The sequence below is a fragment of the Pseudopodoces humilis genome, chromosome 12, assembly GCF_049639895.1.
Source record: "Pseudopodoces humilis isolate 2021_Gansu_Grassland_sample_001 chromosome 12, ASM4963989v1, whole genome shotgun sequence".
Classification (NCBI taxonomy): domain Eukaryota; kingdom Metazoa; phylum Chordata; class Aves; order Passeriformes; family Paridae; genus Pseudopodoces; species Pseudopodoces humilis.
Genome location: NC_142211.1, coordinates 3,459,084 through 3,603,262, shown reverse-complemented (window position 1 = coordinate 3,603,262; position 144,179 = coordinate 3,459,084). Strand labels below are relative to the sequence as shown.

At 43.8% G+C, this 144,179-nt stretch overlaps 2 pseudogenes; both read right to left on the bottom strand.

The window, feature by feature from the left end:
• Positions 1–57,097: 57,097 nt before the first annotated feature.
• Positions 57,098–58,021, bottom strand: LOC148183288 (endogenous retrovirus group K member 8 Gag polyprotein-like; annotated as a pseudogene).
• Positions 58,022–58,262: 241 nt separating this feature from the next.
• On the bottom strand, positions 58,263–124,333 carry LOC148183287 (uncharacterized; annotated as a pseudogene).
• Positions 124,334–144,179: the final 19,846 nt, after the last annotated feature.

Here is a 144,179-nt window from a genome sequence, read left to right as displayed (position 1 = left end):
TGGAAACACAACTGTAACCTCTCCCATTTAACAGCAATGGGTTTGGTCCCTCCCAGATACCTGTTTTTTGGATTTTTATAATATAATTTAATTTCTGCAGTAGCTCGCAATTTTATCTGACTATTATGAATTACTACTGGGGGCTGGTCTAAATCTCCAACGAAACTGAGGAAATTTAGAGTAAATAACACTTGTTGCAATCGAATGACAGGGTCTGGTTGTTCTGGTGGTTCTTGATTACTTAAATACTCTTTTAAGGTTCTATGGGCTCTTTCTACAATGGCTTGTCCAGCTGACACATGGGGAATCCCAGTTACGTGTTTAACTCCCCATTTCTGTAAGAACCGAGATACTCGTGTTCCTACATATGCAGGCCCATTGTCTGTTTTCAGTTCCTTTGGAACTCCCATTACAGCAAAGCAAGCTACTAAATGTCGGATTACATGTATGCTTCGCTCTCCCACTTGTGCAGTGGCCCAAATCATTTTTGAAAAGGTATGTACTGTGACATGTACATATTTGAGGCGACCAAATTCAGGTATATGTGTTACATCCATTTGCCAGATGTCACAGGCTTGAAGACATCTAGGGTTAACAGCTAAGCTTAGACTGGTTCCATATTGACTACACTGTGGACAGGATTTTACAATGCCTTGTGCATCTATGAAGCTGATATCAAATTGTCTCTTTAAGGCTTTTGCAGCTTGATGAAAGAGAGTGTGACTCTCTCTTGTAGCTGCGAAGAAGTCTCTTGGTGCTGCAACAGCAGTACTGACAAGCATATCAGCTCTTGCATTGCCTTCTCCGAGACCAAAGTCCGTTTGATGACTGCGGATGTGAATGATGCAACAAGATTCTTCTCTATCTTCAATAGCTCTCTTAATTTGCAGGAATAGCTGACACAGTCGCTTATTATTCAGTGGCTTGATAAGAGCATCTTTGATACGTTGGACCATACCTACCACATATAATGAGTCAGATACAATGTTCATCTTTCTGTCACGCAAACGAGACAATGGCCATGAGACGGCTTTAAGTTCTAACATCTGCAGTAAGTCATGTGCATCTCCATCTATGGTATAACTTTTCCAACTCGAGCCTTCTTGTCAGGTGCAGGCTGCTTTTTTCTGTTGATTTCCTGCATCAGTGTATACTGTATATCCTTCCACTGGTTGTTGTACTACTTTGGGTTGTTGCAACCACTGTTGCTTTAAAGATGATCTGTAAACATGGATCTTTAGGTTGCTTGTTATGTACAGTACCTGGATAACTGAGCAGCACTAATTGTATCGGTTCTGAATGTCTCAGCATCCACTCAAGGTTTTCTATTTTTATTGGGAGGCTAATATGCTTGGGTTTATCACCACTAATTTCTATTATTCGCGTTCTCCCCTTTTTGATTCATGTTGTTTCATGTCTCTGCATTATCTACTATGTACAACTTGGTCTTTGAGTAAAGACAACTTTATGAATGGGTTTGTCTGTACTTGAGGTAGAATTGACTTAAACTGTCTTCCCTAACAGACTTCTGACATGTACTACTGGGACTTTGTCTTCATCTACTATATGCAAAGACTCAGACTGGGCAGGACCTGCTCGGTTGGTGGAACTTCTAGTGTTGACTAACTAGGTGGCTTTTGCTAGATGTTGCTTACAGTTTTTAAAAGATCCTCCACCCAGTGCTTTTAAGGTGGTTTTTAACAGTTCATTGTACTTCACTTTCTCAGCAGCAGGTGTATTGTAGGGGATATGGTACACCCACTCAATGCCATGTTTTTTAGCCCAGGTGTTTATAAGGTTGTTTTTGAAATGAGTCTTATTGTTTGACTCAATCTTCTCAGGGGTACTATGCCCCTAAAGGACTTGCTTTTCAAGTCTCAGGATGGTGTTACGGGCTGTAGCATGAGGCACAGGGTAGGTTTCTATTTAGTGGTGGTTTCTACTATTGTGAGCACGTAGCGCTTGCTTTGGCGGGTTTGGGGCAGTGTGATTTAGTCAATTTGCTAGGCTTCTCCATACTTGAATCTGGACTACTGCCTACTGTACTAGAGGGGCTTCAACTGCTTGGCCTGTTTGATGGCAGCACACGTCTCACAGTCATGGATAACTTGAAAAATACTGTTCATGGTTAAATCTACTCCTCGGTTTTGTGCCCACTTATAGGTAGCATTTTTACCCTGATGACCTGAGGCATAATGAGCTCATAGGGCTAAGAACAACTCTCTTTTATGTTCCTAATCCAAATCTATTTTTGACACTTGTATCTTTGCAGCTTGATTTACTTGCTTATTATGTTGGTGTTCTTCATTAGCTCTATTCTTGGGGACATGGGCATTTACATGGCAGACTTTTACTGGTAGTCTCCCTACCCTGGTAGCAATATCTTTCCACTTTTTAGCATCTTAAACTGGTTTTCTTTTACGCTGCCAATTAGCTTCTTTTCACCTCTCTAACTATTCCCACAGAGCATTGGTCACTATTTATGAATCAGTGTAGAGCCAGAGCTTTGGCTACCTCTCTCTTTCAGCAATATCTAAAGCTAGTTGTACAGCTTTGAGTTTCACAAGTTGACTTGATTTACTTTCTTTTTCAGTGGCTTCTGCGACTTGTTGTGTGGGGTACCATAAGGCTGTTTTCTGTTTCTGGTTCATCTCTACGATGCAACAGAAACCATCAGTGAAAAGAGCATAGCGTGTTTCTTCTGTTGGCAGCTGGTTATGTGGTGGAATGTCTTCAGCCTTTGTCACTTCTTCTTGTTCTTCATCTATGAGGCCAAAATTTTTATCTTCAGGCAAGTTTGTAATTATTTCCAAAATCCCCGGGCAATTCAGTTTACTAATACGGGCACGCTGTGTGATAAGAGCAATCTACTTGCTCCATGTGGCACTGGTGGCACGATGGGTGAAGGGAATCTTTCTTTTGAACATCTACCTTAACACTGGTAGTCGGGGTGCTAGGAGGAGTTGTGCTTCAGTGCTAATCACTTCTGAGGCAGCTTGGACTCTTTCATAGGCTGTTAAAATTTTTTTTTCTGTTGGGGTGTAGCTTCCTCTGTAGCTTCCACTTTAATATCTTAATGGTCAGCCTCTAGTCTCATCAGACACTTTCTGCTAAAGGCTCTAGGACAGACCATTGCTCTTGGCTGCAGAGTAGAGCACATTCTTCACATTTGGTCCTGTCTTGACTGAGCCAAGGGCTACTGTATGAGCAATCTCCTGCTTGATCTGAGCAAAGGCTTGTTGCTGCTCAGGGCTCCAGTGGAAATTATTTTTTTTTTGGGTGACTAGGTAAAGAGGGCTCACAATCTGACTGTATTTAGTAATATGCATTCTCCAAAACTTTATGGCACTTAAGAAAGCTTGTGTTTTCTTCTTAGTTGGTGGAGACATTGCTGTGATCTTGTTGATGACATCAGTAGGAATTTGACGCCGTCCATTTTGTCACTTTACCCCCAGGAACTGAATGTCACGAGCTGGTCCTTTAACTTTGCTCTTCTTGATGGCAAAACCAGCTTCCAGGAGGATCTGGATGATTTTCTCTCTTTTCTAAAACACTTCTGTTGCTGTGTTTTCTTACACAGTGATGTCATCAATGTACTGTAGATGTTCTGGAGTTTCACCCTTTTCCAGGGCAGCTTGGATTAGTCCATGGCAAATGGTGGGGCTGTGCTTCCACCCCTGGGGCAGTCGGTTCCAGGTGTATTGCACTCTCCTTCACGTGAAGGCAAACTGAGGCCTGCATTCTGCGGCCAGGGGAATGGAGAAAAATGCATTGGCAATATTAATAGTGGCGTACCACTTCGCTGCCTTGGACTCCAGCTTATACTGGAGCTCCAGCATGTCCGGCACGGCAGCGCTCAGCGGTGGAGTCACTTCATTTACTGCACGATAGTCTACAGTCAATCTCCATTCTCTTTCAGATTTACGCATAGGCTAAATGGGACTGTTGAAGGGTGAGTGGGTTTTGTTGACCACTCTTTGGCTCTCTAGCTCTCGGATCATCTTATGGATGGGGATTACAGCATCTCGATTTGTTCTATACTGTTGGCAGTGCACTATCGAGGTGGAAATTGCTGCTTGCTGTTTTTTATCTTCAGAAGTCTTACTGTAGATGGATTTTCGGACAGTCCAGGCAAGGTGTTCAGTTGCTGGACACCTTCTGTCTTTATAGCTGCTATTTCAAATGCCCACTTGAGTCTTTTTGGGTTTTTGAAATACTCACTTTGGAGGTAGTCTATGCCCAAAATGCATGGGGCCTCTGGGCCTGTCACAATAGGGTGTTTCTTCCACTCACTTCCAGTTAGGCTCACATTTGCTCCTACCAAGGTAAAATCCTGCAATCCCCCTGTCACACCAACAATAGAAACAGATTCTGCCCCCACATGTTTTGATGAGATTAATGTGCACTGCGCACCAGTATCAAACAAAGCCTCATATTTTCGTGGTTCTGATGTGCTAGGCAAACGAATCTACACAGTCCAAAAACCAGGATTTTCCCTAGCCTCTACCTGGCTAGAGGCAGGGCTCTCTTAAGCTTGGTTATCTTTCTTTCTTTGGGTATATATCTTGGAGGTTCTTTCAAGGAGATCGGACATGTCATCATTATCATACTTGGCAGTTCGGCTACGGGCAACTGGAGCTGTTTTCTTTTTGGTGGAACTTCCTTTGTGACTTTTCTCTTCCTTTAATTCTTGCACCTGTTGTGCCAGAGCTGCAGTAGATTTCCTGTCTCATCTCCTCATGTTTTCTCCCCAATTACACAGGAAGAACTACAGCTCAGCTTGTGGGGTATACTTTCTCTCTCGATCTGGGGAACATTTGCATTGAGTACCAGGACCTCTGATCTGTACTGCTGAGATTTGGAGTAGGTCATCTATAATTTCATCTCTAAGTTTCTTGTGATTCTCCTCTATCTTATTTTCTAATTTCTGCAGACATGTTTCTACAGCTGTGATTCTTGCATGTGTGGGGCCATGCATGGCATCTGCGCATGCTCAAAGCTTCTTAGCTATATTAAGCACAGTCTTCTCTCTTTCATTTCACTTCATCATTGCTAAAGCAGATGCATATTTTTGTGGCTCAAGTCATACCAATTTTCACTACATCACGGATGTACATGGCACCAAGTCTGGATTCTTAGTTGGTATGTCATCTGAAAAGACAATCTCTGCCACTGCCGTTTCTCTCAGGCGTTGGATCCCTTGTTCAATGGTTTTTTACTGTGTTTGCTGCATGTAGAGATCATCTACATACAGATATCTTTGATTTATACTTTCTAGGACTCGTGCCCAGAGAGTATAAGGGCCAGCCCCCCTCATCATTCCTTGGTCGCTAACCGGATTGTGTGACAGGGATCCCAGATGCCTCGCTTCAGTGCCATCCAGAACTGTAGCTTCACTTGTGGCATCTCACAGATGGACTAACTAACTAATTATAGATTCATCAGGTCGTCGAGTGTAGTTCTTTAGGCCACGAAGGTCTTTCAGGGAAAAGAACTCAATATTAGCTTCTGATCTTGTGCCAGTTGCTTTGAATCTTGATTTTATGTCAGGAGGTGTTGAGGGTCCTTCTCCTGCATCATCATCATCATCATCATTCACTGGTTGATCGGTTTTGTCTGTGCATTTTCCACTTCTCTTGCTAGTAGCAACAGCCATTGGTTGAGGCTTGCTGTCTGGTTTAGCTACCAGCTTTGTAACTGGGAGGTTGGCTGCAGCTTGAGTAACTGGGGTAACTGTTGATTTATCTCCCTGTCCCCTTTCTCCTCTTTGCTGTCATACAGTATCTAGCAATGTACGATAAGCATATGCTAGGGCTCAGCTTACTGCAATGATTTTTTTTCTTTGGAATCATCATGACACTTCTCTTTCAGGTATTTCCCCACCTCAGCTGAATTCTGAATTTGTTCATGTGGAAAGTCCCAAACTATAGGGTCAGAAAATTGCTTCAGAATTTGGCCCATATCCTCCCATTCTCCACACCACTCAGGATTTTCCATGCCTGGTTCAGGGGTCTCATCAGTCCCTCTAGAAATCTCAGCCCTCATTCTAGAGAGGCTGAAGACTGTATAGAGGAAACTTACCAGATTAAATGTCAGAAAGATGGTCTCTTTAACATTCAGGGGGAACTGAACCTTCTCCAATAGTGATGTAACAGATTCAGATGAGAAGAAGGAAAGGAAAGGTTGAAAAGCCTCATCCCCTGCTCTTCCTCTAACAAACTGGGTGCATAACCATACCCATGAATCCTTTATATTTGGAACAGACTCCAGCACCTGAATAAACTTCTTAGAAATCATTATCACTAGGCTCAGCCCAATAGTTATTCTAATCTGTGCCCCTCTACTGTAAAAGCTATGTGTTAGGGACAATACCGGGGTTAGTTCTGGATAAGAAAATAAACCAAGGGACCATAAAGGTATTAAAACTTCAAAAAAGCCTAGCGACCAGAAACACATGAAGGCCTGCACCCCAAGAGACATTATTAATTCAAACAGCATGGGTAGATGGCTAGGGACTGCTTTATCTTACTCCAATACAAAGTAATTGTCACTTCAGTACAATCAGTACAGGGTTTTTCCACTCTCTCGTGCCATGCACTGGGCGCCAATGAATGTATTTGTCCTGGTTTAGGGCAAATTTGGGAGAAGACTTCTAATGGGGCCCTTCCCTCGGTAAGCAAACTTACGTGGATCTTTTCTCTCACCCCCCAATTGGTTCGGGAAGAGATTTCTCTGAAAGAAGTGGAAAAACCTGTTTATTTAACAGGCATAGCACTACCCAGAACAAGAATGAACAATATCAAATTACAAAACTTCTTGCCGCCCTGAAGAGATGACAAACTTCTGTTATTGGTTTTAGCACAAATCAAACAACCATCAGTCGCTCACTTTTCTAGAGTAAAAAGACTCACAACATCATACATTTTGAGGAAGGTTTCTGCCAGTCCTTGGGAGCCCAAATAACTTCATTAAGTTGTTCTAACAACTCTAAGGCCATAGATTTTGGTATCCACTGCTTATCATCCCTTGTAAACCAATTATCCCTTCTTTTAAATTCTAAATCCTCCTGTTCCATTAAATAAAATTCATACTGTAATAATCTAGCACTGGTCATCCACTTAGAAGCTCTCTCAGTTAACAAAATTTTAATCTGATGTGAAACCAGCAATCAGACAACCTCCCCATGTTAGCTTTCGGGCCTCAGCCACCATCAGAGCTGTGGCTGCACAGCTCTTCAGACAATGGGGCCAGCCTCTGCCCACTTGGTCTAACAGCTTAGAAAAACAGGTTTCCTTGTTCCCCCATGTGTGGACATGATTCTCTGACCCTGAGAGAGTTTCAGCCTGTCAGGGACTCATCTGTTCCCAGGGGAAAAGTTCCTGGGAACTGTTTCTCTCCAGGATTGTGTTATTGTAAATAGATAATATTTCTCAAAACAATACTGAACAGATATTCTTGGTGTGTGTTCTCTGGTCACACCAATGGGACCAAAGGGGGTGTTGTTCCTTCTACCAATCAGGGTAACCTGGTTGGAGAAGCTTGATAAGGGTTGAGAAAACACTGAAATAAAGGCTTCTTTGCCTCACGAAGCAGCTGTGTGAGTCTGATTATCTGAAGAACCATTAATACATCATGTCCATCAGCGACAGCCATGCTCTTGCACCAAAACTCCTTTATCATGACCCTGTTTAACATCCACATACAGTTCAAATTCCTTTTCTGAGTCTGTTAGAGCTAAGACTGGGGCCTTAACCAATTTGTCTTATCATTTTCTAAAGCTTTGCTCTCCTTCTGGTGTCCATACCATGACATTAAGACTGTCTTGGATTAAAACATCATATAAAGGTCTGGCCACAACAGAAAAATATTCAATCCATACTCTGCAGTACCCCACCAACCCTAAAAACTGCTGTAACTCCTTTTTGTCTGGGGTAATGGTACTTGTAAAATCCCTTGTTTTCTTTCTGAATCAATACACCATAACCCTCCAGTCAGAATGTGTCCCAAATATTTGAACTTTTTTTTTTTCTCTCCTACCAACTGTGCCTTTTTTTAGGACAATCTAAGTCTTTTTTTAGCAAGAAAATTAAGCAGCATTACAGTAGCTTCTTCAACAACCTTCTCCTATTCCCTTGACAAAAACAAATCATCCACATACTGCAGCAACCTAACTCCTGAGGATGGAGTAAACTTGTCGCACTCTTGGGAACGGTGAGGCAATATGACACGGACTCTCTTGTAAGTTGAACAGGAAAGTAAGGTTTATTACCTCAGATCTTCTTTTATAGACCGATATGTGAAAGTACAGAAAAGTAAAACTCTTATTGGTTAGTGAACTAACACATCACCATCTTTGGCCAGTAGTGTACACCACCCCTCAACCTTCTCTTACAAGAAAACAAGAAACTGACAAACAACACATGCAAGGCTGTCTTCTATCTCTGAGGAATTTTTTAATTCCTCCTTATGATTTCCCAGGCCACTTTCTCAGGTGAGACTGAGAAAGTTATGTGGCCTGCTTTTCCACAGGCACTGTGCTCCCTGCTTGTTGCTCGCATTTAGCATCCATATAAACTCTCTTAATATTTTCTGAAAATCTTGCCCAAAGAAAACCAGTGACTCTATATCCCTGCGGGAGGACTGTCCATGTCAATTGTTGCTTTACCATTTACCTTCCTTTTGTTCCAGTGATTTTCCTTTTGAACACAATCCAGTTCAGGGGCAAGCAATGCCACTGCCTAAAAACAATTATATTTTCTAGTAACCAATTGCTCCCTGTCCAAATTTTTGCATCAAGCCTACCCTAGGTGTAGGGAGGTGACTAACAAATTAACCAAGAAAAGATAATAAAGTACTTTTTCCTAAAGTTTTCCTATAGCCCCCAGAGAGGAATCAGCATGATAAATACCTAGGCCTGCATAAGGACACCACCATCCCCACAAGGCAGCAGCTGCAGAATTTGCCTCAGGATTAGGACCTGCCAATTCTAGCTCTCCACAACAGACCACAGACTGGTGGGGGGGGTTCCCCACAAGATAGTAGTTGCAGAATTGGCTTCAGGACTGAAACCTGCCAATTATCATTTTTACAACAAAACACACAAAAAGCAGAGGAGTGTGGTCCCCTCCAAACAGGAGCCTTTCAGCTCTGCACAAAACCCCATGTAGACAAATGAATTAAATCCCTAAATTAATTTACTACAATTTTCCACAATTCTCTCACAGAAAGATACGTGCAAACTTCTATGCCTACAGAAGAAACCACAATTTTCACAACTCCTTTGAACAATCAAAGATCCTTTTGACAGTTTTCCCCCCTCAGGGATAAAAATTAAGGTGGATCAAGAGGCCCTTGTGTTTATTAAGACACACACCTCCTCTCGATCTGGACCCACCTTAAAAGTTAACAAAGGCTGCAGGTTGGTGGCTCTCTGGTACAATGGGAGCCCTTGACACCCCTAAAAATCCATTTCCATTACCCCCTGGACTTCCTTCTCTTTAGTGTCCAGCTGTTTTTGCGGACATTGCCGTTTCCAGTGTCCCTCTGCCCTGCAGATAGCACACTGTTTCTTTCCCAACCGCTGTTTGGGTTCCGTCTCCCTTCTGGGGAAGGGATGCCTCTGCCATGTCCTTGTGGATGATTTCGTCCCTTCTGTCCCGGGGGACCCCTTAGGCGCTGTGGTTTTTCCCTCTTAGGCCATAAAAATTCTGCCATTACTTTTGCCTTTCCTCCTTGTGCTCACTCTATTTACCACACACCGTATACCAGAGCCAGTCTCTGTGCTGCCGCATTGTCCAAACAGCTCCTCCCCGCTCTGCTGCTCCCGGTAGGCATGGCTAGCAGCACCACAGGTGGCCAGGGCATCCTACAGCCTCATGGGGCTGGCGGCCACTGCTGACCCTGCCCGGGGCTGGCAGGGTCAGGCACATCCCTGTGCTGAGTCCTTGCAGCCCCACAGGCCCCCAGCCTGTGCTCCTGGGGCTGATCCTGCCTCTCCTTGCCTCAACCATATCTCTCCATACTCCCCTTCAACCAATTCACACCAACATGCTCCATATTCACTTTCTTCTTGATTAAAAGGTTTTTTCTCATTTATGTATTCATTCAGTGCCTGACATATCCAACTCTCAAAAGACCTGTACATGGGCCAAAATAAATTGTCAGGTCCTATAATTTCCCTGGTCCATGTAACCATTAAGTATTGGGTCATTTTATTCCTTACTTTTAGCTCTTCTCTCTTCCCAATAATCCCAAAATCTTAACTTAAACCCCAGGGGACTGTCCTGAGGAATATCCAGTAATGTGCTCCCTTTTTCCTTTCTACCCTGGTTCTTACGTGAACTCTGGTTCTTATCTGAACCCTTGGTACCTGGGTCCTTTGGTATTCTAGAAAGCTGACCCATTCCCGACTGGTCCTTCTGAGACTCTGGCCCCCGACTTTAAAATAAAATCCCTTCAACTAATGCCTCCGGCCCCCGACTTTATTTTAAGTTCCTTCAGCAAGATCTCCCAACCTCCGATTTTATTTTAAAGTCTCATTTTCAATCACTTTGTCTTTTAGCCTGCTGATCCTCTCACGAGGAGTCAAAACCGAGGCCAGAAGGACTCAGCACTTGCTTTGTAACTATGTTACGTCTCAAACATACACCAGTCACACACCACCCAACCAAGCGATACTTACAGTCCAGTGTTCTTGCCTAGATCTTCGTGCACTATAAATTACAGGTAATTTTACTGCAGTTTTCCTCCAGGAGCTTGAATTCCTTGCTCGAACCTTATTTTTTTTTATGAATTTCCTATCCCAGCAAAGTCCAATTGTCACCCGAGGCGACAAAAGGTGGGGCGCCTCCCTAGGATCAGTTGTTCTCCACCAAAAAATGGAAATTCATCACTTTGAGGTCACCAAATTTGTTATAAGTTGCTCACCAAAATTGAGTTTGTCAATCAATAAGGCAATTTCGTTGATAAGAGACAAGCAAGCAGTGCTGGGGACGGGGAGAGTCTCTGCTCCACCAACACGTCTGCCTTACCCCTGGTCTTTGCCTCTTTTATAAGCAGTTTCTTGTTGGGCTGTGTCATGCCTACTGTGCTGGGGTACAAGTTTGGGCAAGCCCGAACACATGGCTATCTCCCAAGCAGCAGTGGCTGCAAGCCCTCACCACGTCTGGACAAAGCCCCAACATGTTGCCAAGTTACACTCCTAGCAAGCAGGTAACAGCAGTAACAAGTTTTTACATGTTTGCACAAGCCCGTTGTTTATGCATAAAGAGTGAATACAATTCATAATTATTTTCTAAGCGCTTACATAGTAGCAAAAATACATAACAGCAAAAGCTAGCAATTGACAAACAAAGGGATTTAAACAAAAATAATGAAATCATTATATATTCCTTTGTCTTATGTCCCTGCTTTACTTTAAGATCAGTATTCTTGTTTATACTGATCCCATGGTGTGTTTCCATAATGACACAAATCACTATGTAACATCTCACATCGCGCCACCAAACAATATGTGACATTGGCTAGAGCTGTGTAGTGGTAAGTGTCTAGAGCCGAGAGATCCCTTCCTAGAAACATGTTCCCCCTCTGCCTGTCCTCTGTGAGAGCGGGGCAACAGGGACAGAGGTGGCCGAGGGGTGTGGAAGTGTGTGGATCCCCAGGGGTGCGGTGCTGTAGTAGTGGCAGCAAGCATGCAGTACTGAGCACATGGCAGTGCCCCAGGACAAGAGCAAGTGGAGGACCACCTTCACAGTGGATCCGGTGAAACGCACTCAACTCCCTGCCTCCGGGCAGTGAGGTGTCGCCCTGAAAATTAAACCTTCTGATCTTGTTTTCATAGTTTCTAGCCACTTTCCCAGGAAAGTAACTATAAACATAGATGTTTATATGTTCTTTCAAAGAAACTTCTTTTGAAGGATGTTTCTCACAACCAGTGTGATTGGGAAGGTGGTAACCTCACTATCCAATCCCTGGTCATTTTCGAGAATCTATAAATACTGGAGTCACATATTGTAGTACAAAACGCTCGCGGTGAGAGACTTCTCCAGGGTCAAGTTGTTCAGCTATAAGCAGTTTATTACATGGGTAAAGAGAGGGAGACACCCATGTCCGCCACCAGCCTTGGTGTCCATGTGGTCAGTGGGAGGGGAGAGAGTGTGGGGAGACCAGGAGAGGAGAGGTTAAAGATGGAGAGGGAGGGATCAAGAGAGTAAGAGAGGGAGAGAGGGAAAAACAAGAGAGCAAGAGAGCGGGGAAAACAAGAGAGCAAAGTTCCTGTTACAATACAATATGTCTTTCTATAGTGAATATTCTAATTCCCAATAACCAATCACTATGAAATATGTAATAAATAGAGACCCTTTTGTTCGCCTAAACATGTAAGATACGATGCTTTGCAAAACTATGCTTTGTGTAATAGGGATGAGGTTGAAGGCTGCTGCTGACGTCTGTATAATTATGAGAACAGCCTTGCAAGCTCTCTTGAATTCCAGAAAGTTAAGCCACTCAGATAAGCCTTAAAAGGAGAACAGTGAGGAAAGGTCAAAAGAGGAAGACTCCTGATCTTCATCCTACGACCACCAGAAGGCAAAAAGCGACCACCAGTGACCGGAGGCACATGCGCAGAGACACCCGAGAAAGGACACGTAACCCGGAAGTCGGACCACTTAAAAGGGAAGACACGGAAATCAGACGTGCGGCAGCCGAAGGAGTAGAGACTCCCCTGCCGCCCAGCGCTGATTTTTTTTGCTTATTGCTTGCTTGCTGTAATTAATAAAATTTTTACCATATCACTCTCTTGAGTGCGTTTATAACAAAATACACCCACTAAAGATTTTACATACAGCCTATAAGAATCACTGCATTACCATACAGTGTTACGTTTCAACCTCTAAAAGCTTTACAAATTCTTCCCTTGCTGCTTGGCCTTTGGATTCTCTATCTGCAGAAAAACATTGTTTCATCATCAGGGATTCTCCTTTAGCTGGCTAGGCTATTGTTCTTTGGTCATATAGTAACTAGTACTCAGCATCTTATGACTCGAAGCAAGCTTTCATTTCTACTTTGATTCTAGGCTTCATATTTTCAGAATCTTCTGCCAAACAATCACATTCATAAGGTGTCCCTGTTTCATCCTTCCCAACATCTCCCCTGTCTCGATGAACTATTTAAGATACTAGAAACTGTCTTATTTGTTAGTTTTTGCACACACTGAAGTCTACAGGGTACTGCTGCTAAAACTACAATTATCACTATTAAAATAATTAAGCTTATTTTACAGAGTTCCTTTAGCCAAGAGGCAAAGCTAAAACCCTTAAACAAATTGTCCAGCTTCTCTAACTTTTGAAGGCCAGATTGATTCACTTTAGAATTATCAATATGAGTTTGGTTAGTTAAATCTTTCAAATTTTGCAGCTGTTTTTGAATAGAAACAGAATGATCAGATAAACAGACAGTATCAAAGCTTGAAGACTTTGGCTAAGGCAACCCAGACATTTATCTTGGGATGATTTACAGGAAAGGTTTTACTACAAAAATTAAAACAAAAAGGTAAAAACAACATGCATTCATGCAAATAATGGAATTTCTTTTTTTTTTTTTTTTTCCTTGAACTGTCTCCAGCAGATAATATTCACCTGGTGACTCTATGCAGTTCAGGTGTTTGTTTCTTGCTTTCTGTTTGCAGGGATGCTGGAAGTTCAGGTGTATGGCAGTGAGGATTTCAGTGAGTTTCTGATCTTGTGCTGTCTGAGCTATAAGAGCTCTTTCAATTTTTTCTCCCAAAGTCTTTCCAAGTTCCTTTGCTTGGATTGTCACTGTTTGCTGTGGACTTCTAATCTTATTACAGGCATTCCTTTTATGTGACATAATCTGATTGAGACAGGCGAGCCAAAGACACAGTTTGTCATTATTCACATCTTTTAAAAGAGATCCTTCAATTCTCTTCATAATTTTAGCAACGTATGCTGAATCAGTGATTAAGTTAAAGGGTTTGTTAGTGTTCAGGAACACACATAATCACGAATGATTATATGAAGGTGCTTTATTAAAGAGCTCTGGGTGTCAGAGGTACACATACCCAAATCTGACCCGATTTGGTTTTGAGTTGAACATGTTTTATACTCTATCGTTATACAACTTACATATTAATGATTAAACTTTCATTGTTGTATTGTATGCATTGTTTTTACCCAAGCATGGATTTCTCGTGATCCCCCCCAGCCCCCTAACATTGTTCCTCATGTTCTTTAAACAATAATTATATCTAATCACATCTAACAATTGTATCATTTATCATATACTGACTACACAGGTGCAGTTTGACCTGATCTTTAGCAAGTACAAGGCCTAGCATTTCCCAGGGCCTACTTTTCCCAGGGCTTTCCAAACCTAACTTTCTTTCTAAGTCTCTGAATTTTCTAAGATTTTAGAACCTTTTACTATCATTTTAACCGCCAAGTTTTTTTGTCTGTATGTTGTCATGTGAACGAGAGAATAGTTAGGTAGTGGGGAAAAAAGAGTTCCGGAAGTTTTATTCTAGTTTCTTATTATTGTAGTTTTGTTAATAAACTTTCTTTGTTCTGTGGCAGTGTGCCTCAGGGATGACAAAGAGTTACATTGTCCCACCCCAAACCTCTTGTGAAGGGCAGCCCAGGTGTTCTGATTGGGTTTGAGTCCCTGGGGGGTTTTTCCCTTGGTGTGCTTCTACTGGTCCCTGACCCTGAACTCCACCCTCAAAGGTGGAAACCCTTAAAAGTTCTGTCCCTCAAAAACCCCTGCTGTGCCTCTGTTCGGAGCTCTCTGTTCTGGACCCAAGTTTGTTCTCATACTGAATAAATGGTTTCATGAACGGGAGCCCGTCTCGGTTGGTGTTTCATGTTGGTCCCCAGAATCCTGCTGCTTCCCTGGACGAGATCCTGAGGTTGCTGACTGCAACATTGTTCCTTTTAAATTTTAAGCCTGTTTTGCTCTTGTTCTAATACATATCTCACAGCAAGAAATAAGTAAGTTTTCTAGTGATTTTTTAACTAATGCTTTAAAACCACGACACATGATCATCCCAAAAAACACATTTAAATTAATTTGAATTGTTGATTAGCCCATGTATACTGTAAATTAACACTTTCCTTTTTTTATTTTTGGTAAATAAGTCTGACTTTTCATAGTAAACTGTTTCTGAAAAGGACTCATACTGATACATACATGGTAATATTCACCTGGACTTCATTACCTTACAGTGTTGATGCTTACAAATGCAAACACAGATGATGAAATCTGATATTTAACTGAACATACCTTATAATAACTCCTAATAATTGCAATATCTTTGTTCGTGAATTCGACCTTTTCTATTAAATTTATGCAATTTGTATAGTTATTATCCCTAAAAGTCTTGAAAAATTCTTAGTCATGAATCAGAGCATAAGATGATTACACAGGAAACAAAAAGTTGTTGAATTTTACTTTCTATCTACATAACACAAATATTTGGCACAGAGGACCAAAATTCATTAAGAGTTTAAAATTAGAAGAAATTGAATTTATTACAGTCTTGACATCTCTGGATTGTAGTGTCTGGAGTTTTAATAAGGAAGACACTAGCATGTTGCTTTAAAGGAGATTTTCTTGCCAAGAAATAAAGGTGATGCCTTTATTCCAACCATATTACTAATATTTCCCAGTTATGGATCTTCTATAAACAGTTATCCTGTGTTGCACAGGTACTGCCTGTTATTATAAATTTAATCTACCCTGTCAGTAACCTAATTAATTGCCCAGTGAAAAGAGGTGGCATACATAGTATTGCCAATCTCTTTGTGACAGCCTCCTGTGTTACTGGATCTCGGTCTTGTCAGGGCCGAGTTCTTCTGGGATACTCCCTCACGGGGAGTTTTGCTTATCTTAGTTCTGCATCAGGAAGGATACTCCAAAGGTTCTTTAGGCTCTTGTTTTTCGTGTTTATTAATATATTATCAAAAGACTTGGCAGGTCTTCCTCAGATTTTCTGCTCAAGTTCAACCCACCATCACCTGGCCCAAATTGGCTCAAATGGCACAAAATGGCCTCAAAATACACAGCTCTTTTATCTTCATACTTATTTTCAAGCAATTAACAATTGACATGTAAATTATTTTTCTTAGTGACCCAATGACCCAACACCTGTGTGCTGCACTGCAGCATTCTCTATCTAATCACTATTACCCAAAAACCTCTAGAAGAAGATGAAGAAGAAAGAAGGACAGGAGACAACACCCTAAATCCTCCATCTTGTCTTCTGTTCTCTAAACTAGTTTAAACTCCAAACTTTAACTTTTTCACCCAGTGACTTAAGAAAACTTTCTAATCTGCACACACTACTAGCTTTTCTATTTAACAGTTTTTTCTGGATGTTATATGAAATTCAGTGTTTTATTGGATGTCAGAGCCAGGTATCAGAGATAAGGGCACACACTCTGTGCCTCAGACACCAACATCCTGTTACATTTCTACAGAAGACAGCTTCACTGAGACATGGACTTTCTTAATATTTGTAACACTTTAGAATTGAAAGACACTGCTTTTTTTAAAGGTCCTGAAAACAACATTTTCTTTGACATGATTTAATTTTTCTGAAGCTTGACTTGTAAATGTACAATTACGTTCTAAGGGTTTTTTAACATTATTTCAAAGGTATTTCAGACAGCAGGATTAGCAGTAACATTTTGCATTTCATTTCAGTAATGTTTGTTGTTTTCTTTTGTACATAACTCCTAAGATACTAATTTCTTTAACATATGATTTAATTTATACAGAGGAATGTTATTGTTTTAGTCTACAACTAGCACCCAAAGATCACAATGAAGTGAAGAAGCCTTCACAAGGGAAATCGGAATGCTCCAAATATACATCGTTATCTATGGGTCCCTTGGAATGACAATTTACTTATTACTTTCCTTGAGGACTGCAAGAATAAAATGTTTTAAAGACATTACTAATACAAGGATATGTCACTTTTAATCATATACAAAGATATGGCCTGTAAAACCGAACTGATACAAATAAATGTTGCCTTTGATAGTTTTGAATTGGTTTGTTTGTGACAAAAGAGTAAATGGTACTTTCAAAGGAGTTGTATGTATATGTGTCTAATTTTAAAATCCCCCTGCTTCCCTGAGACTGCCGTCCACCCAGCCGCAGTCCAGAGAAAGGGGGAGTTTATATATAGCAAGGACTAGGGATAAAAACGAAGCTCTTTTCTGGAATCCAGACTTTAATCAGAAGATGTCCACAGCAGGAAAAGAGGAAGAATCACGTACCCCATTGGCTTTTGAACTGAGAGAGAAGGGGATAGGGAGAACGGGTTACAACCAATAGGAGAAAACTACAAGGGAGGAGTTGGGGGGGGGGGGGGGGAAGGAACTAACACTCTATAGTTCAGGGGGAGAGCCCCCAGGAATATACCATGTATCTTAACACAATGCAACACCTCACCCTTTTTAATTATATAAAATTAAAAGCAGGGCTTTGGGCTTATCCTGATACAGAACACGAGTTTGTCCACCACTCTTGATTGACGGGCTGGTTAGGTTGCTTTCAGTCCACTAGTTGTATGTGGTTGACTTCTAAGGTAGTAGGGATTAAACTGCTGAGGGCTTTTAAAATCAAGCAACAAATAATCCCGAATGCTAGAAGTATCAGGAACAGAACAACAAAAAACAACAGGATTGTTTTAACTATTGAAGTCCACCACCCCGTGAGTCCCCAGACTTTGAACAGTTCACTAAACCAGTCCTTGGATTCTTGCTTCACTTGTCCAATCAAGTTCTTCATCTCTTGGAGGGCTATGTGGATGTTGGGAGCTTTCGAGGTCAGGTTTAGGCAGCAAAGTCCTTCAAATTCCTGGCATTCACGTCCATGCAGCAGCAGGAGGAAACTTATGGCCGCCCGGTTTTGGAGTGTAGCCTGCCTGGTGATCTCGTCATCTTCTAGGAGGGAGCTGAGGGCAGTGGATGTTAAATTTGCCTGTTTGACTACCCAGCACTCTAGGTGCCCTAACTCACCTAGTGCTTTGGCAGCTGCAACCCATGGAGCAAGTATTGATGCAGCAATTCTTTTTGATTTTGCCCAATGAAAAATTTCAGAATCGTAGTTTGGGTCCAAAATATCAGCAAAATATTTTTATGTGGACTTTGTGGGTTGCATTGTCTTTCCAAATCCATTTAGTAATTTGGTTTGGTTGGGTGTTAACAGGGACAACCACCCTATGGTACACGGCCCTTCTGGAAGCCGAGATGGGATTCCTGCCCATGCTCTATCCCTGCAAATCAGAAATAAACCTTTAGGGAGGTTTTTTGGATGTGAGCGGAGAGGATCGTCTGCTGTGACGTGACTTAGAATACTACACCATTTTTTTGTTGTGAATTCTTCTTGATACTGTATTATGTGGTGATATAGTTCAGTATCAGACAGCGAGTTGTAAGTGAACACAATAAGGTACTGGGAAGGAACCCAATAGATCTAATTATTGGGGATCCTTATCTGCTTTGGGCAGTTTTGGTAACCACTCCTCCACAGGGTTCTTAACCACTACAGCCCGCCGCCTACGATTTTCATGTGGTCGGATGCTGTGTGTTTTGGGAACTGTGTTAGGCCTGTGAGTGTCAAAGCTGGATGGAAAGTCTCCAGCCTGCAGTGGGATCCCTACCAGGCAGGTGGACATAGGGTCCTTTGCTGCTGCAGTGGACAGGCAGATATTTTCTTTCTGGAGTGTCTGTGCCAGGGTCACCCAGATGTTCTGTCGTGGATGAGGGACGATCCAGGCAGCTGCCAGACTGCTCAGTGCGGGCGGGATGAAAGCTGGAGTAGGGCTCATCATGGGTTTGAGTGGGAGGAAGGTTTTCTCTAAAAGAAACAAACATTTTTAAGGCATGTTCACAGTCAGGTTGTGAAGGTCAGAGAGTAACCAGAGGCTAGGAAGGTTTCCTCTTGCTCTTTCCAGCGGAGTCTTCTTTTGGAAGCAACTGCCACTTGTTTTCCATTTCCTTCTGCTGGGGCTGGGTTTTTGGGAACAAAAGGCTTTACCCCCTTCTCAGGTATCCATCGGGGGCCTGTAGGGGTGGATACACACGCATAGCTGCGCCCCCAGGTGACAAGTTCATAGGGGCCCTTGGTCTGCCAGGTTTCTGTGACAACTTAAATTGATCACCACTGTTAAAATGCCGTGCCACCGGTGGACTCGTGTTTTCAAAAGAAAAATTCAGAAAATTGGTGGTAAACATGGCTTTGCAAAGTTTTAGCTGTGGCAACATCCACACTGTCCCACTGACCTGCCTGGCTAGGACTTGTTTGTCTGGTGTGTGCGTTCAATCACAGCTTGACCTGTGAGGGAGTGGGGGATGCCAGTTTTGTGTTCCACTCCCCACTGCTGGACAAATTCTAGGAGCTCCTTGGATTTATATGCTGGGCCATTATCAGTTTTAATTTACCTAGGGATCCCCAGCACTGAAAAGGCCTGTACCATGTGTTGTTTGGCATGTACAGATTTTTCTCCTGCATGAGCAGAGGCATACACTGCTCCTGAGTATGTATCAATACTCACATGTGCATACTTTAGGAGACCAAAACTGGGAATGTGTGTGATATCTGTCTGCCACACTTTGCAGCTCCCAAGGCCTTGGGGGTTATCCCTGATACCCAGCGATGGCAAAGCCTGGAGATGGCAATTGGGACAGGTGGCCACAATGGCCTTAACCTGACCCTGTGTCAGCTGGAACTGACGGATCAGTCCTGGCACATTTTGATGGTATTGCTGCTGGCTCAGCTTAGCCTGCTGGAATACATCTGGAAGACATAACTTTTTGGCTGGGGCCGCAAGGGAATCAGCTTTCTGGTTTCCCTCAGCAATTTCACCTGGCAAATCGGAATGCGATCTTATATGCATAACATAGAAAGGATGTTCTCTATTTGAAATCAAATAAATCAGTTTTGAGAGCAACCTAAAAAGATGTTCGTTCTCGATGTCTTTGAGAACTGCCTGCTCTGCTCTGGACACCACTCCTGCTACGTAGGCCAAGTCAGTAACCAAATTTATCGGTTCTGAAAACCTCTCAAAGGCTCTCACGGCCGCAGCCAGTTCAGCTATCTGGAGAGACCCCCTCCACAAATTCAACATCAGCTTCCCAATGCTGAGTCTGAGGATTTCTTCAAGTCATCACCGACTTATGGGATGCCCCAGATGCATCAGTGAAAACTGTAAGAGCTTTGAGTGGCCTATGTCCCCTTTTCTCACAAGGAATGAGGTGGAATTCCTCATGAAATAATTTGTGTGAAGGTGCATGGACCGATATTTGTCCACTGTAGCTGTCCAGAGCAAACTGGAGATTAGCATTGCTCTGCAGCAGGTGCTCAAACATCTCCTTGGTCAGTTTCTCAGGACAGTACATTCCCTCCTCAGAAAGTTTGACAGGGAGGTGAATACACACAAAGTCACAACCAGCCAGTTCCCGCAGCCTCACCCTGGCTCTTTGGATCAGCTGAGCCGTCAGCTCTTGTGGCTTGGTGATGGTTTTGGGTTGTTAGTGGGAGAGGAAGACCCACTCTATGATTAAGAGTGAATCTGTCTGCCCCTCGACCCATTGGAATATCAACCCATGTAGATGTGGTATTTTCCCCAGGGCAATGAATTTGAAAGGCAGCTCAGGTTTATAGCGGTGTGCCTGTCTTTCTTTTAAAGCCCTTTGTGCTCTTTCGATTGTGGTTTTTGCCTCTGGAGTCAGTTCCCGGGGAGAAAGCAGTTCTCTCTCCCCTTTCAATAATTTGAGCAGGGGATCTAGGTTCTCATTGCTGGGACCTAGCCAAGGTCTGGCCCAGTTCAAAGACTCGCACAGGGAATGGAGATCCGCTAGGGTTTTGGGATTGCTAATGATTTCTAATTTCTGTGGAACCATGGTCTGTGCAATGATCTCCAAGCCCAGGTATTTCCAAGGCGGCATCCTTTGAAATTTGTCCTCTTGCAGTTGGAATCCAGCAGAGCTTAAAATTTTAACCACTAGGTCAAGTGTGTGTTGCAGTATAGTGTCATTGGGGCAGCACACTAGCACATCATCCATGTAGTGTGACATGATGGCTTCTCTTTTTCCAGTGTGCACTGGGGACAGCAATGAAGCTACATATCTCTGGCAGATAGAAGGACTGCATTTCATCTCCTGAGGCAGAACCCTCCAGTGGTACCGTCTCATTGGGGCTTCTCGGTTGACCGTGGGGACCGAGAAAGCCAACCGTGGTGCATCTGCTGGGTGTTGGGGAATTTGGAAGAAACAGTCTTTGATGTCTAGGACCTCCAATTGCCAATTTTGTGGGAGCATTGTTGGAGAATGCATCCCAGGTTGGAGTGACCCCATGTCCTCAATTACTTTATCTCCCTCAAATCGTGAAGGAGGCGCCACTTTTCTTTCCCTGGCTTCTTTATTACAAAGACGGGGGAATTCCAAGAGCTGGTTGTTTCTTCTATGTGGCCTTTGGCTGATTGTTCCTCCACAAGCTCTTTGAGCACCCTGAGCTTTTCTTTACTGAGTGACCACTGATTTACCCAGACTGGATAATCATCCTGCCATGTTAACTTTTGGGTGAGATGCTCAACAGTGGCTGCTTCTTAAAATCATGGGAGTCTCAGTTTTAGTTTGATTCCCCACTGGGACATGGTATCTCTCCCACACGGGGCACTTGTAGTCAGTGACAAATGGAAGTATACTGTCCAATTTTCCATCTGGCCCCTCAATTTGAACAATGCTTTTAGAAACTTTTTCCAGTTTCACTCCTCCTAAAGCTTGGATTTTGCCAGCCAAGGGTTTCAAGTCCCAGTGTGAAGGCCACACCCTTTCAGGTATGATCATCACATCTGCCCTGGTGTCAATCAACCCTTCCACATGACGATGATCTGATCCATAGGTTAGGTTGCATCCTGTTATAGGTTTATCCTCACCAACCACTTCTGCCTAATAGACTCCTGGTGCTTCGTCATCTACTGGGACCTCTGCTGGAACAGGGATCACCTGGGCTATGATTTGCCCCTTGGCCAAATAGAAGGGTGGCTGTGGGCAATGTGCCAAGAGAGTGGGGTGTGTTAGGTCTCCCTTAATTGTCCTGGGAGCCACCTCAACATCCATAGGTGTGTGTGCTGTGTCCCCAATAACAAAATACTTACTATCCAGTCCTGTCATGTCTTGTGGATTGTCCTGCAGATCCACTCTAATGACTGTCCAATGAGTAGACCTGAAAAGAAAAGCTTCAGCAGTTACAAGTCTGGATTGCTTTTGAGGCGGCCAGACTTTGTTAGGCACGCCTTCCCCAAAATTATTTCTTTGCTGTCCCACACCCGGCTTCCCTTTCTCCCCGTTTTCAATTAAAATAGAGGCTTTTTTCATTCTAGAGCCCACTGCATCAAACTCAGAGGGGGTTAGGAGACACCAGAAGAGGTATTTGAGATCAGGAGGAACTAACTCATGAGATTTTAATGTAGCCTTTTCCATTCCTTTCAGTACTTCACTATCTCTACCAAATTCTCTTTGGGCTTTGTAAATTTCTTTTATATTTTGGTAAGAGAAGGGTTGGTAATGTCTATTAATTCTTCTTTACCAATATATGTTACAGGAGCAGCTGACAGCATATCTTCATCCTCCCCAGGGCCTGTATCTCCTGGGTTTCCCCACCCAGCCCCACTGGGGCTAGGGGACCCTGCCCCATCACTGGGTCTGGGGAGGGGCCCAGCTCCACTCCCATGGGAGCTGGGCGGGGACCCATTCCCCCCACCCCGGGGGGGCAGGGCCGGGACACCCCTCCCCCTGTCCTCCCACGGGAGCAGGGGGCAAAGCCATCTCTCCCACCCCCCCCCCCCCCCCATGGGGACAGGGGGAGGGGGCATGGGAACCAGGATTGCAACATCTGGAGGTGGGGTGGCAAAGTGACGTCATGCAGGGCAGGAACATGGTGTGGGGGGGAGGAATGTCCAAGGGAAGGAAGGGGCTGTGGGTGGGGACAGGTGGGTAGAAGGGGTTATGGGAAGGAGAAGGGGAGTCCGATGGGGGTCCCATCATGTGACCTGCTGACACATGGCCAGAGCCATCTTGGACTGCAGCCACGTGGGGATAGGGGGTGTCATTACCTTTAGAACATTGTAACTGAGGGGTAGCAACTGGGGTAAATGGGTGCAGGGAAAGATCTCTGCTAGCCTGCGCAGCACTATCAGAGATGGGGAGCTGAAGAAGACACATGGAACCAGGAATGGCATTGTCAAGCTGCGTTTCCTGCGTTTCTTGGGCTGTTCCATGTATCTTTTCCAGCTCAGGAACAGAGAGTTTGGAAGGAGGGTTAGGGGAAACTGATGGAAACTGCGGTGGCTGCCTCTTCACCTCCCTTTCCCTGTTAACCAGCTCTTTCCAAATTAAGAGGAACATCGGGAGATGTTTTGAAGTAGATTTGTCTCCCTGCTCTACTTTAAGGGTTAAAAAGTTTCCAATTCTGTCCCATGCTGGGACAGAATCTACATCTGCCAGATCAAGCTGTGGTAGGTGATGAGACAGCCACAAGACAAACTCTTTCAACTTATTTCTAGAAATCTTAACATTTGTAGTGCTTAAAAGATCCTGGAGTTTGGATTCAAGATCCCTGTGGGGTGCTGACAGCTGTGAGCCCATTTTTGATGTTAAAAAGCTGTTAGCACAATTAATTTATCTTCTTTCACTGCAAGAAAGGAGGACAGCCAGCAGTGGCAGGCTTAACTGCCTGCTAGGAAGCTGCTCCTCCCCCGCACTGAGCCCGCTTTCTCTCGAGGCGACCGCGGTCACGCCGGGCAACCTGCGGCTCCCGGGGATGCCCACACCGCAGCCGCCAGGTCCTGTGGCGCTTGCTGCCACCGCTGCGGCCACTGCCTGCATGCCCTGGGCACGACCCACAGCCCGGCCATGCTGCTGCTGCTGCTGGCACTTGCCCACTCACGGACTCTGGCACCACCCTGGCCATGCTGCTCACGTGCGTACACTGTTGCTCACTGTTCCTTGTGTTCCCTAATGTTTCTGGCAGTACAAGAAGTTCCCTTTGTCCTGGAGTCAACTCTTCTGTGCTTAGAAGAGCTACTGGCTCCTCCCTTGTGAGCTTTTTGGCTGTGTAGAAAACAGTGTGCCACTCGCAAGGTAGTTGACTGGCCTAAAGACTTGCAAAACCAACGCGTCGGCTTCCAGCTATTCGGGGGGGGGGGCTCTGAAAGCCCCACCTTTCAGCACCAACTGCTACTTTTAAAATCCTCCTGCTCCCCTGAGACTGCGGTCCACCCAGCCACTGTCCAGATGTGAAAAACAAAGTCCACTCCTGTAAAATTTTAAAAAGGTTTAATAAAGACAATAAGAGACATAAAATAAAGCAAAGAGTTACTGCCGGGTGCCTTGGCGCACTGCCAAGAGCACACCTGGTATCTTGGGAACACCCTTTTAATCCCATCCTGCTGTGGGGGTTTAATGCACATTCAAACTTTTTCAAGAAGTATTTAGCATGTCCCCCCCCTGGTTCCGCCTTTTTAGAACATGCTCTGTATGGTTTTTATTTTTGCTGATCATCATTATTTTTGCTGATCATCATTATTTTTGAGTTTGATTTCCTTTCTTCTGCGAACGGTCAGTGTTGATAACAGTCCGGGCCCCTCCTTCTTCCGCTGATGGCAGCTGGGCTTCATATCCTTCCGCTGCCAACGGCCTGGTCCTGGCTGCTGATAACGGCCTGATTTCCATGTCCTGCTGCTGATAACAGCCTGGTTTCCACTGTCCTTCCACTGAAAACAGCTTGGTCCTCCCATTGTCTTGCCTGCTGGAGTTATCTTGCCTTGTCCAGATGAAACATATCCTTAACATTCAGAATTCCTTTCTAAGCCTATAACTTGCTAAGAGAGAGAAGAATAATGCAAAAAGCATATAGCATATAACATCTATCATAATACTTGCGAAAAGCCAATATTTACAATATGAATTCACAACACAGAGGGGGGTGGAGTTTATATATAGAAAGGACTAGGGATAAAAATGAGGCTCTTTTCTGGAATCCCGGCTTTAATTAGAAGATGTCCAGGGCAGGAAAAGAGGAAAAGAGGAAGAATCATGTCCTGTGTTGGCTTTTGAACCGAGGGAGAAGGGGGTAGGGAGAACGAGTTACAACCAATAGGAAAAAAGTAAAAGGATGGGGGGGGGGGGGGGGGAGGAACTAACATGCTACAGTTCAGGGGTTAAGCCCCAGGAATATAGTTATTTACAGGTTATTTATAATATCATTGGTTATTTAGCTAAGGATAGATGATAAATCCGGCTGTTCTATGAGTTACTACTGCAAGATTTCTTTTAAAGATATGATAGGGAAGCCTTCCCAGCCTGGGTCTTAGCTCTGGCCAAGCTATGGCCTTGACTGCTAAGGGAAGGTATGCTATCAAACCAAGGTTTTTCTGTACAAAAAACTGAAAGCAGGTCACTTTGACTAACTGATTTGGCCTTGCAGAAGCTGGATCATTTTACTTTGAGGTAGACATTAGAGCCTTATCCGGAAAAGGCTCTCCAAGTCCTCAGTGTGAAAGGAAGGCTTCTCAGCGATGGCAGACACTAGGTGATAGCAAAGCATATAAGCAGTTGTAAGTTTCATCTTGTTCATTTCATTCAAAAGTGCGTGTTTTGTTGGCATTGGATAATGTTCCTGTTATAGTTGATAAAACAAAGGGGAAGTGAGGTGGGTGTATACCCCCCTCAAAAGTCCTGAGTGTTCTCATGTTTTTCAATCAAGTCACATCATGACCTAGCAAGCCAACAGCTTGTCAGAGGCAAAAAATTATCAACAATGGTAAGACAATTTACTCATCATCCTACTTGGGTCCCAGGACTCAAACATTTGGGAGACATTAGTGGCAGAAGGATGTGTGTTTTAATTGAGATGGTTTTGAGTTGAATTGTTTCTTGTTTGTAGTGTTAAGTTGTAATTTGTAACTTCTGAGTAATGAACCTGCGGCATGCTAGCCTGAAAGATTGCATTACTGGTGATCTCATTTAACAGCTCCTGAATGTGAATGTTCTGACTTCAGTGATACATGGGATACATTGCTGGGTGTGGGGAGCTAGATTTGTCGAGTTGGGTGGAAAGCCTCATTAGAACTAGGCTCATGCTGTCTTTGTCATCCTGTCTGCAAAGGGCCCTTGCAGGAAGGATAACAAAGAACACTTTTCATTTTTTTAAAACAGAAAGGAGGAATTGTCACAGCCTCAGCTGGTCTGAGGTTGGCCATAATACGAAACCAACTCTGGTTAGCCTACTTTGTTATAGAAAAGAAGTAAACAAGTCCCTGGGTGAGCAATGTTAGAATGGATTTGAACTCAAACAGGGGACCCCAGCCGATCCAATTCAATCCTGAATGTAGACATATCATTGGCCAGGGAGCTGGGCAGAGCTGAGACCCCGACCTGTCTCCAACCTACGACTGTAACGTAACATTACGCCACTCATTTTTTTTCCTTCCCTTAGAGAGATACACATTTGAGAGTGATGTATAGAGTTTTGGAATCCTTTTGTGGGAGACCTTCAGTTTAGGTCTATGCCCATACAAACCAACAATCACAGGAACAAGTGGAGAAAGGTAGTTACTTGTAAGGAGCAGAGGTGCTGTGTAGAGCCATAAGGATGTAGGTATGTACAGTATAAAAAATAGCAAAGAAATAACATGTGGGTTATCTAGCAACTTTAGCCAAAATATGAGATTATTTAATTTCTGTTTAGTTTTCTGGGAGAAGTAGTATGATTTATAGGCTTCTTGCAAAAACAAACACTAGTGACTTAAAGGAGGACAGAGTTATAGCATGTTAGTTTTCGTGGCTACACAATGAAAAGGTGAAATGGAGAGGAGGGATTAATTGCTGTGCAAATAGAGGCTTGACCAGGATGAACTGGTTAAAGTAATGCAAGTGGAAATATCCCAAACTTCTAGGAAAAAACCCCAACTTATATCATTCTGTCTTCTCAAAGTATTTCAGACAAAATTTTAAGTTACTGTGGAGATTGGAAAGCTGGTTGAACAGTGAATGCCATGGGGTTTTTTTTTAATATAAAAGAATCAAAAGCCTTTTATTTAAAATAAACAAATAACTGTGAGCAGGGTTTCAGGGTTTTGATTCCATCATCTTTAGTGGCATTTCAGGAATCTTTCTCCTCTACATATTTCTACTATGTAATTCATAAACAGGTTCTTAGCTAGTAAAACTACCAAATTATAAAAAAGCTAGTTTGCTGAATTATATAGAATGTTATTGTTAATTATAATCACTGTAGATGACTCTGGAAATTTGTCCTTAAAAAACCAAAGGAAAAATTTGATGTTTTTCAGATCAGAGGAGTGTTTATAAAAACAAGTCTTACTACCCAAGTATTGCAATACTGTATGAAGCCATTGAGAAAGATATTACAAGTTATATAAAATTTACCCTCAATATTTTTTTTAATGCAATGACATTGATCTTTGCTAATTTCTTTTTAAAGTTGTCAATATGTATAATTTTTCAATGCTATATATTTTTGCCTTTTTTCTATACCAGGAAACCGAATGTCAGCACTGCAAAAACATCCTGAAGAAATATATAAAATAATGCAGAGCTGCTGGATCTACAAACCTGAAAACCTGCCAAAATTCAGTGAGATTCAGGAGGAGTTGTCTTCAATCAGCAAAAATGACACAGTGATAAACTAGTGCCTAACTCATTCTGCAGGACTTAATTTTCCAGTGAAGTAATATTTTCCCTTTAAACATCACATTTATACAATATTGTTTGCAATATTCTTCTAATTACTTTAAAATTAACTGGGTTTTTAACATGCAAGTCTACCAGTGATGTCTACAATTGCATTAAAGACATATTTTGCCAAATGCTATATGTCCAGTCACAGTAATATTGTTATTTAGAATTGTTGGGGGTTAGGTGTCCTTCCTTTAGTTCTGGCTTACCTGTGGAATTTTTACCTATTAGTTGTGGGGAAAACCTGACTGCTGGTACTTGGTGGGTGCTTGAGAAACACAAAGAGTTTGGCTGGGCCCAGGGGGGAAGGGGGGGCAAGAAAAAGGGAAGGCCAGGCCAGTTTTGGCAGATTTCTTCGGCTTGAAAGAAGGACACCTTTGCTGGGAACTGTTGCAGAGGAGGGAATTCGCCACCACCCAGACGGAGCTGCTGCTTCTTCTTTTTCCTACTTCATTTGTGGGCCTCCCACCCCCTGTCCTGCCGGGACGTGCGGCAGCGCAAGCCACCACCGCGGAACTGCTGATACACATGATCCACTGGCCCAGGATCTCTGCTCATTCCTGCTGTTCCAGCTGGCTGTTCTGCTGAGTCCTGCAGGAGTTCCCGGACTGACTGCCGAAGGGGATTTGTAAAGCAAAGCGTCTCCACCATCCTTTCCTGTCTTGGCCAAGAAGGCTGTCACGGGGTCCCCAGTTCTGTTTTGTTGTTAATGTTGTTGTTATTGTTGTTTGTTTGCCTCGTTATACATACTAGTGTGATAAATGTAACCTTGGATAAAAATTAATGAAAGAATAAATAAGTATATAACTGTATTTGTAAAAATTATATAAAATATAGTGTGGCCTAAGGATTTCTCCCCAAACCCAGCAGTAACTACCCATTCAGGCGGTAACGACCCTAGGCGTTTATCAGCCTGAAAGAAAGAGCAGGACATGGACAATCAGGCTAAACAATGAGAGGAGCCAGGCTGAGATGCCCATCGGCTCCACACCGCACCTGGACACTCCACCCTGCAAGCCCCGACGGAAGACACAATCAAGCCAAACAGTGAGAGGAGCCAGCCGAGATACCCATCGGCTCCGCACCGGACCTGGACACTCCACCCTGAGAGTCCAACCGAAGATACAATCGGGAAGCACTCAGAACCTTTCACATGCGAAAGGACTCTGCCCAGTCGTCTATTGATTCAGTTCCACGGTTCCAGGAAATTCATTCAACCAACCATCTAAACTCTTTGTTGAACAGTAACTGCTCGGAGTTTTGGCCTCAGGACACAAAATCCCTATAAAAACCCCGGACAGTCTACCCTCCTTCATGGATTTGGGTAAATCTGTACCTCTGGGTATAGACCCCTGTCCACCCAGCGCTGCGCTGATTTATTATATTGTGTTTTTTTTCTCTCGTTGTTTGTGATTGAAATTGTTTTATAATAAATCGCTTTTTGTATTAACCCTATTTTGCCATTGCATTTATAACACTAGTAAAGAACTATTATTCCTATTCCCAGATCTCTGCCTGAGAGCCGCTTGATTTCAAAATTATAATAATTCGAAGGGAGGGGGTCTACATTTTCATTCCAAGGGAGGCTCCTGCCCTCCCTAGCAGACACCTGTCTTCCAAACCTAGACAAGGATATACATAAATAGAAAAGCGCATACTATAGATTTAAGTGACTGTGACTTCCATTTATTTTAAAGCAAGCAAATGATAGTGAAATTTTTCAGACATTTTCTACATTATGCTGTGTTCTCGCTCTCCTATCCCCATACCAGATAGCAACATTATGGCACTGTAATGTGGTGACTGTGTCGCACATGATGGCCTATAAAGTCGACAGTTTTTGATAAGTATATCAGTGAGACACATTTTTATTTTTAAAATTCTTTATACAACTGGTATTTTTAAATCATACCTTGTTTAAGTGTTGGGGTCAGAGATACAAGATATATGCCTTTGTCTGTGATCCCTGACTCTGACACCCAAGAAAGCACTGAGTTTCACATAACACCATGGCGATAGCTGTTAAAGTTAAGTAGAAAAGCTGGGAATGTGAGTGTGTAGGCTGGATAGAGTTTTCTTAAGTCACTGGGTGAGAAAGTTAACGTTTAAGGCTTAAGCTAGTTTAGAAAATAGGAAGCAAGATGGAGGACATAAGGCATTGTCCCTTTCTTCTTCTTTTTCTTCTTTTAGGGATTTTTGGGTAATAATAAGTGATTGGATAGAAGATGCTGCAGTGCAGAACATGTGTCAGGTCATTGGCTCACTTATAAAAATAATTTACTTGGCATTTGCTAATTGGATAAATAGATATATAAAAAGCCTTGAAGAAGTTCTTTGTTAGCCATTTTGCACCTTTCTATCTTAGTGTATATAGCTCCTTGTACCCTGTATACATGTAATGTAGATAAGAGAAGAATAAACAACCAAGTCCAAACATGAGAAAACTGTCTTTTCTCATCAATCTCAGTCCTAAAGAAAAGAACCCAGCCACCAGTGTCGCATCCCAATATTTAAAGATGAAGTTCAGATTCTGGATGTAAAATGAAATCCTGTAGGCACAGAGTTTGTGGTGATTGGTGTCCTGGGGTGACTTTATGACACTAGTATTCCAAATTGCCTGGTTTATGTAATATATTAAGTTCTTCACCTTTAAGACTGGCTCTGAGAGTTAAGGGGGGGAAGAAGAAGTGCACAGTTTGTGTTAAAAGAAAACATCACTCCCCCACATCCTTGGGGTAGTCAGTTCTAGGTGTACTGCACTCCCCTCTGTGCGAAGGCAAACTGAAGCTTGCAGTCTGCTGCCAGAGGAATGGAGAAAAATGTGTTGGCAGCGTTAATAGTGGCATATTACTTGGTTGCTTTGGACTTCAGCTCGTACTGGAGTTCTAGCATGTCCGGCACGGCAGCGCTCAGCGGTGGAGTTACTTTATTTAAACTACAATAGTCTTTTGAACATCTACTCTAGCACTGGTAGTCGGAGTGCTAGGAGGAGCTGTGCTTCTGTGCTAATTCCTTCTGAGGTAGCTTGAACTTCTTCATAGGTTCCTAAAATTTCTTTCTCTGTGGGAGTGTAGTTGGTTTCGGACTTTCTGTAGCTTCAGCTCTAGAATTTCAGTGGTCGGTTTTGAGGTTTTTTAGGCACTTTTTGCTAAAGGCTCCACGACAGACTATGGTTCTCGGCTGCAGAGTAGAGCACATTCTTCATATTTGGTCTTGTCTTAATAAGGCTAAGGGCTACTTTATGAGCGATCTCTTGCTTGATGTGGGCAAATGCTTGTTGTTGTTTAAGGCTTCACTGAAAAGTGTTCTTTTTGCGGGTGATTAGGCAGAGATGGCTCATGATCTGATTGTACTCAGGAATGTGCAATTTCTAAAAACTTATGGCACTTAGGAAAGCTTGCATTTCTTTCTTGCTGGTTGGTGGAGACATTGCTATGACCTTGTTGATGATATCAGTAGAAATCTGACACTGTTTATCTTGCTACTTTACTCTCAGGAACTGGATTTCTAGAGTAGGTCTCTTAACTTTGTTTTTCTTGATGGCGAAACTGGCTTTCAGGAGAATCTGGATGGTTTTTCTTTTTTTTTAAAGAATTCTGCAGCCATATTTCTTTCTTTACCCAATGATGTTATTAATGTATTACAGATGTTCTGGAGCCTCACCTTTTTCTAATGCAGCCTGGATCAGTCTATAGCAAATGGTGGGGCTGTGCTTCAACCCTCGGCTGTGTCAGGAAAATTAATCCACAAACACCAGAGGTTTATGTCCAAAAAGGAGACAGAGGAGTCCTTTTTCTTTATTCGAATAAAGGGAGAGGCCATGGGGCATTCTCCTGGGGTCTCTCAAATTTTTGGAGGGCGCAGCCTCCTTTTTATCCTAATTCTCGGCCGCTTGTCCCTTCTCTCTTTCCCCATAGGCTGAGGTACTTGAGAGGTACAGACTTCCCGGAATGCCTGATACCTGCGATACCTTCCCCCCCCCCATGCATAATCTCTTCTTAATTCTTAACTTTTGTGGAATTGATGGTGCTCTTTCAGTGCCTCTTTGATCTTTTAGTGGAATTCATCCCATTGTTTCTATTGTCTCTCACTGATAGCTGCATCTTATTAGCAGACCCACAACTTGTTTGTAAAGACAAACCCATCATTCTTCTCAGCTGGAACAGCAGGAATGAGCTGAGATCCCAGGCCGCTGGCTGAGGTATATCAGCAGCTCCACAGTGGTGCCTGGCACTGCCACACGTCCCAGCGGGACAGAGGGTGTGAGTCCCACCAATGAAGAAGGAAGAAGGAGAAAAAGAAGCATCTCCATCTGGGTGATGGCGAAATTCCCTTCTCCCCACCGCAACAGCTCTGCGTGTCCAAAGTGCCTTTCTCCGAAGCTGATGAAGCCCGCCAAACTTTCCCTGCCCTCCCCTTTTCCTGCCCCCTTCCCCTGCCTGGGCCCAGCTGAACTGCTTGTGTTCTTCAAGTATCCACCAAGTAGCCACAGTTAGGTTTTCCCCGCAACTAATGGGTAAAAATTCCACAGGTAACTAAAAGAACTAAAAAAAGGACACCTAACCCCCAACACTATCCACCCCGAATTTTTTCCCATACCCAAAATGTTACATCAAATATTAAACCTTTAAATTATATACGAACACATACTACTTTAACTATATACATATATACATGCAGATACAGATACAAGCACAGAGTCATGGGTAGTTCACCCTAAAACAAGGTCCCCTTGAGGTATGCACCGGGTCTCTCCATCTTTTTGCATCACCCACCAAGTGCAACCCGGTCCCTGAGCAACGACAACCCCACGGATTGGATTGTCTTTGCTGAAGGCAGAATTAACCCAAACAGTTTTTCCCAGCATACCTCTCATATGTACCACTGGAACCTTATCTTCATCTGTCATTCTAAAGGGCTCAGATTGGGCAGGGCTTGCTCGGTTAGTGGCACCTCGGGTGTTCACTAACCATGTGGCTTTTGCTAAATTAATCTCTCAGTTCTTGAAAGTCCCCCCAACCAGTGTCTTCAAGACTGTTTTAAGCAGGCCATTGCACCGTTCAACTTTTCCAGCAGCGGGTGCATGGTAGGGGTTATGGTACACCCAGTCAATGCCATGTTCCCTAGCCCAGGTGTTTATAAAGCTGTTCTTGAAATGAGTCCCATTGTCTGATTCAATCCTCTCAGGGGTGCCATGCCTCCAAAGGACCTGCTTTTCAAGTCCCAGGATAGCGTTCCGGGCAGTGGCATGAGGCACGGTAGGTTTCCAACCATCCAGTGGTGGCTTCTACCATCATGAGCACGTAGTGCTTGCCTTGGCGGGTTTGGGGCAGTGTGATGTAGTCGATCTGCCAGGCTTCCCCATACCTATATTTGGATCAACGCCCACCATACCATAGCGGCTTCAACCGCTTGGCCTGCTTGATCGCAGCACACGTCTCACAGTCATGAATAACCTGAAAAATACTGTCCATGGTTAGATACACCCCTTGATCTCGTGCTCACTTACAGGTGGCATCTCTACCCTGATGACCTGAGGCATCATGGGCCCATCGAGGTAGGAACAACTCTCCCTTGTGTTGCCAAACTATCTTTGACACCTCTATCTTTGCAGCCTGATCCACCTGTTCATTGTCTCGGTGCTCTTCATTAGCCCCACTCCTGGGAACATGGGCATCTATATGACGGACCTTTACAAACAGTTTCTCTACGCTGGTTGCGATGTCTTTTCACTCATTTGCAGCCCAGATTGGTTTTCTCTTATGCTGCCAACTGGCCCTTTTCCACCTTTCCAGCCATCCCCACAGATCATTGGCTAACATCCATGAATCAGTGTAGAGGTAGAGCTTCGGCCACTTCTCTCTTTCAGCAATGTCCAGGGCCAGTTGAACAGCTTTGAGTTCAGCAAGTTGGCTTGATCCACCCTCTCCTTCAGTAGCTTCTGCGACCTGTTCTGTGGGGCTCCATACGGCTGCTTTCCACTTCTGGTTCGTCTCTAAAATGCGACAGGAACCGTCAGTGAACAGAGCATAGCATGTTTCTTTAGCTGGAAGTTGGTTGTACAGTGGAGCAATCTGCGTGATGAGGGTGATCCACTTGCTCCATGTAGCGTCGGTGGCGTGGTGGGTAGCAAGAACTTTTCGTTTGAGCATCCACCCCAGCACCAGTAGTCGGGGTGCCAGGAGGAGTTGTGCTTCTGTGCCAATCACTTCTGAGGCAGCTTGAACACCTTCATAGGCAGCTAAGATTTCCTTCTCTGTGGGAGTGTAGTTGGCTTCGGACCCTCTGTAGCTTTGGCTCCAGAATCCCAGTGGTCAGCTTCGAGTCTCCCCAGGCACTTTTTGCCAAAGGCTCCAGGACAAGCCATTGTTCCCGGCTGCAGAGTAGAGCACGTTCTTCACATCTGGTCCTGTTCTGACTGGGTCAAAGGCTACTGCATGAGCGATCTCCTGCTTGATTTGGGCAAAGGCTTTTTGCTGTTCATTGCCCCAGTGGAAATCATTCTTTTTTCAGGTAACCAGGTAGAGAGGGCTCACGATCTGGCTGTACTCAGGAATGTGCATCCTCCAAAAACCTATGGCACCTAGGAAAGCTTGCGTTTCCTTCTTGCTGGTGGGTGGAGACATTGCAGTGATCTTATTGACTACCTCAGTGGGAATCTGACGCCATCCATCTTGCCACTTTACTCCCAGGAACTGGATCTCTCGAGCAGGTCCTTTGACTTTGTTCTTCTTGATGGCGAAACTGGCTTCTAGCAGAATCTGGATGATCTTTTCTACTTTCTCAAATAATTCCACTGCTGTGTTCCCCCACACAATGATGTCATCAATGTACTGTAGATGTTCTGGAGCCTCACCCTTTTCCAGGGCAGCCTGGATCAGTCCATGGCAGATGGTGGGGCTGTGCTTCCACCCCTGGAGCAGTTGGTTCCAGGTGTACTGCACTCCCCTCCACGTGAAGGCAAACTGAGGCCTGCATTCTGCTGCCAGGGGAATGGAGAAAAATGCATTAGCAATGTCAGTAGTGGCATACCACTTCGCTGCTTTGGACTCCAGCTTATACTGGAGCTCCAGCATGTCCGGCACGGCCGCGCTCAGAGGTGAAGTCACTTCATTCAATGCACAATAGTCCACAGTCAATCTCCATTCTCTGTCAGACTTGTGCACAGGCCAGATGGGGCTGTTGAAGGGTGAGCGGGTTTTGCTGACCACTCCCTGGCTCTCTAGTTCTCGGATCATCTTGTGGATGGGGATCACAGCATCTCGATTTCTCTTATACTGTCGGCGGTGCACCGTCGAGGTGGCAATTGGTACTCGCTGTTCTTCCACTTTCAGGAGTCCTACTGCAGATGGGTTCTCTGATAGTCTAGGGAAGGTGTTCAATTGCTTAATGTCCTCTGCCTCCACAGCAGCTATTCCAAAAGCCCACCTGAGTCCCTTTGGGTCTTTGTAATAGCCATTCCAAAGGAAGTTTATGCCCAGAATACACGGGGCCTCTGGGCCTGTCACAATGGGATGTTTCTACCACTCTTTCCCAGTCAGGGTCACCTCGGCTTCCAACAGAGTCAGTTGCTGGGATTCCCCCGTCACCCCAGCAATGGAAACAGGTTCTGCCCCCACATGTCCTGATGGCATTAGGGTACACTGTGCACCAGTATCAACTAAAGCTTCATATTTTTGTGGCTCGGATGTGCCAGGCCATAGGATTTACTCCGTCCAGAAGACCCGGTTTTCCCGTGCCTCTTCCTGGCTAGAGGCAGGGCCCCTCTAGCACTGGTCATCCTCTCCTCCCTGGGCATACATGCTAGAAGTTCCTTCAAGGGGATCATCTTCTTTTCTGTAATATCTGGCAGTTTGTTCATGGGAGGTTGAGGCTACCTTAACTCTTGTGGAACCTTTATGGTTAATGGTTCCCTCCCTGAGTTGACACACTCATGCTGCCAGGGCAGAAGTGGGTTTCCCATCCCACTTTCCCATGTCTTCCCCATGGTCACGTAGAAAGAACCACAGCTCAGCTCGTGCGGTGTACCTTCTCTCTCTAGCTGGGGGATGTTGGGCTTGGAGTTTTGGGCTTGTGACTCTCACTGGTGCCATATGGGAACTGCTCTTCCTCATCTCTTCCCTCATTTCCCTCATCTCCTCTTTGAGTTCCTTAATCACAGCAGAAATCCAAGCCTGCTGCGGGCCATGGACCATGCTCTCGTAATTTCTAAGCCTGGTGGCACCAGAACCCACCGTCTCTCAGTTATCAGCGTTAATCATTGAAATAAAGGTGGTGTATTCACGTGGCCCTAGATTTGTCAGACTCCCCAACATCTGCCCAGTGCACCTGACTTTTTCAGGGTCATTATCATGCTGTCCACCCCTCCCAAGAAGGACCTCTAATACCACCACTTCTCTCATTTGTTGGATTCCCTTCCTCAATGGTTTTCCAGCCCCTTCTATGATTGTGCTCTTCCATTCTCTCTCTGTGGACAAACTTCTCTCTTACACTCATCAAAAGCCGCTCCCAGAAGGAAAGGGGCCCTGGCTCCCTTACAAATATCTGATTCACACCTGAGTCTTGGGTCAAGGGTCTCACATTCCTTGCCTCACCACCATCCAGTTGCACGCCTGCACTCATAAGGTCCCAGACCCAAAGTAACCAGGTTGTATAAGCCTCACGCCCCTGCCTCACAGTGTCTTTTTTCAAATTACAGAGACAGTCATATGTCAGGGACTCTGCAATGATTTCAACTTCTGGCTCCCCTGCTGGTTGTGAGGGCCCTCCTTTCTTATCCTTATCAACAGGGTGCTGTGATTTCATCTTAGACTTCCTCGTTTCCACAGGGGCAACTGCTGCTGGCTGTGACTCCCCTTGTGGTTCAGCTGGAACCTGGACGGTTGTAATGTCTGTGGGTTCCACTGCTGCACCATTAGACTCTCCCTCTTCTAGGCAGGGGGAGGGTTTCCCGGTTTCCCAGCAGCTGAGGAAATGCACTTTTTTAGCATCTCACGCATCTCCCTCAACAGAACCTCCACCCACTCTGGGTGGTTCATTTCTGAGGTGGGCTGTGGGGCAGGGGCAGGCTCTGGGGCAGCACCCCCTGTCTCTGGGGCTGTGCCAGGTTTTGTGGCAGCATCCCCTGTCTCTGGGGCTGTGCCAGGTTTTGGGGCAGCATCCCCAGTCAATTTCCCTTTGTCTCTGAATGCTAAGTAGAACAGAGTTATCATCAACACCAGCCACTGTATGATGTCATTAGCATCCAGAGAAGATTTTAACCCTTTGAAAACTGGTGGGGTAGGCTGAATGAACGGGGTGAAAGGTTGGGAGAAAATTTCCCCAGCTGTCTTTTTCTCCCTGTAGGTACCATTATTAAAGCAACCTTAAAACCATCCAGTTAGTGTGTGATAGCTCTGAATCCGTGAGCCCGCCATCCAGAGAAAGTTAAACATCCATGAATTCCTCACCTTATCAAACCACAAAACAAACTGGATAATAGCCACATTAGCCTTTGTTATAGGACCCATATTTAGGTAAGGTGCAGCAAATGGGAGAAATATAGCCGTGACCACATGCCACTTGAACCTGGGTAAGCTAAACAGCATGGTTCTACTTAACGAGGTTTCTATATCTAGCACACAAAAGTTAGGTTGTTTAAGAAATGTTATTCCTTTTCTGCCCTTTTTCTCTCAGTGCCTCACGTTGGGTGCCAAAATCTGTCTCGGTTTTAGAAGACAGGTGTCTGCTAGGGAGGGCAGGAGCCTCCCTTGGAATGAAAAAATGTAGTCCCCCTCCCTCCGAATTATTATAATTTTGAAATCAAGGGACTTTCAGGCAGAGATCTGGGTATAGGAATAACAGTTCTTTACTAGTATAACCAGGCAAACAAACAACAATAACTACAGCATTAACAAGAAAACAGAACCAGGGGCCCCGTGACAGCCTTCTCGGCTGAGACGAGAAGGGATGGAGGAGAGGCTTTGCTTCACAAACCCCCTCGGGCAGTCAGTTCCGATGCTCCTGCAGGGCTCTGAGGAACAGTCGGCTGGAACAGCAGGGATGAGCTGAGATCCCAGGCTGGTGGCTGAGGTGTATCACCAGCTCTATGGTGGTGGCTGTCACTGCCACACGTCCTGGAAGAACAGGGGGTGCGAGTCCTACCAACGAAGAGGGATGAAGGAGAAGAAGCAGCATCTCTGTCTGGGTGATGGCGAAATTCCCTTCTCTCCACCGCAAAAGCTCTGCGTCCCAAGTATCTTTCTCCGAAGCTGAAGAAAGCCCGCCAAATAGTCTCCAGTCCCCTTTTTTCCTGCCGTCCCGTCCGTCCGTCCCCCCCCCCCCCCCTCCCCCCCGGGCTTGGCCTAACTCTTTGTCTTTTGTCAAGCACCCACTAAGTACCCACAGTTAGGTTGTCCCCGGCAACTAATGGGTAAAAATTCCACATGCAAGCCAGAACTGAAATAAAAATAAATAAATAAATAAAAGGATACCTAACCCCCAACACCCTTCTTTGCCAGCAGGGGTAAACCTCAGAGGTCTCAAGGCCTTGGAGTATGGCAAACTGATGTCACCCATATTGCTGAATTTGGCAGGCTCAGGTATGTGCATGTGTCTATTGACACTTTCTCCTCTGCCATGTGGGATTCTGCTCATACTGGAGAAAAAAAGAGCAATGTCATTGCCCATTGGAGGCAAGCTTTTGCCATGTTAGGGATACCTTCTACTGTGAAGACAGATACTGGCCCTGCTTATGCCTAGAAAAAGTGAGGCAATTCATGCAGTTGTGGGGTGTTTCACACAAATTCGGCATTCCACATTCTCCAACTGGTCAAGCCATTATTGAAGGTGCTCATGGTACTCTGAAACAGGTTCTTCAAAAACAAAAATAGAGAATGCAGGGTGAAACCCTGCACAGCCAATTGGCAAAAGCTATGTATACGGTCAATCACCTTATGGTGCCACAGAACTGTGAAAAACGAAGTTCACTCCTGTAAATTTTAAAAAGTTTAATAAAGACAATAAGAGACATAAAATAAAGCAAAGAGTTAAAAAGGCCGGGTGCCTTGGCGCGCTGCCAAGAGCACACCTGGTATCTCATGGATACCCCTTTTATCCCATCCTTGCTGTGAGGGGTTAATGCATATTCAAGCATGTCCCCTCCCTGGTTCCGCCTTCTTGGATCATGCTCCTGCACAGTCTCAGTTTCTGCTGGTCATCATAAATTTTTTGCTGGTCATCATTATTCTTGCTGGTCAGCATTCTTTTGGAGTCTGGTTTCCTTTTTTCTGCAGATGGTCAGTTGTTGATAAGGGTCTGGGCCCCTCATCCTTCTTCTGAGGGCAGCTGAGCTTATCTTTCCCCCCTGCCCACGTCCTGGTACCGGTTTTTTGATAACAGTTTGCTCTCCCTTTCCTGCTGCTGATAACAGCCTGTTTTCCACAGCTTAATCCTCCCATTGTCTTGCCTTGTCCGGATGAAACATATCCTTACCATTCAGAATTCCTATCTAAGCCTATAACTTGCTAAGAGAGAAAAGAATATAGTGAAAGCATATAATATATATTTATCAGAATAATTGTGAAAAGCCAATATTTACAACATGAATTCACAACAGAACTCAAATAACCCTGTTATCTTGAACCATTGCCTTTCATTGCAGGCTTCGGGTGAGACGCATCAGCCCCGAGCGAAAGTTCAGGTGCGAAATTTGACCACCAAGCTGTGGGAAGGCTTGTTTGAACTTATCGCTTAGGGTCGTGGGTATGCATGTGTATCTGCAGATACTGGGGTGCAATGGATACCTACAAAGTGTGTCTGTCCTGACCTACAATTGCAAAGGCAGAACCGAGCCAATAGGCAAACCACAGGCTGTGACCAGAATGAAGGTCCTCAAGTGGAGGAACCTTCAACTGATGACACAGATGCAGACGATGCAAGTGATCACTTGGATGGTCCCTCTACGAGCAAGCATTAAGCATCTTGTTCATTTTCTTTTTTTTCTTTTTTTATGGAGAAAAAGGGTGAGATGTGGACATGATTTTCTGAACCTGAGAGAGTATTTAGGCTCTCAGTGGCTGATCTGTTTCCATGGGAAAGTCTTTTGGGAAACTGTTTCTCTTTCAAGAACTGTTGTGTAAATAAGATTTTAGTTCCCAAAACAAGGACACAGATGTTCTGAGAGTGTTTTTCTCTTGTCCCACCAATGGGAGGAAGGAGGTGCTGTTCCTTATACCAGTCAGGTTAACCTGTATTGGAACACCTTATAAAAAGGGTTGAAACCCCTGAAAGAAAGGCTTTAGCCTCCTGAAAATAAAACCTCAGCTCTTTGAAATTGAACCCTCACTTCATACTGCGTGTCCACTAGCGACAATGGGCTGAGCCCACAGGATAGAGTGTTGAAAGCAGGTTATGTTATGAATCATCTACGGTTAATAAGTAATCGTAGTGAACCACCAGGAATTACACATTATTTAGGCTTGTAGCAAGAATCGGAATTGGTAGAGCAAAAATTAAAGGTTTGCTTTAAGAATCCTATGGGAAGGACCTGCAGAGTTATTAATGTGGGGGAGGGGTTATGTTTCTATCTTACATATAGATGTATAAAGACACGCTCATGATGAGAGACTTCTCCAGGGTCAAGCTGTTCAGGTATAAGCAGTTTATTATTTGGGTAGAAGGAGGAAGGAATCTGTTTCCACTGTCAGCCACAGCATACACGTGATCAGGGAAGAAGAGAGAGAGAGGAGAGGGGTGTCGGGGAGCATGGGGAAAGAAGGTAGGAGAGAGTAAGAGAAGAGAGTGTAATAGAGTGTAAGAAGCTAAGAGAGAGAGGAGAGCAAGAGCAGGGATTAAGGGAGCAGGTTAAGAGAGGGGGGAGAAATTAAGAGAGGGTAAAAGTAAAAGAGGGTAAAAGTAAGGGCAAGTAAGGGCTGGTAAGAGTGAGGGGAGAGAGAGTAAGAGAAGGGAATCAGAGTTAAGAGAGGTGTGGGTAGGAGAGGCGCAGAAGTTAAGAGAGGGTAAAAGTGAGAGCTATGTTCTTGTTACAATACATTATATCTTTTTCTGTAGTGAATATTCTAATTCCCAGTAACCAACCATTACATGACACACATTCTATAGAATTTACATGCAGCCTATAAGAACTACTACATTACCATACAGTGTTATATTTTAAACTCTAAAATCTAGCTTTCAAATTCTTCTCTTGCTGCTTGACCTTTGGATTCTCTATCAGCAGAAGGGTATTGTTCTATCAACAGGGATTCTCCTTTAGCTGGCTAGGCTATTGTTCTTTGGTTATATAGTAACTAGCACTCAGTATCCTATGGCTCAAAGCTAGCTTTCATTTCTATTTCAATTCTAGGTTTCATATTTTCAGAATATTTTGCTAAACAATCATATTCATAAGGATTCCCTGTTTCATCCTCCACAACAATTACAAAGGACCCCGATGGATACCAGTGAAATGGGTTCATCCCTGGCTTGAGAAGGATACCGGAACCTTGATATTACCATTGAGCCAACAACCAGCACTACTTGAAAGCATCCATTGCCCTCAGAACTGTGAACACTTTTGTTATCCTTGGGTGAGATTAGAATGTGTTGGATATGGATTAGATAAGTGGTGTGAGTTTAGAGAAAGATGTTTCCCAAGGTGTAGAGAGTGCAGACATCGGCACACCCAAGAGTTCAATACCTGCTTGGTGTTGTCCCAAGTGACAGGAATAGCAGTTAATTCCCTTGAAACCTGTAGAGAAGCGCTGAGTTTGTTTGAGAGTCGAGAGCAATTGGGACAGGCTATTCAGTGGCATCATAATGAACTTCGGAAGCTCGAGCAAAAAGAGAGGGAGAATAAGATCAAGGATATTGAGCATGGGAAAGGAATATTTATCCCTGGGACTTGGGGAGTTAGACCTGATCAGTGGGAACACATGAAGCGAGGGTGGGAACGGAAGAATCAAAGAAGATGGAGTAGAAGAAGGGCTCAAAGAGTAAGAGGCACAGTCATTTTGGATTTTATCTCTGATCTCATAGGGAAAGATTTCTTTACCAATGATTAAGATGAAGAATAGTCCAAAATTAGAAATGCAGGTTTTTGAGAGTCTTGCGCTGTTACTCGTGATATGTGGCAACATCTGTAGTGCAGAGGAAATTAACCTGCCAGGATGGCCTCGACAGAATATGTGGCTTACTTGGGCCAATGCTACTGGGATGGATTCTTTTTGTTTGTCTTTAGCCATGCCAGGAGATCTTTTTCACACATGTTTAATTGGTATCCCAATAAGTAACTTTACTGGCTTTGCAAAGTGGGTAGGAGTTAGAGGAAAGCCATACGTGGAAGCAAATAGATCGAGCGCCAAGAATCACTGGTGTAACATGACCAGAGGTGGTACAAAATTAGATACATGCAAAAGGCTGGGAATTAGGCCAAATGGCAAGGGCTTTCAAGCACATATGATAGCACAATCACTGACTCAAAGTGGACCAGAGCATCAAGAACTAGACCTGTTAGGATCAGTGCCTGGAAATTACTGCTTGTTTTTTAACTGCTATCTGAATCTAAGATCAACTGATATGAGCAATGTTTCAGTCCCATGTCCTAAAAATAATAGCATCATTCTTAATCCAAACGCTCCATGGTATAAGAATGTAATTAAGTATTGCCACAATTGGATGTACCCTGGAAGTGCTGGTGCGAATGCTACCATAAGAAAGCTTCCAGCAGGTGTCTTTCTAATCTGTGGGGATAGGGCATCACCCTCAATTCCAAGTAACTCGTTTGGTGGGCCTTGTTATTTGGGAAAATTAACTATGTTTGCCCCTAGCATGCGCGAGATGTTGAATCAGGCTATTTGGAGAGCAGGGCATAGGAAGAGAACTAAGAGAGAAACCACAGGCTTGGGACCTAACTATAAAGATAATGTACAGTTTTGGAGCACTCCAGCATGAATAATAGCATCATTCCTTATCCCAGGTGTTGCTGCTTCTCAAGCTCTGACTACGTGTCTTAGTTTAGGGCAAATTTGGGAGAAAAACTCTAAATGGGGGTTTCTTCAGGGAAGGAAAAAAATTCAAATGACCCCTCCGCCCCCCCAACTGGTCCGGGAAAGGAAAAAAAAATTTCCTTGGAGAGAAGTGGAAAAAGCTGTTTATTTAACAGAAATTGAATAATATTAAATAATAAAACTTCTCGCTGTTCGATGGGATGGCAAATCTAGGAAGAAAAGTCTTTCATGTGGTGTAGCTGAGCTTGCTCAGGTTCTTATCAGTCCCTCTGGTGCTGGAAAGTGCTGAGGCCCAGGCCCCGGTGGGCCACAGGCGTGAGCTCCCGGGGTTTGGCTGGGTGTTCAGTCTAGAGCAGGTTTGCACAGATCTAGGAAAAAAGGGAAAAAACAAAGGTCCAGGGAACTCCTCTGCTTCAGCTAGCTAGAACTAACTAAAAGCCAAAGAGTAGCTCTGTCCCGCTCTCTGTCCGTGCTGCAGACACCACAGTCCAGGAGCGGGATGTGCGGGAGTGATGTTTTCCTTTAACACAAACTGCGCACTTCTTCTTTTCCCTGCTCTTGCTCTCAGAGCTAGTCTTAAAGGTGCAGAACTTAGTATATAACATAAACTAGATGATTGGGGATGCCAGTATCATAAAGTCACCCTAGGACACTGTGCTTAACAAGTTGGGATGTTGGACATCCAAGCAATTAAACATAACTTTATAGATAAAATGCTTGCAGATGTAGATAGTATTAGACACGGCACACTGCAAAATAGAGCTGCTATAGATTTTTTGCTGTTAGCACACAGTCATGGGTGTGAGGATTTTGAAGGAATGTGTTGCATGAATCTCTGATCATTCTACCTCAATCCACAGGAAACTCAGACAACTACAAGACAACATGAAGAAATTCACTGTGAATGATTAGGGTTTAGATGCATGGTTTAAAGGATGGGGAATAACTGTAGGGTTAAAAGATATCAAAAGGGAGTTTTGTTATTATTACTAGTTATTATGTTGTTTTGTGTTATTCCATGCATCATAAAACTTGTGACCTGTTTGGTAGAAAACACAGTAAAGAGAGTTTGGCTGGTGCAAGAAGAAAAATGGGGAGTTGTAGCAATGCATCTGAACAGCTTGGACCATGATGTGCTCCAGCCAAACCGTATTTAGAGTTTATTATCAGATCCTCTGGAATTTCTCAAGGTTGCTGAGACATAAGCTATTCTAAAAATAAGAAAGAAGAGCCTGAAAAACAAGAAAACAGGACCACAAGAGCCAGATAACAGAGGGTGGTGGAACAACTGGACTGTAACCAATCCTGTGCCCTGAGGGATACAGGAACAGCATGTGGACAGGATGGGGCACCAATGAAAAGATGCGTGCTTGCGTGAACAGTAGTTTTAGAATGTATAAATAAGTGTGTAATGTAAACAATAAATGTCTTCTGCAAAATCATACTGGTTCATTGTCCAGAGGTCCTGAGCTCCGGCACCTACTGTTAACACACACAAAGTATTAATACCCCTCATCAATATTCGTAAGAAAGAGAAGGCAAAAAATGCAGCAGTTAGGTAAACAGTTGTTGGGGGTTAGGTGTCCTTCTTTTTGTTCTAGCTCACCTATGGAATTTTTACCCATTATTTGCAGGGAAACCTGATTGCTGGTACTTAGTGGGTGCTTGAGAAACGGCAAAGAGCTGGGCCCAGGGGGGAAGTGGGCCAGAAAAAAAGGGAGGGTAGGGGCAGCTGGGGGCTGGCTGGTTTCTTCAGCTTCCAAGCAGGACACTCTCTGGGAGCGTGTTGAGACATCCCCAGATTTGCATTCTCAGCTCCCTCTCCAAACAGACAAGCTACCTTTAAAAAGATACCATTGGCTAGTCCTTCCCCAAGGGATGAAAAATTCTCCTACCATCTGCCAATGGTACGTGGCCCACATTCTGTCACCTGTGAGGACCCTGTTCCCAGATGCCGTCATCCTCTACTACATGGATGACATCCTGGTTTGTGCTGCTGACGATGACGGCGCTCTCTCACACCGGAGGCCCGGGAATCCATCACCAAGGTCCAGGAGGCCCTGTCTTCGCGGCAAGCCCACCGGTATGAGCCCAGCCTGCCCTTCCAACTGGTTATCCTGGGTAAGGCCCCGCGCTTACACGCGCTCATTTTTCAATGGGACACTGCATTGAAGGATCCTCTCCTGATCATCGAGTGGATCTTTACACATAACCAGCCCACTAAGACTATTACCACCCCGCAGGAAATCATGGCTGAACTCATTAAAGGAGCTAGAGTCCGTCTCCGCACTCTTGCAGCCTGTGAGTTCACCTGCATCTTCCTCCCATTGGCAACTGGAAGTTTGGAGCCTTTGCTCCAAACCAATGAGAGCCTTCAGTTTGCTCTCGATAGCTATTCAGGCCAAATTTCTATACACCCACCTGGCCACAGACTTTTCAAAACCACATTTAATTTGGTCCCCAAATCATTACAGAGCAAAACACCGCTCCAGGCCCTGACGGTTTTCACAGATGGCTCAGGGAAATCCCACAAGTCAGTCATGACTTGGAAGGATCCCAGGACACAGAAATGGGAGTCAGATGTCCAAGTGGTCAAGGGATCACCACAGATTACTGAATAAGCAGCCGTTGTCAGAGCTTTTGAGAAATTCCAAGAACCTTTCAATCTGGTGACTGATTTGGCTTATGTGGCTGGAATAGCTACGAGAGCAGAACATGCATTTCTAAAAGAGGTCTCTAACCCAAATTTATACAAATTGCTTTCTGAATTAGTATATCTTATCTCCCACAGAAAGCAACCTTACTACGTCATGCATGTGAGAGCGCACTCTGACCTCCCAGGTGCCATTGCCAAAGGGAACAGGAGGGCAGACGCCTTAGCCATGCCTGCTGGAGCAGCCAATGTCCCTGACATTTTCGCACAAGCGAAATTGTCCCAGCAGTTCTTCCACCAGAACGTGCCTGCACTGATGAGAATGTTCAGACTACCCAGAGACCAGGCTAGAGCAATAGTTGCCACCTGTCCTAATTGCCAATCTTTCAAAATACCAGCCGTTAAGTCTGGGGTTAACCCCCGAGGACTTAACAGCTGCCAGATATGGCAAACTGATGTCACTCACGTCCCGTCCTTCGGGAGAGTCAAATACGTACATGTCTCCATAGACACCTTCTCTGGTGCAGTGTTTGCCTCAGCCCATGCAGGAGAAAATGCCAAGCACACCATCCGACATTTTCTCCTTGCTTTTGCTACCCTGGGAGTCCCAGAACAAATTAAAACAGACAATGGACCTGCTTACACCTCCCACAAATTAAGAGACTTTTTCAATGAGTGGGGGGGTGAAACACACCACGGGCATTCCTCATTCTCCTACAGGGCAATCAATAGTAGAGAAAACCCACCAAAACCTAAAAAGAGTCCTTGATCACCAGCGGGGAGGAACAGAAGTCATTCATCCCACTGAAAGGCTCTGTAAGGCTCTGTATGTCATGAACTTTCTAAATTGCTCGCCTACAGAGCCTGACCCCCCTGTAATACGGCACTTCTCTAATGCAACTCACGCCAAACTGTCGCCCTGAAAACTCAGCTTCTGAGCTTGCTAACATAGTTTTCTAAGGACTTGCCCAGGACAGTAACTATAAACATAGATATGTGTACATTCTTTCTGTTACACGTCTTGTAATGGGCACCTCTCATGGCCAGTGCAGTGAGAAAGTGTTATCCTGACCATCCAATCCCTGGCCGTGGTCAGAAGCCTATAAATCCTGGGAGGAAAAATAAACACTGCTCTTTCTTGCACCACACCTCGATCTGTATCCACGTGATCTATTGATCTTCAGCGGTAACATCTGGTGACCTCGCCGTGTCTTGCACGTGTGTTACAGGGTACTGTCTAGCCTGTGGCTATGGATGGTTTTGGGCTTTCTCTTACGGAGGGCCTGGTTATGGAGATATGGCATGCGGTGTCTGATCAGAGGGGGATTGATGTGTCGTATGCTGACTTTCAGCGATTGTGTGAGTATGGCAGAATTGAGGGGTTTTTCCCTGTGGTTGAAGCAATTTTTTCGCAGTCGGCTTGGGAGGCTTTAGGCGATTCCCTGATCGAGGCTCTGCTGGTCGATTATGAGCCCCGGGTGCTCCAGTTGCTGGGGATCTGGCGAAGGTGCGGCTTTCTGAGTTCGGGTCCCGAGGTCGGCTCCCCCGGGATCGCCAGGGCCTCCTGCGGGTTGAACGGAGCCGCCGCTGGATCGGTGGGCGTGACCCCGCCTCGGCCGGCGCCCCGGCGGTTTAGGCCCGGGGCGGGGTTGGACCCTGGCGGGCGGCCTGCCGGGGGCGCCCCGGACCCGGGGGATGTAGCCCCGCCTCGGCCCGCGCCCCGGCGGTGGAAGCCCGGGGCGGGGTCGCGGCCTCCGCGTGCCCTCCCGGCACAGACCGATGGGGGGGTGCCTGAACGGGGGGCCGCGCCAGCCCTGGGGGAGGCCTCAGGGTCTGTGCCGTGTCCCTGCTACGGCTGGGCCGTGCCGTACCCCGTGGTGGGGGACGGGCCAGGCCCAGGCCCCACGCCGGCAGCCACACACGCTATTCCCCTGCAGGAGCAGGCGGCACCGCTTCTTGGACCTTTCTCCCCTGAGGAACCACTGTTAGGGGCGGTTCCGAGCGCTCCCCCCCACACCGGGAGCGGGCTGTGCTGAACTGCTTCCAAACCCCCCTGCCTCAGGTTCCCAGGCATCACCCGAGCCTGTGGCTGGAGCCGGCCCTCCCCTGTCGCCTCCTGCGGCCCAGGCAGACCAAGGTCCTGAGCTGTTTACCACTGGCTCGGGTGGTGATGCCGCGGGGACGGAGCCACTGGCCTTGACGGGCCCGGGGTCCCAGGCTGCTGGAGCCTCTTCGGCTGGCCTGTGGACCTTGTCCTCCTGTAAGATGACTGTGCAGCTGAGCGTATCAGGCATTCCATGTGCTTCCAAATGCTTTGGTCCTGTGGGTGGGGCCACGAGTGCTCTTCTGGTGGCGTGGTTGAATGTCACTGCTCAGGGCACCATTGTTCACCTAGGGGACGTTGATTTGGAATTCCTGGGGTGCATTTCTGCCATGGGTTCCACACTCACCCCTACTGTTCCTATCCCTGTGGGACCTGGATTTGCTCACCTTGTGCCTTTTGAGTTTTATGTTTGCAGAGCTGAGATCCAGCTGCGGGGAGATGGTGGCTTCGGGTTCCCTGGACCTCCCTGGGTCACTGGACTGCTGTTCTGACAGCCAGGGATCATCCTGAACGGGTCTGCACCCTGTCCATCCTTGGTGAGATGCTGTCAGATTAGCTTCCGCGGGTTCTAGACACTGGCATGGACATCACGATTGTCTGGTTTGCTGTCGGGCCCCTGTACTGAACCTTGGACCCGATGCTGACACATTCAACACAAAGAAGAACTTGAGACTGACTCTTTGTTCAGCATTTTCTGTTGTCTTCTCTCATGATAGACTAGTCACCCTCCGTGACTTGATGCAAGAACAGTTGGATCACAGTGATCTGGAGTTTCAACCAGTCCCTGGGACATTCCTGTTTTCTGTATCAAGAAGTCTGGGAAATGGGGGTTGCTGTAATACCTCCAGAAAGTTAATGCTATGATGGAAAGCATGGGGATGTTGCAGGCTAGCATGCCTTCACCTGCCATGCTTCCTGCTGATTGGCTAGTCCTCATTGTGGATCTGAAGGATTGTCTTTGCAATTCCTTTGCATCCCAATGACAGACCAAAATTTGCCTTTCTGGTGCCAGCTATCATTAATGCTGAGCCCACACAGGGATATCAATGGAGATTTTGCCATAAGGCATGCAAAATTTGCCGGCATTTGCCAATGATATGGGGCTCTAGCCCTCTCTGAAGTTTGCAAGCAGTTTCCTGCTGCTCATTTCTACAACCTCCCTGAAATTATTTGAGGGTCAAAATCATTTTTGGGACAAACAGTCCCGCATTTGGAGGTGCAATTATCATTTTTGCATTCAGTGCAGACATTGCATGAATGATGTCCAAATATTAATGGACTTTTACATGGTTGCATCCCTATATGGGACTGACCATGACAGAACGGTCTCCCTTGTTTAGTCTATTAAGGGAGACTCTGATTTTAAAGTCACCTCTGACACTGACCCACAGGTACAGTAGATGCTGGAGGAGGTTCTGTGAGCAGTTTCTGCTCCTCAAGTTTATTACATTAATCTTTCCATTGATGTCGCTGTTTTGGTTTTTTTTGTTTTTTTTTTTTAGAGAGTCATGAGGCTGGATCAGCCCAATTGATGGAATTACAGACTGCTGTCATAGCATTTCATAGGTTTTCCCAGGCACCTTGCAATTTAGCCATGGATTCTGCCTCTGTGACCAAATTGAGAGCTATCCACAAGCAGGTGTTGATGTTGGACATTAGTTTCATTTATTTTTTGGGGGGTTTTTGTTGTTTTCTGGTTTTTTTTGTTTGTTTGGGTTTTTTTTGTAATAACGAAAGGGTGAGATATCACACTGAAATTAGAGCCTTCTGATTTTATGGAGTATTGTATTTTCCTGTTATTTATATTTTTGATTGTTTATAATGTTGTTAGTTTCTTTGTTCATTTTTCTTTTTCTTTTCTTTTTGTTAAACCTAAAAGGGTGAGATGTCGCCCTGAAAACTCAGCTTCTGAGCTTGCTAACATAGTTTTCTAAGGACTTGCCCAGGACAGTAACTATAAACATAGATACGTGTACATTCTTTCTGTTACACGTCTTGTAATGGGCACCTCTCATGGCCAGTGCAGTGAGAAAGTGTTATCCTGACCATCCAATCCCTGGCCATGGTCAGAAGCCTATAAATCCTGGGAGGAAAAATAAACACTGCTCTTTCTTGCACCACACCTCGACCTGTGTTCGCGTGATCTATTGATCTTCAGCGGTAACACCAAACTCACCAAGAAGCCACTGGTGCTGATCAAGGATCCTGAATCACAACTGACATCAGGACCTTTCCCATTGATTACCTGGGGGAGAGGGTACGCATGTGTGTCCACACCATCAGGACCTAAGTGGCTCCCAGGGAAAAATGTAAAACCTTATTCAGGCCCTACAAACCCTGCACCAGACTCAGAACTTTCAAAGTCTCCTGAGACCCACACAGGTCCAGAAAAACAGCAGTCCGCTGCAGCCTGGAAGCAGAGACATCGTCGGAGTCCACCGAACCGACCTGCCACCAGACCAACAACCAGACAGAGGCCAAACCGTCCTGCTACCAGGGCCGCAACGAGACGACTGCCAACATCATGCCTGACACCGTGACAGTACACAAGTCTTCTTAACTCCCTTCGCCTTCTCACCCTCTGTAAGAGACGGTCCGAAGTTTCCCTCATCTGTCTCACAACCGTCTCAAGGACAGAGACTGAGACCCTGAATATCACAAGGGACTTGGTTTGGGGGTTTGGGCCTAGCTGAGATGGATGTTTGCAAAGTGATTGTTTGCAGGTGGTTGCACGGTACACTGCTCTCGTTCCTGCTGGTGAGCAGAGGCTTGGTAACCTGCACAACGGGTTTTCCATGACTCATGGCTCTCATTCCTGCTGGTGAGCAGAGGTTTGTGCGTGGTACCCTGTGCAATGGGTTTTCCACAACACCTTGCCCTCGTTCCTGCTGGTGAGCAAAGACTTGCAAGACATGGATCGCCCTGTACCCTACACCTGCTCCCCGCGCAATGGAATTCATCACAATGATCATCAATCTCCTCTGGTTTTGGCCCTGCGCCCCTCGCTTTGCAAAAGACTATAAAATTATACCCCAAACTTACCTTCCTTTGAGATCTCCCCAACGGACAGAAGACTCTGCGTCGTTGGACAGCTGAGTGGACTTCGACGTTGGTAGCTATAATCCCCTTACTCTCTTTTCCTTATGTTTTGCTTTCTCCTCTTTTCTCTCTATCGCATATTAGTGCTGATGAGCACTCAATAAAGTGTGCTTTGTTGTTTAAGTCCTTGGTTTGCTGATAATCTTTTGTACTCTAAGACCAACTAAAAGAACCACATCACAAATCCCACCTTGCGGATCGTGACACCCTCGTTGCCTAGCCCAAATTGCCATCTTACACCAAAATGCACCTCTGTGCTGCTGCTGGTGTCGGGTCATGTGTCCCCAACACACAGAATAACCTTGCTTATAATTGTTTGGGTTTTTTTGTTTGTTTGTTTTTGTTTTTTTAAGAGGGGGGAGACTGGAGAGAAAGGGAAAAAAGAAATTATCCCCCCCCCCTCCAAAAATCAGAGCTAATCTTTTATGTCCTGTTGTAGAAAATGGAGAGCAAAACCATCCTTGAGTTCCTGATGTCCCTGATTATCTGGATGCGCCTGAAAACATCAGCTGTGGATGCCTGGCTAGTAGCACAGCCCCAGGAGAATGTGTGGATCACCCTGGCAAAGACTCTCAAACAAGACCACATGTGCTTGTCCATGGGCAGCGCCACCAACCCTCTAGACCTTTTGCTCCTGGCCCATGGACACGGCTGCGAGGAATATAACGGATTGTGCTGCTTTGACCTCTCCAGCCCCAGTGAAGGCATCCACGCCCGCATCCAGAGACTCCAACACGTGGTCCAGGAACTCCAGACTGAAAAGGAGCCCCAGTGGCTTGAGGACCTTTTTGGGAGCTAAGGGCTCAAAGGATGGGTTGCCTCTGTCCTCAAGAACATTTTTTGGGTTTTCTTGATTGTTATTATCTTCCTAAGTATGTTTTCATGTTTTAAGAAGCTATTACTTAACTCTCTAGGAGATGCCTTTTTAATAAGTAAAGAAGGGGGAGTTGTGGGTGCAGAGGAGCCCGCCGAGTCCGAGATCCTGGCTCTCCCCTGGAGGCAAGACACCTTTTACTCAGAGAGACACAATGTATCGCTCCCAGGGGTCTTTGAGTTAGATATGTTAAACTGTTGTGCCCCATTGGTGTTCCCCCCTGCTGTCCCACCCCGATACATGTATCTCGGGCTTCCCCCCGCCCCTCTCCTTCCCCATAAATACCCCGGGTTTTCCCCTGTTCGAGAGATTCGCTGTTGCTGGCACCCTTTGCCAAAGCTCTGCCTGAATAAAGGTTTGTGCTTGGTGGAACACTGTACCAGCTTTCTCGTCCCTGCTTCCTGTGTTGCCTGCCTGCCGCTGCCGAGCTGAGCTGAAATCACTCGACTGCTGCTGAGCTGAGCTGGAATCACTCGACTGCTTGAAGCTGCTCACGCGCTTTGGCCCAGCCCTTCTCAGGGCTGTTTCTCTAGAGAAGTCGCGGTGCTCTGGGCTTTCCGTCGCCGCAGCAATAATCCTCCTTTTTTGTTTTAAGGCAAAAAGGCAGCGTTTGTAATTTCCTGCTGGGCCCTTGCAGGAAAGCGAACAAACACAGCACAAGAGGTCTCTTTTCAGTTATCAACGAAACTTCAAATGGACACTGATTTAGAATGATCAGGGAGATTTTCTGGCATATGTTACCAAATCCTTGATGTACCACTGTCAAGTCTTGTTTTTCTTGCAAGGAACTGATGGTTAATTCTAATACAACTAGTTAAACTAACACAGCAAATAAAACATTGTTAGTCTGCTCAAAACTGGCAGTCTAACTTGTCAACAGGGAAGAATGCTCACTCTTTGCTTGTAGAAGGACCATCTGAATGATGATCGACATCCTGATCATCATCCGAAGGTTGCCTGTTGGCTACGTTCTGCCTTTGGTGTCGCAGGTCAGGGTGAACACACCTTGCAGGTATCCACCGTATCCCAGTATCTGTGGAAACATGCATACTCACGACTCCAAGTGATGAGCTCACATGGGCCTTGCCACTTGCAAGTGGTTAGGTCTCTCAACCAAACTTTCACTTGAGGCAGGTGCGTCTCGCCTGAGGACTGCAACAAAAGAAAATGATTCAAAATGACAGGGTTGTCGGAATATTTTTGCACTGTGAGATGATTGATTGTATATAGAGCTTTCTCCAACCGACTGCGTGGAGTTTCTCCAGTCATTCCCGTTTTTTGTTTTTCTGGAACATGCTTTAGGGTACCATGAGTGCATTCAACAATGGCTTGCCCAGTGGGAGAGTGTGGGATACCGAATTTGTGTGAAACTCCCCACAAGTGTAAAAACTGTAATATTTTCTGTGAGGCGTAGTGTTGGGAAGGTAGAATTAGAAAGCAATTATAAATATGACTCTTTAGCCAGAAAGGCTAAGGAAGAAATACAAATGAAAGCACGGTTTGAATAATTCAAAGAAACCGGGCTGGTATGCCAGAACACATTCTTTCCCCCAATAAAACTAAGCTGAGACCCCTCTTCCCAGCCTTATAAGGAAAGCTCTGAAGAACCCTGAGATAACTAAAAATATGCAAAAGCAGCGATTTCTATAGGTCGCATACAAATGTTACTGTGTTAGTATACTTAGAAAGACTGGTTAGTGAAAGAATAGAATAGTCAATGTATAGGTTATATAAGTAATTGTAAAAGAGAGTTCTCTCTCATGGTTCTCTTGGTTCTCTTGCTCTTCTCTTACTACGCTCTCTTGCTACTCTCTTGATACGCTCTCTTAGCCCTCTTGCCTCACTCTTTCTACGCTCTTGCTGCTCTTTTTCCCGGCTCTTTCACTTCTCTTCTGTTACTCTCTTTCTTAGCTACCTTAAGTCTTGAGCTCATGTATTCATATTTTACCCCCTTTTGTACTGTTCTCTCCGAGCCTGCTTTGAGCTCTATCTGCTGGCTCATAGCAGGCTCTCTCTCTCTCTCCCACGCCCTGAAATAAACTACTAACACCTAACTCGACTATAGAGGTCTCTGCCGTGTCTCAGACCATCCACCCCCGAAGTATCTCTTACAGCGTAGGCAGGACCATTGTCAGTTTTCACAGAAGAAGGAATGCCTAAGACCTCAAACATGATCTTCCAATGGGCTATAACATCACGATCTTTTTCTCCACTGTGAGCAGATACCCACACAGCAGATGAGAAGGTGTCAATAGACACATGCACATACTTAAACCGACCAAATTCAGCAATGTGAGTGACATCTGTTTGCCAAAGCTGCAAGGCCTTTAGACCGCTGAGGTTCACCCCCGCTGGTAAAGGTGCAGCAAGTCCATGACAGTCAGCACAGGAGCTGACATTGTCATGAGCCTCAGCTGGTGTTAAGTGAAATTGCTTTTGCAAGGTATGTGCACTTTGATGAAAAAAATCATGAGATGCCTTAACTTGTGCAATTTTGTCAGGCTGAGGTGCTACCCATGCAGGGTTAGTTAACCTATCAGCCCTGGCATTACCTTCTGTTATGAAACCTGGTAAGTTGCTGTGACTCCGAATATGCAGGATGTAATATGGGTGAACTCAAGCCTGGATTACACACCACAAAGATTTCAGCAACCAAAATAAGTGCTCGTTTTCAACTTCTTTCAAAAGTGCACAATCCAAATGCTTGGCTAGATCTGCTACATAAGCAGAATTAGTGACAAAATTCAGTGGTACCTGAGAGAACCACTGGAATGCCATGGTCGCAGCCTTTAGTTTGACTAACTGAGCAGAACGTGACTCATGGCCTTCCAGCACTTGCCACTCAAATTCATCCTTCCATGTAACAATGGCTTTCCCTGTTCTTCCTGAGCTGTCAGTGAAGACGGTGGGTCCTTGCACTGGCACCCGACTACTTTTTGGCCGAAAGGACAATTCAGCTGACTTTGCCAATTGCAATAGTTTGTGGCTGGGCAGATGGTAAGCGATCTGCCCTGAAAAGTTTTGCAGCGCACTATGTAAGGAAGCGCTGTTGATAAGACGCCATTCAAATTCCTCCTGTCGTATTGGGAGGATGATTTCTCCAGGGTCAGCTGATATTAACTGCAAACATCACTGACGGCATTTAATTATCAGTTGAGCAACCAATTCAAACAACGTGGGTGCTGTCTTTTTTGGTTGATGGGGCAGAATGACCCATTCCAAAATGTGCAAAGGATCAGATCATTGTTCGCTCCATTGGCCAATGATACTTGTAAGATGAGATTCTGGACAGGTAATTGTAAAAGACAGTCCGAAGATTCTCTCATCTATCTCACAACCGTCTCAAGGACAGAGACTGAGACCCTGAATATCACAAGGGACTTGGTTTGGGGATTTGGGCCTAGCTGAGGTGGATGTTTGCTAAGTGATTGTTTGCAGGTGGTTGCACGGTACACTGCTCTCGTTCCTGCTAGTGAGCAGAGGCTTGTGCGTGGTACCCTGCACAACGGGTTTTCCACGACACATTGCCCTCGTTCCTGCTCGTGAGCAAAGGCTTGCAAGACGTGGTTTGCTCCGTACCCTACACCTGCCCCCCGTGCAATGGAATTCATCACAATGATCATCAATCTCCTCTGGTTTTGGCCCTGTGCCCCTCGCTTTGCAAAAGACTATAAAATTATACCCCAAACTTACCTTCCTTTGAGATCTCCCCAACGGACAGAAGACTCTGCATCGTTGGACGGCTGAGTGGACTTCGACGTTGGTACCTATAATCCCCTTACTCTCTTTTTCTTATGCTTTGCTTTCTCCTCTTTTCTCTCTATCACATATTAGTGCTGATGAACACTCAATAAAGTGTGTTTTGCTGTTTAAGTCCCTGGTTTGCTGATAATCTTTTGTACTCTAAGACTGAATAAAAGAACCACATCACGAATCCCACCTTGTGGATCGTGACAGTAATAAAAACAGTGATATCAATGGAGGGATCTACTTGGTAAACCTGACAAGAAGAGACAGCTTGTTGGACATCCTGCAGCACTCGCCGCGCTACAGGAGTCAGCTCTCGAGGTGAATTCAGATCAGGGTCCCCTTTTAAAATATTGAACAATGGGGACAACTGCACTGTGGTTAGCCCCAAGTAAGGACACAACCATATGATGATACCCATCAATTTCTGGGCATCATTCAGAGTCTCGATAGAATCTGTGAATTGCACCTCCTGATTGCAAATGGTTTGATCTAAGATTTTTACTCCTAAGTATTTCCAAGGAGAATGCTGTTGAACCTTCTCCAGAGCCACCTGCAGACCATAAGAATGCAGGGCATTGAACAGCTGAGGCTGTATCTTCAGCAGTTTGTCCTGGGTGGATGCTGCCACCAGGATGCCATCCATGTAATAATAGCAGTATGCCTCAGGGAACTGCTCATGGACTTCGGACAAGGCCTGAGCCACATACCATTGACAGATAGCCAGCCTGTTCTTGCAGCCCTGTGGCAAAACCTTCCATTGATACCTCTGCACAGGTTCAGAGTTGTTAATTGTAGGTACTATGAAAGCAAATTTTTGCTTGTCATCAGGATGCAAAGGAATCGTAAAAAAACAATCCTTTAAATCAGTGATCAGAATTGTCCACCCCACAGGAAGCATGGTAGGTGAGGGCATACCAGGCTGCAGTGCCCCCATGCTTTCCATGTCTGTATTGATCCTGCGGAGATCCTGCAACAATCTTCATTTCCCAGATTTTTTCTTGATCACAAACACGGGACTGTTCCAGGGACTAGTGGAAGACTTAATGTGTCCCTGCTGCAATTGTTCCTGGACTAATTCATGAAGGGCAACTAACTTCTCTTTTGCCAGGGGCCACTGGTTTTCCCAGATGCGTTTGGTCACCAACCACTGTAAAGGCAGCGTGGAACGCTGTGTGCCCTTCACCACAGCAGCCCCCATCAAAAATGTGTCCCAATCCATACCCCCCATGCTGTGAAAACATCCCACCCCCAGAGCTTAAGTGGAGCTGCAATGACATAAGGCCGGACTGTAGCTGTTTGCCCCTCTGGATTTTTGATCAGCACAGACTGTTGGCTCACAAAGGTTTGCGTAGTACCTCCCAGACCCTCAATGGCTGAATCAACAGAAGTCAAGGGCCAGGATGGAGGCCACACAGAGAAGGAGACGATCATCACATCTGCGCTGGTGTCGATGAGACCTCAAAATTGGATCTGAGGCGGGCTGGCAGTTGGCAGACTCAGGGTACACGTCATTTGAGATCGCTGATTGTAAATGCATGCAGTCCAAAAAACTTGCGTCAGTCCAGTAGATCCAAAGCCACCATCTCCACGAGTCCAGTCAACAGTCCTAGGGACACGGGACTTAAAAGGCACAAGTTGAGCAATGCAAGTCTTTTCAGGGATAGTAGCATGGGGGGGTGGGCGTGGCAACCATGGCACAAATTTGTCCTGTAAAGTCAGCATCAATCACTCCTGGATGCACAAAGATCCCCTGTAGGGTCGCACTACATCTTCTCACAAGCAGTGCACTTAATCCTTGACCCAGTGGGCCAAATGCATCCAGGGGAACTTTATACACACGACTAGAATCTAGTGTGGCTGTTGCTGTGGTGTATACATCCACCCCAGCAGCTCCTTGGGTTCTGTCACTAAGCTGGCTGAGTAGGCCTGTGCAGGAGCTGTGCCCTGGGAACTCATTTGTGTCAGAGCGCAGTTCCCTTGTGTGCTCCTTCTCACATTTCCCGAATCCATCAAAAGCTGACCATTGGCATGGTATCTGGATTTACATTGGTTCGCAAAATTACCCGGCTTGTTACATCTAGCACACAAGAAATTACCCTTTCCTTTTTTCTTCTGCTTCACCTGTTGAGCCTTACTCTGAGCATCTTTTTGCTTCCGGGAACCACCCTGATGGCCCGCTTGTTTTGATGTAAGAGCAGCAGCCAAAGCAGACATTTTGTGGTCTACAGAGCCTACTTTGGCACATGCTTGGACCATCTCTGTTATTGAGAGGTCCCCTGGAAGAGCCTCTATGATCTTTCTGCAGTCTTCATTAGCATTATCCCTTGCTAGTTGTTTACACAGGAGCTGTCTCAGGTTCTCATCCTCAACCTGTTTCTCCAAGGCCACTTCTATTTTCTCAACAAATGGCAAGAATGGTTCCTTTAAGCCTTGAGTGACTGTCACATATCGTGCCCTGGGAGCAGCTGTTTCTATAGTCTTCAGCAATGCTCCAATACCAATTTTCTGTCCCTGTTCAAGGAATCTAGGGTCCCAACGGGCCTAGAGATCAGGACTGGAATAATCACTTGTTCCTATAAGGACCTCCAGTTTAACACCACGTCTGGGATCATGTGCAGGCAAACACATGTTCTCATCTGCAGCCCTTTGAGCCATCTGCCTCCAATTATCCTCAAAGACTCTAAATTGCACAGGCTGGAACAACAATTGAGCCAGGTATCTAATATCAAATGGAGCAAGCAGATCCGTGTTTATCACCCTGATAATCTGCATGACTTTGGAAGAGCCAAGTCCGTAATCTGCCACTTTACTTTGTATATCCTGTACTACCTTCCATGAGATCACATCATGCCTTTCAGTCAGTCCCGTGTTCGGGGCAGCCTTAAACACAGGGAAGGCTTGGACAGCCCCTTGTGGTGCGCCACTGGCTTCCTGATCCGTCTGTATCCCTTCACCTGAGCCCGAGGCAACTCCCGGTCCTCCCTCTATCTCCCTCTCCCCAGCACCCATGCCGTTAATAATTCCGGTTCTGGGCGTTCCCAGCCTTTCGAGTAATTCCCAATCGCCCATTTCCAAAGCTTGATGTTTCACCGTGTCCCAAAAGCATCCTGGGTGCTTTGGACGCACAGTCTCCTGACGGGGTGGGAGTGTCCAGAGATGGCTCTGGGATGGTTTCGCAGTTTGCCAGTTCTGGGCGCAGGAAGCAGAGGAAGGCGGGCTGGCCAGAGACGCAGAGGCAGGGGGGGCAACCGCTGCAGGCACTGCGGGCTGTTGCTCGAAAACCACAGAAGGCACGGAGGCAAGGCAGCTGCAATGGGTAGGGGGAAGAGGCCGTACCGGCACAGGCGTAGGCCCCGTAGCTGGCAGTGAAGGCGCCAAGGGGGCAAGCGGTCTGAAGCGGCTACCCTGGCAAAGCTGGTCCATTTGCGGGCCCCGTGGATGGACGCGGGGGGGCCAAAAGCCCGTCTCCCCCTGCCACGCCGGTGGTCCACTGCGGGGACTGCTCTACTGTCCCTTGCAATGCAGGAGAACGGGATACAGAAGGTGTGGGGGTGTTGGAGTCTGGAATACTGTGTGCCCTTGTTTCTGATACTTAGTTCTAAGATCCAGAAAAACACTGAATTTCATATAATATGAAATTCATGAGCATGTTTTCATGGTGATACATGAAAACAAATGTTAAAGTTAGATGGAAAAAGCTAAAAGTGTGTGTAGATTAGAAAGTTTTTTTTTAATCACTGGATGAAAAAGTTAGTTTAGAGAACAGGAGACAAGATGGAGGATTTAGGGTGTTGACTCTTGTCCTTCTTCTTTCTTCTTCATGTTCTTCTCCTAGAGGTTTTTGGGTAATAGTAAGTGATTGGATAGAGAATGCCGCAGTGCATCACAGAGGTGATGGGTCATTGGGTCATTAAGAAAAAAAAATATACTTGTCTATTGTTAATTGGGTAAAAATAAGTATAAAGATAGAAGAACCGTGTATTTTAGGGCCATTTTGTGCATCAGACACGAAGTGTGCCACAAGGCCTTGTTTGTACCATCAGAAGAAAGAAACGTACCAGATTGCAAAGATTAACCTTGTGTAGCCAGCCTGGAGAGACCTGTTAAGTTTTGTGATGACCTTCTAATAAACACGAGAAACAAGATTCTAACGTGCTCGGGAGTTTTCTTTGAATCATAAGAACTGAGATAAGCAGGGCTCCCCACGAGGGAGGATCCCAAAAGAATTCAGTCCAAAGGAGGCTGAGAAATCCAAGAATAAGAAGGAAAATACAGAAGAGATGCAGCAGAAACAGAGAAACAGAAAAAGGATTTTTTAGAGAAAAGTTACATGGGGGGGGGGCAAAGGGAACCATCCACAGCAAAGGCCCTCCTGTGGCCGCTCGCAGTGCCAATGAAGGCGCTGTGGAGGGAGCAGGCAGAGGCGGACATTCACCGTTTCCCCGTCGCTTCTCTGTTGGTGGAGCTTGCATGTTCAACTCCGCGGGTGACGGATACCTTGGCCTCACAAACTCTTGGGGAGAGGGATATTTTGGGGGCACGGAGTCCCGTGGCGAGAGATACTGGCTCTGCCCACGTCCAAAGTTCCCTGAGGCTCTGGGCAGAGCCGAGGAAGCGCGACACTGCTCGTCCCCGGTCCCATCCTCCAGCCTCTCATTGTATACAGAAGAGACATCCCCAGCATCCGAATCTTCCATCCCAGCATCACTATCCCCAGACTGGCACTGCTCCAACACTTTAAAGCGTGTGTTCCAGGTGGTCGCCAGGCTATACACGCTGGTATCTCCTTCAGTTAACTCAGACCATATACTGTTGCTGGTGATTTTGGTCTCCTCAGGGCTGAGCCCCTTGGGATACTCCCTCACGGAAAGTTTCCTTAGTTCTGTTTCAGGAAGGATACTCCAAAGGCTCGTTTGCTTCTTGTTTCTCGTGCTTATTAATATATATCAAAAGACTTGGCAGGTCTTCCCCAGACTTTCTGCTCAAGTTCAACCCACCATCGCTTGGCTCAAGTTGGCTTGAAAAGCACAAAATGGCTTCGAACTACACAGCTTTTTTATCTTTATACTTATTCTCACCCAATTAACTATAGACATGTAAATTATTTTTCTTAGTGACCCAATGACCCAACACTTGCATGCTGCATTGTGGAATTCTCTATCCAATCACCTACTACTACCCAAAAACCTCTAGAAGAAGAAGATGAAGAGAAAGAAGAAGGAAAAAAGACAACACCCTAAACCCTCCATCTTGTCTTCTGTTTTCTAAACTAGTTTATACTCTAAACTAACTTTTTCACCCAGTGACTGAAGAAAAGTCTCTAATCTACACATTTACACTTTTAGTTTTTCTATTTAACAGTTGTTTTCATGGTGTTAAATGAAATTCAGTGTTTTCTTGGATGTCAGAGCTAGGCATCAGAGACAAGGGCACACTCTGTGCCCCAGACTCCAACAATATATGGTCTCCCACTGACAGCCAAACGTCAAGATCAAAGGCATTATTGATGGTTACTCTAAAACCTTGCGCTTTTGCCCACTTGAACAAAGCGCACATAGAGTTTTCAGAATTATTGAGTCCCATGTGTGGCAAAGTGTCCTGCCACGTGGAGAAGACAAGTTGATCATCAGTTTAACACCGGTTCCCCATTGTGAGAACCGTCTACCTTGACGGCCTGTGAATGCAATTACGCAAATGCAGTGGCTTAACCTAGGACTTCAAGCTCTAGCTACGTCGAGATAAGCCGTTCCAGTCCCACTCACGGGCAGGCCCCACTATCCCATGGTCTGAAAGACCAGCTCCTTCCAGGAGAGCGCGGGAGATTTATCACTTACCTCTCGCAGGAGGAAGCAGGTGACACATTTTCAGTCGCGGCTTCAATGCACGTCACCGTCCACCAGATGTCGCTCTAGATTAGGAACAGCTAAGAAGCACAACACAACTCTCTTGTGAGGTGAACAGGAGAGCAAGGTTTATTACCTCAGATCTTTTATAGACTGATAGGCAAAAGTACAGAAAGATAAAACTTATTGGTTAGTAAACCAACACATCACCATCATTGGTCAGTGGTGTACACCCCGCCTCGACCTTCTCTTGCAAGAAAACAAGAAACTGACAAACAACACCTGCAAGGCTGTCTTCTATCTCTGAGGATTGCTTTAATTCCTCCTTATGATTTCCCAGGCCACTTTCTCAGGTGAGACTGAGAAAGTTATGCGGCCTGCTTTTCCACAGAAGCTGTGCTTTCTGCTCACATGTAGCATCCATACCATACTGATTTTATTAAACCAACTAACAACAAGAAATTCTTTAATCAGATATGAAAATCAAATTGTTAGTACAATTTTACTTTTACACAACCCATGCTTGCATTTTGTTCATGGGAAAAACAGAGTGTAGAAATATGTTTTTCCTAACTGTAGAATGCAAATTGTGAAATTTGTCTACAATGGGGTGGTCATGATGTCGTGGTTTTAAAGCAGTAGCTAAAAAATCACTAGAAAACTTATTCATTTCTTGCTGTGAGATATGGATCAGAAAAAAGAGTAAAACAGATTTAAAACTTCAAAGGAACAAAGACAGTTTATTAACAAAACTACAAGAATAAGAACACTAGAATAAAACTTCTAGAAACCTTCTTTTCTCTTAACTATCTAACTATTCTCTTGTTTACATAATAACATAGAGACAAAAAAACCTGGTGGTTAAAACAGTCTCAATTTGGCTATAGTCTTAAGATCACAACTACTTCACCATTTGCTTAAATCTACACTTCGAAATACTCCATTCCCCCTAATATACTCTGTCATGAATTAAAGGAGTTTTTTCAGAACACTATTGTCCATCTCCATAGCTTTAACAGAAAAATATTTCAGCTTATTAAAGCATCTTCTTATTTCTCTCTCCATCTTAAGTTTAATTCTTTTCTTCACTGTCTTTGATAGTTTATGTTGTCTCTTTACCTGTTGATCACTCTCTCTTGCCTTCTTCCTGGAAAAAAGATTAAATCTGCAAGTCTCATCTGGGTAGTAAAAAAGTTAAAGTCTTGCTCAAGCCGCAGGTGTTCATGGTGCCAGGTTTCAGCTCAGCGGTGCTTAGAGCTAGGGACTCCCCTGGGAAAAACTTCGGCCACCCTGGAGGCTTCCTGAGAGGCTGCAGCAGAGCTCGGCCTGGCCTGGGCCCAGGAGAAACTCCTCAGGCTTCATCTCATGGCTTGGGAACTGTGGCAGGCCCAGCCCAGCCCCTGCCCGGGCCACATGGCCTGGGCAGGAGCCAGGGGGCCAGCTGGAGTTCTGCTGCCTTTTTACAGCTGGAAACAAAGAGAGCAAAGAAATTCTAGGGCTTAGGTCTTAAGGTGGTGTTCACAAGTTGATCTCACTTTTCAATGGTCAAAATTACTGTCAATTCTCAGAAGTGACCAGTTATTGGCCAGGAGAAAACTCTCATCAGCCTCCAGCAGCCTAAACTTCTTCAGGTGTTTCTCTTTGTTTTCCCTAAATGCCAATCCAACACACATGGATAGAACAGTATATACTTCTAGACATACCTATACCTAACCTGAATTTGTTTACAGTGGTACTGCACAACATCACATTTATGGGAAAGAGTGAATTATCACAGATGAGAGTAGAAATCAACACATACCATCTCCAAAGGGAATGGAAACATCATTTCAATAGGATGCTGAATTCAAAATAACCCTAAATGCATGACAGCAGTTTTACACGTTGTAAGCTATGTTGAGGAAAAAGTGTTGCAAACTATGCAAAAGAGAAAAACAACGTACATACCCATTCTTTTAAGTGTGAGTGCTGGCATACCTTTAAAATATGCCATCCAATGCTTTCAAACTGCCTTTGGACAGACCTCAACTCTTGATTGAGCTTGGTCCTTCAATTCAAAATTGTTGCTGAAGAACCATATTTAACAACTCAGCCTCCTATTGAACTTTTTCCTCTCAACCGTAACATTATCCCCTACTTAATAAAAAATACAGGTCAAGAGTAAATGTTATTTAACCTGACATGGTCTCTTAAACAAGTTGAGGTCTTGATACAGAGTAATGTTTCCATAATCCAACCAGCTTGCTCACCATTCCTGACAGCCTCCCATGCAGGATGGACAGCATGGTTGCATAAACAAGCCCTCACTCCAGGCAAACCAGGACGGATGTGACTGGCATCGGCGACGTGCCTCAGGGGAGACAAAGAGTTACATTGTCCCACCCCAAACCCCTTGTGAAGGGCGGCCCAGGTGTTCTGATTTGGTTTGAGTCCCTGGGGGGTTCTCCCTTGGTGTGTTTCTAATGGTCCCTGACCCTGAACTCCACCCTCAAGTGTGGAGACCCTTAAGAGTTGTGTCTCTCAAAAACCCCGGCTCTGCCTTTGTTCGGGGCTCTCTGTTCTGGATCTGAGTTTGTTCCCATGCTGAATAAATGGTTTCATGAACAAAGGCCCGTCTCGTTGGTGCTCCATGCTGGTCCCCAGAATCCTACTGCTTCCCTGGACGAGATCCTGAGGTTGCTGACTGCAACAGGCATCCTGAAACAGGATTGGGAATTCTAAATGGCATAGACCAAGGTATTAATAAAAAAAAATAGTCACAATAATTAATGACCTAAATAAACTGAAACACCCTCTACGATCTTCCCTTTTGTCTTTAGCTTCTAATGGAAATAGTGCCTCAGTGGGAGGGAATTAGTGAAAAAGACCATCAGTTGATCACAGATGCATGTAGCATAATCCAAAACAATGTTTCTTTGGCTCTTAGTTGTATCCAAGCTCAACTGTGGATACAATCAATGACAGCTGCAATCATAAGGGAAGGTGAAAAAAAGTACCCTACTCATTGAAATTCGAAAGGTAATTTGGGGTAATACAATTGAATTTGAACAAAAATTCCAAGCCTGGTGGTACTTGATTTCACATATAATCCCATCAGCAGCACATCACAGCTTTTGTGTTACCAAGACACAATGCTTTGGTATATGATATATACCAAAACATTGCATTAGGATTAAGCCACAATGGAACTATATCTGCTGGAGCATAGAGTATGGGCCCTACAAGATGCAAATAAAGGGCAGACTATTGATGCACGCATTGAACAAAAGCAGCAAGGATTCATTTGTAAAATTAAGACCATCAAAGCTCAAGACATTTGTCTTGACACTGAGCAAAATGTTTGTCATTTTGAGATTCATCCCAATGAAAACTTGGAAATGGTACTTCTGTATATTGGTAAAGGATGCACTTGTATGAGAACCCCTTATGATTTTGTATTTGTAACATTACTGTAGATATAAGTAATCACTCTAATATCTGTAGCTGTAACTTTGTTGATATTACAACATGGTGAAATCAGAAAGTACCTTGGATTTGACTAGCATAAGAGATCTGATAGCCAGGATGCCTTGGCAAGAACAAACAGAGGTTTGAAGATTGCAAGAATGAATCGATGTTGAAATACACATGTATGTCTGTATGGTTTTTTTTATGTTTAACTCAATCAGCGTAGTAAAAAATTTATTAGCTTTCCTAGAATGGTATATAAGCTTATGTAGCCCACAGTAAAATCAGATTCTGATCACCAAGTCAGCTGTCCCTGTTGATATATTTTATATATTAGTAAAGGCCTGTATGCACAAACCAGCCTTTGAAATAAGTCGCAATATTAAGGGCTAAAATCCTTGAAACTTGCCTGCAGAAGAGAGAGTAAAGCAAAACAATATTCTTGTGTACAAGGGAAAATATGTAAACTGTGTGTGTTAGCCAATAGTAGCTTGCTCTGCCCGCGGACCCTGTAGAACCCTATAAAAGGTGTGCTAAAGATAGAAATAAACGGCGTTCATGATTACTTCTGTGAAGGCTGGTGAATAAGCTGGCGGTCTCTCAATATGCCCCCGTCTCTCTTCATTGCCTAGATTACAAGATATGATTTTAGCCAGACTGTAAAAATTGGTAGGATATACAGTATAACTATACTCTGATTTGAGATTTGCTGCCTACTCCCATGGTATCAATCTCACTCTGGTAAAGAAACTGTTACAACATGAAGACCTGAAACAAGCCCAAGAAAATGGACAGAAGACTTTGACTACTGTCCATAATAATGTAGGAAAAATACATTGCATGATGAACATCCATTTGTCACCAAGAGCTACTAGAATTCTCAACTGAGTGCTTCATCCTGTTGTCATTTTGTTGATGCTAACCCTTCTTCTTTTTGTTCTAGTAATTGTATTGTATGTTAAAGTTTGGATGATTATGAAACAATTAGCCTACCTGCTACCGCCATTAATACTAGACAGCCCTAGGGTTACAAACACACTAGACAATCCTCAGGGTATAAAAGCATAAAAAAATCTCAAACTCAATTTGGATATTGTGGAATTCGAGCGACTATAATCACAGGGTGGATTACGTGGAAAGATGGCTGGGGGTAAAATTAGAGGAAATTAAGAAGTCATATTCACATCCAAACAGAAGTAATAACAGTTCAGAAAATATAAAATTTATTATTATAAAATGTAAAATATGGTTGCTGCTCCCTGGATGGAATGTGGTTGGCATGCTTGAGACCCATTCCACAGTGATTCCCCACACCCACAGTCTGCAATTATAGCACCTGCTGAGGGGGATGGAACAGAGGCTGGAGCAGAGTGGAAACACCGCAGCCAGGTGCAGACATGTGTAGTGGTTTAGATTTGCCAATTTCGTTTTCCCGGCCAACGCACCAAATAAATGTCGTGGTTTTAAAGCAGTAACTAAAAAAAATACTAGAAAACTTACTTATTTCTTGCTGTGAGATATGGATTAGAACAAGAGCAAAACAGGCTTAAAACTTCAAAGGAATAAAGAAAGTTTATTAACAAAACCACAAGAATAAAAACACCAGAGTAAACCTCCAGAAAACCCCTTTATCCCCCACTACCCAACCATTCCCTTATTCACATGACAACATAGAGACAAAAAACTTTGGAATTTTGGTGTTTAAAACAGTCCCAATTCCGGTTAGAGTCTTTTCATCAGCCTTTGTAGAGAAACAGAAGTCTTCTTCTGTTAATCTATGGAGTTTTTCACGAGAAAACTATTTCTGTTATAGCTTTCTATTTCTCTGATGCCAGCTGCCTGGAAATCCTGTCATCAGTTCACTCCTTCCATTTCACATCACTCTGAGGTGTGTATGGGTCAATGAGTCTAGGGATGTCATTTTTAAGGATGAGTTATTCAAAGGCAAAAGTTCTCTTCATCTGTCTCTGTGAGCTTCTCTGGAAACAGTTTTCTCATTGCTTCTCAAGGCCCCAAATCTTCAACTATTACTTCGCCTCTCTCTGTTCCAGCACCTCACTGTATCACAATTACTCCACCTTTTGCTCAAAATCCACACTTTGACACTCTATTCCTCCTTATATACTCTGTCGTGAATTAAAGGAGTTTTTTTCAGAACACTATTGTCCATCTCCATAGCTTTAACAGAAAAATATTTCAGCTTATAAAGCATCTCCTTATTCTCTCTTCCCCATCTAAAATTTAACTCTTTTCTTCACTGTCTTCTTCATGTTGATTGTCTCTCTCTCTCTCTCTCTCTGTCTCTCTGGGAAAAAGGAGTAATCTGTACATTTTATCTAGGTAGTAAAAGAATTAAAGTCTTGGAAAAGCTGCAAGTGTTCATGGTGTCAGGTTTCAGTCCAGCAGCAGAAACTACAAACCAAGCCAGGCCGGCCGGCTCCGTTTCCCTCCCCCCACCCCCGCAGCCTTGGGGGGGGGGGGGAAGGCCGAGACAGAGCCTTGTTACCTTTTCAGAAGCCGGAAACCAAAGAGAGCAAAAGAACTCTGGCTTTACATCTTAAGGTGGTGTTCACAAGTTGATCTCACTTTTCGATGGTTAAAACTGCTGTCAATTCTTAGAAATGACCAACAATTGGTCAGGAGAAAAGTCTCCCATCAGCCACCAGCAGCTTCAACTTCCTTAGCTCCCAAAGCTATCTTAAAGGTAAAGTCACCCTATGACAACATGATTTTCTGAGCCCGAGAGTTTCAGGCTCTTAATGGCTGATCTGTTTCCCAAGGGAAAGTCTTTTGGGAAACTTTTTCTCTCTCAAGGACTGTCACACTATATTAGGGACAGCAGAAAGTATGACACTGACTCTCTGCCTGGGTTGCACAATAGAGCAAGTTTTATTATTCCAGATCTTCTTTAATAGACAGGTCCGAGAGGTAAAACTCTCATTGGTCATTAAACTAACACATCACCATCATTGGACAACTGGAATACCACCCCTTGACTGTTTCTTGTAAGAAAACAACAAAGGTCTAAACAACACCTGCAAAGGTTGTTGTCCTTCTCCAAGGACTGTTTAGATTCCTCCTTATGCTTTCTCAGGCCAGAGTGAGAACCTTGTGTGACTTAGTTTCACACAGGCTCTGTGCTCCCTGCCTGCTTTCAGCATCCATAAAGGACTGTTGTGTAAATAAGATTTTAGTTCTCAAAACAATGACAAAGATGTTCTGAGATGTTTTTTTCTCTTATCCCACCAATGGGATGAGAGAGGTGCTGTTCCTTGTACCAATCAGTTTAACCTGTATCGGAACACCTTATAAAAAGGGTTGAAAACCCCAAAATAAAGGCTTTTGCCTCCTTGGAAATGAAATCTTGGCTGCTGTGATATTGAACCCTCGCTTCCTACTTCATGTCCTCTAGTGACAGCCAGGCTCTGTTGAAATCCTTCCAGGGAGGGGAACTCAATTGTACTTTGCAGCTCATAAACCACATAGCACCTGTCAAGCAAGGGAGATGGATATCTTGCTGCTAAGCCAAAAACTGTGGTGAAATTGTTCTCATCAAATGAACTTGGGTCATTATAGCCTAATTGTAATGTTAGAGCACACCTCCATCACAAAGTTACCCACCTCCAAGGTACAAACACCCCTCACTGGGAATGTGCTCTTTATTTTTTAACTGTATCTTTAAAAGAGAAGTGAGAGAATTTTACATCACTCAGTAACAAAGGTATATGCATGACTAGAGTCACTCAAGCTTCACCTAAACATAGAGAAATAATATAAAAATAAGTCCAGAATGGGGGGAAAGTTAGGGAAGACTCCATCATAACTGCTGGGATCAGTTGATAGGCTGAACCTGTCTTATTTTCCATAGGGATGCCTGTTGGGTAAGAACCATACTTTATGCACACTGAATACTTTTATTGGGGATTAGAGCTTGTCTGTGTATTGCTTTGAATTTGTTTTTGAAGTCAGAAACTATCACTGGCAATCCTCAAACCCTAACCTGTCACAATTTTATATTAATAGAGTATGAACTTTTAGAGTGAGTCCTTCAAGGGCAATGGGCAACATGCTTGAATACAGTGAAAGACCTGCTAAGGGGTCTCCCTTATGCTGTTGGTATATTTCCCTGAATAAGTCAGTCAAACTACACTCTGATCCAGCCGGACTGTTCAGCGAAGGGTCCCCATAATGGGATGCTGACAGATAAATCAAACACTAAAGGTTGAGTAAATCTCCTTTTCACATGACAACCACCCACCAGTTAGTTTTGTGATTCCTTTTTGCTGTAAAGTAAGCAAGGTCACTGGGCATCTTTTATAAAGTGTGAAACCCACAGGTCAGGTTATACAGAACAAGGCCAAGGCATCACCACAATTTCATTTCATACTGCTAGCAGCCCCATAGCTTTTTTTTCCCCTCCAAATGATAATTAAATCAGAGATGAAAATATTAAGATTGGCCTTGCTAAAAGTGTTTGAAATGTTTATTCAGACCTCAGAAAATATTTTCCATTTCCATTACAGAGCTACAGGCTAAATTTGAAGGGACTGCAACAAGGGACCTTTAAATCACATATTCTGAATTTCTAGAAATTTTTATCCTTTTATCAACATACTTGTGCACTAAGCTTATGTAGAAATCCTGAATGGGAAATCACTGTACATTGAGGAGTTAGTGATCCACAATACAGTTAACCCACCTAGGCCCAGGCCGTTGCTGTGCTGTGTGGCGCATACACCTTGACCTTCAGACCTGCCTTGAGCTGCACAAATCATTTGTCTGCATGATAAACTCAGCCAGATCATGGTACAAGAGGAGCCTGCAGGCAGCTCCCACTTAGTATCAACCATTATACCTTGCCTTTATCTAAAAATTCAAGAAGTTCTCACACAAATATCTTCCCTATTTTCCAATAGAAATATTGAATAGAATTGTTTCTTTTTAAGAAAATCCTACAATAGCTTGAATAACCAAAATGGAGTACCTACCACCTCCATGCATGGGATCTGAGTCTACACAGTAGAGATGGCACTGTAGCCATTTGGTGCTACACCACTTGGAGTTCCCAGCATCTAAAAGGATGTAAGTTTATCTATATTATTTTTCTCTTTCTTCACACTGTTAGCTCCAATAAATAGTGTGGGTACACATTTTGTGGCAATTGGGAATGGGGCTGTGGACAAGCCTCATCCTCAATGGGCTACAACTGTGTAGGACAAGTGAACAGTATTTAAGGTAAAGAAACATGGAATGCTGAGATGTATTGACCAATCACAGAAGGGTAGCAAGGGCACACAGGTGGAATGCATGTAAGATGAAGAGTGTCACTCTATTGGGAACGGCGAGAAGAACGACACAGACTATCTTGTGAGGTGAACAAGAGAGCAAGGTTTATTACCTCAGATCTTCTTTTATAGACTGATAGGCAAAAGTACAGAAAGGTAAAACCCTTATTGTTCAGTAAACTAACACATTACCATCATTGGTCAGTGGGGTACACCCCGCCTCGACCTTCTCTTGCAAGAAAACAAGAAACTGACAAACAGCACCTGCAAAGCTGTCTTCTATCTCTGAGGATTGTTTTGATTCCTCCTTATGATTTCCCAGGCCGCTTTCTCAGGCAAAACTGAGAAAGTTATGCGGCCTGTTTTTCCATAGGCACTGTGCTCCCTGCTTTTGCTCATAGTTAGCATCCATAGAAGAGTATAAAAGGTTGCACTGGAAGACAATAAAGTGCTGATGCATGAAGCTTTCTTTGGTGTTGTACCTCTACTGTCAAAATAGCATTTTAAATTATACTTTGCAGAGTCCAAGTGCCTTTTGTAATGGGATCATAACAGGCCAGCACTTCTTGGTACGAAACATTTGGCATAGTCAGGAGGATCAAGTGAGAAATACCTTTCATAAGGAAGAATAGTGAAAAAGAGAAGCTGGATTCTTGGCTGGTCCTGCAAACAACTGGGGGGGGGGAGGCATTTTCAAGGTATGTAGCCCAGGTAGCTTCAACAACAGATTGAAAAAGTGAGGAGGAATTGTCTGAATGCCTCATCTGAGCTGAAGTATTATCTTGTCTTAGAAAGCAGGGGTTGGGGAATGGAAAAGGCAAGGAATATTTGCTCTGTCTTTGGTTGTTATTAACACGCTTGATATGGACATGGTGGAGTTCAGAGCTGATGCAAAATGAACTGCATGAATCAGAATCATGGTGGTTGGAAGACACCTTTAAGATCATCAAGTCCAACCATCCACTCAGCAGTACCCTCAGTACCCTTGTAATCCCTAAGCCATTAACCATATTGCCCAGTGCCAGATCCAGATGCCTCTTAAACACAATCTCCCTGGGCAACCTATTTCAATACCTGACCACCCTAACAGTGAAATTTTTTTTCTAATATTTAATCTTAATCTCCCCTGTGTCACCTTAAGGCCATTTCCTCTTTTCCTCTCATTGTAGGCATGGCAGAAGAGACTGGCCTCTACCTCACTACAACCTCCTTTCAGGTAGTTATATAAAGCAATGAGATCCTACCTGAGCCTCCTCTGCTCTAGACTAAATAACCCCATCTCCCTCAGCTGTGTTGGAGTCAGAGGCACAGAGGGTGTGCCCTTATCTCTGATACCTGGCTCTGGCACCCAAGAAAGCACTGAATTTCATATAACATCCTGAAAACAACTGTTAAGGTTAAATAGAAAAGCTAGGAGTGTAAATGTGTAAATTAGAGAGTTTCTTAGGTCACTGGGTGAAAAAGTTAAAGTTTGGAGTTTAAACTAGTTTAAAGAACAGAAGACAAGATGGAGGATTTAGAGCGTTGTCTCTTGTCCTCCTTCTTTCTTCTTCACCTTCTTCTTCTAGAGGTTTTTGGGTAGTAGTAGGTGATTGGATAGAAGATGCTGCAGTGCAGCATACAGGTGTTGGGTCATTGGGTCATTAAGAAAAATAATTTACTTGGCATCTGTTAACTGGGTAAGTAGACATATAAAAGACGTTGAAGAAGATCTTTGTTAGCCATTTTGCGCCTTTCTATCAGCGCATATAGCTCCTTGTATCTTGTATAAATGTAATGCAGATAAGAGAAAAATAAACAACCAAGTCCAAACAAGAGAAAAAACTGCCTCCGTCTCATCAATTTCAGTTCAAGGGGAGAAAGAACCTAACCACGAGTGTTTTATAGAGACAAGATGCTCCTCATAAGACATGTTCCCTAGTCCTTTCACAGATTCATTGCCCTATGCTGGACACACTCCAGCACCTCGATATCTTTTCATAAGTGAGGGGCCCAGAACTGGATGCAGTATTCAAAATGCAGCCTCGCCAGTGCTGAGTACAGGGTGATGATCACTTCCTTAGTCTTCTTGGCTACACTGAAGACTACACAGCTACAAGCTGTTGGGAGTTAAGTGTCCTTCTTTTAGTTCTTTTAGTTACCTGTGGAATTTTTACCCATTAGTTGCAGGGAAAACCTAACTGCGAATACTTGGTGGATACTTGAAGAACACAAAGAGTTTGGCCAGGCCCGGGGGGGGGGGGGGGGGGGGGGGGGAAGAGGGGCAGGAAAATAGGAGGGCGGGGACAGTTTGGTGGGCTTCTTCAGCTTCGGAGAAGGACACTTTAGGGAACAGAGCTGTTGTGGTGGAGAGAAGGGAATTTCGCCATCACCCAGACAGAGCTGCTGCTTCTTCTTCTCCTTCTTCCCTCTTCGTTGGTGGAACTCGCACCCCCTGTCCTTCCGGGACGTGTGGCAGTGACAGCCACCGCCACAGAGCTGCTGATACACCTCAGCCACCGGCCCCGGATCACTGCTCATCCCTGCTGTTCCAGCTGAGTGTTCCTCAAAGCCCTGCAGGAGCACCGGGACTGACTGCCCGAGGGGGTTTGGAAAGCAAAGCCTCTCCTCCATCCCTTCCCATCTCAGCCGACAAGGCTGTCACGGGGCCCTGGTTCTGTTTTGTTGCTAATGCTGCAGTTATTGTTGTTTGTTTGCCTTGTTATAAATACTAGTAAAGAACTGTTATTCCTATACCCAGATCTCTGCCTGAGGGCCCCTTGATTTCAGAATTATAATAGTTCGGAGGGAGGGGGTCTACATTCTCATTCCAGGGGAGGCTCCTGCCCCCCTCAGCAGACACCTGTCTTCCAAAACCGAGACACATTTTGGTGTCCAACGTGGGGCCTGAGGGCACTGAGAGAAAAAGAGCAAAAAAGGAATAACAGTTCTTAAATAACCTAACTTTTGTGTGCTAGATATAGAAACCTCGTTAAGTAGAACCATGCTGTTTAGCTTACCCAGGTTCGGGTGGCATGTGGTCACGGCTATATTTCTCCCATTTGCTGCACCTTACCTAAATATGGGTCCTATAACAAAGGCTAATGTGGCTATTATCCAGTTCGTTTTGTGGGTTGATAAGGTGAGGAATTCATGGATGTTTAACTTTCTCTGGATGGCGGGCTCACGGATTCAGAGCTATCACACACTAACTGGATGGTTTTAAGGTTGCTTTAATAATGGTACCTACTGGGAGAAAATGACAGCTGGGGAAATTTTCTCCCAACCTTTCACCCCGTTCATCAGGCCTACCCCACCAGTTTTCAAAGGGTTAAAATCTCTGGATGCTAATGACATCATACAGTGGCTGGTGTTGCTGATAACTCTGTTCTACTTAGCATTCAGAGACAAAGGGAAATTGACTGGGATAAGCACCCTGACACCTATCACAGAGACTAGGGGTGCTGCTCCAGAGCCTGCCCCTGCCCCACAGCCCACCTCAGAAATGAATCACCCACAGTGGGGGGGTTCTGGTGAGGAAGATACTTGACATGAGCCTGAAGCTAGAGTGCATTTTCTCAGCTGCTGGAAAACCCTCCCCCTGCCTAGAAGAGGGAGAGTCTCATGGTGCAGCAGTGGAACCCACTGACCTTACAACCGTCCAGGTTCCAGCTGAACCACAAGGGCAGTCACAGCCAGCAGCAGTTGCCCCTGTGGAAACGAGGAAGTCTAAGATGAAATCACAGCACCCTGTTGATAAGGATAAGAAAGGAGGGCCCTCACAGCCCGCAGGGGAGCCAGAAGTTGAAATCATTGCAGAGTCCCTGACATATGACTGTCTCCGTAATTTGCAAAAAGACATTGTGAGGCAGGGGCGTGAGGCTTATACAACCTGGTTACTTCGGGTCTGGGACCTGATGAGTACAGGTGTGCAACTGGATGGTGGTGAGGCAAGGAATGTGGGACCCTTGACCCAGGACTCAGGTGTGAATCAGATATTCATCAGGGAGCCAGGGCCCCTTTCCCTCTGGGAGTGGCTTTTAATGAGTGTAAGAGAGAGGTTTGTCCACAGAGAATGGAAGAGCATTATCATAAGAGGAGCAGGAAAACCATTGAGGAGATCCAACAGCTGAGAGAAGTGGCAGCATTAGAGATCCTTTTTGGGAGGGGTGGACAGCATGATAATAACCCTGACAAAGTCAGGTACACTAGGCAGATGTTGTGGAGTCTGGCAAATCTAGGGCTGTAGATAATATTTCATATATTAATAAAGGCTTGTCTTCACAAACCAGCCTTTGGAATAAGTCATGATATTAAAGGCTAAAGTCCTTGAAACCTTCTTGCAGAAGAGACAGTAAAGCAAAACAATATCCTTGTGTACAGGAGAAAAAATGTAAACCTATGTGCATTAGCCAATAGGAACTTGCTTAGCCCACGGACCCTGTAAAACCCTATATAAGTGTGCTAAACATAGAAATAAACGGCGTTCACTTTTACTTCTGTGAAGAGTGTTGAAAATAATGGTGGCCTCTCAATATCTCACTTACTCCTCTGCACTCAGTCTCCCCCAGCAACCTGAATTCTAATTCCACGTCTTACCACACCTCACCGCGCACAGGTTGCCTATCCTATACCGATCCGCGTCTGCGGCTTCCGGCGTTCAGATCCACTCCGCCGGCTCCACCACCGAATCTCCTCAGTCCGCAAGTGGCTCCTGTTCGGAATGCCAGATATTGAGAGACCACCATCTTACTCACGACCCTTCACAGAAGTAAAAGTGAATGCCGTTTATTTCTATCTTTAGTACACCCATGATGCCTCAGGTCATTAGGGTAGAGATGCCACCTATAATTGGGCAAGAGACCGAGGGGTGGACCTATCCATGGACGGTATTTCTCAGGTTGTCCATGACTGCGAGATGTGTGCCATGATCAAGCAAGCCAAGCGCCTGAAGCATCTATGTTATGGTGGGCATTGGTCCAAATATAGGTATGGGGAAGCCTGGCAGATTGACTACATCACACTGCCCCAAACCCGCCAAGGCAAGTGCTACATGCTCACAATGGTAGAAGCCATCACTGGATGGTTGGAAACCTACCGTGCCTCATGCTATAGCCCGTAACACCATCCTGGGAATTGAAAAGCAGGTCCTTTGGAAGCATGGTTCCCCTGAGAGGATTGAATCAGACAATGGGATTCATTTCAAGAACAGCCTTATAAACACCTGGGCTAGGGAACATGGCATTGAGTGGGTGTACCATATCCCCTACCATGCACCCACTGCTGGAAAAGTTGAATGGTGCAATGGCCTGCTTAAAACCAGCTTGAAGGAACTGGGTGGGGGAACTTTCAAGAACTGGGAGATTAACCTAGCAAAAGCCACATGGTTGGTGAACACCCGAGGTGCCACTAACCAAGCAGTCCCTGCCCAATCTGAGCCCTTTAGAACGACAGATGGAGATAAGGTTCCAGTGGTACGTATGAGAGCTGTTATAAACGCAATAGCAAAATAGGGTTAATATAAAAAGCGATTTATTATAAAACAATTTCAATCATAAGCAACGAGAGAAAAACCACAATAAAATAAATCAGCGCAGCGCCGGGTGGATAGGGGTCTGCACCCAGAGGTACAGATTTTCCCAAATCCACGAAGGAGGGGTTGCAGTCCGGGATTTTTATAAGGATTTTTGTATCCTGAGGCAAAACCCGGGATGGGCACAGTCCAACAAAGAGTCTAGATGTGTGGGTGAATAGATTTCCCGGATCCGTGGAGCTGAGTCAATAATCAACTGGGCAGAGTCCTTTCACATGCGAAGGGCTCTGAGTGTCTTCTGATTACATCTCCCGGGGTGGAGTGTCCAGGTTGGGTGCGGAGCCGATGGATATCTCGGCCGGGCTACTCTTATTGTCCGGTTTGTTTGCCTGTGTCCTGCTTTATTTCATGCTGATAAGCGTTGCTGTAGATTGTTACCGCCCGACTCGGGAAGGAATCTCTGGATCATGCTACATTTTGTATCTTTACAGTATTATAAATATAACATATATTTCTTTATTCTCCTTCACGAATTTTTATCCAATGCCATATTTATTACAAGAGGTATGCTGGGAAAAACTGTTTGGGTTAATTCTGCCTCCAGCAAAGACAATCCAATCCGTGGGGTTGTCTTTGCTCAGGGACCGGGTTGCACTTGGTGGGTGATGCAAAAATATGGAGAGACCCAGTGCGTACCTCAAGGGGACCTTGTTTTAGGGTGAACTACCCATGACACTGTGCTTGTATCTGTATCTGCATGTACATAGGTATATGGTTAAAGAAGTGTGTGTTTGTGTATAATTTAAAGGTTTAATATTTGATGTAACGTTTTGGTATAGGAAAAAATTTGGGATGGATAATGTTGGGGGTTAGGTGTCCTTTTTTTTTTAGTTCTGGCTTGCCTGTGGAATTTTTACCCATTAGTTGCGGGGACAACCTAACTGTGGGTACTTGATGGGTGCTTGACAAAAGACAAAGAGTTTGGCTGGCCCCAGGGGGGGAAGGGGGCAGGAAAAAAGTAGGGCGGGGACAGTTTGGCGGGCTTCTTCAGCTTCGGAGAAAGGCACTTTGGGCACGCAGAGCTGTTGCGGTGGGGAGAAGGGAATTTCGCCATCACCCAGACGGAGATGCTGCTTCTTCTTCTTTCCTCTTTGTTGGTGGTCTCGCACCCCCTGTCCTGCCCGCACGTGTGGCAGTGCCAGCCACTGCCGCAGAGTTGCTGATACACTTCAGCCACCAGCCCGGGATCTCAGCTCATCCCTGCTGTTCCAGCCGACTGTTCCTCAGAGCCCTGCAGGAGCACCAAGACTGACTGCTCGAGGGGGTTTGTGAAACAAAGCGTCTCCTCGATCCCTTCCTGTCTCATCCAAGAAAGCTGTCACGGGGTCCCTGGTTCTGTTTTCTTGCTAATGCTGTAGTTATTGTTGTTTGTTTGCCTGGTTATACTAGTAAAGAACTGTTATTCCTATCCCCAGATCTCTGCCTGAAAGCCCCTTGATTTCAGAATTATAATAATTCGGAGGGAGGGGGTCTACATTCTTTCATTCCAAGGGAGGCTCCTGCCCTCCCTAACAGACACCTGTCTTCTAAAACCGAGACACCTTTGAATAACTCATCCTTAAAAATGATATCCCTAAACTCATTTAACCCATTACACACCTCAGAGTGATGTAAAATAAGAAGAGTGAACTGATGACAAAATTGATTCAGCTGGCATCAAAAAAATAGAAAGCTATAAAATAAATCATTTTCTTGTGAAAAAACTCCATAAATTAGCAAGAGAAGACTTCTTTTTGTCTACAAATAAAAGACTATGGCAAAAATTAAGACTGTTTTTTACCACCAAATTTTTTTGTCTCTATGTTATTATGTGAACAAGAGAATAGTTAGATAGTTAAGAGAAAAGAAGGTTTCTAGAAGTTTTATTCTAGTGTTCTTATTCTTTTAGTTTTGTTAATAAACTTTCTTTGTTCCTTTTAAGCTTTAAGCCTGTTTTGCTCTTGTTCTAATCCATATCTCACAACAAGAAATAAGTAAGTTTTCTTGTATTTTTTTTAATTACTGCTTTAAAACTACAACAGTTGCCCAGAGATTTTGTGGATTCCCCATCCTTGGAAGTATTCAAGGCCAGATTGGATGGTGCTGTGAGCAACCTGATCTAGTGAGTGGCGTCCCTGCCCATAGCAGGGGGATTGGAACTAGATGATGTTTAAGGTGCCTTCCAACTTAATATATTCTATGATTCTATTATATTGAGGGTCAGGATTTCTCTGACTCTCAACAAGCTTCCATCTGCTGCATTTCCCCTCAGGGCTGGAAGGATGTGACTCCACCAAGATATTTCTCACATACTCCTTGATACTCTTCAGCATCTCTACTTCCCCTTTAAGCTCTGTCACCAGGCTGAGGAGATTATACACGTTGTCACACCATGCAGATGCCATCTGTGTCAGGTTCAAACACTCCTTACATCCAGAGATCTGGACAGTTGTATGCTTCTGTGGGAGCTCCATCTGGATCACCATGCTCTATTGCTGTTCAAAATGCTCGCTCGCGGTGAGACACTTCTCCTGGGTCAAGCTGTTCAGGTATAAGCAATTTATTATAAGGATAAAGAGAGGGAGAGACCCATGTCTGCCACCAGCCTCGGCATCCACGTGGTCCGGGGGAGGGGAGAGAGTGCGGGGAGAGCAGGAGAGGGGAAAGAGGTTAATGATGCGGAGGGAGGGAACAAGAGCAAGAGAGGGCGAGCGGGGTAAACAAGGGAGGCTTAGGAGAAAGGGGTAGGACAAGACAGGGGTAAGAGAGGGGAAAGGGAAAGGCTAGGAGAGGCTAAGGGGAACTAAGCGCTAAGAGAGGGGTAGGGAAAGGGAAGGGTTAGGAGAGCGGGGTAGGGAAAGGCCAAGAGATGTGAGTAGGGAAAGGCTATGAGGTGGGGAAAGGGGTAAGGGCTAAGAGGGGCGTAAAGGGGTAGGAACTAAGAGAGGGGTAGGGAAATAAGAGAGGTAAGAACAAAGAGAGAGAAGTTCTTGTTACAATCCAATATATCTTTTTCTATAGTGAATATTCTAATTCCCAGTAACCAATCACTACGAGATACACCCACTAAAGAATTTACATACAGCCTCTGAGCATCCCCGTATTAACATACAGTGTTGCATTTTAAACTCTAAAAGCTTTACAAGTTCTTTCCTTGCTTCTTGACCTTTGGATTCTCTATCAGCAGAAGGACATTGTTTCATCAACAGGGATTCTCCTATAGCTGGCTAGGCTATTGTTCTTTGGTTATATAGTAACTAGTACTCAGCATCATGACTCAAAGCAGGCTTTCATTTCTACTTCGATTCTAGGCTTCATATTTTCAGAAACTTCTGCCAAACAATCACATTCATAAGGTTTCCCTGTTTCATCTTCCCCAACAATGCTCCTTCTAGAGAAACCTTTCAGCCATGTGGAAACCTTTGCTGGATCTGTTCTAGCTGGGCAGGCAAAAAGCACCAGGTGAGCTTGCCTCAGGAGCCACAAGAGTGGCTGTGCCCTCCTACACGCCATGTCTGCATGAACTGCCGTGCCACATTCTGTTTGCTTGCCCTGGTCACTGCACTCCCTAGAGCCATTTTAATATCCCATGGTTGCTCTGGAAATGCCCTCTCCAGATCAGCCTCTCTCATGAGAGCTACCAGATCCTGCAACGACTTTTCACTCTCTTTTGGTTTTCCCTGACTCCGGGAACCCCCCACCTAACTCCTTTGGCTGTTTTGCCCCAGAATTACTATAGTTGCTGGTGCTGCAGCAATGGCTGTCACCCTGTACCTTGGTGACTGAAAAGATAGGTCAAATGTCGCTGGATCTCAGTCTTTTCAGGGCCAAGTTCTTCTGAGATACTCCCTCCCAGGGAGTTTTGCATATCTTGGTTCTGTGTCAGAAAGAGTACTCCAAAGGCTCGTTAGACTGGTTTCTCATGTTTATTAATATATTATTAAAAGACTTGGCATGTCTTCCCCAGACTTTTTGCTCAAGTTCAACCCACCATCGCCTGGCTCAAATTGGCTTGAAAGGTACAAAACGGCCTCGAAATATGCAGCTCTTTTATCTTTATACTTATTTTCACCCAATTAACTATAGACATGTAAAATATTTTTCTTAGCGACCCAATGACCTAACACCTGTGTGCTGCCCTGCGGCATTCTCTATCCAATCACTTACTATTACCCAAAAACCTCTAGAAGAAGAAGATGAAGAAGAAGACAAGAGACAACACCTTAAATCCTCCATCTTGTCTTCTGTTCTCTAAACTAGTTTAAACTCTAAACTAACTTTTTCACCCAGTGACTTAAGAAAACTCTCTAATTTACACACTCGCACTTTTAGTTTTTCTATTTAACAGTTGTTTTCATGGTGTTATATGAAATTCAGTGTTTTCTTGGATGTCATAGCCAGGTATCAGAGATAAGGGCACACACTCTGTGCTTCAGACTCCAACAACAAACTGCAATGATCAGGCACAGGACTGGATCAAGCAAGCACAACTTCTGCATACATCTGGCCCCATTTATACCCCTGTATTTCCCTCCCCCCCATTGTTCCTCCTTGATCCCATTCCCCTGCACATTCCTTCATAGCTTTGCATAGTTCCACACTCCCACCCCTTCCCTCATGCCTAGCAATATCTTGGACCCTCAGGTTTGCATCAGTCACAAAGTCCCCATTTCCCTGCAGACTTCTGACAGCCCCTTGTAGTGGGTTGACCCTGGCCAAATACCAGGCACCCACCAAAGCCGCTCTCTCACTGTCCTCTGCAACTGGACAGGGGAGAGAAAATTTAAGAAAGCATTCATGAGTTGAGATAAGGACCAGGAGAGATCACTCATCAAATACTATAACGAGCAAAACAGGCTTTAATTAGAGATATGATTTAAGTTTATTACTAACAAAATCAGAGCAGGATAATGAGAAGCAAAATAGGCCCTTGAAAACACCTTCCCCTCCTACCCCTCCCTCTTCTCAGTTCTACCTCCTACCCCAGTGGTGCAACGAGACAGGGTGTCTTGTTTTAAAACACAAATATCTGACATGGAAGGCGGGACCTTCCTGGAATGGAAAGAAGAACCCTCCCTCAAAATTACTATACCTTTGAAAATTACAGGGCTTCCAAGTAAAAATGTAGGAAAATGAATAGCAGTTCTATACTAGAAAATATATATATAACAAAACAGAACAAACAACAAAACAATAACAGACATTTCCCACCCATTAAGCACTATTTTTCCCCTTTGGTGTAGTTACAACCACAACTAGCAGGGGATGCTGGTGGCTCCGGCAAGATGGAGAAAGTGCAGTAGCTAACTCGCAACTGGCAGGGAGTGCTCTGGTGCAAGTTCGGAACCTCACCAGGGATCATGGCAGTGAGGAAGCAAAGAAGGGAGTGTACAGGGAGAGTGATTCCCATGAGCACTCACGCGGACTGTGCTGATCTCCCAACACTGGCAGCCACCAAAGACTAAGTCAACAGGGTAACTAGGACTCTGTCTCTCTCTTGCAAGAAATGGGCTTACAAGCAGGTGGCTGGGAGAACTCCACATCAGTGCCAAGCCGCTGTGCAGAAGTCCAAAGCAAAAACCGCATGACCATCTCTGCTCCCAGCAGGGAAGAAGACTGTCCACACCCAGCTAAGAACTGCCAAACTCCCATTCCCTCCCCTTCCCAAACCATTTCCCTGGTATGCCAGAGTGATTGGCTACTCCTTTTGTTCACTCAATAACCTACCATTTATCCCCAGGAGTGTCTCCTGTCTCCTTCCCTTAGTATCTTTTCAGATGACAAATGGGAAAAAATTCACTGTAAAACCTAACCCTCAACACAGAATGGGGGTTTTGGTCAGTTCACCTATGGTTTCTCCCACTGCTCAAGGACAGGAGTCCTTCCCCTGCTGCAATATGGGGGTCTCTCCCACAGGAGACAGTTCTCTGAGAACTTCTCCAATGTGAGACCATCTCACGAGCAACAGATCTGTGCAAACTTCTGCAATGTGGGTTCATTCCATGGGCAGCAATCCTCCCAACACTGCTGTAACATGAGCCATTCTTCCACAGGGTGCAGTCCTCCAAGGACAGGCTGTTCCAGCATGGGCTCCTCTTGCCTCAGGTCTCACACAGGGTCACAACCTCCTCTCAGGCATCCACCTGCTCTAGCGTGGGTCTCCTCCATGGGCTGTGAGTGGATCTTTGCATCCTTGTGGATCTCCATGGGCTATAGGGGAGCAGCCTGCTTCACCATGGTCTTCACGACAGTTTGCAGAGGAATCTTAGCTCTGGTGCCTGGAGCACCACCTCCCCCTCTTTCTTCACTAACTTTGGTGTCTGCATAGTTGTTCTTCTCACATGTTTTCCCTCTGCTCTTCTCTGGTCACAATTACAACTGTGCAACACCTTTTTGTTTTTCCTTCTTCTTAAATATGTTATAACAAGTGTGTTACCTCCATTTCTAATTGATCCATCCTTGACCAGTGGCACATCCATCTTTGGAGCCACCAGGGAATGACTCTGCCAGACATGGTGGAAGCTTCTAGCATCTTTTCACAGAAGCCACCCTTGTAGCCACCCCCCACTACCAAAAACCAGGTGATGCAAACCCAATACACCCCTCAATTGATGTGACTAGTCATTACTGAATCACAGAATATGCTGAGTTGAAAGGGACCCACAATCATCAAGCTCAACTCCTGGCTCTGCACAGGACCATCCCCATGTGCCCGAGAGTATTGTCCAAATGCTTCTTGAGCTCTGTCAGGTTTGATACTGTGACCACTTCTCTGGGGAGACTGTTCCAGTGCCCAAGCATCCTCTGTGTGAAGAACATTTTTCTAATATCCAATCTAAACCTCCCCTGGTTGTCTACAATGAGGTCTCTCCTCAGTCGTCTCTTCTGCAGGCTGAACAGATCAAGCAACCTCATTGTTTCTCATAAGGCTTCCCCTCAAGGCCCTTCATCTTTGTTTCCCCCTTTTGGATGCTCTCTAATAACTTAGTATTAGAAAGCAGAGCAGGACAATCACCTCCCTTGACTGGCTGGCAATGTTTTGCCTGATGCACCCCAGGACACAGTTGGCCCTCCTAGCTGTGAGGGCACACTGCTGACCCATAATCAACTTTCCATTGACCAGGACTCCCAGGTCCCTTTCCCCAGCAGTGCTTTCCAGCATCTCAGTCCCTAGTCTATCTGTACATCTGGGGCTGCCCTGTCCCAGGTGCAGAGTCCGGTACTTTCCCTTATTGAACTTTATCTGGTTAGTGATTGCCCAACTCTTTAAATTGTTGAGGCCTCTCTGCAGAGCCTCCCTGTTTTTGAGGAAGTTGAGAGCTCCTCACAGTTTTGTATCATCTGCAGACTTGCTTAGTATCCTTTCCAGTCCTGTGTCCAGGTGATTAATGAAGATGTTGAAGAGCACAGGGCCAAGGATATAGCCCCACAGAACCCCCCTAGTGACAGGCTGCCAGTCTGATGTCACCCCATTTACTATAACCCTTTGTGCCCCACCCATGTGAGCCAGTTACTCACCCACTGCATGATGTGTTTATCCAGCTGGGTGCTGGACATTTTGTCCATAAGGATCCTGGGAGAGACAGTATCAAAAGCTTTACTGAAATCCAAAAAGATGATATCAGCTGGCTTCCCTTGATCAACTAGGTGGATTGCATTGTCATAAAAGGAAATCAAGTTTGATAAGCAGGACTTTCCTCTCATGAAGCCATGCTGGCTGTGACCAATGACTGCATTGTCCGTCAGGTATTTTTCAATACCTCCCAGAATAATCTTCTCAATAAATTAGACACTTAAGTGAGAGTAACAGGCCTGTAGTTTCCAGGGTCCCCTGTCTTACCCTTCTTGAAAATCAGGACAACATTCACCAACGTCCAGTCAGCTGGGACCTCTCTGAATTCCCAAGACTGCATAAAAATCATTGAGACAGGTTTTGCAATGACATCAGACAGTTCCTTCAGGATTCTTAGATGAATCCCATCAGGCCCCATTGATCTGTAGAGAAAGGAATGAGGGACTTGTCTTTATAAACAAACTGTGGGTCTGCTGGTAGATAAAACTAGCAATGAGAGATAAAAGAAACAATGGGAAGGATTCCACTGATTGATAAATGGAATGAAAGAGACTTGTCTTTACAAACAAACTGTAGGTCTGCTGATAAATAAAATTAGATACTGAGAGGTGAAAGAAATAATGGGAAGAAACATAAATTCCATGGGAATTCTACTAATTGACACAAGGAAAAGAATAAGAAGGGGGTATACATTAGAAGGGAGTCTTAGTGATTTGGGGAATTAGGACTTTACAACCGAAATTGTAAAACGATATGTTTTATTTCCATCAGCTGACAGCATCAGGGATGCATGGGGGATCATCCACTATACATGCGTACCTGGTCAAGACAGGTTTCAGGTATATAAATACACATTGATACCACAAACCTACACCTCCCTGTCTGCCCATTCTCCACCTTCCCTTGCTTTGTATTATAATTAGCTGCCACGCCTCTTGGTGGTCATGTTTGGTGGTCTTTGGGATGAAGGCCGAAGTCTTCCTCAGTGATCACTGTGTGAACTCTGTTTCTGGGCAGGTGCAGTGGAGGTTTGGCTCTCTCCCAGGTCAGCTTACCCTGCTCAAAAGCACAAGTCTGGTCCTGGGTGATTTCTGGAGCCATAGGTTTCTGCTTTGTTGGATTTTCACAATACTTAGGCCTTGCTTTGCTGAGTTTTCACAATATATCTTATCTTAATGTTTTTTACCTGGCAACTAAGTTCCTATGTGGTCTGTTACAAACTGTTTCTGCTGTGTTCTATTTCCTCTCCACCTGTTTAAGCATATTATAGGTTTCTAAAATTCTGAATTTTCAGAACCATATATGTTCCATATCTCATTAGGTAACAGATGTTTTGGGAAGTCTTTACCTCTCAAGTTCCTCAGCCAATAGGGAAAGGGAGGGAAATGTGGCTGGGAAATTAAGGTAAAAAGAAGGCTGCGTCCTCCAAAAATCTGAGACACTCCAGGGGAAATGCTCCATGGCCTCTCCCTTTATTCAAATAAAGTTACATTATTCCTCTGTCTCCTTTTTGGACATAAACCTCCAGTGTTTTTGGATTATTTTTCCTGACAGTAGGAATTGTTGTGAATTCATGTTGTAAATATTGGCTTTTCACAATTATTCTGATAAATATATATTATATGCTTTCACTATATTCTTTTCTCTCTTAGCAAGTTATAGGCTTAGATAGGAATTCTGAATGGTAAGGATATGTTTCATCCGGACAAGGCAAGATAACTCCAACAGGCACGACAATGGAAGGATCAAGCTGTGGAAAACAGGCTATTATCAGCAGCAGGAAATGGAGAGCAAACTGTTATCAAAAAGCCGGTACCAGGACGTTGGCAGGGGGGAAAGATATGAAGCCCATCTGCTCTCAGAGGAAGGATGAGGGGCCCGGACTCTTATCAACAAGTGACCATCTGCAGAAAAAAAGGAAACCAAAAACTCCAAAATAATGCTGACCAGCTAGAATAATGATGACCAGCAAAAATATATGCTAACCAGCAGAAAATAAAATTGTGAAGAGCATGATCCAAGAAGGCGGAACCAGGGAGGGGACATGCTTGAATATGCATTAACCTCTCACAGCAAGGATGGGATAAAAAGGGCATTCCTGAGATACCAAGTGTGCTCTTGGCAGCGTGCCAAGGCATCTGGCCGTAACTCTTTGCTTTACTTTATGTCTCTTATTGTCTTTATTAAACCTTTTTAAAATTTTACAGGAGTGAACTTCGTTTTTCACAGAAATTGGGGGCTCGTCTCGGATTAAGCACCTCGCCCCAGGGAAACCAGGAGATTCCAGGCGGGAGAATGCGCCTCCCAGCCAGTTTTGGTAATCCGCTTTGGCTCTTCTGGTGTCATCGGTGGTAGCAGGGCAACACCCGGAGGACAAGAGAGAGACAAGTAAAGCAAAGAAAAATAAAAAAATAAAAGTAACAAAGCGCTCCTTCAAAACCCCATAATCTTTCAGGACCTGAACAGGAATTGGTAAGTACTGATCAAGTGGGGTGGAAACGGGGGGATGAATTTGTGTGAATGAGACGCAAGCTGGTTACCCCAGACCTGCGGAGCGAGAGCGGAGTCCATAGTACCACGGTTCCTATCTTTCGCGAGAAAATAGGCAGGGAATTGGACGAAGCGAAAGAAAAAGGAGTGAAAGAATCCCCCTGGGGTTACTGGGACTGGGGTCTCAGGGAGGGGTTGGACCCCTGGAAAGGAAGGAGTCGGGAGTTCTCCTAAGTTCAGTGTACTAGGAGACGGGACAAAAAGGGGGTAAAAAAATAATAAATCCCCGGGAATATTGCCAGGTTGAGGGTGCAAACCACGGGAAGTGTGGGGTATAGTGCCCAAGAAAATCTGGGGGGTTGGCCAGCAACGATGAAGGTACCTTATTATTGTATTGTCTTGGTGTGAGTGAAAGTGAGTGTGGAAAGCCTATTAAAGAAATGAGAATGCATGTGTGAATGAGAGATCGTGTATAACTGTAACTTGAAGGGGGGAAGGTGGACTGTAACAAGAACATTGAGAGAGGGATTTGGGGTTTGTTGGTTTTGTTGGTGGTGCTGTGAAGGGTGATTAGTGCTTTAAAGAAGTGAACTCGTGTTTTTTTAAGGGAGTTAACATAGGTATTTTAAAGAAGTGAACTGGTGTTTTAAAGGAGTGGAATTGGTATTCTAAAATAGTACAACTGGTGTTCAAAATAGTGGTGCTTAAAGGAGTAGGTTGAAACAGAGAACACTTGGAAAAATGGGACAGAGAACCAGTAAGCTGGCCTTAAGAGAAAAAAGAATTAATAAAATACCAGAGGATATACCTCAAGATAGTCCCCTTGGGATCAAGCTAGCAAATTGGGATACAGATCCCGATACAAAGGGGAAAGACAAAGTAAAAATGATCCAATTTTGCATGAAGGAGTGGGTAAAAAAGGAAATTAGACCTGATCATGTTTACTGGCCAAAATACGGGTCCTCTGAGGCTTGGATCTGCCAGGCTCTAAATATATTTGTGAATTCAAAAGATCCATTTAATCCAGAAGAAAGAGAATATGCCTCTTGCTGGTTCGGAAACACAGAACCTCTGGGAGCCAGAGTTTTTAAAGTATCTAAAACTCCAGAGGTTGAGCAATCAGAAAATAAAAAAAAAATGGGACCCCCTGGATGTCTTACCTCCACCGCTGACACAGGGAGCCCCCCCGCTCCAGCCAGCCGCAGGGGTTCCCCAGCCTCTGGGAATTCCTCCTCCTCCAATGGCGCTGGGAATCCTCCCACCCCCGCTGATGCTGGGAATTCCACCCGTCCCGGGAACTCCTGCCCCCCCGCTTCGAACCGGGGAGAGCGCTGGATGTCCCGACTCTGGCTTCTGCTCCACCCACCCTGGCGGCCCCGGCTTCATTGCCAGGCTTCAGCATCCCTGCCCTGGCAGCCCCGGCTTCATTGCCGGACACCAGCACTCCGGCTGCAGCAGCTCCGGCTTCAATGCCGGACCCCAGCAGCTCTGCACAGGCGGCCCTGGCTTCACTGCCAGGCCCCGCCCTCACTCCTTCTGCACTAGGGATCCCAGCTTCCCTGCCGGACTCTGTTTCTGCCTCTTTTCCTTTGGAGGGTTCGATGCCTGCCGCCCAGATAACATCTCTTCTTAATGAAGGGGCACCATATCAGAACACAAGGGGAGCAATTAAAGCTCAAAAGCAGCCTGATAACCTCTCTGTTACCAACACTAATACAAAACAAGGGAAGGGGGGGTGTAAAAACAGATAGACAGGGAGAGTGGAACCAAGAAATCAATTTATTCCCATTACAAGAAGTACTTATGGGAGGAGTCCAGGGGGAATGGGATTTGTGAATGCTCCTTTGACTTCTACAGAAGTTAGGAATTTCAAAAAGGAGATTAAAGGGCTATTAGAAGACCCTATAGGTACGGCTGAACAATTGGATCAATTCCTAGGGCCCAATATTTTCACTTGGGAAGAAATGCAATCAATAATGAAAATAATATTTTCCCAAGAGGAAAGAGATATGATTAGAACTGCTGGGATAAAAATATGGGAAAGAGAAAACCAACAAGGCCCACCTGGAGAACAGAAATTGCCAACTGCACCTCCTGATTGGAACCAGAATTATGAAGTTGGGAGGGGAAGTATGAATGATTATCGTAATTTGATAATCAAAGGGATAAAGGAGGGAGGGCCCCGAGGGCAAAATGTTAGAAAAGCCTTTGAGGGACAACAGGGAAAAGAGGACAAGCCCTGCTAAGGGTCAATTTTGTCACCCGGGCATGGCCAGATATTAGGAAAAAATTAGAAAAATTGGAAGACTGGCACAACAAACTCTTAAATGACTTATTAAGAGAAGCTCAAAGGGTTTATGTACGGAGAGATGAAGAAAAAGCTAAAGTGGAAGCAAAAATCATGATAGCCACTATGAGGGAAAACACTTTCCAGAAAAATCTGAATCAAAAACCCTCAGGAATTCCTCCTAAACACTCAGGGGCTAGAAGTGGGGAAAAGGGAAGAAATAAAAATCCAGCACAATCAAAATTCCCGGGACAACCCAGGAATACCTGTTTTTATTGCAAAAAGGAAGGGCATTTTAAACGAGAATGCCCTCACTTAAGGAGGGATCTAAAGATATTTCAAGAGACACCCCCAGAGGAAGAATAGGGGAGTCACGGGCTCTATTTTTTGGGGGACAAATACCATCTGGAGCCTTTGATAACTTTAAAAGTGGGCCCCCAAGAGGAGACATTAGAATTTATAGTTGATACTGGGGCAGAAAGGACTTGTGTTGTTAATATTCCAAAGGGATGTGATATAAGTAATGATACTGTAAAAGTAACAGGGGCAAAAGGGGAAGGGTTTAAAGTTCCTGTCATTAAAAATGTGGTCATAGAAGGAGAAACAAAAATAGGAATAGGAGATGTTTTACTAGCTCCTGGGGCTGGCAGCAACTTATTGGGAAGGGATTTACAGATACAATTAGGAATTGGGGTTATCCCAGTAGAAGGGAAAATGACAGCCAAAGTGTTAAAACTTGCCCAAGAAGATGAAGAGAAAATTAACAAAGAAGTTTGGGCTGGAAAAGGAAATAGGGGTGGATTGAATATTGACCCCATAAGGGTCACTACTGAAAGGGAAGAACGTCCCATACGTGTACATCAGTATCCTATTTCTTTGGAGGGGAGAGAAGGCTTAAAGCCAGTAATAGAAGAATTGATAAAGGATGGGACATTGGAACCTTGTAAATCTCCTCATAACACCCCTATACTCCCAGTAAAGAAACCTGATGGAAATTACAGATTAGTGCAGGATTTAAGGGAGGTAAATAAAAGGACACGAGCCCGTTACCCTGTGGTTCCTAATCCTTATACTCTTTTAAGTAAAGTCCCACCTCAACATCAGTGGTTCAGTGTGGTGGATCTTAAAGATGCTTTCTGGGCCTGCCCACTGGCAGAAGAAAGCCGAGATATTTTTGCCTTTGAATGGGAAGATCCAAATACCGGGAGAAAGCAACAATTAAGATGGACAAAATTACCACAAGGATTCACAGAGTCCCCAAATCTATTCGGGCAAGCCTTAGAAGAGATACTACAAACTTTCCCCACTCCTGTAGGAATACAAATCATCCAATATGTGGATGATCTCCTAATATCAGGAGAAATAGAAGCTGAAGTTAGAGAAGCTACTATAAAACTTCTGAATTTTCTTGGGGAAAAGGGACTCAGAGTATCAAAAGGAAAGTTACAGTTTGTGGAATCAGAGGTAAAATATCTTGGTCACCTGATAAGCAAAGGTAGCAGGAAATTAAATCCTGAAAGAATTGCAGGGATCCTATCCCTTCCTCCTCCCTCTTCAAAGAAAGAGGTTAGGAAACTGCTAGGACTGTTGGGATATTGTAGATTTTGGATTGAAGGATACACACAAGCAGTAAAATTTTTATATGAGAAATTGACAGGAGGGGACAATATAAGATGGACTAAAGATGATGATGATAAATTAGAACAATTGAAATTGAAACCAGCCTCAGTACCAACCCTAAGCCTACCCTCCTTAGAAAAACCCTTTCATTTATATGTTAATGTGGAAAACGGAGTAGCTCACGGGGTTTTAGTTCAAGAATGGGGGGGGTGAAGAAACCAATTGCCTTTTTATCCAAATTATTGGATCCAGTGAGCCATGGCTGGCCAGTATGTATTCAGGCAATAGCAGCTACTGCTATTTTGGTGGAGGAAAGCCGTAAGCTCACCTTTGGAAGTAAATTAATTGTATGCACACCCCATGCTGTCCGAAATGTGCTAAATCAAAAAGCTGAGAAATGGTTAACAGACTCCAGGATATTAAAATATGAAGCAATCTTAATTGACAATAATGATTTGACAATAGAAACAAGCAGGAGTCTCAATCCAGCCCAATTTCTGTATGGGGAACCAAAAGATGATTTGGCACATAATTGTCTGGAAATCATACAATGCCAAACTAAAGTTCGGGAAGATTTAGCAGAACAAGCCCTTTTGGAAGGAAAAAAAATATATGTTGATGGTTCATCCAGATGCTTGCAAGGAAAAAGAATGTCGGGGTATGCTGTAGTTGATGAGGAAAATATGCAGACCATCGAAAAAGGAAGTCTACCTTCAAACTGGTCTGCTCAATCTTGTGAATTATATGCTCTAAAAAGAGCACTGGAGCATTTAGCACATAAAAAGGGGACCATCTATACTGACTCAAAGTATGCCTTTGGAGTAATTCATACCTTTGGGAAAATTTGGGAAGAAAGGGGGTTACTAAACTCAAAAGGGAAGGGACTAGTACATGAGGGACTTATTTTAGAAGTTTTAGAAACGTTAAAACTGCCTGAGGAGATAGCTGTAGTACATATCAAAGGACACCAAAAGGGAATGACACCTGAAATAAGAGGGAATAACTTGGCAGATCAGGAGGCTAAAGAAGCGGCAGAAAATGGGGACAAACGAGTAATGTTAATTTTAACCCCAGACAGGGAAGAATTGGAAATCCCTAAATTTAGTGAGAAAGAAGAAAAAGAATTGCTTAAGATAGGGGGAGAACGGGATCAGTCTGGAAAGTGGAAACTCCCTGATGAGAGACAGTTACTTAATAAGCCACTCACCAGGAAAATATTAGAAGACATGCATCAGAAAACTCATTGGGGTACTCAGGCTTTGTGTGATCACTTTCTAAGGGATTTTGGATGCATTGGAATTTTTGGGGTAGCAAAACAAATAACTGAAAACTGCATAACTTGCCAAAAGGTAAATAGAAAAATAATGAGAAAAACACCATTAGGTGGCCGTGAATTAGCCTTACGGCCATTCCAAAGTATTCAAGTGGATTTCACTGAACTTCCCCAAGTCCAAAAATGGAAGTTCCTATTGGTAATAGTAGACCACTTGACTCACTGGGTGGAAGCTATTCCCGCTGCCAGGGCCACAGCTAATGTGGTGTGTAAAACTCTTTTGGAACAGATTATTCCCAGGTATGGAATGATTAATAAAATAGACTCAGATAGAGGAACACATTTTACATCTAAAGTCTTACAGCAAATAACCCAAACCTTGGGAATAAAATGGGAATTGCATACCCCCTGGCACCCACAAAGTTCAGGCCGGGTGGAGAGAATGAATCAAACTTTAAAGAAGACCTTAACAAAATTAATGATTGAAACCCAGATGTCCTGGGTAAAATGTTTACCTCTGGCTCTATTAAGGGTTCGAACACAACCCAGGTCAGACCTGGGAGTGTCACCCTATGAAATGATGTTTGGACTACCCTTCCTTACCACCCGACATGAAACTGCCACTTATGAAGTAGGGGAAATAAGTGTCAGAAAATATGTCACCACAATTGCTAAAACACTTGAAAACCTAAGGCTAAAAGGAATGATCCCTCAAACCACCCCTTTGGAGTTCAAAATTCATAATATTCATCCAGGAGAATGGGTACTGGTAAAGACATGGGAGGAACAATCTTTAACTCCTCAATGGGAAGGTCCTTTTCAGGTACTGCTGACAACGGAGGCTGCAATCCGGACCAGGGAGCGAGGTTGGATCCATGCTAGTAGAATCAAGGGACCTGTGAAAAGACCTGAGGAGTGGATTATAACTTCTGAACCGGGTGATACCAAATTGACTCTAAAGCGGGGGCTGGGTGGTAATGAACTGGGACAATCCACAGGATCCAAGGGATGAGCAAAGAATCACGCCTAATTGGGAAGTGAGACCAAGCCTGTATCAGTGGTTTCAAGTCCTGCCTGGACAAGTTCTGAGACACCTTCGATATCCACCTTGGGGAGGAATACTCCCTCTCCAAACAGGAGGATCGGGGCTGTTTCGGTCGGGAAATCCTCATATTTTTGCTTTGGCCTGTGATCTGTATAAAGAAGGGGGAGAATCACAACTTCCATCAGTGCCACACCATATACCTTGTATAAATCATCCCAATACGGGACATGCTAGCTGGGTTAAATATAAGTGTTTAATTTGTGGGAAAAATTGGTATTGCAGCTCACACAATCGGCGTTCTTGTTGTAGGGAGTGTCGAGCACATAATCGATCCTCTATCCAAACAGAATTGCAGGCAACTGAAATAATAACTCTGTTCTGTGGATGGGAATTACTGGTGCCTGTTGAGTAGTAAATACCTGAAGAACGGTGGGATACTACTGTTAAAAGGTGTCAGAAGAGATTTGCTTGGAAATTACAAAAGAGGAAGTGACAAGGAAATAGGGGGCAAGACCAGACTGACCACTACAACTCGCCACCGAGAAGAATATAAAACACCTGCTGTGAGCTGCAACCTCATAGGCAGGATTGGTGGGGGTGTAAGTCATACTGGACCCCTATTATTCCTTCTTCTGTCACTTATCCTTTTCCCTTTTGGGACACCAGCAAAGCCGTGTTACAAATGCTATCGAAAACTTTACATGGAAAAATGCCGGGGTTTCTTTCTTATTACCCACACCAATATCAATAGTCACTGCTATAACCCATCCAAGTTAAGTACCTGTATACATAAAGGGGAAAAATATTGGATCACAGAAAACTTAGGAGTCAGTGGTACTAGATTGGGAAGCACTTGCCCAAAAGGGGAAAATGGATTTGCTTCACGGGGGCGGTCAAGGGAAAGACCCAAGAATTGATAAAAGAGCAAGTGATAAGAAAAAAGATAAAACCAACACAGAAACCTAAACCTAACTTAACCTCACGTCAGGACCTGTATGCAAGGCTCAAACAGCAATTAAAAGGGGAAATATATATCTCAAGACTAGGGAAAAACCTGTTTGTGGATTTAGGGGAGAGGATAAGTAAAGAACTTAACATAACGAACTGCTGGGTCTGTGGAGGAGCCTTGATGACGGAGGAATGGTCATGGAAAGGTAGTAGCATAGGCCCGGTGGAACTCCTTAAGTGGAACCGGACCAATATAAGAGGGGGGACTCGACCAGAAGGATGGATTCTAAGTTCAACAGTGATAGGGGAAGAATGTTTATGGCGAACTGGTAAGGAATTTATTAAAGAAATAGGGAAAACTCCCTGTAAAAGGTATAAGGTTAGCAATGGAACTTCTACATGGTGGATCCCAGAGGAACCAACTCTGTATTGGACTCAAGGAAAAGTAAAAGAAAACAATTGTGTGTATGATAATCGAACCAGACTCTTCAGATGTAATGGTAAAGGGAAAAATCCTTACTCTGGAATCCCAGAAATATCTAAATTTTGGGAAAATATAAATCAACAGAAAAATGACTATTGGAAGGCAGCAGATGGCTTATTTTGGATATGTGGGAAAAGGGCATACCCAAAGCTCCCTTCGCAATGGAAAGGGAGTTGTACTCTGGGAATCATTCAACCAGGATTCTTCCTTTTGCCAGGACCAGATGGAGATCAATTGGGAGTGCCGGTTTATGAGGACCTAAAAAGAAATAAAAGGGAATTGTTTGGAGGACCTCAAAAATGGGGAGATGAGGAATGGCCCCCTGAAAGCATACTAGAAACATATGGGCCAGCTACTTGGGCACAAGATGGAAGTTGGGGATATCGAACCCCAATTTACATGCTAAATCGCATTATAAGACTCCAAGCTGTAGTAGAAATCATAACCAATGAAACAGCTGGGGCTATGGAATTAATAGTCAGCAACGCCAAGCCAGAGCTGCAATATATCAGAATAGACTGGCTTTGGACTATCTATTGGCTGAAGAGGGGGGTGTTTGCGGGAAATTTAATACATCAGATTGTTGTTTGCAAATTGATGACAATGGAAATGCCGTTCTAGATATCGCCAAGAACATCAGAAAAATAGCCCATGTGCCAGTCCAAAAATGGGAGTCAATGATGACCACTAATTGGTGGAATAACCTGTTGGGGACAGAATGGTGGAAGAAGCTAGGTTTCTTCCTCCTATGCGCTACAGCTGGTTTAATATTCCTTCCTTGTCTAATCCCCTGTTTCATCCAACTAATCACCAAAGTGGTGCAGGGCATGCAAATAGTAGCAGTGCCTACAGACCCAAAATTGGCTACATCTGGAACGGCACAAAAAATCATGGTATTAAGAAAACAAAATAATGTGAAAGATCCGTTGGAAGAAGCTAAATTGATTTGTGAGAAAAATGAATGAGTGCTAGAAGCTAGGAAACAAGAATTATTGCTCAAGCCAAATGATTTATAAAAAAAATAAAAGGAGGAATTGTTGTGAATTCATGTTGTAAAAATTGGCTTTTCACAATTATTCTGATAAATATATATTATATGCTTTCACTATATTCTTTTCTCTCTTAGCAAGTTATAGGCTTAGATAGGAATTCTGAATGGTAAGGATATGTTTCATCCGGACAAGGCAAGATAACTCCAACAGGCACGACAATGGAAGGATCAAGCTGTGGAAAACAGGCTATTATCAGCAGCCGGAAATGGAGAGCAAACTGTTATCAAAAAGCCGGTACCAGGACGTTGGCAGGGGGGAAAGATATGAAGCCCATCTGCTCTCAGAGGAAGGATGAGGGGCCCGGACTCTTATCAACAAGTGACCATCTGCAGAAAAAAAGGAAACCAAAAACTCCAAAATAATGCTGACCAGCTAGAATAATGATGACCAGCAAAAATATATGCTGACCAGCAGAAAATAAAATTGTGAAGAGCATGATCCAAGAAGGCGGAACCAGGGAAGGGACATGCTTGAATATGCATTAATCTCTCACAGCAAGGATGGGATAAAAAGGGTATTCCTGAGATACCAGGTGTGCTCTTGGCAGCGTGCCAAGGCATCTGGCCGTAACTCTTTGCTTTACTTTATGTCTCTTATTGTCTTTATTAAACCTTTTTAAAATTTTACAGTAGTGAACTTCGTTTTTCACTAAATCCAGCTGGAGCAGCAGATCCCTCACAATTTTCAGGTCACCTGGGAGTTGATCATTCTCATAGTCATGGTCCTCCAGCTCAGGGCACTGAGACTCCCTTGATCTGTCATCCATGTTGAAGACAAAGGCAAAGAATGTATTAAACATCTCTGCCTTGTCTCTGTCCCTTTTTGTGATGTGACCATCCTCATCCTGTAACATGCCCATATCATTATTACACTGTATATTGCCATTAATATATTTGAAAAAAAACCCTTACCTTGTTCATGGAAGGGGTATGGTGCTGTGACCCTTTAAAAAACAGGGAACAGTAATGCAGGGGCCCTGTCTATTTTGTCCATGCTCCCAAGGGAGTCACCTTGGGCCAGTCCCAAAGCAGTAGCCCAGGAAGTTGTGTTTCACAATCGGGTGCTGCTGTCTGAGATCGTCATAGCCCGGGAAGCAGTTCGCAATCTGGAGCTGCTTCCGAGCAGTTCTGGAATATCCACGCCACCTCTGCCACCGAGTCTTAGGGAAAGAGAGTGAGAGATAGTGCACCTGACCTCTGTCACACCGCAATACACTACCTTTTGCCGCAGTGTCATGGAGAAAGAGAACCCCATGCACCCGTGCTGTCATTGTAGGAACCAGCATTTTGGGAGTGCAACCCCTGAGTCAAGAAAACTAGCTCTCCAGGTTTTGTTCTGTCCTTGTTTGTTTTTCCATTGCTCTCTGGCGTGTCTGTACAAACAATTCGATGGGTGAGGGTCCTTAGGAGAAATGGTGTTAATGTCTTTGAAATGGGTCTTAATGTCTCTAGGAACATCAAGCTATTCAAGTTTGTTACAGAACCCAAAAAGTTTGACCAGAGAGTTTGACTCCTGAACTTTAGGGTAATAGACAAATGGGTCCGCACAAAGTCTATTGCAGAACCCAGACAGCCTGAACGTCTGAAATTTAAGGGAAAATGACGATACATGTTCAAGGGGGAATATTTGGTAGGTGATTTGGGAAGGCCGTTCCTTCCTAGTGCCTCAGCCAATGAGAAAAAGAAGAGGGCAATATGTGGCCGGCAGTTTAGGATAAAAGGAAGCTGTGCCCTCCAAAATCTCGAGAGAAACCCCATGGGGTATGCCCTAGTGGCCTCTCACCCTTTATTCAAATGAAGTTGCATGACTCCTCTGTTTCCTTTGTGGACACTGGCTTTTTTTCCGCACAAGCCGAAAGATCATCTCCACCACTGAAAGTAACTTGCTGATTTCTCATAATACGTGGCTAAATCTATAATTAACTAACAAAATGGTTTTAAGGCCTTTTATTCTAACACATAACAAAGATAAAGGGAACAAAATTTAAGCAGGAACTAACAAATATTCAAGAAGTATGTAGCTGAACAGGCATATGCTGAGTAATTTCTTTGCATTGTTTAAAAACAGGATGCATAAATGATGTTTAACCAGAGAGTAACAGATGTTCAGGAAAATGTAACTGAATAGGTAATTTTTTTATAAGTAGACAGGATATATATAGCTTAGAATAAATAAGCAGCCAGTCATCAACCAACCTTCAAGGTCATGAACCAAGCCATCCAGGATGATAAGGAAATAACACCAGAAAGAACCAGTTTTATAGCTTGAAAACAAGATAGACTGAGCATGTGTCAATTAAAAAAGTTCAATTAAAGGACAAGTGATGAAGAGTGGCCTAGGAGCGGATTCTCTGGCACGCCACAGGACCTTCCCTGGAGGGACCTCGAACCTCGGTTCGCTCACCGCGGGGACAGACAATGACCTGCTGGCATTGTGGATAAAGGAATGTATTAAATATTGTCTCAGTTTTAGAAGACAGGTTTCTGCTAGGGAGGGCAGGAGCCCCCCTTGGAATGAAAGAATGTAGACCCCCTCCCTCCGAATTATTATAATTCTGAAATCAAGGGGCTTTCAGGCAGAAATCTGGGGATAGTAATAACAGTTCTTTACTAGTATAACCAGGCAAACAAACAACAACTACAACATTAGCAAGAAAACAGAACCAGGGACGCCGTGACAGCTTTCTCGGCTGAGACGGGAAGGGATGGAGGAGAGGCTTTGTTTCACAACCCCCCTCGAGCAGTCAGTCTTGGTGCTCCTGCAGGCCTCTGAGGAACAGTCGGCTAGAACAGCAGGGATGAGCTGAGATCCCGGGCTGGTGGCTGAGGTGTATCAGCAGTTCTGTGGCAGTGGCTGGCACTGCCACATGTCCTGGGAGGACAGGGGGTGCAAGGCCACCAACAAAGAGGGAAGAAAGAGAAGCAGCAGCAGCTCTGTCTGGGTGATGGTGAAATTCCCTTCTCCCCACCGCAACAGCTCCATGCCCAAAATGTCCTTATCCGAAGCTGAAAGAAACTCACCAAACTGTTCCCACCCTCCTTTTTTCCTGCCCCCTTCCCCCCCTGGGCTAGGCCAAACTCTTTGTCTTTTATCAAACACCCACCAAGTACCCACAATTAGGTTGTCCCCACAACTAATGGGTAAATTTCCACAGGCAAGCCAGAACTAGGACACCTAACCCCCAACAAATATCAAGAAAAGTGCTGCTTGTAAGTCATCCAGAGATATCTGACGGACAACATAGTCCCGGTGGGCTTGCAAGCAGCCGGCCAGGAGGGGGCCCGAGACAGAGGGAGAGATCCCTAGCCAATAGCGCTGCTGCCAGAGGGGTCTCACTGAGATGATAGAGCAGCCCGCTAGCCACTCTTGGGGTGAGTCAAGTGGACCCTTGTTTTGTTGCTATTTTGTGTGAATGCTGAGTCCAGACATGTTGAGTCATTGAGTGTGTTCAGTGAGTGAATGAGCCAGTGAGATGCACCAGAGGTGCGGAGCGACTGTGGAGCTCTATCTGGTGTTCCAGCCTCGGTCAACTGACGCAGCTGGAGAAAGGCAAACCCAAGTATGAACGAGGAGTGTTGTGCTTCAATGTGGAGTGGTTAGCATTTGTTTTAACCATGGACAGACAAATTGAAGGAGTCTCTCCTCAGCAGTGGTTTGGACTTGATCCCTGGGAATTGATTGATCCAGTAAATCATTGGATAGAAAGACAGAATGAACGGGTCTATCTAGGAGGAATATATGAAACCTCTGCAGGGAGGTTGATGGCCTTGGACTGGGAATAACCTGCAGCACAGACCCTGAGTATTCCAGGGGAGGTGAATGGGATAGCTTGTCTTTGTGGGAGATTTAGAGCTGTCAGAGGATCAAGGGATTGGCATCTGGAGTGGGTTTTATTGCAGTGTAGAGATTGTGGAAGACGTTGCTATTGTTGGTCTAATATCCAGCAGGGTGTATGCCCTATGTGCGAATTGAAAAATTATCCTAATCAAGTCAATGCTGAACCTAAAATTTGAAGGTTGGTGTGTGGAAAGTCACATTGGGTGCCTGCAAATTTAGATTGTGTGTGGGAAGAGTACTGGGAAGAGACAGTGAAATTGTGTGAGGAAAAGTTTGGGTGGAAACAGGACAGAACAAGAATGAGGAGATAATGGGAGCTAGACAAAGTAAAGAGGTCCTTAAAGCCAGTCCACTAGGCTGTATTATTGCACACTGGAAAGACGTTGCTGAATGTCGGGGCACAGAGAACAAGGAAGATCTTATCAGGTTCTGCAAGGACTGGTGGCCATTATATAAATTGGGTGATGGAGCAAAGTGGCCACCTAGAGGAACTTCGGATTATAACATGCTATTGCAACTCATGCTATTTCTTAGGAGGGAAGTGGACAGAAGTATCATATGCTGATATGTTTTCTCCCTTTGAAATCACCCAGAATGGCAGAGGGACTGTGGGATCAGGGCTCCCTCCGATCCTCTGGTATTGGCCTTAGAGAAGGAGAATAAGACTAAGAGAGGAAGGCTTAAGCGGTGTTGTTCAGCATGTAGCATAGGAGAAAGATGTACAAAATCGGATAAGGTTTACCAGACTGTGGCCCAGGAACAAGATGTGGTGGATGACTTGCTTAAGCCTCCCCACATAAGACCAGAAAGGGATGAGGATGAGGATGTAGACTCAGAGGATACAGACACCCTTCCGATTGTGCACCGGAGTAGACAACAGACACACATAGTACTGGCACTTCTGCAAGAGGCAGTGGGACCAGAGGGAGGAGTAGTATTGGATAAAGTTCACTTCTCCACAATCGATTTAGAGCTGTGGGAAAAGATTGCTAAAAATTACTGCAGTGATACAATTAACACAGCTAAATGTCTGTGATATAAAATAAAACAACACAATCCGGATTGGAGTGATATGCAATTATTATTAGATGCACTGACCAAGACAAAAAAACAATTAATTATAAAAACAGCAGAGGATCTGGCAAAAGATTATTATAAAACCCAACAATTGGATGTGAAAGATTATTTCCCACTCCAAAATCCACAGGCGTGGAGAGTTTTTAGTAACCAGGAAGAAGGATATAAACAAGGAATGAGGAAGTTTGTAGCTGTTGTAAGTGAGGGAGAGAGAGGAAAACGTGGACAGGGATCATATAGACAAGGCCCGTCCCTACTGGGCAGAGACCAGTGTGCCATCTGTAAGAAATATGGTCACTGGAAAAATCAGTGCCCAGAACAAAGACGGGGTGGCCTTCAGGAAAAGGGAGACCAGGAAAAGGGAAAAGTGATTGCATATGTGAAAGAAGACTGAGGAGGACAGGTAGATCTCACCCCAGAAGATCCACTGGTTATAAAATTGAAACTGGGGGAAAAAGGGAAAGAGGTGGAATTTCTGGTTGACAGGGGGGCAACATATTCGGCCTTGAATAAGATTTTGGCACCTGTGGGGAAAGATTATGTTACGGTAATACGAACAGCTGGGCAATCTGAAAAAGCATATTTTTGCAAAACATTAAAGTATAGGCTTGGAAAGCAATGGGGCATTCACAAATTCTTATATCTGCCCAGATCCCCAAGACATCTGTTGGGTAGAGACTTGTTAGAGCAATTACAAGTAACCACTAAATTTAAAAATGGGGAGGTTATTCTGGAGGTAAATGATGAACAGTACATTGAGGCATTGTTGTGAATTCATGTTGTAAATATTGGCGTTTCATAATTATTCTGATAAATGTTATATGCTATATGCTTTTGCTATATTCTTTTCTCTCTTAGCAAGTTATAGGCTTAGATAGGAATTCTGAATGGTAAGGATATGTTTCATCCGGACAAGGCAAGATAACTCCAACAGGCAAGACAATGGGAGGACCAATGTGTTTTCCAACAGAAGGACAGTGGAAAACAGGCTATTATCAGCAGCAGGAAACGGAGAGCAAACTGTTATCAAAAAGCTGGTACCAGGACATTGGCAGGGGGGAAAGATATGAAGCCCATCTGCTCTCAAAGGAAGGATGAGGGGCCCGGACTGTTATCAACACTGACCATTTGCAGAAGAAAGGAAACCAAACTCCAATTAATGCTGACCAGCTAGAATAATGATGACCAGCAAAAATAATGCAGACCAGCAGAAAATAAAACTGTACAAGAGCATGTTCTAAGAAGGCGGAACCAGGGAGGGGACATGCTTTGAATATGCATTAAACCCTCACAGCAGGATGGGATAAAAAGGGTATTCCCAAGATACCAGGTATGCTCTTGGCAGCGCACCAAGGCACGCGGCTGTAGCTCTTTGCTTTATTTTATGTCTTTTATTGTCTTTATTAAACCTTTTTAAAATTTTACAGGAGTGAACTTCGTTTTTCACAGGTATTAAGTTTAATGTTAACAGCCATTTGAACAGAGGGAGAAATTAGTGAAGAAATAATAAACCAACTATTTCCTTAAGTGTGGGCCTGCAATGTACCAGGGAGAGCAAAAAATGCACTTCTTATATTAATCAAACTTAAGGAAGACAACCAGTTAGAATTAAACCATACCCCCTGTAAAAGGAAGATAGGGAAGGAATTAGTCCCATAGTTGAAAACTTTTTGCAATTAGGGTTGTTAAAAGAGTGTCCATCTGAGTTCAACACTCCCATTTTGCCAGTCCGAAAACCTGATGGGTCATATCGGATAGTACAAGATCTAAGAGCTGTTAACAAAATAACTGAGGATCTCTATCCTGTGGTCACGAATCCATACACTCTGCTAAAGTGTCTAACACTTGAGCTAACTTGGTTTACTGTTTTACACTTGAAAGATGCCTTCTTTTGCCTCCCTATCCATGAGGACAGCCAGAAAATTTTCATATTTAAAGGGGAAAACCCCAGAAGTGGGTGAAAATCCCAGAAGTGGGTGAAAATCCCAGCTCACATGGACAGTATTGCCTCAGGGATTTAAAAACTCTCCTATTCTATTTGGCAAACAAATTGCCAAAGATCTGGAGTCCTGGGAGGCTCCCCCAGAAGAAGGAAAGATACTGCAGTACGTGGACAATATCCTCATAGCCACCCGGACAAAAGAGGCATGCATAGCCTGGACTGTAAGCCTGCTAAGCTTTCTGGGACTTCAGGGATACAGGGTATCAAAGAAAAAGGCACAGGTAGTAAAGCAAAAGGTAATCTATCTGGGTTATGAAATTAATGAAAAACAACAGGCTCTAGGGCAAGATCGCAATGAAGTGATATGCCAAATCCTGAAACTTCAAACAGTAAAGGAACTGGGAATATTCTTAGGAATGTCAGGATGGTGTAGGCTGTGGATACACAGCTACGGGTTGCTTGTGAAACCTCTGTATGCGCTCATTACAAATGGGAACAGAGACCTCCAGTGGACAAAAGAGGCCACACAAGCCTTCCACCAGCTGAAGAATGCTCTAAGGTCCGGGCTCTCGGATTCCTGAATGTAAGTAAACCGCTCTTCCTGTTTTTCCACGAGAAGCAGGGAATTGCCCTGGGGATACTGGCCCAGGACCTGGGTCCATACCGGAGAGCAGTTGCTTGCTTCTCCAAACAACTAGATGCAACAGCCAAGGGATGGCAGGGATGCCTTAGAGCCATTGCTGCAGTAGTGTTGAATATTCAAGAGGCACACAAATTCATCCTGGGACAAAAAATGACTGTATTGGTGTCTCATACAGTGTCTGCAGTCCTAGAAATAAAGGGGGGGTGTTGCCACTGAAGATGAATAGATCACACGGACACAGGTTGAGGTGTGGTGAAAAGAAGAGAGTGTTTATTTTTCCTCCTAGGATTTATAAGCTTCTGACTACGGCCAGGGTTTGGATGGTCAGGATAACACTTTCTCACTGCACTGGCCATGAGAGATGCCCATCACAAGAGGTGTAACAGAATGAATGTACACATATCTATGTTTACAGTTACTGTCCTGGGAAAGTCCTTAGAAAACTATGTTAGCAAGCTCAAAAGCTGAGTTTTCAGGGCGACAGGGGAGGGCACTGGCTTTCCCCACAAAGGTTTTTGAAATACCAAGCCATCATGGTAGAACAAGACGATGTAGAGATAGTTGCAACATTATCAACCCAGCTTCTTTTCTTAGTGGAAATCAAGGGGAGACGATACACCACGACTACCTGGAAACTATCGAAGCCTTCTACTCCAGCAACCCAGATGTGAGAGACACCCCTTTGGATGATGCAGAAACCTGGTTCACTAATGGGAACAGCTAGGTCGTCAGTGGAAAGGGACATGCCGGGTATGCAGTTACCACCTGCAAAGAGGTAATAGAATCTGGACCCTTGCCAACAGATACCTCTGCACAAAAGGCGGAGATAATTGCTCTAACCCACGCCCTGGAGATAGCCAAGAGAAAGAAAATAAGCATCTATACAGACTCGAGATATGCATTTGGGGTTGTACACGCACATGGAGCCATCTGGAAAGTAATTGGACTGTTAAACTCACAAGCGAAAAACATCAAACATGCGTGCAGGAAATATTGCGGCTACTGGAAGCAGTTCAGCTACCTGAGCAGGTAGCAATTATGCACATTAAAGCACACCAGAAGGTGAGCTCAGAACTGGAGGAAGGAAACGAGCTGGTGGACAGAGAGGCAAAAGAAGCAGCAAAAGGTGAGATAACAATTGAGGGAGCTTTAATTCCTGATGGACAGGTCTCCCTTGAAGGTAAGCCAGTATACAGCAGAAAAGAGAAAACTAATTCAGGATCAAGGAGGAAAGTATAACCAAGAGGGATGGGCTATTACTGCAGAAGAGACAATAGTCATCCCTTCTCATCTGTTATGGTCACTAGTAAGATAAGAGCACCAGAAAACACATTGGGGAATAGATGCCCCATATGACTATCTAATTGAAAAGATTACTGCCAGAAATTTATACTCTACTGTCATTCAGGAAACCCAGCAGTGTGACATTTGCCTCCAGACTAAACTTAAGAATAGTCCCAAACCAAAACTCGGTCAAACTGGAAAAGGCCATGGGCCTGGACAGCAACGGCAAATTGACTTCTCAGAACTCCCAAGAAAAGGGGGGTATCTATATCTGCTGGTTTTAACAGATACCTTTTCAGGGTGGCCAGAGGCTTTTCCCACCAGGACTGCCAAAGCCCGGGAGGTAACCAAGGTATTGTTGCAAGACATAATACCACACTTTGGAGTTCCAGCCACAATATCTTCAGATAGGGGGCTACATTTTATTTAAAAAATAGTACAACAAATCAGTCATAGACTGGGAGCTCCATACCCCATATCATCCCCAGTCAAGTGGCCAAGTAGAGAAAATGAATCATTTAATTAAACAGCAAATTGTGAGTCTAGGACAAGAAGCTAATTTACCCTAGCCTCAATCTCTCCCATTAGCATTGATGAGGATCCGAACCAAGCCTAGAGCCAACGAAAAACTAAGTCCCTTTGAAATGCTTTATGTGAGCCCGTATGGAGTGCAAAAGAGATTGTCTACCCAAGTGGGGGAAGAGAGACTGACTGCCTATATGATAGCCTTAGGCAAGCAGCTCAGAGCAATTGAGAAACATGTGGCTGGAACTCTGAGCAGAGGGCTGGATGGACCAGTGCATGACCCACAGCCTTGGAATTATGTGTATATTAAGTCCCTTACAGAAAAAACTTTGGAGCCACAGTGGGAAGGACCGTTCCAGGTGCTTCTCACCACCTTCACCACAGTTAAGATCAAGGAACAGAGTGCCTGGATTCACCATTCTCGAGTGAAGAAGGCTCCAGAAGTCCCTTGGAAAGTAACACTGGGTGACAATGAACTGAAATTAAAACTTACTCGAGCAAAATGAGTACATTGCAGTTGGGAATATTCCATGATTTAGCTTGCAGAAACCTAGTCATTAGATTTGTTTTGTTTGTTTTGCTTGTAGCTATAAGTGTAATACAAAAATTGAAAAGCACCTCTAGCCAGAAAAGTGCTGAATGGCCTTGGTCCCAAGCTTTCATTCAGTATACTGGATCCATGGGAAAACATTCTGATATAAAAGATTTAAACCTATCAACTGTGGTTATGTATGAAAACCAGATATATGAAAAGCAAGAATGGCAAAGACAAAGGTTGTGGTCCCTTACAAGGGACTGTAGGAGAAGTAATCAGCGTAGGATGCTGGATGATTAATAGGACTAACCATGAAAAAGCAATTCAAATTAGTGTTTTAACTTATCTTACAAGCAAGCACCAGGAAATTTTTATTTGTCTAAGTGAATTAGATTGCTGGTATAATTTTACGTTAGTACAGACGGTAGATGTGGTCTGCCTTTGGAGTCGTAGTGCTACTGGGCTCTCATTCAAATTTAAAATAAAAGCCATGTCTATTGCAACAACCAAATTGGCTGTAACATATGTTGGTACCCAAGCCCAGACCACACCATCTAAAATTGAACCTAAAATTTATGAAGTTGGCCCCTATGTAATAAGGAATATGGGACAACAACTATTATTTAATCCAGAATGGTCTTTCAAGTGTGTTGAATTAGTAATGCAAACTAACATCTCTGAGATTCAGACAGCCTGCTCCTCTTTCCTAAAGACATCATCCGAGGGCTGGGCAACATGGTTACAAAAGCAAGTGCACTTCAGCGGCAGAAAGCAAAGAGATTTAACTGGAATATTAGGAACAGGATTGGGAGTCTTAAATGGAATAGATTCAGAAATATTAATGAATAAATTAGCCACTGCAACAAGTGATTTGACAAAACTAAAACAGCCCCTACAATACTCTTTATTAGCACTAGGAACTAGCCAATGGCAAATTTCCAAAGTATTACCAAAGTGGGAAGAAGCTGAAGACCAAGACCACAAGCTAATAATGAATACACTTAATACGGCCGAAGACAATGAGTCATTAGCCCTCAGCTGCATACAGGCACAATTATGGATACAATCAATGGAAGCTTTAGTAATTAGAGAAGGAAGTGAAGGTGCTTTTCCAATTGAAATTTGGAAAACTGTCTGGGACAATGCAAACAGTTTAGAAAGAAAACTTCAGTCTTGGTGGACTCTGGTAAATTTTATTTATGACCCTACCACTGAAAAAGCTACTGCCTTTGTGCTGACTATACGCAATGTCACAATTTACAATATCCACCCTATTTTTGCCTTAGGATTAAATCATGAAAGGACAGTGCTCCACCCCTCAGAGCATAGAGCATGGGCCCGAATGATGAATGGAAGATGGCAAACTGTAAATTTGGAATCTTGTGCTATCCGGGAGCAACACGGGTTTATCTGTGAGGCTAACACAACTGATGCACAAGATATATGTCTGAACACTAAGCAAAGCATCTGCCACTTGGAGATTCATCCAGCTACTAGTCAAAAGACTGTGCTTGTATCTATTGGCCTAGGCTGTGTATGTTTAAGAACTGCGTGTGTTTCCGCAGAAATAGACGATAACAATGTAGTATTACCTACTAAGAATCATTCTAGTTCTTGTATTTGTAATTTTGTTAAGATTGTAGGGTGTGATTTTTCATATTTGGTACCAGTTACATCCCACCAGTTGATAAGATCTAACTACACAATGTATCATAAATTATCACCTACACCCACTGGAATGAACCTGACATTAGTAAGACAGCTAATGAACCACCAAGACTTGGCAAAAATCCTGTAAGAGATTCAGGAAAATGGGAAAAAGACTCTGGTTACTGTCTATCATGACATAAAAGAGATAAGCAAAGTATTACAAAGGGTTAACCAAGACACGAATCATCACTGGAGGGATGCACTCTTTGGGTAGTCACCAACTGCAACTGGGATTTTGAACATGCTTTGCCACCCTATCATTGTCATACTGACCTTAGTAGGTGTAAGTCTGGTGCTATCTATTGCAATGCTTGTTTGGAATTGGAGGATGTTAAAATGGATGGCAGTACTGACTTCCTTAGCAGCAGCATATTGTAATGCAATGAGGGATACATACCAAGGAGAGCGAGCTGTGGAGGTAGACTGGAAAGAGGAAAGGCATCAGTATTGCTAAATAAAAGAATTTACTAATTTTCTAGAAAAGGGGGTGTCAGCATTCAGGAGCACACAAAATCATGAATGATTATGTGAAAGTGCTTTATTGAAGAGCTCTGGGTATCAGGGGGACACATACCCAAATCTGACCCCACTTGGTTTTGAGTTGAACATGTTTTTATACTCTATCGTTATATAACTTACATATTAATTATTAAACTTACATTGTTCTATTGTATGCATTGTTTTTACCCAAGCATGGATTTCTCGTGATCCCCCCAAGCATCCTAACATTGTTCCTCATGTTCTTTAAAGAATAATTATATCTAATCACATCTAACAATTGTATCATTTATCATATACTCATTACACAGGAGCAGTTTCACCTGAACTTTAGCAAGTACAAGGCCTAACATTTCCCGGGGCCTACTTTTCCCAGGGCTTGCCAAGCCTAACTTTCTAAGTCTCCAAATTTTCTAAGATTTTAAAATCTTTTACTATCAGGGGGACGGAAACAGAGAAATTAAGAATTAGGAATCAAGCATAAAGAAATGCTTTGACTAAAAGTGGGGTGCTAACAAAACCGTAGAAATGCTTACTTCTCCTACAAGGGCAGGAAGAGAACAAGATTACAAGTTAAAGAGCTAGAATGAGCAAACAGAATGCAAGGACAAAGGCACCACAGGATAAGGGGATCCTTTGGACATCTAAGCCAGGAGAAATGGTATCAAAGTCCAAAAGATGGTCAAAGAACTAAAAGGAGCATGCGCAAGGAGACAAGGTGAAAAGTTCAACTGAGAGGAAAATTGCTGACTTCATCCCAAAGACCCCCATATGACCACCAGAGTGACCAACAAGGAGCAGTGCACAATTGTAAAGAGGCGTGGAGCTAATTTTAATATGAAGCAGTGTGATAAATATAGTATTGGATAAAAATTTGTGAAAAAGAATAAAGAATTATATGTTGTATTTATAATACTGCAAGGATACAAAATGTAAAATAATCCAGAGATTCCTTCCCGAGTCAGGCAGTAACGATCTACAGCGACGCTTATCAGCACGAAATAAAGAGCAGGACACAGGCAATCAAACCGGACAATAAGAGTAGCCCGGTCGAGATATCCATCTCCTCCGCACCCAAACTGGCCACTCCACCCCGGAAATGCAATCAGAAGACACTCAGAGCCATTCGCATGTGTAAGGACTCTGCCCCGTCGACCATTGACTCAGCTCCACGGATCCGGGAAGTCTATTCACCCACACATCTAGACTCTTTGTTGGACTGTGCCCATCCCGGGGTTTTGCCTCAGGATACAAAATCCCTATAAAAACCCCAGACCTCAGTCCCTTCCTTGTGGATTTGGGAAAATCTGTACCTCTGGGTGCAGACCCCTATCCACCTGGCGCTGCGCTGATTTATTTTATTGTGGTTTTTCTCTCGTTGCTTGTGATTGAAATTGTTTTATAATAAATGGTTTTTTATATTAACCCTATTTTGCCATTGCATTTATAACAAGGGTATGGTTTTTGTCAGACACCCCTTTTAGTCAAGCATTTCTTTCTAATTCTTAATTTCCCTGTTTCAACTGCTTTCTGAAGTAACACAAGCTTCCCAGTATTCAGTTTTCTCTCGCATTCCTCCCTTCTCCCCCCACCTTCTCTGAAGGGATGGGGCAGGAGTACCACGCCACTGGGGAATTTTCTGGGTTTCCCACGCTTTCAGAAAGGGCAGTTCATCCCCCCACATTCCCGGGGCTTCTAACTCTTTAAACCTCATATTTATCTTTTCCCCCATGTGATAAATGTAACCTTGGATAAAAATCCGTGAAAGAATAAATAAGTATATAACTAGAATTGTAACAATGTAAAAAAATTATATAAAATATAGTGTGGCCGAAGAATTTCCCCAAACCCAGCAGTAACTACCCATTCAGGCGGTAACTACCCTAGGCGACGTTCATCAGCCTGAAAGAAAGAGCAGGACACGAACAATTAAGCTAAACAAAGAAAGGAGACAGGCCGAGATGGCCATCGACTCCACACCGCACCTGGGCACCCCTTCCTGCAAACCCCGACTAAAGATGCAATCAGGCCGGACAATAAGTGGAAGCCCAGCCGAGATATCCGTCGGCTCCACACCAGACTTGGATACTTCACCCTGAGAGCCCAACCGAAGATACAATCAAGAAGCACTCAGAACCTTTTACATACGAGAGGACTCTGCCCAGTCGTCTATTGATTCAGTTCCACAGTTCCAGGAAATTCATTCAACCAGCCATCTAAATTCTTTGTTGAATAGTAACTGCTCAGAGTTTTGGCCTCAGGACACAAAATCCCTATAAAAACCCCGGACAGTCTACCCTCCTTCGTGGATTTGGGTAAATCTGTACCTCCGGGTATAGACGTCTCCCTGTCCACCCAGCGCTGCGCTGATTTATTGTGGTTTTTTTCTCTCGTTGTTTGTGATTAAAATTGTTTTATAATAAATCGCTTTTTATATTAACCCTAATTTGCCATTGCATTTATAACACCCATATCCTGGGTTCAAATAATCTCTCTTTAGAAATACTCAATCCCATTATCTAGACTGTATATAGCTTACCAGACCTGGCTATCTTCAGATTTCTGACCAGCAGAATCCAATGTTCCGAGTCCAGGGCCCTTGGAACTTCGGAATGTGATAGCAGATGTTTTTCTCCAGACCGATTTCTTTCAGGAACTGGTTGCTGTGATCCTGCAGGTGTTGATTGAAGCTTCTGTGAGTTTTTGTAGCACAAAGAAGGGACACCATTTGTAACTTTTCCTTAAAAAATCCTTTTTTTTGTTTCTCTGTTTCTGCTGCATCTCTTCTGTATTTTTCTTTTTATTCTTGGATTTCTCAGCCTCCTTTGGACTGAATTCTTTTGGGATCCTCCCTCGTAGGGAGCCCTGCTTATCTCAGTTCTTATGATTCAAAGAAAACTCCCGAGCATGTTAGAATCTTGTTTCTCGTGTTTATTAGGTCATCACAAAACTTAACAGGTCTCTCCAGGCTGGCTACACAAGGTTAATCTTTGCAATCTGGTATATTTCTTTCTTCTGATGGTACAAACAAGGCCTTGTGGCACACTTCGTGTCTGATGCACAAAATGGCCCCGAAATACACGGTTCTTTTATCTTTATACCTATTTTTACTCAATTAACAATAGACAAGTATATTTTTTTTCTTAATGACCCAATGACCCAACACCTCTGTGATGCACTGCTGCATTTTCTAACCAATCACTTACTATTACCCAAAAACCTCTAGGAGAAGAACATGAAGAAGAAAGGAGGGACAAGAGTCAACACCCTAAATCCTCCATCTTGTCTCCTGTTCTCTAAACTAATTTTTCACCCAGTGATTAAAAAAACTTTGTAATCTACACACTTACACTTTTAGCTTTTTCCATCTAACTTTAACATTTGTTTTCATGTATCACCATGAAAACATGCCCATGAATTTCATATTATATGAAATTCAGTGTTTTTCTGGATCTTAGAACTAAGTATCAGAAACAAGGGCACACACTCTGTATTCCAGACTCCAACAGCTTCCACTGCTTTACTAGTAAAAGAAAGCAGAAAATTAACATTTCGAGGAAGATTAAAAGTGCACACCCCACATGCAGTCAGAAATATTTTGGATCAAAAAGCTGAGAAGTGGCTCACTGATTCTCGTGTGTTGAAATATGAAGCAATTCTAATAGATAAGGATGACCTATGTTATAGATACATTTCATATTGTTGGCTTTTCACAAATATTAAAATGAATGTTATGTGTATAAGAATGAGAAATTTTGTTGTATTAATATAGTTTTCTTTATTTCTGTTATTGATGAAATTTAGAAATAGTAGTATAATACATATATGTTAGGCTGTGGCATAGTATTAAAATAAAAACTGCTTTTGTTTGTATAACCCAAAGACTGAGAAAAAAAAAATAGCTAGAGAGCTCCTGCGTTTGTGAACTATCTTATCCAAATGAAGACAGCAGTGACCAGAACTCTGGGGGTGGAATTTATTGCATTTCTGGTATCAGGGAATGTAAATCTCGATGGCACCAAGGAGATTGATCTATTGGGAAGGGGACAAGAGAAAACTAAACAGAAGAACACCAAAGATCCTAAGAAGAATGTATGAATATGTATGAGAATTTATGGATATGTAGTAGGGTTCTGTTTTTAAGGGACAATCCTTTGTCAGTAAGGTGTGCTCTCTTGGCTGAATGCAGACACCCGGCCGTATCTGTATACTTTATTTTTTTCTCCTAATTGTCTTTTTTATTAAACTTTTAAATTTTATAAAAATTATGTGGACCTTGTTTTTCACACCTAGAATTAGTTACAGATAAACACCTCAATCCTGCTCAGTTTTTATATGGAAAGTCAGTAGGAGAATTAGTGCATGATTGCTTAGAAATCATAAACTATCAAACCAAAGTAAGGGAAGATCTAACCGACCAACCCATCTCAGGGAGGGGGGCACGATTATTCGTAGATGGGTCCTTAAGAATAATTCAGAGGAAGTAGATGTCAGGATATGCTATAGTGAATGAAGAACTAATTGACTCGATCCTCCAGAGTGGCCCAGCTTAGCTCAGTGATGAGGTTTCTCCTCACTCTGGTTTTGAGCCAGCATAATTTGGATTTTGGGGCTCTGTGATTTAATTATGGAAGTCTTTCAAACGAGTAAAGAAATAAGGGTTGAATCCTGACCTGGGTTGCACTCCATAGTTTATTTCTGTGAAGGGGAATCCAGAGGTCGAGAGACAAAGGGTTTGGGGTCTGGGGGTTTCTTTTGACAGGGTTTCTCGGAGGGAGGGAACATCAGAGAGAGAACCAATTATTTTTCTCAGCTAATACAATTACAAACTTTCTACAAATCAAGGTTACATTCACTAAGATAAGGAAATAACAGACACCAACTTCTTCAAATGCCCACAGAGGTGTAGGAGTATACTCCACAAAAGAGGCGGGGGGGGGGGGGAGGGGGGGGCATGGTTTCCTGGCAACGCAGGAGGGAAAGAAAGGGAAGGCACGAATACCCTCTCGGCTTCCATAGCTCAGAGGCATTCTGGGACCGGAAGAAACAAAGCCACGAGCTCTTGTACCGGAGAGCAGGGCCCCTCAGCTACCACCCCCGCGTTTTCCCGGGCTAAAAGACTCCAAGCAGCTGGAAATGCCAGCAGGGATTTTTCTCTACTCTATCAGGCTTCCCGCCGCGGAGCTGAGGAGAAAAAACTTCAGTAACTGTTATAAATGCAAAGGCAAATTTGGGTTAAATAAAAAAACAATTTATTATAAAACAATTTTTATAATAAAAATAAACAATGAGGAAAAACCACAATAAAGCAAACAGCGCAGCGCTGGGTGGACAGGGGTCTATACCCAAAGGTATAGGTGTTCCCAAATCCACGAAGGAGGGTAGACTGTCTGGGGTTTTTATAGGGATTTTGTGTCCTGAGGCTAAATTCCAGGTAGGCACCATTCACCAAGGGTCCTTGATTGTTGGATGAATTGATTTCCTGGCATTGGAGAATAGAGTCAAATAGACGTCCGGGCAGAGTCTCCTCATATGTAAAGAAGTTCTGAGTGTTCTTTGATTTCATTTTCGGTTTGGGCTCTCAGAGTGAAGTATCCAAGTCCGGTGTGGAGTCGACAGATATCTCAGCTGGGCTTCCACTTATTGTCCGGCCTGTTTGCATCTTCAGTTGGGGTTTGCAGGGAGGGGTGCCCAGGTGCGGTGTGGGGTCGATAGCCATCTCGGCCTGGCTCTTTTCTTTGTTTAGCTTAACCGTTCGTGTCCTGCTTTTTCTTTCAGGCTGATGAACGTCGCCTAGGGTCGTTACCGCCTGAATGGGTAGTTACTGCTGGGTTTGGGGAAATTCTTCGGCCACACTATATTTTATATACTTTTTACATTGTTACAAATCTAGTTATATCCTTATTTATTCTTTCACGAATTTTTATCCAAGGTTACATTTATCACAGTAACCATGGTAACCTGCCTCCCGGTAAGAGCTGGGAGAAAAGGAAAGGGGGGGAAAATCGCAACTAGAAGAGGGAAAAGATACATTTCAAGCTATGAACTACAAACATTAACTTAGCAACCTTCTAACAACTTTTACTACAACACTAATAACCCTAGAAAAGAAAAAGTTACCTCCCAGCTGGTCAGCCCAAGCATGTGAGCTATGTGCTTTAAAACGAGCCCTTGAAATACTAGCACTAGAAAGAGGGACTGTGTATACTGACTCCAAGTATGCCTTTGGAGTAGTGCATACTTTTGGGGAAATTTGTGAAGAAAGAGGATTGCTAATTTCAAAAGGGAAGGGACCAGTTCATGAAAGATTTATCTCTGAGGTGCTAGAAGCATTGCAATTGCCAAAGGAAATTGCTATTGTGCACATTCCGGGCCACCAAAAGGGAACCACCTTAGAAATACGGAGAAACAATTTAGCAGCTTTAGAAGCTAAAAGTGCAGCTGAGTCCAGAAAAGAAAGCACAGTGATAGTTCCAACCCCCACAGAAGAAATTCAGGATATACCAACATTCAGTGACACAGAGGAGAGAAAATTCCTAGAAATAGGAGCAAAAAAAAGATGATAAAGGGAAGTGGGTAATACCCGATGGGAGGCAGTTATTAAATAAACCCCTGATAAAGAAAGTATTAGAAAACATGCATAATAGGACTCATTGGGGTACCCAAGTGTTAAGCAATCAGTTCCTGAGAAGTTGAGGTTGCATAGAAATTTTTGGAATAGCAAAGCAAATAACTGAAAAGTGTGCAATATGCCAAAAAGTAAGCAGAAAGGTCATGAGGGGAACACGTCGAGGGAGGTGAGAATTTGCCTTACGGCCCTTTCAGAGTATCCAAGTAAATTTCACTAAACTCCCCCAAGTGCAACGGAAGAAATTTTTACTTGTAATAATAAATCATTTAACCCATTGGGTAGAGGCGGTACCAGCTGTTAAGGCTACTGCCAATGTAGTATGCAAAACTCTGCTAGAACTAATCATCCCTCAATATGGAATAGTTCATAATATTGACTCAGACTGAGGAACTCATTTCACATAAAAAATATTAAAACAACTAGTTCAAGCTCTGGGTGTAGAATGGGAATTACACACTCCCTGGCACCCACAAAGTTCAGGGCAGGTTGAAAGAATAAACCAAACTCTCAAGAGAACTCTGACTAAATTAATAATTGAAACCAAATTGTCATGGGTCAAGTGTTTACCACTAGCCTTATTAAGAATCAGAACACAGCCCAGATCAGATTTAAGAGTCTCACCTTATGAAATTATGTTTAGTTTACCTTTTCTGATTTTGCCAAGTAGCATTACCAATTATGAAGAAGGGGAAAACAGTGTCAAGAAATATCTCCTGTCTATAGCACAAGCTTTAGAAGAACTATGGGAAAAGAGAAAAAATCCTCAGACTTCTACCCTAGATTTCAAAATTTACAATATCAGTCCTGGGGACTGGATGATGGTTAAATCATGGAAAGATCAACCTTTAACTCCACTATGGGAAGGTCCCTTTCAGGTGTTGCTGACCACCGAATTGGCCATACAAACTGCAGAACAAGGATAGACCCATGCTAGCAGAATAAAAGGACTAGTAGAAGAACCAGACAAATGGAGAATTGTCCCCTCAACAGAAGGACTGAAAATTATTTTAAAGCGAAACATGCGGGTGTAATAGAGGAAGTTAAAGAACAATCATCCATCAGTTCTACCTAGAAGGGGGTATCTTTGTAAACCTTGTCATTTTTTTTTATGTATTCCCAGAGATCAGAGGCTTTCCAAACCTCACCATGGAGACACAAGTAGTTCTTTTATTTCGGAGGTATCAGTGTGGTAGTACTAGTCAACTCGAGTAGTACAGCTCCCCTAAGCAGCGTGTTGTAAGATTTGTCTATTAATAATGTGGGGTGACTAAAGAAGAAATAGAGACCCACCAGGTGAAGAAGCCACCTACTGACAGTTAACAAAGGAGTAACCAGGGAACAGGGGGCAAGGCCAAGTTAGCCACTATACTCGCCCCCAAGAAGACCACATACACTGACTATGGGTAGCAACCCCGTAGGCCTGATAGGAGGGACTACAAGCCATACTGAACCCATTACCCTTTTATGTGTGTCATGAGGTGACTTTACCTTTAAGGTGGTTTTGAGAGCTAAGGAAGTTGAAGTTGCTGGTGGCTGATGAGAGTCTTTTCTCCTGGCCAATTATCGGTCATTACTGGGAATTGACAGCAGTTTTGACCATTGAAAAGTGGGATCAACTTGTGAACCCTACCTTAAGATGTAAAGTCAGAGCACTCTTGGGCTCTTTGTTTCTTGGCTGTGAAAGGTAACAAAGCTCCAGGCCTCCCGTTCTCTGCCCGGCCATGCGGCCGGGCGGGGGCTGGGCCCAGCGGCTCCCGGCCGGGAGATGGGGGCTTGCGGGGGGCTTTCTCCGGGCTCTGGCCGGGCCAAGCCAGTCTCTGGCTCGGCTGCAGGCTTTGCTGTGACTGAATTCACCAGAAACTGCCGAGTGAAGAAAGAAAGAGGCTCTGAACCTGCGGCGGGCTAAGGCAGCGACTACACTTCCCAGAGCAGCTATGAGGAATCTTCTATCGCAGACAGCTCCAGCTCCTGCTCCAGCAGAGATCACAGAACCATCTACAAAAGCCTGGGCAAGATTTTAACTCTTTCATTACCCAGATGAGACTTGCAGATTAATCTTTTTATCCAGAGAGGGAAAAAGAGAGTGATCAACATGAAAAGAGACTTTATAAACTACCAGTGACAGGAAAGAGAAGAAAAGAAGCTTCAGAAAAGGTAGAGAATTAAGAAGATGCTTTAATTAAGATGAAATATTTTTCTGTTAAAGCTATGGAGATGGACAATAAAGTCCTGAAAGAACTCCTTTAATTCATGACAGTATATAGGGAGGAATAGAGTGCTCAAAGTGTAAATTTTGAGTAAAAAGTAGAGTGATTGTGATATAGTGAAGTGCTGGAAACAGTGAAGCGAAAATTTGAAGCCTGGGGAGGCAATGAGAAAAACTGTTTTCTGGTGAAGCTCACAGAGACAGATGAAGAAGAGTTTTGCCTTTAAATAACTCATCCTTAAAATGCCATCCCTAGACTCATGACCCATACACACCTCAGAGTGATGTGAAATGGGAGGAGTGAGCTCTGATAACAGCAGTTCTGGGCAGCTGACATCAGGGCAATAGAAAACTATAACAGAAATAGTTTTCTTGTGAGAAACTCCATAAATTAACAGAAAGAGACTTCTGTTTCTCTACAAAGACTGATGAAAAGACTGTAGCAGGAATTGGGACTGTTTTAACCACCAAAGTTCCAAAGTTTTTGTCTCTGTTGTCATGTGAACAAGGGAATGGTGAGTAGTAGAGGATAAAAAGGGGTTTTCTGGAAGTTTATTCTGGTGTTCTTATTATTGTAGTTTGTTAATAAACTTTATTACTTTTAAGTTTTATGCCTGTTTTGCTCTTGTTCTAATCCATATCTCACAGCAAGAAATAAGTAATTTTTTTTGTTACTGGTTTAAAACCATGACAATGTGTTGCTCCTCTTCTGTCATTTTCCAGTTGGGAATCTAGAGAATACATGTCACAAATGCTATCAGTCACTTTATGTATGTTCTCTGTCCTGATTAGGACATTCGTGGTTGGGTTATTTTTCCCCTTGGACTGAGATTGATGAGAGACAGGCAGTTTTCTCTTGTTCGGACTTGGTTGTTTATTCTTCTTTTATCTATATTACATGCATACAAGGTACAAGGAGCTACATGCACTTAGAAAGGTGCAAAATGGCTAACAAAGATCTTCTTCAAGGTCTTTTATATGTCTTTTTACCCAATTAACAGATGCCAAGTAAATTATTTTTCTTAGTGACCCAATGACCCAACACCTGTGTGCTGCACTGCAGCATCTTCTATCCAATCACCTACTACTACCCAAAATCTTCTAGAAGAAGATGACGAAGAAAGAAGGACAAGAGACAACACCCTAAATCCTCCATCTTGTCTTCTGTTCTCTAAACTAGTTTAAACTCCAAACTTTAACTTTTTCACCCAGTGACTTAAGAAAACTTTCTAATTTACACACACTTCTAGTTTTTCTATTTAACTTTAACAGTTGTTTTCAGGATGTTATATGAAATTCAGTGCTTTCTTGGATGTCAGAGCCAGGTATCAGAGATAAGGGCACACTCTCTGTGCCTCTGATTCCAACAGTTCTCTTTTCACTACTCACACCCTTGTTGACCTGCACTGTTATGACTCATCCAAGCTAGACATCTGCACACATGCTGACCAAACATTCTGGGTAGCAGGAAACCTTGGACAAAGTGGTGAAAGGCAAAGGAGTGAGTGCCCAAAGGGGGAGAAATAGGTTTGTTTTGAAAGAGCTTTCAAAGGTGGAATTAAAGGAGACTTGGTGAAAGAAGAAATAATATCCCCAAACCCACTACAACCAATGCAATATATCCTAGAAAAATCCTTAGGAGACACCTTACTTGGCAACAGGTTTAGAAAAAGGCCTGAGCCAACTCCAAATGGAGACTGGTACGAAAAGCTTAAATGACAATTAGAAAATTATAAGTCCTGAGATTTGGGAAAAACTTTTGTAGATTTAGTGAAGAGAATTAGTAAAGTATTGAAAGTTACCACCTGCTAGGTATGTGGAAGAGCCTTAATAAAAGAAGAATAGCCCTAGAAAGGTAGTAGTCTAGATCCAGTTGAACTTCTTAAATAGAATAAAACCAACACAGGAAAAGAAGACAGACCCGAGTGGTGGGTCTTGAGTTCCAAAGTGATAGGTGAGGAATGCCTCTAGAGAATTAGAAAGAAATTTATTAACAAAATAAGAAAAAACCCCTGTAAAAAGTATAAAGTTTTGAATAGAAGTTCTGTGTGGTAGATACCTGAAAAATCTACACAACATTAAGCCACAGAAAACAAACAAAATTGTAAATATGACAAAGAAAGTAAGCTTTTTTTGTGTAAAAACACTGAGAAAAAAATCCCTATTCAGGAACCCTGAAATATCTAAATTCTGAGAAAATATAAATCATCGAAGTAACAAAGATTACTAGAGAGCACCTAATGGCCTGTTCTAGATATGTAGTAAGGGAGCTTATCCAAAACTCCCTCCCCAATAGAAAGGAAGTTGTACCCTAGGAATTATACAGCCAGGATTTTTTCTCCTACCAAGTGAAGATGGAAATAACCTAGAGCTACCAGTGTATGATGCTTTAAAAAGAAATAAAAGGAAGCAAATTGAAATTAGAAGTCACCAGAGGTAGGAAGAAGAGGAATGGTCTCCTGAGCGAATAATACAAACATATGGACCTGGCCACCTGAGCCCAGGGTAGAAGTTGGGGATATCGAACCCAAATTTACATGCTAAACCATATCATAAGACTCCAAGCAGTAGTAGAGATTATATCTAACAAAACTGCCCGAGCCTTAGAGTGAATAGCTGGGCAACAAAGACAAACTAGCGCTGCAGTATATCTAAATCATTTAGCTTTAGACTATCTGTTAACAGATGAAGGAGGTGTCTGTAGAAAATTTAACTCATCTGACTGTTGCCTACAAATTGATGATAACGGAGATGCAGTTTTAGATATAGCCAAGGACATCCAGAAAATAACCCATGTACCAGTCCAAAGGTAGGGATCTCTAATGAACAAAGGATGGTAGGAAGATTTTTTAAGAATATCCTAGAAGAAAAAGTGGGATTTATAATGCTATGTGGAATAACAAGTTTAATTTTTCTTCCATGTTTAATTCCATGTCTTATCTGATTGATTACTTATGTGGTTCAAAACATGCAACTAATAACAATGCCTGTCAATCCCGATTCAGTAACCTCAAGAGGAATACAGAAAGTTATGGTGTTAAAGAAAACAAAAGATGATAAAAACTTAAAGAAAGCACATATGATCTATGAAAAATATCATTATGCCAAGAGTACAGAAGCTCAAAAGCTGAAGCTCAAGCCAAATAAAGTAAGAAAAAAAAAGGGGGAGGGGAATTGTTATAGATGACAACGTAATATTGGCTTTCACATTTATAGATTAAGTTTTGTATCACAAGTATTTTGATATAGTACAATTTATACTTACTTTTAACTGCTTGTATATGATATAATCTGTCAGTTTACATATACACTGTATTGTTTATATGAATATGTCATGGGGTGACTGTGATGTTAAATTGTATCCCCATTCGTCTGCCTAGCCCAGAAATAGGTTTTGTATCTTTAAAACTTCATCTGAGAGTAAAAGTGAGTAGAGAAGAAGCACCGAGTCTGTTATCAGAGACTGTACTTGCTCTCCCTGCATTCCAGGAAAGAGTTTTGACTACAGCACAGACAGACAATGAGAGAGATCACCTTTGCTTTCCAGCTGGCCAAAGCAGAGAGGTCTTCCTAGACTGTTTTTCTTTACCTTTTCTTAGAACAGTTCGAACCTGCTCTAGACTAGGGACTTGGGGGTACACCAGGAGCTTGCACCTGTAGACTACCTGGGGCCTAGCCTGGGCAGCGGAATTTTCCAGTGCCAGAGGGATTGATAACAGAGTGAGCACCGACAGGAGAGAGACCCTCTGAATTTATCATCTCTTCAAAGCGGCTGCTAATACCCTATTGCTCTCACCCTCGGCAAGTCGCCCGAGTAGCCACAGTCCACCGGGGGGAAAGGAGATTTAGCAAGGACAAAAGATAAAAGACCAAGGAGGGTCTCTCTTCCCGGGACAGTGTCCTAGTTTTTAATCTGAATGGTTCCAGGGGAGAAAAATAGCGAGTATGGGCTCGCGGTGGATTTTGAACAGAGAGAAAGGGAGCGGGGGAAGACAAGTTACAGCCAATGGGGAAAAAACAAAGGGGAGGAGTGAGGGGGAAGGAACCAACACAACCACAGATCAGAGGGGGGACAAAAGGGAGAATGTAACATGTAACAAAATGCAATACAAGCGGCGAAAAGTTTTGTAATTTGGCGTTGTTCATTTATGTGCTGGGTAGTGCTTTGCCTGTTAAATAAACAGGTTTTTCCACTTCTCTCAGTGAAATCTCTTCCCAAACTGGTTGGGGAGAGAAAGGGCCACGTGGGTTTGCTTCCTGGAGGGACCCCCACTGAAAGTTTTCTCCCAAATTTGCCCTAAACCAGGACAGAATAGTAGTGTAATAAATACATGGTGTTGTAGGTGTTAGCATTCAGAAACACACATAATCATGAATGATTATATGAAGGTGCTTTATTGAAGAGCTCTGGGTGTCGGGGGTACACATACCCAAATCTGACCTGATTTGGTTTTGAGTTGAACATGATTTATACTCTATCGTTATATAACTTACATATTAATTATTAAACTTACATTGTTCTATTGTATGCATTGTTTTTACCCAAGCATGGATTTCTCGTGATCCCCCCAAGCATCCTAACATTGTTCCTCATGTTCTTTAAAGAATAATTATATCTAATCACATCTAACAATTGTATCATTTATCATATACTCACTACACAGGTGCAGTTTGACCTGATCTTTAGCAAGTACAAGGCCTAACATTTCCCAGGGCCTACTTTTCCCAGGGCTTGGCAAACCTAACTTTCTTTCTAAGTCCCCGAATTTTCTAAGATTTTAGAACCTTTTACTATCATTTCCCCCTTTGAAAGCATTTTCACTTCACTATAAGTGCAAATGTTTTCACTCGATACAGTCCTTTGTTTTTGAGTTTATACTTGGTGTTCTTTGAATTCTTGATTGATGTAAATGTTATCCTGAATGTTGTCACGAACTGGAGAACCAGAAGATGGTGGGTGTGGATCTCACGTCAGTGCCTTTATTTTCTGGTTCCAGGATGTTTCCTTCTGTATTTCTCCTTTTAAGATGCTGTAAACTAACCAAATTGCTAAGAATACAATTAGTAAGGTTATGACACTCTCAATGATAGATTTAATCCATGAACTCACATTCCACCCTAACCCTTTGAAGATTTTGCCTAACCAATTTATAGTCAAATCCTTTTGCTCTTCCTGTGTTCCATGCTCTATTTGCTGCAACTGATTGATGTCATATTCTACATTTGCAGTTAGATTTGGGGTGTGGACGCAACAATGATCAATCTATCCCTTAAAAAAACCACATACTCCATGCTCTTTCAGGAGGAGCAAATCTAAAGCCAATTGATTTTGTAAAGTCATTTTTGTGGTGGCTTGTAATTGCACATTTAGTTCTTTAAATCTTTCCCGGGTGACTCTTGCCAGTCTGTCTACCTGACCTGTAAGTTTGTACAACATTTCTCTATTCTGATTGTTTGCTATAGGACCGAGCAAAGACTCTAGGGCCCACCCAAATTTCACTCTACTAGAGGGTTCTTGCTAAGTGTCATCTTGATTCTATTGCTATCCTAATCATTCCTAGCTATGCCTGTGTCTAGCCACTGAGTTGATTTTGCCATTGTTAGCATCCGTACCGAGATTAATTTTTGCTTTAGAAATTTTGCCAATGCCTCTGCACCCCAATGACATTTGTTATGTTTAATTTGTAGAACTTCTCTCATTATCAAGGGGGTTAATACTATTTGTCTTTGTGCAGTTACATACCACTCTTCTGAATTCTTTTGTGCATTTAGCAAATGTACCAATTTCTTGTCTTCTACTGAATATTTTGGTTTTGGAGGCAAATTAAATTGTGATACATTAACTTTTAAAGGTATCATGCCATTGTTGTTTGCACTTCTCGAGCAATCTGTTGAGCTGTCCAGTCTGCTTTTCGATTTTCTTCACAAATTTTGGAGTTTCTTGATTGGTGTCCTTTACAGTGCATAATTGCTACTTGTTCAAGTTTTGTACTGCTTTTATTAATTGCAGGACTGCATCTTGATGTTTAATGTGTGTACCTTGAGAAGACAGTAGTCTTCTTTCTTTCTACAGTGCTCCGTGTACATGCACTACTCCAAAAGCATACTTTGAGCCAGTCCATATGTTTACCCTTTTCCCTTTACTCAATTTTAGTGCTCAGGTTAAGGCAAACAGTTCTGCCCTCTGGGCAGATGTATTTGGTGATAATGCTTCTGCCTCTACCACTGCACCTATTGCTGTTACCGCATATCCAGCATATCTGGTCCCGTTCTCCACGAAGCTGCTTCCATCTGTGAATAGCTCCCATTCTGGCTGCTTTAGTGGGATGTCTTTCAGGTCTTCTCTTGCTGAATAGGTGTACTCTATTACTTCTACACAGTCATGCTCTAAGGGGCCTTCTTCTACCCACAACTGGTACCTAGGAACAAAGCTGGATTCAAAAGGTTAGTTGTCTTTAGTGTGACATCATCCTGCCCAGTCAGGATTACCTGGAATTTTATCATTTTGCTTGGAGATAGCCAATGGCCCCCCCTTTTGTTCTAAAACAGTGGTTAACATATGTGGCATGTAGACATCTATGTGTCTACCCATCATGAGTTTTCTAGCTTCTTGTATCAGCATCACAGTGGCTGCAAGTGCCCGCAGGCATGAAGGCTATCCGGCACTCACGTTGTCAATTTGTTTGGAAAAACAGCCTACCAGCCTTTTCCAGCTTCCCAAACACTGGGTCAGCACTCTCAGTTCTAGGTGTAGTCTTTCATGTACAAACAGGTGAAAATCCTTGGATGAATCAGGCAGTCTTAATGCCGGAGCAGTTGTCAATGCCTCCTTCAGTTTGAGGAAGGCTTCCTTCTGTGGTTTGCCCCAGGTAAACGGCTGTGTCTTCTGGGCTTCATACAGGGGTTTTGCAATTAGTCCATAGTCCATGATCCACGGCAACACTCTGTCATCCCAAGGAAAACTTGTAGCTCATGTAGGTTCTGGGATTCTGGAATGGCACAAATAGCTTTAATACGATTAGTACCCAGCTTACATTGCCCTTGTGAGATTTCACATCCCAGGTAAATTACAGTTTCTCAGGCAATTTGTACCTTTTCTTTAGACACCTTATATCCTCCCATTCCCAGTTGATTTAAAATTTCAATTGTTACCTTTATGCAGTTTGTTTTCTCTTCTGTAGCTGTCAGTGTATCATCAGCATACTGTAACAGCAGGTATTTTTCTCTCGGTATTTGCCCATTCTCAGTCCAAATCTCCAGCTCCTTCGCCAGCTGGCTTCCAAATAGGGTTGGACTGTTCTTGTATCCTTGTGGGAGTCGTGTTCAGGTGAGCTGAGTTTTCTTTCCATTTTCTGGACTTTCCCATTCAAAGGCAAACAGTTTCCTACTTTCTTTGTCAAGGGGTATGCAGAGAAAGACATCTTTTAAATCAATTACAGTAAATCATTTCTATTTCTCTTTTATGGATGTTAACAATGTGCAAGGATTATCTACTACTGGGTAAATATCTTTAGTTATTCCATTATTGCTCTCAAATCCTGTACTAGTCTGTATTGGTCAACAAATTTGGGCTCTAGTGTTAACTACAGAAGTAATAGGTGCACGTTTAGGACCTGCTATTGCTGTAATCAGTATGTTTCTAGTTTTGTTATTTCTAGTGAGCATTTTAAATACAACCAACCTCTGCCTCTCTGCTCACCCATGAGAGGCAGAGTTACCAGTTTCCGTGATTCTAAGGCTGATTGGGCTCCACTCCCAGAAGCTGAGAAGGAGACTGCTTTGGCTCACAGCCCAGAGCCTGTGGAGGTGTTCTGGGTTATACAATGGGGCATTTGATACAATGAACCTGGGACAGTGCCAATTAGAGACTACTTTACTCAACTTTTAAGTGATAAGCCACCCATTATGTTTTTGGAGACCCCTTTCTTTATCTCTAGTGACCACCAATACTGGCGATTAGAGATTTGTTTTCTCTTTTCTGGGTTTTCATTAAGAGAACCAATGTATCTAACACCCTTTGCTTTCTCTGATTTTTCTTCTGGGATTTTTACAGGTCCATAATTTCTACTGTAATTAATTAGCTCTTTTGCAAATTTGCTTCGTGTCCATATTTTATGGTACCTAGCAGGAGAACGCAATTGTGAACCTGTTGGCTGAGAGGGGGTGGTGAAGGGAGTAAACCCAGGATCAGTGGAACCTGGTCGATCAGTTGGGTTCCCAAGAAATCAATCTAGTGTATCTACAGGGGTTATAGCTGCTATGTTTTTGGAGGAAAATTGCTGTAGGTTTAAGTGATTCTGGAAGGCCTTCAATTAAAGGGGTCATAATTTCAGTTTTCACAGGTAACAACATTGGTGATTCATAACCAGCAATTAATTTTCTTTTGTGTATCATTTGCAAGCAGGCAGCATTGTGAATATTTTCCAGTAGTTGTTTGGGGGTACCAACTATAGCTATAGGGTCCCCCCTTTCCAAGGGGTTAAGCCTCTCTGCCCAATAAGCTGCGTGCTGAGTTAGGGACCATGGGTTATGTGCGTCTCCTGTTGTTAAGAATACTTCATGTCCTCAGTACCCACTGGCTTCCTGTTCTCTCAATCAAATTTGATCACCTCCAGTGAGAGACACTTGGAATATGTATTCTGTCTCTGACTCGTGAGGGAGACGCCCGTCCTCCCTTTTTTCTTTTTTTTTTTTTTCTTTTTTTTCCTATTTTTTCTTTTTTTTTTTTTTTCTATTTTTAGTGGTTATGTGCGGATCAATATCCTTATCATTGATATAATTATATTCTGATTTAATTAGAGGTTTCAAACTAGGACAGCAGTGTTCCCCACAATTTTATCCAAGTTAGCTCTTTTTGAGGGTAAATTTGGTTAATGAGAGGGGTTTCCCTCTCTTGTTTCTTTTAGCAAGTCAGCATTTTTGAATTTTTATCATGGAGGGCTGCTCGCAACAGATTGATCTTACTCCTTTCTTCATTTAATTGTTTTTGCAAAATTTTAACTAGGTTTTAGAGGGAGTCTATTATAGTTCTTTCCTCACCTCTTCACTTAAAGTGAGTTTCTATAGCTGCTGTAAGACAAGCTCCCAAAACTGAGCAGAGTACAGTTTTATTTTTGCCCAGTTTAAATTTTGTTTCATGTTGTAAAGAAGATACTCTATCAATCACATTTTCCAAATTAAACCAATTGTTAAGCACCAACTTTTCCCCTCCCGGAGAAGGTCTGGCATTGTGTTTTGCTAACAGAGCATAACATGCATAAAATGCAGCTTTAACTTCTGCACTGCCGTTTTCAGTCATTTTTACAAAGGGAAAAACCACTACAGGGAGGTATCAACTTAAATTATACACACACACACACAGATTTTTGCTTCCCTGTATGGGTAAAAAGAACAAATCTGCTTGGGAGGCACTCCTTCAGTTTAAAATTCTGGTTGTCTCTTTGCTACACCAAGCAGTCAAAATTCATACACTCAACAACAACAGAAACGGTCCCGCCCTTTTGCACTAAGAGATCTTTTGTGAAATTCTGCAGACAGAGCCCTCAAGTGAGAGTAGGGTACATTTCACCTCGGGAAATTCGAGTCACCCCCCTTGCTTTCTAGACACCGCTCGCTCTTTTGGGAGTGTCGGGCTAGGTGTGGCTGGAGCAAAACGTCTTTCCCCTAATACAGACTGCACAACAAAACCTGCAGCCCCTTCTGTCTGTCAGAAATCCTGTCCGTGATTCCAATTTAGATGTCATGATTTGCTAATGTGAGTGGGACTCATGAGAGGTTCGTTTGATTTCAGATTGCAAAAAGGACACAAAGGGATTTCAGTTTAAATCATAACAACAATAATGTACCTTTATTTTAGTGCCAACAACAAGAGTTATGTGATAGAGGAGAAAGAGAGAGAGAGAGATAAAGAAAACAAAGTAAAGAGAGTGAGAGAGATAAAGAAAACAAAGTAAAGAGAGAGAGAAGGGGGGGGGGGCTATAGCTACCAACGGACATGACAGGGTTGCTGGGGTCTTTTTCTGTGGGAGATCTCACCGAAATTAACTTAGTCTTATGTAATTCTTCCCCAAAGTTACCTTGTTTCCAATGTGCTAATAAGCACCCCAAAGGGGAAGTACTCGATATGGGAGCATAGCAGCCCAAACCCTTCTCCATGTTGCAACTAAAATACACCAAATGCCGAACCTGCGACGCTTTCGCAGTCGTCTGACGGACAGCACCTAGGGAATACCTATTGAGAGACCGCCAGTTTATTCACCAGCCTTCACAGAAGTAAACGGGAACACCGTTTATTTCTATCTTTAGCACACCTTTTATAGGGTTCTACAGGGTCCGCGGGCAGAGCAAGCTACTATTGGCTAACACACACAGGTTTACATTTTTTCTCCTACACACAAGGATATTGTTTTGCTTTACTCTCTCTTCTGCAGGAAGGTTTCAAGGACTTTAGCCTTTAATATCACGACTTATTTCAAAGGCTGGTTTGTGCATACAGTCCTTTACTAATATATAAAATATATCAACAATTCCCCTTTTCTCTTTTTGCACAAACCAGGCTTTGTATGTGACTCTATACTCTTATGAAGACAAGATAACATACAACTTAGACTGTCATCCCGATTAACATTATAAGTAAAGTCCGTCCCCCTTCTAGCACAAGAGACTTCAACCATCCAGTGATGCCCCAGCTGGCGAACCAACTTCCAATGGGGTCACTATCTTCTTTCAGGGCATGTTACCCATCCTGTAGCTGTTGTAGTTGCTTATGGATGGAAGCTGAATGATCAGTAAGATCCAAGCAGCACATGCCTTCAAATTCCTCACAACCATGTCCTTGTGCTAAGAGCAAAAAGTCAATTGCATCTCGATTTCATAATGCTGCATGACGTACACTACTCACATCGGCTGAAAGCTCACTTAACATTGTGGATGTTAAGTTCAATTCTTCCTTAGTCTAACAAGCGAGCCTTTTTAGAGTTGCTAGGCCTTAATTCATTCAGGCTTCGCTTTGACTGTTTGATGTTCTTCATTTTGCTATCTATAGTCAACAATTGATGTAAGCTTGGGTGGAACAAAGTAAGTTTCCCAAGATAACAGGGTCTTCTATGTAGATTAGCAGGAATCCCATTCCATGCTCTATGTCCACAGATTAGGAATATGGAACTAGGTAATCGCTTTGGTAATTGTCCTGTGAGATTGCACCATGAATAAAGGCTTTACTTTCAGTGGTAGTAACGAGATCAGCTATAGGGTTGACTGCAGCCCAATGCTGCATTACTTTGTTGGAATGGCTTTTTGTTGGGGTTCAAACATTATCCATCCACCTGAAGTATTGGTGGAACTTAACAAATCTAATTCTTCTGAGGGCTGTATGGTAACATTGAGAACTTTGGTAATTTTTGCTTGCCAACAGGCTTCAAGTTGTCTTAATGTGAAACCAACAGTGCGATTGCACTCTTGCAACATTGCCAATCGATTCAGTTGAGTCTCATTACTAATTAAACCTTTAAATGCTTGAGGATCCCGCTCAGGGACTCCTATGAGACAAGTGCGCAAGGATCTCTAGGTGTGGCTAGGCTCAGACACATTGACCTTTGGCCAGTTCAGTGTGCTGGAGTGACCCATATGTTCTGTCACTTTTGGATGTTTATTAGCAGACAGTTGGTTGGGACAATTACCATAAGCAGTTTGTTCCATGCAAATGACACCATACTTGCAAACTCACAGCTAAAACTTTAATGTTAAATGAACTTTCAAAGATGCTTACATTACCTCTTGAAGGGGGAATACTTTATACTTTATACTAACATAACAATTACTACACAGGCTAAACACTTTATCTTAAACTATTACCTAACTACTTTTAACACACGTGCTCTGGTATATATGTAGTCTAAGCGTGAAAGCAATTTGCTGAAAGGGTAAACACACAACTACAATTTGCTTTATATACAGTTAGATGGAGTCTCTACACTTTTCTTAGATCTTCTACAGAATTTCTCTAACACGATTCAGTCTTGGAACGTTCACTGCTCTCGTGATGTCAACTGGCAGCTGATCGGTGACTGAGGGCTTTGATGTTCAAGTTGTTCTTCAGATCCTTCTAAATCTTAAAACAAAGGATACCTGAAAAATTGGTAGAGACACAACATCATAATAACAACATAAAGTTTCTGTTGGTAAACTGTCTGTGTAGTGTTCAGACACAACTGTGTCCTGACAGGTCCACTTCTGATCCATGTCTGAAGTACCAAGGCTGTGTGGTGACTTCTCTGTTCACTGGATCTTGTGTGTTCAGAGGCACACAGTCTGGTCAGATGGACAGGTGACCTTTTTGAACCTGCCAACAAAACACAGACACTTCTCCCCTTGAAGTTAATGAATTACACTAATGAAATGCTTTTAGGGCGTCAATTTCCCCCGTTTTTTTTTTTTTTAAATAAAAATGAGATGTACTTCTGTAATACACATCAACATTAACACAAAACCATATACACAATAAGAATCTATAACACTTAAAAATCAAGTAAATCATAAACATTATTAATAACATATGTAGTATAAAACTACTATTAATTACTAAAACACTGCACCAGCATCCCATAGTTAGCAAACAAACGGAAACAAAAAAAATTAGTTAAGGATTGGAAAATTATCCCCGGAAATGATTCTCCAAGCTCACTTCAAAATTGATCCAGCTGTCGTATTAATAGGGTCAAATTGCTGAGTCAAAAAGTGACTCAAATACTGATTTGGTACAGAAAACATCTGGATCTCTTGGCAAACATTCTGTCCAGGTAAAGTCAAGGCTTGGCCAGGGCCTAGGCTTTAAACTGGAAAGATGCCTCTTAACATATTTCTAAAGCAAGGTTCTTAATAGTAGCAGCTATGAGATGCTTAAAGCACAGGAAACTGTTAAAATGCATTTGTACAAAGCAAATGATCAGAAGCCTTAGGTACCAGACCAATTAAACCATTCAGCAGTTGGTTTAATCTGAAGCCTCCCCCTTGGCAGCTGATCCTCAGCAATGGTACATCTTAAAATTCTGGAAACACTGAAAAATAAGAAAGGTATAACAAACAAAAACTGCAGAGATTGCAACAACCAATAGAACTCCCGATGGAGTCAAGGGTGTCACAGACTGCATTCACTTCTATCCACAAGCAGGTGTTCATCAGTGTTCTGTCACAGCTGTTTCAGTTGTAGCTATCTTCATTTCTCTAGGAAAGTAACTATACTTTGCAGTTTGGACATGTGTCTCCAATAAAACATAAAACAATTTAAATTAAACAATATTTAAACCTAATAATAATTATTTATGACAAAAGGAAATAACAAAACTTAACCTTAAAAGAATATCCAAGTTATAAAACTTAACTTAAAAACATTCAAGCCTAAACATAATAAAACTTGACTATCCTTAATTCTATTAACACTTAATCTATATTAAATAAAAACATACCTTAATCTTATTCTGTTACTACAAAAAGGCAACTAAAAGTTTGATATATACCTTTTAAACACAATATAACAATAACATGGATTCACTATAAAGATTATAAAAATGTAACAAATACATCACAATTCTATGTCATCTAGCTTTGAGAGTAACCCACAATAACTGCAAATGTTTCTAAAAATACTTATTCATAACAGGAATTTGCTTAGTATATGTTTAAATTGGTTAGGATTTTAAAGTGCAGTTTTTCTAGAGAAAAACCACAACAACACAGGATTTGGCGAGTTGCCATTCAGCTTTTGTAGCACTTTTCAGAAGCATTAAGTCCAATTCTTAAACTAAAATCCAAAATCCAAATTGGTATATATGCAGTTATATGTGTTTTATATAACAAAAGAACTCACATTGAAATTACCTTATTAAAATTGTGGAAAAAACAAGCAAATAGATAATATATGCTCTAACTTAACTTTGTCTTGTACAGTAAAGTTCTCTTAACTAATTATTTTTTAAACCACAAATCTCTTCTGCAGATAACATTAATTGGAAGGTTTTCCTAGTAGCTGTAAATCACACCATATTTTAACCTTAGGTAACCTTAGGTTCTAAAACCAATTATTGCAAGGCAACTTCTGTTAAACAATTTAAACACTTTTTTTTTTTTTTCAAAGAATCACAATAATTTCTCTAGTAAAACTCTAAAAACTGAAATTGCATAAACTCATAATTACTTAAAACACAAAATTAACTCTAAAAGGGTATATAAAAACATTTTGAAAACACAATAAATCATGACTTTGTAACAAACTGGGTATTGTCCCAGTGCTTTTTCTTAGAGAGGGAGCAGGGGGGTTGACTGCCCGCCCTGCTGCTGCTCTCTGCTGCTGTTTTCTTCTTTCACATCCTCCACATACTCTCGCAGAGAAGAAAAATGGAGAGAAAGAAAAAAAACATCACAAAGTTAACTTTAACAAATGCAGCTTTTTCTCTCAATCTCTCTTGTTGTTCGCCGATAGAGGAAAAAAGGGCACGATTTTTTACAAAAGCAGGCAATGTTACACGAAAAGTCTCTCACGGCCAGGTGCTAACAGCGGCGATCATTGCAGCTCATCAGCATGGCCTTGGAACTTTTCTTGCGCTGCTTCTACCCCCAGGGTGCCTTTGCTCTCTGCACACACCTCAGTGCTCCCCCATGTCCCCCTGGTTCAGGTGGAAACCAGTCTAAATTTGGCTTATTTTCTTCCAGGGTGGTAAAGATGGAACTTAAATAAGATTGTAGTGTTAAAAGTGACTCCAAAAATGAAGCAAATAGTTCCGAATGTATCACATCCTGCCATAACTGAACAGATTCTGTTCGTTGTTTCAGCGTTCGCTGTGGAACTTTTTTCTCATTATTTTCTTCTCTTTGACTCTCCCTCCCTCTCTCCAAGGGCAGCATAGATAGGAGTGCTTGCCCAGCAGTGGGAGGTAAAGGCATCTGCCGCTGTGACGCAGGTAGAATTACGGGGCTCACAGCCTCAGCATATCTCGCTTTTCTGTTTTTTAAGGTATTAATTACAATCTGCCAAGTTCGACCGAGAGACACAGTGTCCTTGCTCTTTTTCCGTGATTGCCGTTTCCCATATCAGAACCGATATATCAGTCCGTTCTTTCACTGCGAAGAGCAGTGGTGGCACTACTAAATGCTCGTGACAGTTAGCCCATATAATGAGCATATCCAGGTCTTTTTCCCGGGCTGCTTAGCCTCGTTTAATGAGAATGCTAGGAAGCAGTTTTTTCGCCGCAGCACATTCCACTTCCATGCTAGCGGCAAACTACGGGAGGGAAGGTTGCGACCCTTCTACAGTGCCTCCGCCCCTCGGTCTCCCCCAGCAACCTGAATTTCCACGTCCAACCGCACCATGTCTCACCGCGCTCAGGCTGCCTATCCAGTGCCCGCGGCTTCCCGCGCCCAGATCCACTCTGCTGGCTCCAAAGCCCCTCTGCCCACAGGAGGTCCCTGGTCGGAGCGCCAAATATTGAGAGACCGCCAGTTTATTCACCAGCCTTCACAGAAGTAAATGGGAACACCGTTTATTTCTATCTTTAGCACACCTTTTATAGGGTTCTACAGGGTCTGCGGGCAGAGCAAGCTACTATTGGCTAACACGCACAGGTTTACATTTTTTCTCCTACACACAAGGATATTGTTTTGCTTTACTCTCTCTTCTGCAGGAAGGTTTCAAGGACTTTAGCCTTTAATATCACGACTTATTTCAAAGGCTGGTTTGTGCATACAGGCCTTTACTAATATATAAAATATATCAACAAATACTAAGGGGAATTCCTTTAGCCCAACCACGTGCAGTTTTCACAGTGTCTAACTGGCAGGCACCCAAACCAAAGTAAAGCACCTTACCTTTCTCTCCCGGGGACGTTGTGAGCAGCGGAGAGGGTCGCAGCCGGATGGGCTCCCCAAGAATCCCTTGGTGTCGGCTGGAGCATGATCGAGTCGCGAGCGAGCTCAGCAGCACTCACAAGGTCCCATCTGGGTCGCCAAAATGTTAGCGTTCAGGAACACACAAAATCATGATTGATTATATGCAAGGTGATTTATTTAAGAGCTCTGGGTGTCAGGGGTACACATACCCAAATCTGACCCCACTTGGTTTTGAGTTGAACATGTTTTATACTCTATTGTTATATAACTTACATATTAATTATTAAACTTACATTGTTCTATTGTATGCATTGTTTTTACCCAAGCATGGATTTCTCGTGATCTCCCCTAGCATCCTAACATTGTTCCTCATGTTCTTTAAAGAATAATTATATCTAATCACATCTAACAATTGTATCATTTATCATATACTGACTACACAGGTGCAGTTTGACCTGATCTTTAGCAAGTACAAGGCCTAACATTTCCCAGGGCCTACTTTTCCCAGGGCTTGGCAAACCTAACTTTCTTTCTAAATCTCCGAATTTTCTAAGATTTTAGAACCTTTTACTATCATAGGCATTAGCAAACTGTTAAAAATAGAGACTAAAAATACCTCTATGTAACCAACTTAAAGAATGGTGCAAAACCACTAATTTTCCTTACATTTGTAAACTGTCACATAAGCATCTAGAGTGTGAAATAACAGGATAGGAACATGGGAAGACCTTATCTATACAATATCCTGCAGGCAAGTCAGAAGTTAAAAATCAAACAAGTAGAGAACCTGGAATAGCAATAGTTCCCAAAGAAGTTTGAATAATAAAACATATGAATATACGTGAGCCTCAGGAATGATATAGTATAAAGACAAACTGTTCCAAATCTACAGTGTGTTCTTTGGCTGTCTGCCAGGAGCATCCCAGCACTAGACTTTTGTCTCATTCCCTATTAAGCTTTTCAAAAATCCTGAAGAGTTACTCTTTTTTACACAGTAATACATTAATTTTGTACCTCTAAGATGAGCCTGTTTTGACCTTGGAGTGTTTTCTCCTGGTCCTTTGTTGCAGTCAGCAACCTCAGGATCTCGTCCAGGAAGCCACAGGATTCTGGGGAACAGCATGAAACACCAACCGAGACAGGCTCCCGGTTCATGAAACCATTTATTCAGCATGGGAACAAACTCGGGTCCAGAACAGAGAGCCCCGAACAGAGGCACAGCAGGGGTTTTTGAGGGACAGAACCCCCGAGGGTCTCCACCTTTGCTGGATGGAGTTCAGAGTCAGGGACCAGTAGAAGCACAGCAAGGGAGAACCCCCCAGGGACTCAAACCCAATCAGAACACCTGGGCAGCCCTTCACAAGGGGTTTGGGATGGGACAATGTAACTCTTTGTCTCCCCTGAAGCTGCTGCCACAGTCCTTATCTCAACTCATTAACTCTTTGTTTTATTTTTTTTCTCCCCTGCCCAGCTGTGGCAGGGGACAGTGCTTGGCACTTGGCCAGTGTCAAACTGCATCAGAGATGTCAAGTTAAAATAGCAATTTACTAAAAATACAAGGCAATAGAATGAGATACAAAATGAAAAGAAAATTGTAGAGAAGAGAGAAATGTTTTAACCAACAAAAAACAAGGTGTTATGTAGCTCCCCTGGAAAAGACAGAATGGCTGCTGCTTCCCGGGAAGTCCATGTGGTCATCCTAGTGATATACGGAAAGAAAACTGTATAACCCACAGAGTAAGTTATAAGAGTAGGTATGTATTTATTCAGTGCTGAGGTGCATGGGGGTAAACTCCAAAAACATGCACACCCTGGAGACTTGCTCCTCTCTTTTTATTCTCTACAAACTAGGGTTACAAAATACGCCTAATACATATTCATTTCCTAGCCCCACCTGTCCCCGCTATTATAAATGCAATGGCAAAATAGGGTTAATATAAAAAACTATTTATTATAAAACAATTTCAATCACAAGCAACGAGAGAAAAACCACAATAAAATAAATCAGCGCAGCGCCAGGTGGATAGGGTTCTGCACCCAGGGGTACAGATTTTCCCAAATCCACAAGGAAGGGACGGGGGTTTTTTATAGGGATTTTGTATCCTGAGGCAAAACCCCGGGATGGGCACAGTCCAACAAAGAGTCTAGATGTGTGGGTGAATAGACTTCCCGGATCCGTTGAGCTGAGTCGATGGTCGACGGGGCAGAGTCCTTACACATGCGAATGGCTCTGAGTGTCTTCTGATTGCATTTCCCAGGGTGGAGTGGCCAGTTTGGGTGCGGAGGAGATGGATATCTCGACCGGGCTACTCTTATTGTCCAGTTTGATTGCCTGTGTCCTGCTCTTTATTTCGTGCTGATAAGCGTCCCTGTAGATCGTTACTGCCTGACTCGGGAAGGAATCTCTGGATTATTTTACATTTTGTATCCTTGCAGTATTATAAATACAACATATAATTCTTTATTCTTTTTCACGAATTTTTATCCAATACTATATTTATCACAGTCCCCCGCCTAATAATTTATCACATTAAAAATTCGTGTCATCTCATTTATTCTGAATGGGGAAGACCGGGGACATTTATCAATATTCGTCTCCCAATCTTTTAGAGAATCCTCACAGTACCCTTGAAAAGGGTCATTTTCTTCAAATTACTTTAAGGCTTCAACTGCCTTCCCGTTTTCTCCTTTCTCTTTTAACTTCATTAGTTTAGATTTCTGCCTTCCCAGTACAATTTTCCCCCCATAGTACACGTTTTTAATTTTGCTTTATCATAACATAAAGGGTTGACCTTATAGTATGCCAGAAAAGTAGATTGTCTTTTTCCTCTCATCCATACAGTTTTATTACCTTGGCTACAGGTTGGGATCGGAGGAAGTGTTCCAGCTTCTCTCTTATGTATGAGGTGGGAAGCTTTGGTCTTTCCTCCTGTAGGAGTTTTTGACTGCCCGTCCTTAAGACCTGCCCCTGAGTGGTAACACCAGACCTCCCCCTTCAATTCACAGAGACCATACCGAGTACCGTTGGACAAACAGAACCCTTTTTGTTGTCCCGGAGGACAGTCAGTTATTAGTCCGGTATCTGTGGCAGTCAGGCACTGCTCACACTTCCCCAGGGGACACTCCCCCGGAGGTATCTCGGGAATTATTCCCTTGGTCAAGCACACGGCTAGACTCAGGACAATCAGGATTCCCCACCGGCGTATCCCTCTGCCTTGCCCTTTGCCCGTATAAAAATATACGGCTGGGACTACCATCTTCTTGGCAGCAAGGATATTCTTCAGGGGCCCTTGTAGTCCTATTGGCATACATTCTCTTGAAAGTAGCCCACCGAGACAATTTAATTGTATCTGTCCTGCACGCTACCTTGACTGTCTTTCGGCACTCGATCGCTAGTGCTTCTGCTTTGGCGTCTAATTTTCCCTTTATCCCTTTTTGGTAAATCAGGTACCACTCAGGAGAATCAAGTTCTAACAACACCGCCCGGGTGACAAGTATTAAGAAACGGCTAGTCAGCTCCTGTTCTTTAGTCAGACAATCGGTACACAATCCCTTAGGCCTGTACCCTCCCCAACAATGGGTTACCCAAATTTGTTTACAATAAGCACATTTAAAATGTATAAATGGAAAACAATCACAGTTTGCGTTGATGTAACTTATCTGGTCGTCACTGGTCATTTGTGGTGACGCTGAAGCTTAATTTTCAGCTCTCCCGGAGGGGTGGTGACTTTCCACTCAGAGGTGTTGCAATCCTTGACCTTTTTCACTCGAGATGAATGTGTCCAGCCCCTTTCTGCAGTCCGGACAGCAGTGTCAGTGGTGAGGAGAACGAGGAATGGTCCTTCCCAGTGAGGGGTGAGGGGAAGCTCCTTCCAAGCTTTGATGAGGACTTTATCCTCAGGCTGTATCTGGTCTTCCTTGCCGTTCTCCTCGGAATTAATTCTCTCCCATCAGGTAACCACCATTTTCCCTGTTTCAGGACTCCCCCTATCTTCTTGAATTCCCCAATCTCCCTTTCAGAAGGGAGCACGGGGATTCCAGGTGATTCCTCCGGGGTTACCTCAGGAATGCTTACGGTGAGCAGAGCTGCTCGTTTTGCCTCTTTATCAGCTGAGTTGTTACCTCGGGTTTGAAACTGCAACCCCGTCTGGTGTCCTTTTACATGGACAACTGATATTTCTTCCGGTTCTCGGACAGCCTCTAGAATCTGTCGGATTATTTCCCCATGGATTAGGCCTTTTCTCTTAGTATTTATCAATCCTCTTTCTTCCCAAATCTTCTCAAAAGTGTGTACCACCCCGAAGGCATACCGTGAGTCTGTGTAGATGGTCCCCCTCCTTCCTTTCAGCCTCCGGAGGGCTCTCAGGAGAGCATAGAGCTCGCAAGCTTGTGCGGACCAGCTTGCTTTCAAGGGACTTGATTCTACAACTTCCCCGGATGCACCATTTATTATCGCATATCCTGACTTTCTCTTTCCCTCAATAACTTTCGAAGATCCATCTATAAACCACTTCTCTCCCCCTTCTAACTCTTGATCCTCTAAGTCCGGTCTTATTCTGGTCTGCAGCTCCACGATCTCAGAACAATCGTGTAATAATTTTTCTGGAGGTTCACCGAACAGGAACTGAGCAGGATTTTGTGCAGAAGTAGTTTTTAATTCTAAACCAGGTGAGCTGATTAAGATGGCTTCATATTTCAGGAGCTTGGAATCAGTCAGCCACTTCTCTGCTTTTTGCTGCAATTTGTTTCTCACATCGTGGGGAGTGTAAACTACCAGGGGAGCCCCAAAAGTTATTTTCTTAGCCTCTCCCACCGACAGAGCCACTGCTACAATTGCCTGTAAACACGTAGGCCAACCCTGACTAACAGGATCTAAGATCTTTGAGAGAAACCCTATAGGCTTCTTTTTTCCTGCCCATTCCTGGGTTAGGACTCCCTGTGCTGTTTGTCCACTGTCGTGGTTTTAAACCAATAACTAAGAAAATTACTTATTTCTTGCTGTGAGATATGGATTAGAACAAGAGCAAAACAGGCATACAACTTAAAAGGAAAAAAAAAAAAAAGTTTATTGACAAACTACAATAAGAACACCAGAATAAACTTCCAGAAAAACCTTTTCATCCCCTATCTACTCACTATTCCCTTGTTCACATGACAAAAGAGACAAAAACTTTGGAACTTTGATGGTTAAAACAGTCCCAATTCTTGCTACAGTCTTTTCACCAGTCTTTATAGAGAAACAGAAGTTTCTTCCTGTTAATTTATGGAGTTTCTCACAAGAAAAACTATTTTTGTTATAGTTTTCCATTGCCCTAATGTTAGCTGCCCAGAACTGCTATTAGAGCCCACTCCTCCCATTTTCACATCACTCTGAAGTGTGTATGGGCCATGAGTCTAGGGATGGGATTTTTAAGGATAAGTTATTCAAAGGCAAAAAGTCTTCTTCATCTGTTTCTGTGAGCTTCACTAGAAAACAGTTTTTCTCATTGCCTCTCAAGGCTTCAAATCTTCCAGCACTTCACTGTACCATAATTACTCTACCTTTTTACTCAAAATTTACACTTTGAACACTCTATTCCTCCCTATTTACTGTCATGAATTAGAGGAGTGTTTTCAAGACCTTATTGTCCATTTCCATAGTTTTAACAGAAAGATATTTCAGCTTAATTAAAGCATCTTCTTAATTCTCTACCTTTTCTGAAGCTTCTTTTCTTTCCTGTCACTAGTAGTTTATAAAGTCTCTTTTCATGTTGATCACTCTCTTTTTCTCTGTCTGGATAAAAAGATTAATCCGCACGTCTCATCTGGGAAATGAAAGAGTTAAAATCTTGCCCAGGCTGTTGTAGGTAGTTCTGTGGCCTTAGCCGGTGCAGGAGCTGGAGCCGTCTGCGATGGAAAGTTCCTCATGGCTGCTCTGGAGAGTGTAGGCGCCGCGCCCAGCCCGCTGCAGGTCCAGAGCCTCTCTCCTTCTTCACTCAGCAGTTTCTTTTCTGAATTTAGTTACAGCAAAAAACCTGCAGCCGAGCCAGAGATCGGCTCGGCCCGGTCCGGCCGGAGCCCGGAGAAAACTTTTTCCGCAGGGCCCGCATCTCCCGGCCGGGAGACGCTGGGCCCAGCCCAGTCCTGGCCCGGCCGCATGGCCTGGGCAGGGAACGGGAGGCCTGGAGCTCTGCCACCCTTCCCAGCCAGGAAACAAAGAGAACCAAGAGAGCTCTGGTTTTACACTTTAAGGTAGGGTTCACAAGTTGATCCCACTTTTCAATGGCCTAAACTGCTGTCAATTCTCAGCAATGACCGATAATTGGTCAGGAGAAAAGACTCCAGGCAGTTCCCAGCAACTTAAACTTTCTTAAAGGTAAAGTAACTCCATGACATCCACTCACATCTACAAACAACTGAAATTCTTTAATTGTATCTGGTAGAGTTATTACGGGGGTAGTCATAAGAATACTTTTCAATTTCTGGAAATCAGACTCATCCTGTTCAGTCCACTTCAGCCTGTCAGTGTTTAATCTTTCATACAAAAACTTCACTTTTTCACTGAAACCCTCAATCTACTGCCTGCAATATCCCAAGAGCCTTAAAACTTGTCTAATTTGCCTTTTTGTTCTTGGTGCAGGCAACGCAAGGATGCTTGCCACCCTCTCAGGGTCCAATTTCTTTTTCTCTTGAGATATCCAATGTCCTAGGTATTTTATTTCAGGCTCTGTGAATTGCAGCTTGGATTTTGAGACTTTCAAACCTTTCTTTCCTAGAAAGTTCAACAAGGCAATCGTGCTTTTCCTCACGCTTTCCTCAGTCGGTCCGGCTATCAACAAGTCATCTACATACTGCAAAAGCCTTGTCCCGTCCTCAAGAATAAATTGGGTTAGCAACTGTTCGAAAGCTTGCCCGAAAAGGTTCGGAGACTCCACAAACCCCTGGAGGAGGACCGTCCACCTTAGCTGTTGCTTCCGGTTTGTATCTGGGTCCTCCCACTGAAATGCAAAATAATTTCTACTCCTTTCATCCAGAGGGCAAGTCCAAAAAGCATCTTTCAAATCAATCACACTGTACCACACATCTTCAGGTGAGAGTCTATTTAGCAAGGTATAGGGGTTGGCCACCACCGGGAATCTAGTCCGGGTCCTAGCATTTACCGCTCTTAGGTCCTGGACCAATCGGAAACTGCCATCCGCCTTTCTTACAGCCAGGATGGGGGTGTTATGTTGAGACATGCAAGGCTCTAAAGTACCTCCTTTTAGGAGGTCATCAATTACTTGTTTCAACCCCCTTTTCCCCTCCATCGGGATGGGATATTGTTTAACCCTTATAGGGTCCTCAGGGTTCTCGATTTCTATTTTGATAGGTTTGATATCTAGCTTTCCTACCTCTCCTTTTGAATGCCATACTTCAGGGTTTATTTCCTCCTCATCCTTAGGAGTCAGCTTGAATATTTTTACTACCAATTCAGAATTTTTAATCATGATATTAATTCCTAAAGCAACAATCATGTCCCTTCCCAACAAATTGTAATCAGCTTCTTCCACTAATAGCAAATTCCCTAAGCAAATTTTATTTTCAGATTCTATTTCCACATCCTTTATTACGGACACTTTGAAGGGGTCCCCCTTTGCACCGATTACAAAAACTTTTCTCTGCTAGCCACACATCCGTATGGCAATTTCTGCAGGGTACTTCTTTCCGCCCCAGTATCCACAAGAAAACTTACTTCCTGTCGTTGGGGGCCCACTTTTAATTTTATCAAGGGCTCTTTGGATGTTCTGGTCCCCAAATTGAAGAGCCCCCGACACCCCTAATCCTCCTGAAAAATTTTCTCGTCTTTTATTCTTTGTCTACAATTCCGCTGAATGTGTCCTACCTGTTTACAGTAGTAGCATTCAGGGGGTTCTCTCCGTGGGGCCGGGGCTGCCCGGTGAGAACCTCGACCTTTTCCGGGCAGTGTTTTAAACTTACCCTGTATCTGCTCTTGTTTCTGGACCTCCTTTACTGCATCTACTAAAACCTTAGCTTGCAATTTCTGCTTCTCATCTTCTCTCCTCATGTATTCCTTTTGAGCTTCCCTTAGGAGCTCCTGGAGGCTTTTATCTTGCCACCCCTCGATCTTTTCTAATTTTCTCCTAATGTCCTCCCAAGATTTAGCAACGAATTGTGTTTTTAACAGAACCTCCCCCACAGGAGAGTTCGGGTCAGTTCCAGAGTAAATCTGTAAACTTCGCCGTAATCTCTCAATCCATTCAGTGGGTGATTCCTCTTTCCCTTGACACTCTCTAAAAACTTTGCTAATATTCTGGCCCCTAGGGACCGCTTCTCTTATACCTTGGATAATTATGCTCCTCAAATCTATCATGTTCCGTCTGCTTTCCTCCTTCTGTGTATTCCAGCTCGGGCTTACGCTAGGCCGTTTCTGGTCGCCTGGCATCCCCTGTGGATTGCGTCTGTCCCAGTCCCTGATACCGGCTTGTTTAATCATTTCTCTTTCCTCCTGATTAAACAATGATCTCAGGATTGCCATAAGATCGTCAAAGGTATAAATACTACTCCCTAAAAATTTGTCTAACCTCTCAGCCACACCAAAGGATCATCCAACAACCGCCCCATCTCTTTCTTAAATGCCCTTACATCTCCGGTGTTAAGGGGTACATTCACAAATCCGATCACTCCCGGGGCCGTCGGCACTTCCCTGAGAGGGAAAAACCGGTGCCCTTCTTCACTCTCTCCCCACTCATCACCCATCATTCTCGCTCTCAAACGGGTTCTACTTGCGGGAGGGGAGCTGGTGATTGTGAGTTGTTTCCCCGTTATCAATTGTGGGAACTCCGCCGCCACCCGGTTGACGGGAGGGATGCCCTCCATTATATGGGGGGGTCCCGGTTGTGGCGGCCGGACCGGCAAGGACGGATAAAGTGATCCCCAGCCTTGCACAGGAGAAACCTCCGAAGAGGCTACTGTGGCTATGGTGTTCGCAGGTGGGGACAGGGGAAGGGCTGCCGGCATAGCTACCGGCGCCGAGTCTCCCGCTCGGGATGTATGCATCTCAGCGGGTTGGTACTGGGAGCCCAAAGGTGCTGAAGGCACCACTTGATCTATAGAGGAAGGCCCAGCCGGTCCATGATATGGGGGTGGTAAGTGGTCAAGGGGTTCCCAGGATTCAGCTCTCGACTCACGTTTTTCTTTTTGTTTTACTGGGAATAGCCCTACTCTGGCATTTAATCAGAGTTTAGCATATTCCTTCTCCTCGGGATCCAAGGGGACTCTGCTCTCCACATAGAAGAATAATTTATTACACGTCCATTTTTCGAATGTGCCTAACACTGGCCAAGTGAGGTGACTTCTCAATTCTTGTCCTCCCCAAACCTCCATACAGTAATGTATCAATTTTGCCTTGGATTTTCCCTTTCTCTGGGGACAATCTTCCCAGTGTTTTAACATCCAACCCAAGGGGATTTCCAGCTGGATGTCTAGTGATCCCTCCCCCTGATCGGGGGGGCTTTTCTCTGTGGTCTTTTTGTGAAGCTTACTCTTTTTCTGCCCCATATTTCGCAAATATATTTTCTTACCTGTCTTCGACTCCTCGGTGAATCTGTTTCTGTTTCTGCGTTGTGCGCTTACCCAAGGAATCAAACTTTGCCAATACTCATCCTTCAGCGAGCTGAGCTGAGGTCTCTTGTAATCGGTACTTCTTGATCTTCTGGACCTATACCTTGATCCGTTAACTAAAAGGGTTTACCAGTTCCCGAGCTCGACAGGACGTATCCTTCCCCTTTTAGTCCCTTGTGATCAGTCCCCCGAGAGGCCTTTTGGTCTCAGGTTTTAACAAGCGTGTTGAGAAAAAGCTTTCACTCTGTATCGCTTCCTTCGCGGCTGGCCAATTCCCTCGCGGGAGGATGGAAACGCGGCCTTGAAGTCCACACTCGCTTCGTGATCAGATCACGTCTCACACACTCGCTTCGTGATCAGATCACGTCTCACACACTCGCCCGATCACCCACTCAACCAGCAGTACTTACAGCTATTTTCCTGCGTGGATGTCTTCGTGCACAACTGACGTTTTACGAGCGAAACAAGCCGCGGCTTCCCGAAGGCTCCGTGCCTTCCCGAGCTCTCTGCTCCAGATCTGTTTCCCTTTTTATTGTGGTTTTTCTCAGCCTAAATTTAGTTCGGATGTCGGAACGAGCTACGGGGGTTCTCAACTCACCAGGCCGCCAAAATCAGCGGGGGTACACTTCCTGGGCAGTGAGATTCCCCGCAGTTTTCTCCGATCCGAGTCACGGCACCAAATCTGTTATAAATGCAATGGCAAAATAGGGTTAATATAAAAAACGATATATTATAAAACAATTTCAATCACAAGCAACGAGAGAAAAACCACAATAAAATGCAGCGCAGCGCCGGGTGGATAGGGGTCTGCACCCAGAGGTACAGATTTTCCCAAATCCACAAGGAAGGGACTGCGGTCCGGGGTTTTTATAGGGATTTTGTATCCTGAGGCAAAACCCCGGGATGGGCACAGTCCAACAAAGAGTCTAGATGTGTGGGTGAATAGACTTCCCGGATCCGTTGAGCTGAGTCGATGGTCGACGGGGCAGAGTCTTTTCACATGCGAATGGCTCTGAGTGTCTTCTGATTGCATTTCCCAGGGTGGAGTGGCCAGTTTGGGTGCGGAGGAGATGGATATCTCGACCGGGCTACTCTTATTGTCCGGTTTGATTGCCTGTGTCCTGCTCTTTATTTCGTGCTGATAAGCGTCGCTGTAGATCGTTACTGCCTGACTCGGGAAGGAAGCTCTGGATTATTTTACATTTTGTATCCTTACAGCATTATAAATACAACATATAATTCTTTATTCTTTTTCACGAATTTTTATCCAATACTATATTTATCACACCCTGACACCCTGATCCACAAAAACAGGAAAAAGGGTCAGACTGCAAGACAAGATAAGGAGCTGGAATACACAAACAAGATGCAAAGACAAAGGCACCACAGGATAATGGAGATTCCTCGGACTCTAAGCTGGAAGAAATGGATTTGAAGTCCCAAAAGGCGGCCAAAGGACTGAAAGGGGCATGGAGCTAATTGTAATATAAAGTGAGGACAGGCTGGGTTAGGAAATGAATACGTATTAGGCATATCGTGTAAACCTAGTCTGTAAAAGATAAAAAGGGAAAACCAAATCAAAAAGGTGTACATGCTTTTTGGAGGAGATATCCCCATGCACCTCAGCGCTGAATAAATTCATACCTGCTCTTATAACTACTCGGCTAGTTATAAAGTGTCTTTATTCTGCGTATCATTTTGGCGAGCCAGCCAGGAGGGTCTCTATCTGGCTGTGGGAGCTGCCGAGGAACGGATTCCCTGGCGCGCCCCCAGGACTTTCCGGGAGGGATCCCGAACCTCGGTTCGCTCACCACAGGGACAGACAACAACCTGCCGGCCTGCAGATAAAGGTATGAATTAAATATCAAGGGAAGGGCTGCTGGTAAATCGAACAGAGACGTCTGTCGTACAGCACAGTCCCGGTGGGCTTGCAAGCACCCGGCCAGAAGGGGCCGGAGGCAGAGGGAAAGGGACCAGCCTTGGCTGATAGCGCGGCCGACAAGGGAGGGTTCTCACTGAGCTGATAGAGCAGCCCGCTAGCGACTCTGAGGGTGAGTCGAGGGAACCCTTGTTTTGTGTGAATGCTAAGTCTGGACACGTTGAGTCACTGAGTGTGTTTGGTGTGTGAATGAGTGAGTGAGACGCAACAGAGGTGCGGAGCGAGTGTGGAGCTCTATCCGTGGTTCCGACCTCGGGCGACTAAGGCGGCCGGAGAAAAGCGAAGCGACTGGAGTCACTGTGGAGCAAAGTCAAGTGTAAATGAGGAGTGTTGTGCTTGAGTGCGAAGTGGTTAATATTTGTTTTAACCGTGGGTAGATGCTGGTATTGTTGCTTTAATAACCATCAGGGCATATGCTCCACGTGCAAAGTGAAAACTCTGATGTTTGTGTGTGGAAAGTCACATTGGGTGCCCGCTAATTGCAATTGTGTGTGAGAAGAATACTGGGAAGAGGCAGTGGAATTGTGTGAGGAAAAGTTTGGGTGGAAACGGGACAGGACAAGAAAGGGAAACAATGGGCACTGAACAAAGTAAAGAAATCCCTAAAGCAAGTCCGCTAGGTTGTATTCTTGCACATTGGAAAAATATTGCTGGACGTGGAGGAACTGAGAACAAGAAGGATTTAATTAAATTCTGTAAGGACTGGTGGCCACTATATAAACTGGATGAGGGAGCGAAGTGGCCACCTAGTGGAACTTTGGACTATAACACGCTATTGCAACTCATGCTCTTTCTCAAGAGGGAAGGGAAATGGGCAGAGGGCATATGCTGATATGTTTTTCTCCCTTCAAAATCACCCCGAATGGCAGAGGGACTGTGGGATCAGGGCTCCCTCTGACCCTCTGGTATTGGCCCTGGAGAAGGAGAATAAGACTAAGAGGGGGAGGCTTAAGCGGTGTTGTTCAGCATGTAGCATAGGGCAAAGATGCACAAAATCAGATAAGGTTTATCAGACTGTGGCCCAAGAACAAGATCTGGCAGACGATTTGCTTAAGCCTCCCCACATAAGACCAGAAAGGGATGAGGATGAGGATGTGGACTCAGGGGACGTAGGCACCCCTCTGGTTGCACACCGCACTAGACAACAGACACACATATTTCAGGCACCTCTGCGAGAGGCAGTGGCACCAGAGGGAGGAGTGGTATTGGTTAAAGTTCCTTTCTCCACAATCGATTTGGAGGCATGGGAAAAGGTTGCTAAAAATTACCGCAATGATGCAGTTAACACAGCTAAACATCTGCGATATATAATAAAACAACACAATCCAGACTGGAGTGATATGCAATTACTATTGGATGCACTGACTGAGACAGAAAAACAATTAATTATAAAAACGGAAGGGGATCTGGCAGAATATTATTATAAAACCCAGTGTTGAGGGTTAGGTGTCCTTTTTTTTTTTTGTTTTGTCGTTCTGGCCTGCCCGGGGAATTTTTACCCATTATGTGCTGGGACAACCTAACTACCAGTACTTAGGGGTGACTGAGAACGGACAAAGAGTAGCCGGGCCCGGGGGGGGGGGGGAAGGGGGCAGAAAAGGAGGGTGGAGACAGTTTTTAGCTGGCTTTTTTTCGGCTTCGGGGAAGGACGTTCGTGTGCTGGGTCGCAGAGCTGCTGCGGTGGAGAGAAGGGAATTTCGCCATCACCCAGACGGAGCGGTTGCTT